The following is a 121,896-nucleotide window of genomic DNA, read 5'->3' on the forward strand; positions in this document are numbered from 1 at the left end:
ATAGAGAAACCATTTGAGGCCAGAAAGGTCCAGAGATCTCTGTCTAGTTATAAGCAGAGTCAGGACTAGAACATAGGTTACCCAGTGCCAGGATGCTCCCGCGGGCCAGCTCGGTGTTGGGCACGTGGGCTGTGCAGACTGTCATGGAAGTGTGAGCTGGGTCTCTTCTGCCGCATCTGTCCCCAACCCTTCAGCCTCACTGTGGCCCGCACCTCTCGCCCCAGCCTCCTTCTCACCTCTTGCCTGCCCCCACCCCACCTCTTCTTCTTCCACAGGCAGGTGGACAGATGGGGAGGGGGAAGGAGAAGCAGGGGTGGGCAGCAGCACACTCCCCACCCCCAACACACTGCCAGCACGCACCACACACCCCACACACCGCCACCTCCGCAGCCAGCCTCGGCCCCTCACAGCTGGGCCTGCCTCCGTGAAAGCTGCTTCTCTGCCCTGAACACTGCCTGTTGTCCCCTCCACGCAGCCCGGGGCTCCTCCTCCTGCTTCCAGGCCCGGCTGGAAGACGAACACAGCCCTCCCTTGTCCCTCCTCTTGATATTTCCAGTAAAAGCACCTCGAACACAATCTCTCTGCCACAGCCCTAATTATGTGTGAAATCATTTTTTTTTAGCTCGAAACCAAAGCAAACAAGCGCACACAGAGAAGCCCATTCTCTGCGGCCCAGGAGGGGCAGCCTCGCTCCTGTTGGATTACCTCAGGCCTGCACAGAGACCCCGCTGTGTTTCGCAAGCCTCCCGCCTGGCCGAGGTGCCTCCCAGGCCTGACCAGGGAAGCGGTCCACCCCCTCAGGGGAAAGAGTGGGTTTCAGTTTGTTCTGCACGCAAGCCTACAGGAGCCTCACACAGGCCTGGTATACTGTGAGGCCGCAGGAAAGGCCTCTTTGATAAAAGTGGGGTTCCCAGGAGCAACACGGGGCAGAGAGCTTTCCCCAGAAGACAAGGGACGGTTTTCCCGATCCAGTCAAATAATCTTCCACCTTGGTGAAAATTTTTATTTTGTTTTACTATTTTATTTTAGGGTTTAGGGTACCCAAAAGAAGATCATACACATCCTTGCCCATACATGGCCACTTTCTTTTGTTTCCATTTCTTCTTCCCACATCTTTACTCCCATTCCTTCTCCACTGACAACTGAATTCAAATTTGTTTAATATGTATTTTATACATACGTGTGTGTCTTTGAAAAGATAATGCTGTGGTATTTGTGACTTTAATTTATGTAAGTGGTACCGTCAGAGATTCACTCTAACTTCTTCATTGTGGTCCCATATTTGGGAGATGTATCTGTGTTGCTATATAGCCCTTCCATATAGGCCCACTGCGAAACAGTCCATCCAGCACACGCCCCACGACATTGGTCCATTTGCCTGTTAATGGATACCAGGGTTGCCACCAACTCCTGGCTACCACAAATAAAATAATGATGAACATGACCCTTTATGGACCTTTGCAAGAAATCCTTGGACTTATATGTCCAGGATTTGGACTGCTGGCTTGCAACATGCAAACTCGCTTGGTTTTACTAAATACTATGGATTGGCTTCCTGAATGCCTGCAACCAGTTTACACTTTCACCAATAAGGTATCGGGGTTCCTGTTTCCTCACCGTCTTACCAGCACTTGATATTATTCAACTTTCTAATGATTGCCAATATTTGAGTTTAAAATGATACTGCTTTTTAAAATTATTTTTCTTATGGCTACTGAGGTAAAGTATCTTTTCAAAAAGTTCTTAGCCACTCAGGTTTCACCTTCTGTAAATTGTCCACTTAATATCTTTCGTTAACCATTTTTCTAAGTTTTAAACACACACACACACACACACACACACACACACACACACACACACACACACACCCCTGCTGGAATTGTGATTGAAATTGCACTGGACATAGATTAATTAAAGGACAGTTTACATCATAACCATGTTAAGTCATTTGAGCCAGAATCATGATCTACCATTGTGTAGCAGAAATATAATGTGAACCACATATGCAATTTTAACAATTTAGTAGCAACATTTTCTAAGAAATAAAAAGAAATAGATAAAATTAATTTAACCCAATATATCCAAAATATCATCATTTCAACATGTGATCAGTATAAAAAAATCAATGAAATTCTTTGCATTCTTTTGTTATACTAATTCTTCAAAATTCAATGTTTACTTTATACTTATGCCACATTTCAGTTTGAACTAGCCACATTTTAAGTGCTCACGTGGCTAGTGGCTATGGGTTGTATAGCATAACTCTCTTCATTTATTCATGTATTCATTTAAGATCTTAATTTTATTTTTAAAATTTTGTTTATAAACATATCAAGCATTTTTTTCATTAAAATTTTTGCTGCAAACGTTACCTCATTTTCTGGTTGGTTTTTCCTGGAGTATAGAAATGCAACTGATTTTTTTCAAGTTGATCTTGAATCTAGTAAATCTGTTAAACTCTCTTAGTAGTATCAGAGGTTTGTAAATTCTGCTGGGTTTTTACATAATTGATCATCTTATCTATAAATGATGACTATTTTAATTCTTCCCTCCTAATTGTTCTGCCTATTATTTGCTTTTCTTGTCTTATTGCACTGACAGCACCTCAATTGCAATGTCAGATAGCAAACATCCTTGTCTTATTCCTAACATTAAAAGGATTGCCTCTAAAATTTCTCTTTCAGTATGAGATTTTGGATAAAATTTATCCAGGGAGTTTCTGTCCAATCTTAATTTTCTAAGAATTTTTAAAATCATAAATAAGTGTTTATCAAAATTAATGTATAGAACTATGCAATAGAATAGATAGAATTGTCTCTTTGTCTTTGGTGTTTTTTTTTTTCCTCCTTTAGTCAATTATTATGGTGAATTGCATTGACTTTTTTTCTGATTTTGAGCCATTCTTGCTTTCCTGGGATAAATTCTATTTGACTGTGATGTTTTATTTTTTTTAAACACATATTTGGATCAGTTCAATTGCTGCCTCATTTAGGATTTTCACAGGTATAAGTTACACAGGCTTATAATTTTCTTTTCTTGTGATGTCCTTTATGAGTTTTGCAATCAAGATTATGCTAATTTCATGAAATTATTTTATTTCATTCCTATTTTCGGGAAACCTTGTCTAAGATAGGGATTATCTGTCCCTTAGAAATTTAATATAATTATGTGGCCCTAGGGCTTTTTGATATAGGGAAGTCTTTGATTACTATTCTAATTTTTTTTTAATGTCTATTGGTCTATGCAGGTTTTCTGTTGCTTTTTGTGACAGTTTGGTCCAGCTGACCTCCACGTATTTCTCATGGGATAGAATTGGGTCCCAAGGCCACTCACTTGGAATGGAAACTAAGAGAGTAACAATTTAATTTTTCAACCTCTATAGAGAAAAGCAACAAGGAAGAAGGGGTTGGGAATAACACTTATCTGCCATAATCTCTAGAAGACAACATTGCTTAATCTTGTTTTGTTTTCATTTTATCATCCAATCTGATCAGTGAGTTTAACTCATTTGCATTTATTTTAATTACTGGTATACTAGGACTTATTTCAACTATCTTATGTTGTATTTTACTGTATTTATCATCTTATTTTTTACTTATTATATATGTTTTCTCTTTCTTTCCTACTTTCCATTGCATGAATCAGATTTTCTTATGTGAGACTGAAAATTATATATTCTACTTTTATTCTTCTAGCTGGTACCTTAACTTTTTAAGTATCATACTTACTTTTTTTCCATTACCCACTTCTTTTCCCTCTACACTCACTTACCTCTTTCTGGTCTCTACATCTCTTCAACATCACTCCCACCCTGCCATGCTGGTATCACCCAGAATTGGTTCTTGATCATTATAAACAATTTTTCTCCCTTTACTTAAAATTTTATTTTCAGAGAATGACAAATCTTAACAAGTCCTTATTTCCCATGCCTCACTGCTTCCTGATGAGAAATCTGATGTCAATATAATTCTTGTATTTGTAAATGATCTGCTTTTTCTCTCAGTAAACTTTCAGAATTTTCTCCTGTTCAGTGTTCTGAGACTTCTCTGTAATGCCTCTAACTTGAGTATTTGTTTGTTTTGAGTCAATCTGCCCCATTTGGTACTCTGAACTTTTAAAATCCAAGTTCGTTCTTTCTTTAATTTTATGAAATTCTTAGTCACTGTTTAGTTTTTTCCATACACGTTTTTCTCTCTTTCTGGAATTCTTATTTAATGATCTCTACTAAATATCAAGCACTTTACCAGGTGATGAGATTATAGGGCTGAAAAAGCAAAGCCCTCATGGAACTTGCATTATGGTGAGGGGAGATAGGCAACAAACAAATTTCTGTGTAATATGTTAAAGATGAAAACGCCATGGAGAAAAATAAAGCAGGATAAAGGGGGTAGGAGGTCCCAGGTGGGTGTAGGGGTAATGGGAAGGCATCTTTGAGCAAATACCTAAAAGAACTAAGAGAACATTAGTTAGAATTAAGCCATGCAGACATCTAGAAAAGCTTTGGGCAAATGCCTTAGGACAGGAGTATGCTTGTTTGAAGAGCAAATGGCAACCAGGAAAGATGGAATGAATAAGGAAGGGGCAGAGCAGCAGGAAGAAGTAGCTGGGAGCCAGATTAGGTACATCCTTATGGTCATAGTAAGGACTTGGGTCTTTATCCTGACATGATCTGGTTTGCTGTTTAAAAGAAGACTTACCCTGAAAAAGAAAAAAAAAAAAAAGACTCACCCTGGCTGTCCTGTGGATAGTATGGTAAACAAGAGGATCAGAAAAATTAGGAAACTGTTACAATAATCCAAATGATAAATGATGGTGGCTTGGACTTGGGTAGGGAGTGTGGAGGTGGTGGAAGAATGTCAGATGCCGGATATATTTTAACAGTAGAGTTAATGGGATTTGCTGACACACTGGATGCAGCATGTGAAAGGAAGACACGAATCAGCAAAATTCACAAGCTGCAAAGGTTCCAGGCATTATATCCAATCCCAACACTCTCCAGTGGAAGAAGAGATTATCTCTTGCATTTCTGTCTTCAGAACCAGAAAAGCTTCTCAGAAACCACCCAGCAGAATTCTTCTCATGTCTCACTGGCCATAATCGGATCATGTAACTATGCCTAAACCAATCACTGGCAAGAGGACTGACATGACCTTAGACCAGTGGTTCTCCAAGTATGAACCAGGGGCCCCTTTAAATGGATCTATAAGATCAAAACAATTTTCATAATAATATAAGACTTCATATGCCTTGTTCATTGTTCATTCTCTCCTGAGTATACAGTAGAGTTTTCCAGAGATATGATATATAATGATGTCATTGCTCTGACAGCTCGTGAAACATACACTTATGTATTCTTATGTTTTCTAGAATTTTCTAAGGGAAGTAAGCTTAGGGCATAAATAGATGCATTTTTAGAGATTAACTCAGTTTGTTCTCAATACTTCTACTGTGTTTTTATTGGTTATATTTAGATATACCTGCTATATTCTGTGACCTTACTATCATCCAACAAATCATTATTTTGAAATCCCCAAGTTTCCTTTGCACCTACACAGAAACATAAGAAGCCCAATTTGTTGTCTTGTTTTGAAATACTACCCATTAAATGTTCAAAAGCTTTTCTTAATTTTTAAATTGGATCTCCAACTCTTTCTTTGGTATTCAATAATATTTCATTCTGAAATTTAAAAATTTATTTATAATCTGTATTTTCTAACATTTAAAGATGGGTCATTAGCTTTAAAAGGGGTGCTTAGAAGACTTACTTTCTCAACCCACCGTAGGACTATCTAAGTCCAAAAATCCTGAAAAAGATGAAAGTGATATGTCAGAGTTTGCTGACTACTGGATGGGAGTAATCTACTCCAAAGAAACCGGGAGAAACCGTGAATAAGAAGCAAGAATAGGATGAACGCAATCTCTGCCTTAGCTTTATAGAAATTATTTACCTTATTGTATCTTATGCAAGAGAACATTTCTAAATAGCATTATGGTGTCCAGGGCCAGTCCTAAGGAGAGGCTAGTGAGGTGCCCAGGGTGCAGAATGTAAGGTGGCACTCGTTCCTGGGCTCTTGAGAGTGCAGGGAGGCAGAGTGGGTGCCTCCTTAAATCCTGTGCCCTCAGCACTCCTATCTTCACCCCTGCCCCAGCCCCAGCCCTGATGGGGCCATTTGAGTTGTGGTGATCATTTTAAAACCAGAGTTTAAAGAAAAAGGAATTCAGTATTTTAAACGTAGACATTATGAGCTCTTAAAAAGTCAAAAATTGTTTGTGGAAGCTCTTCACACTAGAAATGAAAAAGCCACAGAAACAGCTGACAGAGTAAGTCCTCAAACTGCATTAATTGAAAGACTAAGAAAGTCTTGCCCAGTTGACATTGCTGAATGCCTGCTGAATGAAAACTCAGTTAAAAAAAAAAAAAATCACAGCCACTTCCCAGTGATACAGCAACTTGTGGAACTAACGATTTAGCTGTCAACATGAAGACTGAGTTGATCTCTCATTGGCAGACTTATACGTTTGCCTTATAAATGGACGAATGCGCAGGGGTGGCTGGATTGGCTGTGTTGTTTGCATTTGTTCAGGATCAGCACTACCTGATGACTGTAGATCTTTTATGTGAAACCTTGGCAATAGACATGAGAGGTGCTGAAATATTCAAAGTGTTGAAGAACTATTTCAAATCCTATAGTTTACCTTAAGGTTTATCAACCGTGTTGGCATTTGCACTGATGAAATAAAAACAGTGGTGGGTTAAACTGCTGAGGACTTAGCACCTGTACTGATACCATTGTTTGCTCAGGTGACATGCTCTCCCGGGATAAAAAAAATAAAAGCCAGTTTCACTTTAGGATATCCTTGACAAAGAAGTAGAATTATTAACTTTATTAAATCTCAACATCTTTTTTTAACATGACATTTTAATATCCTATGTGCTGAAATGAAAAGTATGTATAAAGCATGCATGATGTATGAAAATGGTTGTCCAGAGAAAAAGCACTAGTACAATGATTGCATTGCAAACTAAACTAGCAGCTTTTTTTTTCAGGGAACATTATTTTTATGTGAAATGACAATTGCCAAACTATAGTTATTCACACTTGTATATTTGGCAGACATTTTCTCAAAAATGGACAAAGTAAGCCTGTCATTTCAAGGAAAACAACCAAGAGTGTTTGTGGCCAATGATGACATTCAAGCTTTCATACAAAAATTCCAATTTTGGAAAACTTGTGTCTGACGCCGTGACTTTGGCAGCTTTCCAACAGAAACTTTTCGGTGGTGATATTAACAAATGTGATTTTATTTTTTGTTGTATAACAAAATGCGTCAACATTTGGAATGTGTGTGTGCTTAGTAAACCAGTATTTTCCAAATTATCACAGATGTGTAGAAGATCCACCCACAGAGAAGGTCCACCAATAGATTTTCCTGCAATAGGATATGAAAAGTTCATTGACCTCATTTCAGATATCACATTACAACTAACCTTTAAAAAACCACCTCCAGAGGGGAGGGTACAGCTCAGTGGTAGAGAACGTACTTTGGATGTATGAGGTCGTGAGTTCAATCCCCAGTGCCTCCATTAAAAATTTAAAAAATAATAATAAATAAACCTAATTACCCCCCCAAAAAAAAACTTTAAGAAAAATAAAATTAACTGTTTAAAAAGAAATCTCTTGTTGAGTTTTAGTGTAGTAGTATCAAAGAAAAATATCCAATTATATGAAAGGGCTATTCAAATACTCCTTTCTTTTTTCTTTCTTTTTTCCCCCCAACCTTATTGAGGTACGATTGACAAAATAAAAATTCTGTTAAGGATGTATAATACAATGTTTTGATACAGGTGTATATTGTGAAATGATGCAACTGAGATAATCAGCGCATCCATCAACTCACACAGCTATCTTTTGTGCGGTAAGATTTACTCTCTTAGTAAATTTCAACTATACATTACATGACTACTCCTCTCTTTTGCAACGAGATACTCTCATGAAATGTTTTTGTATTAGAAAATATACTAATTTCTCATCAAAACATATTATGTTAACATGTAATAGGTCTATTGTTATTTTTAAAAGAATTAATAAATAATTTTTTAATTTTCAGCTTTAATTTCTAACTTGGTAATATTAATTGATATAACACATAGACAAAAACTTGTTAGAGGTCCTCAGTTTTTAACCATCCTGAGACCAAAAGGTCTGAGAACTGCTGGCTTATGCCCAATCAAGATTCACTCTCTGGTGTCCAAGGGTTGTCCAACCTCCCCAGAAGCACATGGCTGCCTTGGAAGTGGTCTGCTACAGCGGCTGCAGAGTGAATGCTGACCTGGACCAGGGACTCCTGGGACACCTCTGGCCAGCAGGACTGCGTGAAGCCCAGTACATGCTGTGGCCAACGGTTGGAGTAAGAGACAGGGGACCTTTCTCCTGAAGCACAAGGAGGCTTTGTGAGGCATGAGGCATCTGCCCTGCAGTGCTTCATGACCTCTTCTGCAAATGGGCAGCCCACGGGCTGTGCAGGCCCTTCTCTATGAAGTGCAACTATGTATTTCGACTCTCCTTACAACACCTCCTCATCCCATCTTTTCACCATGTTTGCAAAGCAAAAAGCCACAGCCAACAATTTAGTTCTCCTGCCTAAACATACAATCATATCACTTACCCATTCAAAACTCAGAAAAATCCAGTGTGTACAGAATAAAGCCCAAATTTTTAACATGCACTTAAAGATTTCCACATTGTGGCCCTGGACTGTCCTTCCAGATTTTCAGAGTAAGTTTAACCTAGTGGTTAAGAGCATGCACTTGGGAGCCAGGCTGTCAGGGTTCAAGACCCAGGCCTACCAACCACTCACTGACCGAGTGCCCTAAGCTGCGATACCGGTGAATGTTTAAAAACAACTGGCTCTCAGGTGGGCTTGACGCCCTGACCTGTAGCATTTGTCAGTTTCCATGGCGTTAATACTTCCACTATGGCCAGTTTTAAGCTACCAACGTGACATCACTAAATTTAGAGTTGAGAAGAGAAGCTTATAATTTGCTCTCAAGAGCCAGTGCAAGCCAGCTCCAGCAGCTCTCTGGACCTTGTGTAAGTTACCTACTCACTCTGAGACAGCTTCCCCATCTGGACAGTGGGGATAATGAGGGCCTAGCTATGGCATTGTTGTAAGCATCAAATTGTATGGTGTAACGGGTCTCAAGCTTTAGCATGCATCAGAATCATCTGGAGGGCTTGTTAAAACACAGATTGCTGGGCCCCACTCCCAGAGTTTTTGATTCTGCGTGTCTGGGTCAGGCTCAAGGGTTTTCATTTCCAACAAGTTTCCTGGCAGTAACATTTTGAGAACCACTAGTTTGAGAACCACTGAGCTCAGTCCTAGCACAGAGATGTACACGCACGTCTCCTCTGTCTGATGCATCCCCACGCATCCCCCACTGTAGCTACCCTGAGCCTCCTGTCTTTCTCTGAACCCACAGTACACTTTTTGCTGCCCCCTTCTCCCTGAACCTAAATGTCATTGTCTCTGCACCACCAATGCTTTTTAAACACCACCTCTCTACTAAAGCCTTCCTTGGATCTTCTACTTAGAAATAACTGTTCCTAACTTGTCTCCAAATTTGCAGTCTCTCTTATTCTTCTCATCAAAGTCTGCCTCCTATTGGAATGACTGCCTCGATACTATTTCTCTTACTCAAGTGTAAGTCCCTGCTGTGCAAAATACTGTCACATCCATCCCTGTCTCCCTAGCCCAGCATCTTATATATAGAAGGAACTCCAACAATGGTAATTACTTTCAATCACCTCCCTGTGAACAAGACTCTTCCCAGCGAAGGTAGGTGCCCTGTTCAGGGATATATGACCCATCTCTCAAGCTGCAGGCTTCCTCATGTTCAGCAGAGTCGTGCTAAGGGAGCTCTCAGGCATCCTCTGGAGCTGAATCAATGATACATACATAGAGATAATAGCAAACAAATAAAAATGTTCTTAAGTTAAGGGAAAACAAAAAGTCCTGTAAGGAAAGAAAATGCATGACAGTATTCTACATGGCTCAGCTGTGAAGCACATTTTCACCTTCACAGTAATGCCCTCACTGACATGTCCAAAAGTATGATTTAACTCTATTAGGCGGATGACGGGGACAGAGGGTGTGCGCATATTGGGAGACGGTGGTGAAAGAGAGTTAAATCTTTATTGTCAACACGCTGAGAAGTCAATAGATAATTCCTAGGACCTAAAAACTAAGTAGCACTATGTTCATATCACTTAAGGATATGGAGATGAATTCCAAATGAAAAAGATAAAAGAGTTGAAGTGGTTACCTCTGGGGAATAGAAAACAAAGACGGGCAGGGTCTGATGTGAGAGGCAGGGTAAAAAGCCTTAAAGTATAATTGCCTCTTTAATTTTATTCATGCACAGACGCAAACATCTGTGAAAAAAATAAAAAACTAAATGTTTTTTTTAAAGTGACAAAGAAGAACTTATTACAAATCTATGATAAGCAAAACAGTGTGGCACTGTCATAAAGAGAGACACATAGACCAATGAAATAGACTAGAGATCTCAGAAACAAACATGGTCAAATGATTATCAATAAAGGTGCCATTCAATGGAGATCATTCAACAGAGAAAGGATAGTCATTTCAACAAATGTTAGGAAAGCTGGATATCCACATGCAAAAGAATAAAGTTGAACCTTACATCATACACAAAAATTAACTCAAAATAGATCAAAGATCTAAAACTATAAACCTCTTAGAAGAAAACATAGTAAAAAAAATTTCATGACACTAGGTTTTGCATGGATTTCCTGGTTATGACACCAAAAAAAAAAAAATAGGCAATAAAAGAAAAAATAGGCAATAAAAGGAAAAATAGACAAATGAGACTACAACAAAATTTAAAACTTCAGTGCATCCAAGGACACAATCAGAGTGAAAAGGCAACCTATAAAATGGGGGAAGATATTACAAATCATATATCTGATAAGGGGTTCATAATCCAGAATACATTTTAAAAAATCTTATAACTCAACAAAAACCACAAATCCCCCAAATAACACACTTTTAAAATGTGCAAAGGGCTAGAATAGATGTTGCTCCAAAGAAGATATACAAATGGCCAACAAGCATATGAAAAGATGCTCGACATCACTAACCATTAGGAAGATGCAAATCAAAACCACAATGAGATAGCACCTCAGATACATTAGGATGGCTGTCAAAAACAAACAACAACAGAAACAGAAAATAACAAGTGCTGGTGAGGATGCGAAGATATTGGAACTCTTGTGCACTGTTGGTGGGACTGTAAAAATGGTGCATCTGCTTTGTAAATAGTATGGAATTTCCTAAAAAAAAAATTGAAAATAGAACTACTGTACAATCCAGCAATTCCACTTCTGGGTACTTATCCAAAGAATTGAAAGTAAGGTCTCAAAGAGATATTTACACACCCATGTTCACAGAAGTATTATTTATAATTCAGTGGTTGAATATACGAAAGAGACAAGGGATTACCAGCATGAGGTCCTGAGAAGACGACAGGTTAGGGGGTGGTGCACAAGCCCCCCAGGTGAGCTGGAGGGTTGGCCTCAGAGAAGCCGAAGGAGGTTCCACTCTGGCAACAGGAAGTTGGCAGAGAGGGCAAGTGAGGACACTGTCAGGCTTGGAAGTTGCAGAATGTTAATCCACAGCTTCACCTCTCTCTAGGAAATATGAGGGCGGTGCAGGAGTTTAGGGGGCTGCCAAAAGTGGTACTGAAATGATAGGCTGAGTAAGAGGAAAGGAGAGCACTGAGGGCCAGGAAAAGGCGAGATCCCAGTGACGGTGTCAAGGGATGGGGGCCAAAGGTGTGCAGAAGGAGAGAGCGCTGTGGTCGGAAAGCAGGATGCTTGGACTAGGGGTTTGTGCGAATGATAAGCCCAAGGTGAGAATCAGGGAGTGAGAGGCGAGGTGGGCACAGGAGAAGCCTAAAAATTGAGGCTGCAGCCACCAAATGAACCAGGTCTCATGAATCACCACCCTGCTCCATCAGTCATCACCAACCCTAAGGATCGGTGCAGCACACCGAGAGCTGAAAACACAGAGCCAAACAAATCCCATGCCCTTTGCACCCTGTTCCCCAGCCTGAGGGAGTATATGCTGTACCCAAAAGGTGATCTTAGAGCTAGAAGAGTATCAGTCAAAGCTGGAATAGAATTTAAAGAAAGTGGGGTGATACTCCTGTACTTTTAATAAAAAAACAAGAGACAGTGGCATGCTTTGTCCAGGAAGGCACGTCTACCTGGCTGCTTTCAGACCCGCCCCGCCCCCCCCCCCCAATCTGCCTCACCTCGTCGCACTGGTGTTGTTCCTTTAGCACAGCTGTTCTCACCCTTTGTAGCATGTTGGAATTACCTGGGGAACTTCACAAAAACCATGGCCCGGGTCCCACCTCCAGAGATTCTGGCTGAATTGCAACTTCAGAGCTGGAGCAGCTGCCTCCCCCAGCACCCAGGCGACACCCACTTCCAGGGCACAGCCAGTTGCAGGAGCAGCCAGTTCTGGACCATTCTAGAGAACAGCAAATAGGCTTCCCTTCGCCTTTCAGAACTGCAAGGCTCTAGCCCAGACCAGAAAGAAAACAGCATAAAGCTGAGTTTGGTTAATGCCTTTGGGGCCTAGATACCCTGCTGGGTTTGTACATTTTGAGCAATCAGGCTGGACAACGTTCCCCAAAGAACTGATCAGGTGGAGGAGGGCAGGAAGAAAGGCCAAGTGACTTCAGGAGTGGTATGAAATTGAGCAAGAGGGACAGTCAATCCTACTAGGAGAAGTGACCCAGACGGCAAACAAACAGGGCAGGGTGGACTGAGACCAAGTAATGCGGACAGCTCAGCGGTCACAGAATGCACCAGAACCAACAGAGCTGCATTCTCTCCGCACCTCCAGAGACCGAAACTTTCCACTAGGGACAGAGCATTTGGAGACAGCATGACGTGGCCATCCCAAGACAAAGCCAGAAAGTCAACGAGTATAGGGGACATGACATACAGTCTTAACCTCAGGAAGGAATTCATGCTTAGGCTCGAACCAGCACAGGGGTGGAGCCAGACTTCATGGGGGCTTTTGCAGGGCAAAGGGAGGCCTCCCTGTGTCCCTAACTGCATCATCCACAGTGGTACCCAGGACCACCAGATTCACTCACTCCTCCCACAAGGCTCTGTTGGCCACCATCTGCACCCCACACATGGCCTGTTTGCTTATCTCTGCGCCTCCCAAACCTTGTTCACTGAGGCACCTCAGAGCCCAGCAAAAGCGTCAGTCGTTAAGTTCCTAAGGAACACATGAATGAGGAGAGGATGTATCCACTGTTCTTAAGCAAAGAATCAATAGCTCTTAGTTGGGGGAAGTTTTTTTTTGGGGGGGGGGGTTACTCCAGAACTGCTAAAGCAGACCCTTTGGGTGATTATCACTTATATTCCTAGTTAGGAATCACTGCCCTACAATCGAAGGGTCTCATAATTTAGCCAGTATAAGAATCACCATAAGTGCTTGGTTAAAATGCAGACTTGAGCCACAGACTATTTGGGAAAAAAACCTAAAAAATAATATCCAGTAGTATCAAAAATACATGATCCATCGGGTGGGTGAGTGGATAAACAACCTACATGTTTATTTTCAACAAAAGGACCAAGGTAAATCAATGGTGAAAAACTAGTCTTTTCAACAAATGGTGCTGAAAACCTGAATATCTGTCAGAAAAAAAGTTAACCTTAACTCTTACCTCACACCACACAAAAAATCACTCAAGATGTATCATAGACCTAAACATATAAGTTAAAACTATAAACTTTCTAGAAGGAAACAGGAGAAACTCTTTGTGACCTTGATAGGTAAAGGTTTCTTAGGACACCAAAAAACACCAACTATAAAGGAAAAATTGGAAATCTGAACTTTATCAAAACTGAAGACTTCTGCTCTTTGAAAGTCACTGTCAAGAAAATGAAAAGGGAAGCCACAGACTGGGAGAAAATATTTGCAATACTTATATTCCACAAAGGACTTCATCCAAAATGTACAAAGAACTCAAAGTTCAGTGAGAAATTCAACCACACCCTGTACATACACAACGGGCAAAAGACTTGCACAGACATTTCATAAAGAAGATATACAAGTGACCAACAAGCACACCAAAAAAGTGCTCAGTATTAATCAATTAAGGAAATGCAGAATTGCAACCACAGTGAGGTGCCTCTATACACTCATTTAAATAACTAGAATTTAAAAGACTGACAGGCACACATACAAAAACTGGAATGATACAGAGATTAGCGCGGCCCCCGCGCACGGACGACATGCAAATTCATGAAGTGCTCCATGTTCTGATAACAAGACTTGGGCTGGTAGAAATTGTGAAATAACATTTTGAAGAATTATGTCTGGTTTTCAACGCTTAAAATTTTAGAAAATAAAAATGAAAGATTTCAATACGTCTACAACTTTACACTTGACTAAATATCTACATTTTATACCAAATATCATTTGGTTCATATTTAGGTATCTTCAGAAATAAACTGCTCAGTTTCTGATTTTCCAGTAATATTAGAATATCACCTTTGTGCATGAGCTTGTCATGAACTTTTTGACTTTTTTGTTTTAGGAAAAAAAGCATTTTTTTAACAAGTAAATTTTTTAGTTAAAGTTAAATATATATGTACGTATATAATATATATGGCCATAGGTACATATATATTATCTATACATATATATTAAACATAACCCATAACTCCAACACAAATACATATATTTATTATACATTATATATTTTTAAATTAAAGTTAAACTATATATTTTTATTAATTATATATACATATAATACATATTACATATATAATAAATAAAAGGCTGACAAAATCAAGCGCTGGTAAGAATGTGAAGCACCTCAAACTCTCATATATTGTTCATGGGAATTCAAAATGGTACAACTACTTTGGGAAAGTTTTTGATTGTTTCTTATTAAATTGAACATATGCTTACAGTATAACCCAACAGTTCCACTCCTTGATACTTACCCAAGAGAAATAAGACACAAGTACACACACATGAACATACACACAACTTGCTTGTAACAGCTTTATTCACAATATTCTGAATCTAGAAACAATTTAAATATTCACCAACAGGTAAAATGAATAAACAAAAGCACCTGCTCTAACTCTGATTTCTCTTAAAGCCGTTACCTGTTTTCCAGGTGGGCCCTGCCCTGCACAGCACAGCTACGGATGATCAGGCCTTCTCCTATGACTTGGCCCTTGATCCCCACCTCCATTCCCCATTCCTGGCTCTTCCTAGGTCTTGATAGACTTCCTAGACTCTCAGGGATGGACCCAGGCCAACACCCCATGACTTCCCTGGACCAAAAATGAAACAATTTGAAGCTTCTCAGGCCCTAGTCCCAACACAACACCCTGGATTTTGTTATATGGGCCTTGCCTAAGGAGACAGCTTGGAATCTCTTAGCCTGTATCCTCCCCTTGTCCCAATAAGCCAGGAATTATCTCCCTCCCTTGCTGAGTGAGGAAGGGCAGGCTTCCTGGAGCCAGGCCGAAGCCACAACTGGGAAAGCTGAGCCCTGTGGCTCCAATTATGCCTCCCTGAGTCCTTGCTCTCACCACAAGAGCTGCTCCATTCTTTTCTTGTAATCATACTCTGTTTGTATCATCTTTAGGTATCAGTAGAGCTCCTCAGTGACCAGCTGAGCAGGTAAGCCTGCAAGGGGTTCCAAAATGGGAAGTCTGTAGCCTGCAAGACCACAGCCAACTCCAGTGATGCCTCCACTTTTGGAAAGCCCAGTGGTCTCCAAAATCTGATCCCAGAAGACAAGGAATAAAGCCAGGAGGAAGGAATGGGGCCTTTTGAGGAGCTAACAGTCCTAGAGCCAAGAGGACACCTCACCCTGGCAAGCACCTGAACCCACTGCTTTGTGTCAAAGACTTGAGCACATCTTAAGTGGGGCCTCCAGTCCCCAAATGCCCAGGCAAGGAACACAGGGAGGAGGTGGCTCTCCTCTCTTTCCAAACAGCAGGCCTAGACCACAGGCAAATGGCTAAATGTTCCACCAAATGTTCAAGACCCCTATCAGAGTATGAAGGCTGTTCTGGCAACAGGGATCCAATGATGGGCTCATCCAGGACCCCCAGTGCAACATATCACCCTCATCTATTCTGGGAAACATTCTGACACCTAAAGAAGGGATCCCAGTGATTGAAATAGCCAGATGGAGCCCAAACCTTACTCCACCACTGAAAGATTGACTAAAAGCAGTAATTATGCCTTTCACAATATTCCAGCTTTTCATCCACCTGGCACATAAGATTACATTTTCTCTCCCCCAATAGCTGGATGGGGTCACATGACTAGTTCTAATCAGTGAACTGCAACCGGAAGTGACATGTGCCAATTCTAAGCTGGAGTACTTGATTGCTGATATACGACATTTTGGAACTCTCTTTTCCCTCTGCCACAGAAACCAGCAATGTTCCAGATGGTGGGTGCTCCGTCAGCCTGACATGAAGGATGACAACCTGATGCAAAGCACCCAACTATTCACAGCGGACATGGGCAGAAACTAAATCTTTGTTATTTCAGGTCACTGAGATTTGGACACTGTTGTTACTGCAGCATAACCAAGCCTGTCCCAACTGAAACATGGGCCAAAGGCCAACCAGTACAGCACAAGGTCAATATCACTACTCTCTATGACCCACACTGCCTTGTACTCCAATCATCCACTTTAAATTTTGGGTCCAAGTCAATACCTTAGTCTTAACAAAATGAAAAAATAAAGATGCCATAGAATCCTGCCCAGCTCAAAGACTCCAAGTCAATGATCTCTGAGCCAAAGGTATCAGCTCTTCAGGATTTGGTAGATTCTGGTGGAAGGTTAGGGTCAGGGTTAGGCAGCTACAAGTGGCAAAGCTAAGGCTGCCGACCAAATACCAGAAGTTGAACCATGACGTGTGAACGGATGTCTGACATCAGACTCTGGAGCTTGAACATTTCTTGCCTGATGAAAGTAGATGACTCTACCTCTTCTGTGGTTTCATCTTATTCAAGGAGAACTCCCATCTGTGGGTCCTGGCTTGATGGCCCTGCTAGGTCACCATCCTCAGCTTTATGTTCTCATGAGTCCTAGCAGTACTCCTGCTCTCCCATCAATTTTCTAACTTGCTATTTCATGGGATTTGTAGTTTCTAGCCTTTCTTTGCTCTCCACCCTTGCCAAGTCAAGCCCCAGGCCATGGCCTTGGCCTGTCATCACCCTTCTCTCCCATCATTTAAACATCTCCCAACCACACCATCTCCAGGAAGTTCTCCTTACTGATAGCGGCTGACTGGTCAGTACTGAGGCCTCACCCCACCCACCCTTACAGTTCCCATCCATTCCTGTTCGTGATTATATACTTTACACATCTTTACTGTCTTATAAAGCTCTAATTTGACCCTTTCAATCAAGTGGGCAGGGAAGGGGAAAGAATAAACGGAAGTTTATGAGTCTCTGCAATGAGCTAGTTGCTCTCTTTCACTCAATCCTCATTCAGGCAAGATTGTGAGAGGTTAAAGTCACAGTCTCTGGAAGCTAATTGTCTGGCATTGAATCTGCTCTGCCTTCCACTTGCTATGATTTAGGGCAAGGTGCTTGACCATTTTTTTGTAAAACAGGAATAATTTGTGATGGCCATTAACAAATCCTAAGATTACTATACTTATTAAATGAGTTACTAGACATAAAATGCTTAGAACAAGGCTTAACACAGAGTGCTCAATGCATGTGAGTTATTATGATTCACTTATAGAGTCTCTAAATGTGCCAGACACAGGAGACACAAAGGAGAACAAAATAGACCTATTCATTCATTCAACAAATATGGATTGGGAGGCTGTGTATGGGCCCACACTGTGGTGGGAGCTCAGATGTGTGTCCCTACCCTCATGAAGCTCAGAGTCTGGTAAGAGAGGGCAGTGGACACTATACAAGTAAACAGCTCAAAATATACACCAGCAAGCAGTTGTCTAGACCAGGAAGGGAAGGAATGAGATGCTGTAATAGAAACTGGGGGAGGCAGAGAAGTTGAGTGGTCAGGGAAGGCCTCTGTGACATATAAAGTACAATCTCAAGAAGAAATGGAGCCAAAACACAGAGGAGAAGCACAAGGTGACTTGTGGGGAGATGAAGTGAGAGAGGCAGGACTAGGTCATTCTGGCACTATTGGCCATCGTGTCCTGAGTGCAACCAGAAGCCACTGGATGCAGAGAAGCAGCAGGAGCCCACCCTGCATCTTTCTATGGGATACTACCATTCCTCTTTTACTGAGGAGAAGACTGAGGTCCAAGGTCACATCGCTGGTAAATGGTGCAGCTGGAACTAGAACAGGTCTCATAAGCCCTAGTGAACTTGACAATTCACCCTGCCCTGCTTACTCACTCCTGTCCTGTACAGCAAGAACCAAGTGCACAAGGTAACAGCTTGTTACTTCCAAAAGCCCTTCACCTGCTCGTAAGGTCGTGGTGCCTGCCTTGATTTAAACTCACACCACACCCAGGACTCCGCCATGTGCAATTGGGTGTCCACCAGAAGTCTTCATGCCAATGGCTTCGGCAAACGAACTGCTTCCCCGCACCTCTTCCCACCATTTTTTCCATCCCCTGCAGCCACCAAGAGTTGACACCCAAGCCAATAACCACAGGTAAACGTGTTTCTCCCTGGGACACAGAGTTAAACACACAACCACAGAGATGAGTCTTGGGCCCAGAATGGAAGGGACCAAGGTGCCAGGGATGACAAATCCCCCGAGAATCCAGCTCGAAGCTCCCCCGAGAGACACCCCTCCCCAAAATAGGCAGAGGGGTCAGGAACACCCATACAAACAGCTGATCCACAAAACCCCACTGAACCCACGGCTTTCCCCACCTCAGCCCCTTCTATTTTTATCAGGAGGGTGAGAGGGGGTTGCCAGGCGGGGCTACACTGCTGTTTATGTCTGAAATTTGAAAAGATGCACAGTGTACTTGGGAGAAGACGTTTGCAGTTAAAGGAATTTCGAAGGAGAATTTCAAACCCAGCGGGGTGAATAGGTGCCTTGTGTTCTGGCTTTTGACTCTGGAAAAGCCACGTTTCCAACCCAGGCCTGCAGAGGGGCCAGGAATGAGGGGGGAAAATGCATGGGTGTGAGATTTGGACAGGCAGTGGGACCCAGCTCATCTGGGCACAGGCAACAACTGATTTTCAGACTGAGGGTGCTTGGGGTGGAAGCTTTCTGCTCCTCCAGTGTAATTTCTATTTACTTATCCCCCGGGTAATTCATAGACTTTCCTTGCCCTCTTGGTCTTCCCTGATTCACTCCACTCAGTGCTAAACTTTCTCTTCTCTGCATCTATCATCTATTTCCTCTTGATCAGTGAGTTTTACCAAGTATTAATTTTTATATACATATATATATATTTGTTTGTTACGGCTTTAAGTCACTCTAATTTGTCAATTATCTGTTTCCAAATTAAATTGTAAGCATCCCTTTGGTAGCTACTAATCTTCTGACACACACACACACACACACACAACTTAGGACCTGATCGAGCATTTTATAAAACTCTGTAGGCACAATAGCGGAACTCGATGGCCCTATTCCTGCAATTGTGGAAAATGGGAAGCAAGAAAGAGAAACAATTAAGTGACACCCCCACCCCAATAAGCTGAATGAATTTTATCACGTCTCTTTTCTCTTCTTCATCCCTCAAAGGTTAAACTGGCTCTGACACAGCTCTGTGGAGAACTTCTAGCCTGAATTACATAGCCTTTATTAAGCCAGGGATCTTCAGGAAGGCTGATGTGACTTTTGAGGGGTTGAAAGTCTGACTTGATCTGGGGCCTACGGTTGACTTGGTGCCATGGTTCCATGATGAGACCTGGCCAGTGTATATAAGAAGATTATAGCTGTTGATCTTATTTCTTTGCACCTAAGGGTAATGCCACAAAGCACTAGCCTCATATATGTGCCTATGGCTGCAAAAATGCAACATTAAAAATAATTCATTAGCCACAAAGCCACAAAATGCTGTTGCCATGCAATCAAACTCTAGCTCTGTCTACACCTGACAAAAGTTCATCGCTTGACACTTGTCTACATTTCTTTTCCTCTAGAACTCCCTTGCATGCATCACTTTTCCTTGGTGTCTCAGGGTCTCTGATATTCCCTCCCTGTTTCTGAGTATCCTTGCATTTCTGTACAGCAACCTCTCTTCTTCCCCCTTTTCTGTCCCTTTACTTTCTCCCTTAATTAGTTAGAGAATGCAATTAAAGCATTATTTTAGCATTTGTTGACCCAAATTTAGCGTTGCCTATTCTTATACTAAAACCAGATGCGTGGAATTGCAGGCTGAGCATTTCCCCAAGCCCCAGCCCCACGTTTCCCTCTGCCTGCTGGCCACCTCTCCCTGGATGTCCCTCCACCTTGGAAAACCCAACTTGTCTACAAGGGACTCGCTGTTTTTACTCCCCAATCCAGCTGCCCTTCCCGACTTCCCTGTTGCTGACAGGGACTCCCCATTCCCAGTTATTCAGCTTCAGAAGGTTGAGGCCATATTTGATTCTTGCTTCTCTCTCTCTCCTTCAAGATCAGTGCCTTTGATTCTTCCTTTTAAATGCCCCTTTCTGTCCGTTCTCACTGCCAACATTGTAGTATTTTCCCACCTCCCATAGACGGGTTTTGCCTATCCTTCAGTGTTTTGACACACATTATATTTTAAATTTTTAAATTAATCCTCATTTGATATTTCATAAAAATCTAGATATTTGGCTTCTCAAGGAAAACAACAATAACTACTGCTACTACTGTTACTACTGCTAGTCCCTGATCCAACAACATTAAGCCTGAACTTCTGAATGGCGACATTCAGTTGGAGCTGGCTAGCGGCTGTCCCTTTGGATGGGGCACACACTCTCCAGTTTGCCTCTGGTTTGAGTGAAAGAAGCCAGACAAAAAGGAGTACTCGTGGGAAGATGACATTTCTACCAAGCAAAAAATAGATAAAACTGGTCTGTCAGTGAGGTCAGAATAGTGATCTCCCCGGGGTAGGGAGGGGCTGGGGGATACAGACTAGAAGAACCTTCTAAAGAGCTAAAAATGTTCTACATCTTGATTTGGTTGCGATTACAATGGTGTTTGTTGATGTAAAAATTAACTGATTGTATACTTCAGATGCACTTTATTCTATGTAAATTGTATATCAAAAGAAAGAAAGGGAGGGGGGAAATGTTGGTAGAGTACCTAGCCTAGTACCAGGCACATAGTAGGTAATCAGTAAACAGCTGATATTAACATTCTCTTTAAGTATGAGGGCTCTGAAGCCAGGTGGCCTGGGTTAGACGCCTGGTTCTGTCATTTAGCAAATACATGAACTTAGCAGCTTATTACCTTCCCTGTCCACAGTTTCTTCAGCAGTGAAATGGAGCCAGCAAGACTTCACAGGGTCATTGTGAGGTTTAACGAAGCACTCAGCACAGGGACTAGCACATAGTACGTACGCACTAAGTGTTACTGTGAAATAGAGAAAATTCTGACATATGCTGCAACACGGAGGAAACTTACAGACGTTATGCTAAGTGAATAAGCCAGTCAATAAAGGATTAATACTGTGTGATTCCAGTTATATGAGGTACTTAGAGTAGTCAAATTCATAGAGACAGAAAGTAGAATGCCAGTTGCCAGGTGCTGGAGCGACAGAAGGAATGGGGAGTTAGTGTTTAATGGGTACAGCGTTTCAGTTGTGAAAATGAAAAAGTTCTAAAGATGGATGGTGGTGATGGTTGCACAACAATGTGCATGTACTTAGTATCACTGAACTGAACTGTGCACTTAAAATAAAATGATAAATTTTACGTTATGTGTATTTTAACACAATAATGAATAAATAAATAACAAACAAATAAACAATAACTATAACCATGATGATGAGGCTGTGCTAGCCCATGAAAGAACTGAAATTCTATTTTCTTAAACTTGGGATTTCGAGGCTAGACAGAGAACCCTACAGCATTTTGATAATGCCTATTTTTGATGACTATTTCAAGATTAAAATGCTAACAAGTAAATGTCCTAAAAATAAAAGATAATCAATCTGCTTAAATGTGGATTTTTCCCTGTATATATTCTGGGTTTTCTCTCCGTAAAGGAATGTTCATTAAAAGAAAAAAAAAACCGAATAAACCAAGAGCAGCAACTAAAATGTCAAGACGACTGTTCCCCAGCACTGCGTACCAAATGAGTGCCCAGTTTTGTGGGGGAAAAGTCACGCCCGTGTCTTAGCAGATCACTTTCAAACTATGGGGTTGCTGTCTATCCCTCTTATATTTCATATCTAGCAAGCGTTTGTTTGTGGGACACCATATTTGTTCATTTTATATGCATTCTGTATCTAACCACACTGTATAAAAATCTGAGACAAAAATTTTTCCGAATGACCCAATGTTTATCAATGAAAGAAAATAAAAACATCAAGCCAATGTGACAAGGGCTGAGAGGTCCATCCCAAAAGACTGACGGCTGGAATAAAGGAAAGAGCAGGGAAGAGCCAGCTCAGGTCTGGGGGTGGGAGGCGCCCTATAGGATTCAGGGTCAGAAGAAAGAAGGTGAGGAGGCTCCCAGGAGCGCGGCTGGGGCTGGGGCTGCCTGGGGAAGCATCCTTCTATCCCTCCTCTTACCCCAGACCTGCTTGAAAAATGTTGTAATTGGTGACGATGATGAAGACGATGACAACTATGATGATACAAGCCAACACGGTAACACCCCACTTAGCATCATTCCCTGCGTATTCTCACTGATAAAACACAAGTGAGTCACACAGTAACAAGTAAAATGCTTGCCATCATTTCCTTTTTTATAAATGGCAAGGTTTATTGAAAATAGAACCTGTGATGAATTCAGGGGGAAAAAAATCAAACTGAATCTTCAAGAAAGGAGAGTTTCCATAAATGTGCCCTTCAGTTTCCATGTCTTAAGTGACACAGCACTTTCCTGTGACCATACGTCATTCTTCCACACAGTCCTGTGTGGAATCATAAGTGTTTCATTAACTTACCCCATGCTTTTTATTATAGAACACTTCCTTCTGAGTTTGTCTCTCGCACAGTGTTAAAGAAATAAAATGGTACTTTTCAAATGTTCTACTAGTTCTCAGAAGACTCCACTCCCCAGCCCAGTTCTGCAATAAGAAGGCTTTTCTATATCATATTTCTATGGCCCTTTGCTTCCAGAAAGGATCACAACATTTTTCTACACACATTACATATAGTATTAATCACCGCCAACACTCCTATGAGGTGAGTATTTTTAGTTTCTTTTACAAACTCAGAAACCAGCGTGCAGAAGAGAATGTACTTTTTCAGGGACATCGAATTACAGTGGAAGGGGGCAGGGAAGAAAACACCTTGAGCCAGATCATTTGCTAGGTGCTGACATCCCAGCTCTTATTCTAATTCTCACAACAATTCCATAAGGTAGCTCTGTTTCACAGATGAAAACACCAAGACCCAGAGAGGTTACAACACTTGCCCAAGATCTCTGTGCCAGAACGGGGATTCACATCCAATGCTCTTGAGTACACAGGAAACCTCCCCTTCCTCAACTCTGTCTTTCTTCTTGAGAAAGGAAGCCCTTTCCTGGTGGCCAGCATGAACACAGTCTGATGGTTTCAATTGTTCACAAGTTTCAATATCAACCAAAAGCTTGACGTAGCCCTGAAACTCAACAATCTTTGGCAGCACCAGCAGGAGTGAAATGCCCAAGTTGTGAGACGGAAGGTTGTCCTGGCTCCACCCTGGTCAGGGCACAGCTGGGCTTGAGCATCAGGTGATAGGAGTTACATGTTAGAGGGGCATCTACAAACAGGAGTTTCCAGAGAGCGAGGAAGCCAGAGGAAACACCTTTGGGAAATAGTTGAGGGACCTACAGGCATTCTGCTGTAAGGAGAGACATAGAGGGGTGATATGAGAATCCCCTTCGGCTAAATGAAGGCTGTTCTGCAGAAGTTGGGACACAAGTGTTGTCCCAGAGAGCAGGCTAGACCACTCGCTTGTACAGGGGTATTGGAAAGATGCTTTAGAGGAATTCTGCAATCATCTTGTACTGGGGCTTAATGAGACACGCCATGGTGATACAGTTAGACAGACTGGGAGACTGGCCATCCTCTAAGAGTCAGTTTAATGGAGAGTGGAAGCCAGCCTCCAAGATGCCCCCCAGCAATCCCCTCCCCCTGGTTTTCACATCCTTGTATGTCCCCTCCCGCACTAATTCAGGGCTGGCCCTGTGTGACAAACAATACAGTGGACATGACAGTGTGTGACTTCCAAAGCTAGGACACAAAAGCATTATGGATTCCCCTTGGCTTCATGTATCACTCACTATGGTGGAAGCCAGGCATCATACCATGAGGCAGATCCACTGGCAGGCACCGTATGGTGAAGAACTGGGCCACTGGCCAACAGCCAACACCGACTTGCCAGCCAGGTGAGTGAGCTACCTTAGACATGGGTATTCAAGCCCCAGTCAAGCCTTCAGCTGACCGAGCTACAGCTGACATCTGACTGCAGCCCTATTAGACAGCCCAAGCCAGAATGCCCAGGTGAGCATCTCCCAAATTCTTGACCCATAGAAACCATCAGAGATACTAAATGACTCTTGCTGTTTTTAGCCAATAAGTTTTGGGGGTGGTGTGTTACACAGCTATAATAACTCCATAATACTACGGAGCCATGGCCGTAGTGGTGAAGGCCGTCTCTGGTGCCCTGTTCTAGAACACCATCCCAGGCTGAGAAAAGACACAAGAAAAATTGTCCTCAACATTGTCTAAGAGCCCTCCCAGCTCTGAGATTCTCTTCTTCCGTAACTTGGTGATTGAATGAGTAAACCTGCCGAATGATGCCAGCACAGTGCTTCCCAAACATCAGCAGGCATAGAAAACACCTGGGAGATCGTATGAAAACGCAGATTCTGAGTCAGGAGGTCTGGGGTGGGCCTGCGAGGCTGCATTTCCAACAAGCTCCCAGCTGACAATACTGGTCTGTAGACACTTTGAGCAGTGAGAGGTTAGAACTTGCCCATGACAGCAGACCGGATCAGGAAGCCTGGAAAACGCAGTGGGCAACTACAAAGTATTCAAGCAGAGGAGAGATGCCCAGGATCAGAAACACTACACAAGGAGTTCCTTGTGTAGACTCCTGCATTGAATGGGGAGCATCCATATGCCACCAAGGGCCTTCTGACACTAATGTCCTTTGAGTCTCTGAACACAGTCTTTAAAGTGTCCAAATGCTTCCCCATCACACTGGGTTTTCAGTAGCCTGTAGGGCATGCAGTGTGGAGTCATGCCAACCTGCACTCATTCGCTACCTGGGTGGCCTCTGAGTCTCAGTTTCCTAGTGTGTAAAATGGGAATAAGAACCACCTGCTAGGCCGTTGTATCAAGTTGTGTCTGGCACATAATAGGTGCCTACTATATGCTTCTTAGCCTCATTACAAACTAGATGATCAATAAACATCCTCTCCCTTTATTACAAAGATTAATTATCTAATTAATATTTGTCCTTAAATTGAATTGTCCTTCACTAACCCCACATGTCCTGGGATGTATGTCAGATATGACCCCATTTTACAGATGAGGGTGTGGTTTGTTCTTACCTAGAGCATCAAGTGAATAAATACTGACATAAGAATCCATGACCCTTCTGTTGGAATTTTAAGAACTGTTTCTTTTCCTAAAGGATCATTTCCCCTGGTCTGGACATTGGGGTCAGTAACTAATAAGATTTCACCCCATCTGTTTGTCTGAGGAAAGACACTGTTTCTCCCTGAGGGGCTCTGGTCACCATGATGCCAGCAGTACCCAAAGTGCTCTGACTTGGAGACCTGACTTGGAGACACCAGCAGACTCAGGTAGAACAAGGGTCAAGCAGAGAACTGGCAAGCGATGAAACACCTTAGCCCCAGTTCCTGGGCCCAGTGGGTGGAGTGGGCATCACGCCCTTCCCAGGCTTCACTGCCCTGTGCAGGGAAGAGGGGCACTCCAGAGAATATGCTGGCCCAAGGCCAGTCCTGTCCCCCCCAGCAGAGACAGCTAGTAAAAACCCACACAATTCCAGAGTCGTCACCTTGGGGAAACTGAGGCACTCTGGCTCCTCTTTATCAAGGAAAAGCTCAGCCTGTTATCTCTGTAACAGGCAGCCCACAAAGATCCTATTTCTTGCCCTTCATTCAGTCCTGCCCAACGAAGGGTCAGGCGGCTTCTCCCACACTGACCAAGGTCACTAAATCTTAATGTCAGTCACCAGCAGCTTCCTCCATAAGGATCCTGATGGCCACCAGCCAGCCTAGGTCCCCCCAAAAGTGCTGCGGCTGAACTAGCAGCTTGTGTAGCAGAGAGAGCATGACCTTGGGTCTGAATTCAGACCCCACCTTGAGAGGTAACTCCATCACCCTCTGAGCCTCAGTTTTCACATCTTTTGCGGTGGGGGTGGTTGTAATATTTACCTCATTGGGCTCTTTGAGAAAATTAAATGAGACATTAATGTATGTCAAGCAACAAGCTCAAGAGCTGTAAGTTCTTTTATTCTTTTGCCTGGAAACAAAATTATTGAGGAGGGTGCTCCCTGGAGCTACAGAAGTACTGGAGAATTCCTCCTCCGTTTGAGACGTCCTTGGTCTGTCCTGGATTTTGAAGACCCTCACTCAGCCTTTGGCCCTGAGGCTCCCAGCCCCCAGCACTACTCTCCGCTGCCCCCTAACCTCCTCCGCTGCCCCCTAACCTCCTCCTCTCCCCGCACTACGCGGCCAACTCGGCGCACTACATTCCCCAAAACTTTCAGCCAGCTCTTCACGAGGGTCCTTCCAAATCGTGGCCTGCGGGTAGAGGACCGCGCCCCTCCGGATCCCGTCTTGCGGGGCATCAGCTGCAGACCCCGCGCCGGCGCCGGGAAGCCGCGTCCGGCAGCGACGACCGCGGAGCCGGGTCCGCCAGGGCTGCTGTGCGGGTGCAGCCTTCCGGGGCCCCTCCGACTGCGGAGCGGCCGACCGCATTGCAGACGCGGGCCCTCCAGCCCTTCCCGCGCCGCCGTCTCCCCGCGGGCCCTGGAGCTGGCGGGGCCGCGCCGCGCAGGGAGCGCTCCTCTCGCGCCCTGCGCGCCCGGCGGCTTCCCCAGCGGCGCGCCGGTCCGGAGCCGGGGTCCAGCGCGCTCCAGACGCCTCTGCCTTCCCCTCCCCCGTCGGCCGCCCCAAGGGTCCCCCGGGGGTGGGGTTTCCCTTCGCGCTCGCCCCCTCCCGCCCCCCTCCCGAGCCCTCCCCTCCCCCGCCCGCCCCTATGTATGTGTCACCGCGCGCCGTGCCCGCCCACCTACCTTCCCGCCGCTCCAGAGGGGCTCGCAGAGCTGAGGACGCGCGCGGCGCTGCTCAAGGTCTCTCTCTCCGCACCCTCGCCGGCTGGCATCTGACGCGGCTGTCAGGGGGCTCCGGACGCCTTTCAGTGTCCCTTCCCTCAGCCGGCCGGGACTCCGCAACCCAGACGCTGCCGCTGCGGCCACCGCCCGAGGGGACCTGCGGACAGGACGCCGGCAGGAGGAGGGGTGCGCAGCGCCCGCGCAGAGCGTCCCTCCCGCGGCGCACCGAGACCCGGGCCTCCCGGCCCCAGAAGCCCCCGCCGCCTCGCCAGGTGTATGGGACTGAAGTTCTTGGAGAAGGGAGCCCAACTCTTCAAGGTAAATGTCTCTTGCTCTCCAGAGAGAGGGCGCCTGGAGAGCCAGGAGCGGTGCTGCGGCTGCCCCCTCTGTGCGGGAGGCTGCTCCGCCTCGGTCTCCCCAAGAGGAGGTGTGTGCTGAGGGCTCCGACATCCACCAGCTGCGTCCGCAGTGAACTTGAGCAAACTTTCTGGCTGTTACAGGCAGAGTGAATGGGGTGAAAGAACACGTGAAGAGGGCCTCTTGTCTCCTGGTCCCCAGAATTAAGGAACAGAGAACAAGGCAGCCTTCACTCCAAACTCTCTCCCGTGTGTTTTCAAGCCCCAAAGTTTGGGAGGAGCCATAGCTGACAGAGTAGTGGCTTCAGAGTGCGGGAACCGTGAGTTCAAATCCCACTGTACTACTTTTGAGCTGGAGGAGTTGCTCCATCTTCCTGAGCCTTGTCCTGCCCTCCATCAGTGGAGAAGGAGGAGGCCTCCTTGGCAGAGTGGAGAATAAACGAAATGACACAGGCAGTGTGTCAGGTACCTAGCAAGTGCCTAAGCAGTGGCTAAGGGAACCCTTTGGTCCCACTTCCTTGACCACTGGGCACCAGGAGGGGAAGGGAAAAGCCAAGAGAAATTGGCAGAACCTGGGACAGGGCTCCTGAGCTGCCAGCAAGGGAGACAGGAGCAGTGCTCTAAACTTGCTGCCAAGAAGGGGCAGTTCTCAAGGAAGAGAAGGGAAGATGAGGACACATGGCCATGGGTAGCCTTTCTATTTCTGGGTTCCTCTGCAGATGAAGCCAGTGATGGTGGAGTAGGAATCCTTTCTACCCCTGGGGTTAGGTGGGTGGTTGTCAATGTCAGCGGCACCCACATTCTAAGCCAGAGCAAACTGTAAGGATGGGGTCATCTTCTGTTGGGGGACAGGATCCAACTCAAACTTTTTCATCATTCTCTTCCTTGCAGTCATAAGCAGGGTTCTGCTGGAGTTCTTCTAGTGTTTCACCAAGAAGCTCTGCATTTTGATGGATGCATAAATTCCAGTTCTGTGGGGGTGGCTAGCTGCCAGGAGAGGAGGGAGGAAGATGCAAAGCTGAATTGGGTTAGTGTGGCATTTCAGATTGTGGATGCTGCAGTGAGTGGGTATCTGACAATCTGGGGGAACCCTGAGCCTTGGAAACACCCTCATCTCATCTCACAATGAGAGAAAGTGAACCCAGAAAAGTATGATGATTCACTAAAGGTTGACTGTGGCTTATGAGCAGGAGTAGGACTAGAATCTAGGTTTTTCTGAGGCCGTTGTCAATCACTAGTCCTGATTGAAGTTTCCAGAGGTCTGGGCTCTAATCCTTCTCTCTCTTCCTTGTCTTCTGGATTGCCAAGGAGAATGGGCCATCAGGTTGCCTGTGCTCCTCGGCAAGGAAGCTTAGAAGGCTCTGTGAAGATGGATGTGGGAGTATTGGCCTGTCAATCACCAAGCCAGGAAGAGACTGCCCCCCATGGAAGGGCAATGGGGGAGAAAACCCAAAGGCCTGATAAGAGTGGGAGTGTAGGGGAAGGAGAGATGTTTCTAACTTGAACGAAAAAATTACAGAACAAAAATCCATCCAGTTTATAAAGTTTTGGATGAATGAATTACCAAGGGTGGAAAATATCTCTCAGAGAAATACTGAATTCCTTAGGTTACATCGACTTGTGTTTAAATTAGGTATATTATGTGCCATTTCTAGCTCAACACCTGGTGTGTTCATTCATTCTCTGACATCTATGAAGTGCCACCTAGGTACCAGGTCCTGTGCTCAGTGCTGGCCCACAGCAGGTCATAAATGGTAGCTGTGACATGACCTAAGCAAAGCCTTTAGTACAGTGCCTGCCACCGGATAAGTACCCAAAGCTGTTTGATATTATTTTTTTTTATTAAGTACTTTTTCTTTTCCTAGAATTTTCAATGAAAATCATATTTAAATTAGGATTCTTTCTTTATTATTTGAAAGCCCCCTGCAATACAGGAGCAAAGAATTCAGAGGGGAAAACAACAGATAAATTATTACTTCTTTGGAGGGGGAGTCTCTGTGTGCTTGAGTGGTGCTTGAGATCTAGCACTGTCTGGTGTGAGCCACACCTGACCTCACACCCATGCACACATTTTGCCCCGCTAGCTGTCTCACACACACACCCTCATCCCAGCCTGCACCCCTACCTGCCAAGATGGGGCACTCTCCATCCTCAGGTACCAGAAGGGCCTGTCAAAGTCCCCAGGCAGAGAGGAACTCCGAGAAAGAGCTCACCTCCTGAGCTGGTGGAGACGGGGAGAGCCACGTGGGCAGGCAGCCTGCCGGTCAAGGCAGACCCGGGATGGAATCCCAGCTTGGCCAACTACTAGCTACATGACTTAGCCTCCCTGAGGCTCAGTTTCCTCTTCTCTGAAAAGGAGAGGAAAACCTCCGATTGGGGATTTTTGTGAGGATTAGAAGGCATAATGTGGTGCCTTGCTCGACTCTCAGTGGGCACCACAAACCTGAGTTCCTCCCCTCCAGTGGGTTCTGTCCTCCACAGGGTCACAAACCCTAAGCTCAGGATAGCACTAATTTAGAACATTCTGTCTTAGTAAAAGGCTGTGGGTCCTGACTTTTGGGGTGGATTTTTTTCATTATCCCTTCTAGAACCTGGTACTGTTCAAAGCCCTTCTTGTTGGGCACTTAGGAAGACCTCAGCTGAGCCAGGGGGAGCCCACGGCCCCTGCCTGGAGTAGCATTTTTAGTCAGCTCCCTCAAGAGCGTCTAGCACAGGATTTGTTCAACTGCCAGTTTTGAAACCAATTTAGTGGAGGTTTAATGACATAGGAAAGAGTAATCTCATAGTGCATGTCATATTGTGAAGGTAAGTATTGCTTCTGGAAACTTTTATGTCTGATATATATTTTGCAGTTCTATATGAGTGTACATGTGTTGATAATATATATGTATATTCACAAATAGACACAAATTTGATCATTGTATATTGCATTTTTTCCTGCGGGTTGTGATCAAAAGAGTGTGAAAGAGTCTAATCCTGTCCCTGAGAAATTCCTGCTGGTAGGCGCTGGGGCACCCTTGCTGCCCCTGTAGGAACATACCCTGAAGTATCTTGGGAGTGGTGGCAGCAAGGGATGGAAGCTGGAGGTGGGAGTGAAAGGCAAGTTCCAGGAAGAGGACAGGTCTGCTCGCAAGTAGAGCAGAAGAGGAGACAGGACCTACGGGCTGCCCTGGGAAAGAGGGTCTGTGAATGGGAACACATCTTGAGCCGTCCTCTCCTACTGTCACTAGGCCATCTCTTGGCCATGCTCTGAGCCCTGATAGGAGCTTCACTGCCCTGCTCCATCCTTAAGAAAGCCCTGTTCCATGGGGCATAGATTGGGCTGTCTGTGTGGCATCTCCCCTGGGGGGCTGCTTTCCCTCCTCCCAATGGGACAGGACACTGCCATCCCTGGTGGGTGGGAGACAGAATGGAGACTTCAGGGGAAGGGCTGCTGGGGGTGGGGCCAGGGTAGGGTTGAAGGGAGGGAGCGGGACTGAAGCAAAGGGAGGACCAGAGAGAGGGGGAATTTGTAGGGAAAACGGTTCCTTTTTCCAAAAGTTGAATCCAGGGCAAGAACGGAAACGGTAGCGTTTACTTTTAAAAACTCAGAGCCTTCTTGTAAGCGGCCGAGGATGTGAGTGTGTGTGTGTATGTGTGTGTGCTGGGAGGGCGGCCCTGCGGGCTGGCCTGGGTGTGTAAGAGGCGACTTTTCTCCCTCTCAATAGCCTTACAGTGTATCCTAAAGAAGCTTTTTGTTAAACTCATGAATAGGTGGATTCGGGGTGTGCGATGCTGGGCATCACGATTTGGATATTTGGTTACCTTTGAGGTTACATGTTTTTCCTTTTAAGACACACACCCAAAAAAAGGAGCCACCTCTGCTGCATAGGGTCTTGGATGGGAGGGGTGGGCATTTGCCTGTCCTGTCTCCCTGTAATTGATTTGACTTGAGCAAAGGTAGGAAGGAGAAGCTCAAGACTGGGCAGATCTCAATGTCTAGCCTGGGAGACAACACCCCTCCTCTGCCCCTGGACTCAGGGCCTCTGAGGTGGAATATGGCAGTTCCCAGACCACAGATGTCCAGGGCCTCAGAGTCTGTGAGGACCTTCATTTAAGAGATGGCAAAGAGGACCGAGGTCCAGAGAGGAGAAGGCATTGTGCCCCAGGCCAGCCCAGTGCAGGTTGGTGAGGATCTGGACTGGAACCTGGGCCTTCAAGGCCCTCATCCTGAAACATACTACAGCTGCAAAAACCATTCATTCATATTCATTCATTCATTCATTCATTCATTCTTCTTTAGTAGCACTTGCCACATGCCAGGCACTGCACTAGGCGTAGGTAACACAGCGGCGAATAAAACAATTCAGTCTTCCTGCCCTCCAGCTGCTCATGGTCTAATGGGGAAGACAGGCTAATCAACTTCACTCTGACCCCTCATTTCTCTAAAGCAGTGGTTCTGAACTGACACTGCTGGCACCTAGTGGGTGGAGACCAGGGACGCTGCTAAACATTTACAACGCACAGGACAGTGCCTCCTCCTCAACAGGAGAGAATTTTCTGGCCCAAAATGTCAATAGTTCCAAGATTAAGAAACCCTGCCCCAGATCTTCATTTAGTCATTGGGGCAGGCCATAGCCAATTGTGTACAACAGCAGGAGGGTAAGCTGAGGGTAGGAGGGTGAGAAGGGAGAGTTCGGCAGACAATAAAGAGCAGACAACAAATGAAAAAAAAAAAAAGTCAGGGTCACAGAGGTAAAGTAGAAAGAACTTGGACTTTGGTGGCCCCAATCCATATTGAAATCCCAGCTATGAGCACTTGGTCAAGTCATCCTCTCTGAGCCTCAGTTTCTGCATCTGTGAAATGGGACTTGTGGGACGTTTGAGAGAATTCAAGGTAAAGCAAATAAAGGACCTGACGCAAAATAGACCTACAATAAATAGCAGCTGTTATTTTTATCTGAGGCTATTAGAGGTCCCACTATGGAAAGTTACAGCATCAGCAGGTGTGGACATGGGATCAAGGTTGCTGTTTGGGACATGGTTGCCACAGTAATGCCTTCTGCTTGTAGGAGTGGGGGATCAGCACCTCCTCACACACACAGATCCCAGCAATGGGTGAGAAGATCCAGGAAGGGTTTACTCCAGCGAGCAGCCCAATGTGTTCATCCTCCAGTGAGTGCAGTGGGAGGAGCACTGGACTTGGAGTCACATGAACTGGGCACTGACTGGCTGTGTGATGGGGGAAGTTGCTTTACCTCTCTGAACCTCAGGGTTCCTTATCTGTAAAATAGAGATACTAAGGCCTGCCCTCATAGGTGGAGGTCCAGTGTGAAATTACTGTCCAGGGAAGTGCCTTGTAGGGGTGCCTGTGAAGCCCAAGTAGGAACCTTTTGTCTCTGGTGTGCATTGTGCCTAAGCCAGTGCCAGGCACACACAGCTGAATGAATGAATGAATGAACAATTCAGTGGACCATTGCATTATAAATTCCTTTCAATTCTTGACAAAGAAAGTGCCGGCAATACCCAGATGGGCATCCTCCACTTTGCCACGCCCCTATCCCAAGAAAGCCAGAAGCCAGGACCTTTGGTTCCCGGCGCCTGCTAGGGTCAGGTTACTGCACCAGGCAACAGCGCCCTCTAGAGGGAACTGTAGATACAGCAATTGAGCTGTGACAGCCCCAGGGCAGGATCCCCAGGGGAGAGGGAAGTAAGAATGGGACTTCAGAAATGAGGAAGCTGCTAAAAAAGAAGGCCATATCAAGATTAGAAACCAGAGACTTAGTGCAGGCACGTCACTGAATACCTTTATTTTCTGTTCTGTAAAATGGAGTCGTTACTTGACCTCATGGAGTTGAAATCACAATAAAGTTCTAACTGAAAACCACTAGCTGAATAAGTGGGTTTGGGAAGTCAGCAAGCTTCCCTAAGCCTTCTCAGAATCATGAAGCATCAGAGCAGAGACAAGAGTTAGGGGACACTTAAATCACCTGCCTTCTCCATCATGCAGGTGAGGAGACTGAGTCCCTGAGGGGGAGGGTACTAGACTGGGGGGACACAGGCTGCTCTTGGCAGAGCCACGGCTTTAATCAGGCTGCTGAAGCTCCACCCTCCACATCACCCATCATTCAAACCGGTAAAACAATGTGGCAGATCACAGTAACACTGTGTCAGCCCATCAGACCCCAACTGTGGACACATTTTGTCCTGGAACCACCCATTGCCCACCTTCGAGCCACCTTCGGGCCACCTTCTAGCTCCGTCCCTCCAGATCCTTGCTAGTCCCAGGGCTACTTTGGGGAAGAAAGCCCTTTAGAAGAGAAATGTCCAGCGCAAGGGGGAGTCCAGCCTCCCCCTCCCTCAGAAAACCTGGGCTTCCTTGTCCAGGCCACCACCCTGAGTCATATGTGGAATTATTTACCCCAACAAAGCCTGATCTTGGCCTGACCTTCCCCCAACCACTTCCCTTCCCCATCAAGGGTGCTCCCTTCCTCCCACCAAACCCCCTCACTTTTGACCTGATTATCCAGTGGCTGGGGGGAACACCTGGATTTTAAGGATGGCTCAGGAATGTAGCGGATGTTTGTCACTGAAAAAGGGGCCTGGAAGCTGTCACCAGAGGTCGCCTCTGTCCCTAGAATCAGAAGCATTTGAGGAGCTTTTGAGAAGTGTGGATACCTGGGCCTTAGGTGCCCCCAGAGATTGTTTGCGGGGAGGGGGACAGGATAGGAATCTGTGTGTTTCAAAATCACCCGAGGTGATTGTAATGCAATCTGGTTTCTAAACCCCTAGTTTAAAGCCCCAAACTGTTCCTCTTGTGGCATTTGGTTTTAAGCTCCTCCCTCTAGCCCTGCCTCTCAGGGTGACTTGCCCTCCTTTCCCTGCAGGCAGAACTACAGCCTCTGCCCCCACCTTTGTCCTTTAGGGGCGTGAGAAGGTGAAGGCCTGCCTCCCTGTCCCCCCTCTCCTGCCTGAGACAGGGGCCCTTCTTCCTTGACACAATTGTCCTTGACCCTGGATTAAAGTACATTTGTCCCAAGAGGCAGAAGAAGCTATGCCAAGGCTCCCAGAAGTAGATTCTGCAGCACATTCCTTCCAGAGGTGTCAGTAGGCATTGCATGTAAAAAGAATCTCATCCCCAAGGGTTAAACAGAATAAAAAGTGCCTCTTTCCTGCAGGACTTCTCAATGTTCTAATAGGCGTTGGAAATCGCCATCAAGTACCTCACATTGAATTGGACCAGAGAGCTCTTCTTCCCTAGAGCAGATTGAAGGACTCGGTCTAGAGATGCTGATCTAGACAGTCAGCCAGGTCTGATCCTGCAGCAGAAATGAGGCTGCTGCACCAGGGCCCTGGGGCCAGCCCAGGGCAGCGGAGACCCCACCAGGGAGGACCCTAAATCACTGTCACTGACCCAGGAAGCCCTCTCTACCCTCAGGACAAGGCTAGACTCATCCTCTCCTTTTCAACCTCCAATTGGCCACCTTCTTTGTAAAGATTGGCCACACTGGGAGCTCATTTTAGTCCCTTTTTCCCCTGGATTTAAAAAAAATAAAATGAGGAGAGAGGTAGAGCATTCAGTGTGGTTTACTGAGGGGCAGGGGTCCCAGCTCCTGAGCAGAGTCCTCCCTCTGAACGTGTTCCCTCTCTGGACCCGGCTGCCCCCCAACCCCCAGCCCACGGGCCGCAGGCCTCACCCTGTGTGCTCCACTCGCTGTCCGACTCCAGGGGGAGCCAGTCTCCGGGAAGTCTTTGAACGGCGCTCTTAAAAGGGGAATGGCGGCCCCAGAGCTGAGCAAGGAGGTTCCCTGTCTACCTGCCTGTCTCTGCTGCCCCCAGCCTGCCCTCACAACTCCGTCTGTGGCATCACCCTCACCCAGGCCCACATAGCCCTACCAGGGGGCCTCTTGGTCCCTTTCCTCAACAATTAATTCCTCTTAGGGCAGCTCCTTCTGGGATTCCCACTTGCTTCCCAAGCCCAGCCTGCAGTGGCTTCTGCTGTGACTTGCTGTGCTGCTGTTTTAACTGAGAGGGTCCCCCTGGTGTGAGGGAACCTGATTGCTTACATCGTCTTCACACCCATTCCTGAGTGAGGGCTGTGCTGTGTAGCCAGGCTGGGGTGGGAGTCGCTCTGTTAGTCAGGGAAGGTCCTAGCACTGGCTTAGAGCCTCGGCCTCCTACTGCCCTGTTGGCCCACCTCGGCCTCCATCACTCCTCTCTCTGGGAGCTCCCACTGCCCATTCAGGGCCTCAGGGGCCCCAGGGCTTTACCCACAGGGGTCGGTCAGACTCTTATGTACACCAGATAAGGCTCTGGCAACTCCAGTGGCTGGAAGATGGCAACTAGTCTGGCTCCCTCCTTAGTCACTGCAATATGTGTGGAATGACCTACCCTTAGGTGCAGGCAGGAATCACTGCCTCCTCAGCCCTCTGGGGATTGCAGGGGCTCTTAGACCTCAGAGATATGGTCCTTTCACACTTAGAATAAAGCCCAATCCCCATTTTTGGCCCACAGGCCCCCAGGAGCTGGTCTCCTTCCCCCTCAGCCACCCGGATTCACTGTCCCCTCACCCACCACCCTCCAGCCCCTGGCCTCCCACTCCAGTCCCACCTCAGTGCCTTTGCCCTCGTGGTCTCCCCTGCCTGGATGCTCTTCCCATGTGGTTTTGTGCAGCTGGCTCATTCTGGTCATTCAGGTCCAAGTGTCACCTCCTCCACGAAGCCTTCTTTGACCACCCAGTTTAAAGGAGGTGAACACCCTCGCCCCGACACCCCAGCAGTCCTGTAGTTTATCACTGTCTAAAAGTTTCTGGTTGGTTGTTTTCCTTGGTAGTTGTCTGCCCCTTCTCAGCCCCTCCAAGAACAAAAGCTGCGTGGGACAGGAGTCCTGTCTGTCTTTATCATCTTCCATCTCCAGCACCTAGAAAATGTTTCGCATGCAGTAGGTGCTCAGTAAAAGTCTACCGACTGGACGAATGACTTCAGTCTGGTGCTTTTCAAACCATGCTCCAGGGAGTCAGAGTCGGGGACAGGTGTCTCTGACACCCTACAGGGGCCGCAGAAGTAAGTAGAGAGGGACAATGGTTGTGGGGGGGGGCTGTGTCAGATTCTATGAGAACAACTCTGATTTTATGTCTTTTGAAAGCCATTGTCTGGTGACCCTGCTCTTGTCATAGATATGAAAGCTGGGACCTAGAAAAGAGTGTGTCCTGCCTGGTGCTGTGGCCCTGGATGCTGTCAGAGCTGGAACCAGGGCCCAGTTTCCCAGCTCCTAGTGCTCTATCTGCTGAACTGGGCAGCTGTCTAAGAACAATCCCCACCAGCCCTGGGTACCTCAGCATCCCTGTCCCACCCTAGCCAGAGTCAGAATGGCCACCACTTGGGCCAACTCATGTTCTGCCAACAGTGGGACCCAGCTGAGGAGAGGAAGGAGCTCGCCCTCCAAGCCGCCCCCAACCCCGAGTAGTTCATGATGACTCAAACATCATGGGGAAGCAGCTGCTTTTAGAAATAAATTCACATTTTTAGGTTCTGCTGTGTTTGGAGCCACAGGTTCTATCACTGGGCTACCCAGCTCGGGCCATGGGCCATCTTTCATCTTATTTTCTGTACCTCTTTCAAGCTGCAGGGCCCCAGCACTCCCCATGACATGGTAGGAGGCAGGCCAGGCACCAGGCAGAAGATGGAGAATAGGACGTAGTACCCCTGGTCTCAGAGCTTAGAGTCTTCATGATTCTAAGACCTCAGTGGGCAACTCCTCTCAGTCTTCCCCGTCCGCATGGAACACCATAGCCCTCCAGCTCTACGCCTGTGCGCTCAGGCCCTGCCCACGGAGGGCCCTCCCTGGACCACCAGCTCCATCTGGTCTTTCTTTTGTGATAGAGAATCTAGCACGTAGTCACCTACATTTTATTCCCAGCTTCCTTCTTGATGACATCTAGCACTTGGACTCACAAAGGAATCCATCAAGCCATTGTCTTCCAGGAGTGGAGTCAGGTAGAAGGGCTCCAGGTCTAGTTTGGCCAATCACCAGCAGTAGGACCTTGCCAGAGTTGATAAGTCTTGCATGCCTCAGTTTCTTTATCTGTAAATTGGGTATAATGACTCTCACCTTGTAAATTTGTTGGGAGGATAAAACAAGAACATAGCTAAACCAAGGTACCTGGCACAGAGCAAATGCTCTCAAAGCAGTAACTTCTATTCATCATGAATATCCCAGGCCCATTCCTGGTGTCTCAGAACCTGACATTTTGTAGAGATGGGTTGGATGTAATGTGACTGCCTCCTCTTGCCCCAACTGAAGTTCCTTGACTGCTTTCCTACCCGCTTATGCTCTCAAGGTAGTCATACAAGCTTGGAGCAGGAAGGGACCTGAGGAATGCAACAAGAGCCCTATGTTTTCTGCCACCTTGCTGCGGGCGCAGGTGTTCCGACACACCTGGCAACTGCAGCAAGCCCTGTTGTCCGATTCTAATGACCTCATCTTAACTTGATTGCGTCTGCAAAGATTCTGTGTCCAGATGAGGTCATGGTCACATTCATGGGTACTGGAGGTTAGAGCTTCAACATATCTTTTTTTTTTTTTTTTTTACTGGGAGGTGGTGAGAGAGACACAATTCAACCCATAGCATCCTTTATTGACTTGCTATTGTATTTTAGATACATGCTTCATTTGTAAGCTATAAAGGAAGATTTATCAGGGAAAGCAGATTAAATAAATGATGAATCCTCCAATAGGTCAGTGCTTTATGCTAACTAGGGACTGAGCGAGGTGAGTAGAAAGGATATAAACTCCCTCCCATGACATGAGCCAAGCTCCCCCCATACACGCATTTCGTGCTGAGTCAGCAGAAAGCTCTATGAAGCAGGTCTAAACTAAGTGTCTCTGTTTTATATATAGTGACACTGGGGCAGAGCTGGTAAGCGGTAGGGCCAAGAGTTGAACTCACGGTCGTCTGATTCCAAAGTTCATGGTTTCCCGGCGATTCCATGCCCTGTGCCCTGAGAGAAGACCCTGTCATCTAGCATAAGAAAGGAAAACAGTGGGGCTTCTCGCTCAGCCTGGGGCCCATCCTTCAGGGTGTGTGTGTGTAAAACCCTGTTTATTCCTGCACATCATGCCCCTGAACTTCATGGAGATTCCTTGGCTCAGAGTCAGGGCCACTTCCATGAAAGAGAGCCATGAGCTGGAAAGACTTTGGTCCCAGAGTCTGTTGAACACTGTGATAGAAGAAAATTCTGTTTCCCAGCAGGTTCTCAAGACTTTTAACACATAGAGAACTTTCTCTCTCCTCCCTTCTCCACTAAGACACTCCTCTCCACCCTCCCAACCCCAGCTGGCTGTCACCTTGGTCACTGGGGAGTCTGTTGGCTTTGACACACAAACTTCAGTTCTCCTAATGGCCTGCCAGGACTGGAGTTTACTTTCTCCTGTAACTATCTTGAATGTAGATATTTTTAAAGGATATAAAATTTCACTTTATTTTTAGAAGCAGTTTTCCTTTGAAAAGTAATAAACGTAGAAAGTTTAGAAAATAAAAATGCTCAAAATGGAAAAAATTAAAATCTACTATAAACTTTCCATCCAAAGATAACCAGAGTTAAATTTTCTGTATATCTTTCTAGTCTTTTTTTTCCAGGGATAGATATACATAAAAGTAGAATGGAATCGCGTTCTACATATGATTTTGCAACTTGCTTTTTGTGCTTCATAATACAGGCTGAACTCGTTTCCAAGTCAGTAAACAGCTTTCCATAATTGGAATATTCTACACGCCAGGCTCTCTGTTGGATATGGTAGGGAATACAAAAGGAGGAATGAAAAGTGTTCCTTGACTTTCAGGAGAGCCCACAGTCTAGGTGGGACAGAGAGCGTGATGTCTACTGGTCAAGTGATGCAGAAAGTGAAGAGAGCCCGGTTCCCTGCCCTCGTATTGCTGCTGATTGTGCAGCTGTGGGTGAATTTTTCCATCAGGGAAAATTGGCACAGCTGCTCCCATCAAGCTCTGCTGGGTTTGAGGCTCAGCTACAGTGCAGTGACTGGTCACTGAGAGGGAACATACGTTAGTGAGAAACTCAGGCACAGGCACTCCGCTGATGGGTCTGCGTCCCCAGAGAGCCAGAGAAAATGGGCTCAAATTTGCTGCTCCCAGAGTTGGCCTCACAGTGTGAGCATTTTGAGGTAGGTGCCAAGCATGTATCTAGTGTTTGATGACACGTATTTCTCATACAACATGGCCCTCCTAACAAGCCAACTATTTATCTGCTGCTCAGATAAAGAAACAACATTCCCACCCAATAATGGGAGAAAGATGATTGTGTTCAGCTCATTTGGAGGGAATGTGGGAGCCTCCACCATGACACCTTCTTAAGAGATTTCCAAGGAAAATTTTGATCATACCTGGTTTCCGTCTTGCGTGCGGCTTTAGAGCCCAGCCCCATGAAGGTGCCGCTCCTCTGTGGGGTATGTGAAAGCGTCCTAGGATGCCTAAGCAAAGCGGTACCAAGGAGGGCCCTGAGTATTCGAAAGCCTCCTTGGATATACAAAACATTACAGAAAAAAAAAATGGAACCTGTCCAAATTGGAATAGCATGTAAAGATCTCTAGATATTGTGCCAGATAGGGATATAGATTTGCCTGCTCAAAAAGAGAGAGAGAGTTGTCCAATTCATAGAGACAGAAGGTAGAATGGTGCTCCCCAGGGGCTGGGGGAGGGGAAATGGGAGCTATTTAATGGGTACAGAGTTTCAGTTTTGCAAGATGAAATGAATTCTGAAGATGGATGGTGGTGATGGTTGCCAAACAATGTGACTGCACTTAACGCCATTGAACTGTAAAATATATGAACTTAAAAATAGTTAAGATGGTAGATTTTATGTTACGTGTATTTTACCCAACTTTTTTTTTTTTTAAGAATCAGTTTTTTTTAAAAAAGGAAAGGTAGCTTTTTTGTGTCATTGAAGAAAGTGTCAGTGGGAGGAGCTGGAGGCAGCAGACAGCATGAATCCCTGGAAGGAGCTTTGACGAAGGGCGCTGCTCTGGCATCCTGTCGGGAGGCCATTAGGCACCATAATCCTGACAGTCTTGCAAGGGACAGTCGCACAGCCAGGAAAGAAAGGCTGGCAGAGAACGGAGGACACGCTGGAGACAGCTGGAGAGGGAGGAAATGCGAAGAGAGGGCAACCTTCTATCTCGTCAATGTTTGTAGCTCTTCACCGACTGTTCTGGAACAAGTCCAAAGTCAGAGGGATCCGGGAGGGGCTCAGAGAGCACACTCTCTGCTCTCATGGGGCTTCAACCTGATTCTACAGCCCCGAGGTGCCTTGATACTTTGAGTCAAACCTTGAAGCTAAATGCAGTCGCTGTGAAGACTCCCTCGTAGGAGGCTCACCACTGTCAGTTCATTGAATTCGTGCGTTAAAGCTGAGGCCACAGGTTGTCAAAGGTTTCTGGGTGACAAAAACAAACCCCAACAGGCTCTATCCTTAGCACCTACCCCCATCCCTGGCACAGACGTGGGAAGCAGGGAACTGGTTAAGAGCACTGGTTTTGGAGTCAGACTGATCTGGGTTTTTGATTTCTGGCTCTGCCTTTCCCTGGCTGTGGGGTTTATGGTAAATTATTTACCCACTCTAAGCCTCTGTATTCTCTGCTCCAAAAGTAGGACTAGTAACAGTGCCCCTCCCAGGACAATTGTGAGCGTTGATTGAGATGATTTGTTTGTTCACACTGCTGCCGGGCACCATGCCGACCTGGGATCAACCTTCAATACACGGCTGTTTTTAGAGGACTTAGTTATGATAGATGCTCAGGGATGAAGGAGACCTAAGGGTGAGCAAGCCCATGCATACCCTGGTAGGCACAGTCTCCTTGCAGAGGCTGATAAATGCTACAGGCAGCGTGTGCTCCTGCTGTGATGGAGGAGGGCGACCTCAGTGGTGATGGGGACCTCACAGAGCAGGGGTCAGCCAGCAGAGATAGTGGGGGCCGTGGTTTCCTCCTGACACACACCTGACATCAGGTCATTCCCCAAACCCCCAAAAGCCCCCCATCACCTATAGAATAAAGCCCAACTCACTGGCCCAATGGAGGCTCTTTGGTAACTGGCCAGTTTGGTTTTTAAGTTTATTTGATCCTGCACCAGCTAGATCTACTCCATTATCCATGCCTTTGTTCATGTGATCCCTTCCTCCTAGAATGCCCTTTCCCTACCTCTGCATGCCCATAGTGTCCTTGTCTGTCAAGGCTCAGCTCAAAAGCTACCTCTTCTTCAAAGGTCTCCCAGGTTCCCCCACAACTGGGGTGATTTCTGCAACTTCTCAGTTCTCGGAATCCTCTCATTGAGAGAGGCTCCCCTCTCCTATTGTAGGATTTAGTCAAATGTCTCATCTCGCATCCCACACAGTGGCGGGTGTTTGACAGAGGAAACGAGGGAGGAAGGAGAGCCAAGAAGCACTTGGAACTTTTCCAGATGAAAGGCAATTACTCCTTCCACACGAGGGCCAAAAGAGAACGCTCTGCTCTTCAGGGCACATGCGCCAAGAAGGGAAAGTATTGCCGTGGGATGAAGAGGCTTGTTCACTGTCCACTCAACCCACACTGAACCACCCTAGGCAGGACAAGCTAACCTGATGGAGCAGTAAGGTGCAGTTTCAGGAGGTCTCCAAGACCACCTCCTGGTCCAGTAATTCACTGGAAGGACTCCTAGAACTCAGCAAAGCTGTTACACTCACAGTTACAGTTTGTTACAGCAGAAGGATACAGATCAAAATGAGCCAAGGGAAGAGGCGCACAGGGCAGGGCCCCAGACAGACCAGTCACGCGTGGCCAGCTGCGCTCCCCCAGGGAGTCGTGCGGACAACACTTCCTTCTCCCAGCAGCAGCGGGTTACAACAAGCACAGAGTATTGCCAACCAGGGAAGCCCACCCGAGCCAGGCTGTCCAGGGTTTCCTTTGAGGGTTGGTCGTGTAGCCGTGGCTGACCACCCACTTGGCTGACCTTAGTCTCCAGCCCCTCCAGAGATCAAGCTAGTACCATATGACCCAAGACGCCCACTTTAAGTCACAGTGTTAGCATAGACTGTTCCAAGGCTCCCATGTCAATAAGAGCTTAGAGATGGCTTTCTGGGAGCCAGGTCCACAGCTCCCATTGGCTCTCAAAGAGAAGCATGACCCCAAAGGGGACTGAGTGGATGTTCCCCATGAAGTCTTCCCAGTCCGGGAATCAGGGCCTGCAAACTAGAGTGAAAAGAATGAAGTTTGATTCTAAGTGGCCCATCTTCTTTCTTACTCCTGACTAGATCCCAGGACTACAATCCAAGAACATCTGCCCCCAAAGTTTACGGGATTGGGCTAGGCACCCCTTGCTTCCTTTCAGCTGCATCCCAGGTGCCTCGCCCTCTGCTTTGCCCAGGAATCTGGCTGTAACCCCAAACGTCTGGTGGCCCATTCTGGCCAGGACCTTCAGCTTCCAAAAGCCTTTACTGAAGATCTTTTTTGAAACCTGGGCTCAATTCCCACCCAGGGAGGCCACCGAGGAGTCATGCTGAGTCCCCCAGCCCCCTTCCCAAACTCCTACAGGAAGGAGCGCTCTGTCCTGCCAGGTTGGCGGTCAGCACCGAGTTAAGGGAACTCAGTTCTTGGCCCAAGATTCCTGCCCCAGGAAAGGTACTTGTGCCTGATGGAAACTTTGGACTGAAGGATACTCTTTTCCAAAATCCTAGGTCTGATATTTACACAACGTCTGAAATTAATGCAGAGAAAACCTCCAAGTGCCTGGGCTGGAACAGAAGGCTGAGAACAGGAAGGGGCAGGTCCCAAGTACTGGGTTTTTTTCCACAAAGAGAACAGGGCAAAGCTCCACATCCCTGGGCGAGTGAATCATGAACCATTAATCCTGCCATGTACCTCTCCACTTTATACTGGTTTTACTGCGATTTTGAAACCTAGAGTGAGGAAAAGTGGGAATAATGGGGAAAGTTGATCGTGTTGAGTTGAATTCTTCCCTCGGGTACCCACCCTGGACCAGTCATATGCTTCGGGGCCAGGTTTGGCTGCAGCCCCACTGAAGGCAGCACCATCAAGGCCAGCCTTCCTTCTCAACTTCCTTCTTAACTTGGCTCACTCCCAGCCCCTTGGAAATGCAGCCTTCCTCAGGCTGCCAGCATGGCTCTGAGTTTGTCCCTGGATGCTGTCTCTGGAGTTACCCACCACTCCCTGCTTGGCAGCCTCCAGGCCCATCTTGTCCACTCCTAGTCCTCTCCTAGCAGGAGTGGAGGGTGAATAGGTCTTTCCAGGGGCCACGTGTATGCTCCAGGCAACCCCTGACAACCGTACTCAGAGTTACCCTCCCTCCTAGGGCTTCTAAAGTGTTCCAGAGCTGAGGAGCTTAGAAATCAAGTGACTTGCAACCGTTATGATCAGCCTTAAGCTTCACACTCCTTCCATTCCCAACTTAATCCAGAAGGGACATAGCCCATTCATTAAGCGCCGTTCTTTCTTTCATTCAACAGATATTTACTGAGCACCTACCATGTGGCAGGCACCGTTCTAGGCACCTGAAGTATAGTAGTGAGCAAAGCGGACCAAAGTCCCCGCCCTCATAAACTGCATATTCTCTTGGGGGAACAGACAATAAATGAACAGAAAGGGGCAATATTTCTAATAATGATGATGATATAAATAAACAATAATAGGGTGACATGCCAGGGAGGCACCAGTAGGGGTGAGGGAACAGGGTAGTGAGAGAACAGGGTGGTGAGAGAAGGAACATTTGAACTGAGGCTGGAGGATGAAAAGTGGCCAACTAGGGAAAGATCCAGAAATGTGTACCAAGAAAAAGGAAGAGCAGGTACAAAAGCCCTTAGGAGGAAACAGATTTTTATGTCCAAGAGTGTGGCTGGGAATAAAGGTATGAGATGCAGTGTGAGTAGGAGCGAGGGCAGATCATGTAGGGACTTGTAGGTAATGGGAGAGGGTGGACTTTACTCCAAAAACTTTCATCCTGTTCTGCCATGAAACATTGACTAAGATTCCTTGTGCTTTAGCCATCCCTTCTGACCTGAGTTAAGCATCCCTGGCTCTTTCAAGATTCCAATGTGATACAAGCTCCTTTCCTCCCAGCTCCTCCTGCCACCCCACCCAACAGGATCAGACTACTCAGAGGACACAGGACTTCTGTTTGATGATCTAGACGGAACAAGAAGAAGTTTAGAGCAATCTGACATAGGAATCATCATTTCCTGCCTCTTCTCCTAACTGGAAATCAGCAATTTCCAGAGGCCGCGTTCATGGGTATTCTGACCAGAGCTGCCAAGAAACTTGCCCAGATAGCATATGATGGGTCCAAGCTATGAATTCAGATTGTATTTCTAAGGTACCCACCTTCTCCTGTACTGTATCATATCCCAGGAAAGTGAGAAAAGGCCATTTTAGGAAATTGCATACCACCTGTGTTCAAAGTGGACCCCAGAGAGAAGACGAAGAACAGCATATTTCTTGTAATAGATCCAAGTCACAGTTATCACTAACAAGGACGTTTATCAGAGGCTGAAAGGGAATCAAGACAGAAAAGCTGGCGAGAGGAGAAACTGAAGTTTTCTAAAGTATTTAATGTTCTCCGTGCCCTGAACCAGGGTCTGCTCCTCCCAGTTTCTCATTGTGCTCATCACCCACCTCCAAAGGCAGGGTCTTTACCTTCAAGCCCACGTAAGCCTTCAGCAAACCAAGGCCAGCGCTGTTTTTATTGTGGGACCAGCATCCTCCAGGCCCCTGGTAAAGACAGTGAGTTTGGCCACAGATTGGCAGTGGCAGAAATAGCTCACTGAGCTGATGTCTGAAGCTGAAATTCAGAAAGGGCTTCCTTCCTTTGTCTCACCTCTTCCTGCAAGGAGTTGGCTGGCTCTTCCAGCTGCTGGAGGCAAGGGTTCTCACATGGCAGGGCGAGACTTTAGAAAGGTCCAGAAGACCCAGCCCAAGGGAGGGCTCTACTGACTTTTCTGGTGAGTTGACTGATAAGGAGGCCAATTACTCATGAACAAGTGACGTTCATGCCTTTGCAGATACTGGCTGAGCCATGGTTCATTCAATCAGGAATGACTTGATTGAAGCTCTTTTAAAAACTGGCCCTAAAAACCCCTGGAAAGAAGTTAACAAGGACCACCTACAGCGCTGCAGAGCAGAAGTGGATTTGTGTAGTGGCCATCTTTTTTGGAGCCCTCAGGCAATTTACATGAAGGACTTGGGGGAGAAGCCAGCCACCATGTTGGGCGGCAGGGGCCAGTCCTCCATTGGAAAGATAGGACTTGGAGCTCTAGCCAGGTTCTTCCCTGCTGATGGAGAGTCCAAGAGTGGATTAGGACTCTTGGGAATTTGCCTCCTCCATACTGGCCTCTGTGTTATTATTAGATACCCCCAGCTCTGCCCACATTCCAGGCACCCTGTAGTCCTGGGCGGAGCTGGAGTAGATGTTGGATTTCTCTCTTATGAACTAATTAAGGATTCATGTTACCCTCTACCAACCCCTAAAACCCTCTGGATCTGAAATTCAATGAGAACATCTCCCCTCTTCCCTTTAAATGAAATATTTGTTGACTGAAGAATGGAATGAATGAGTAAAACTAGGATGTAGAGAAGCTGGGAATGTTGAGGAAAAAACATGGAATTTATAACCATAAGACATGGGTTCCCAGCCAAATTTAGCCACTTACTATCTGTATGACTTTCGGCAAGTTACTTAACCTGAGTAGTCATCTCACAATCTGTAAAGTGAGGATAACAGTACCCATCTGTGAAAGACTGTTTTAAGCATGACATTATGTACCATTGTGATCAGAGCACAGTTCCTGGCACATAGTAGGTCCTTCATAAAGGTAGTCTTTAGATTGTCCATGAAACCACTGTATAAGCTGATTCCAACTGTAAGATGCTAACTCTTGCCTGAGAGTGGAAGGGGGATGGCTGCTCTCACCCAGTAACCATGGAGAAGCTCTGAGAGTAACGAGTCTTACGTCACTGGAGAGGACACCAGCAGCATTAGGATCTCACTTACAGTCCAGAATTTTATTTGAATCCATATACCCCATGCAGGCTTGGGTGAACACAGGAATGAGCCCTAGGTTAGCCAAGTTGGTGGCGGAGGCGGTGGGGTCGTCCATTGCTATAATTGTAGATCAAATGATCATCCACAGGTAGGGTGTCATTTAAATTAGATCTAAGTATAAACTGTATTCGGGTGTAACTTCTTATCAAGCCAGCATGTGCAGGTTGAGGGGCTACTATGTGCAGAGCCCGGTGCTCGGTGCCCACGGAAGGTGCTCAGTGCGTCTACACTAGATTGAATGCAGTGATGAGCGTAAGTGATGCAGCTGTTCTCCTTCCTTAACGAGGGCGGATCCAGTTGGACAAGATTTAGGAAAGGAAATGGAATTTACTGAGAGCCATACAGTGTCTTTTATTTAATCCCCACAAAAGTCCTTTGTTGTTATTTGATCAGCACTTTAGAAGTAAGGAAATTGAGTCTTCAAGAGGTTAAATAATCGGGCCAAGATTTTATGTTCACGTGTAAGTATCAGGGTTGTGATTTAATAGGATCTACATGACTCCAAAACCATGATTTTCCCACTAGCAGCCCTGCACCCCACCCTTGTCCTCACCACTTCCCCACCCACACACCCTCGTAAGTGCTGGGCCTGGGACTTTAAAATAACCATGGGAAAGAAGTCACAAGCTGGGATGTGCTGGTTTATTAGTTGGTGGTAACAACAAGGACTGACAGGGGCAGAAGGGAGATGGTTTCAGTCTGGGTTACCTGGGGGAAGTTCCCGGAGGTGGCATTTGCACTGGGTTCAGAGAAGGCCATGATTAGGTCAGAAGCAGAGCTGTTCTACAGATGTAGAATCTTCTGGAAGGAACAAATTATGTGAGCAAAAGGAGGGAGGGGAAAGGGCAGGGCCAGACCCAAGCCAAGGGCACTGCTGGGAATCAAACGTACGGCCACGTTAGCAAAGGGTCTTGAGTACCAATGTGGTGAGTACGTTCGGGAGGTATGACTCCCTCTGGATCTGTGTCATTTCTGATTTCTTTTTTTCTCCCAATTTCTCCACTTGAGCCTTGCTCTTCCCTTCAGAGCCTCCCCTAACTCCTCTGAGACTCAGATAGGACCCTCACAACCTCACAGCATCTTTGCATCCCCCCACCCCTCGCTTCTTCCCCAGCACATCAAGAGCACAGGGGCATCTTTCCAAGTGGGCTTGAGCCTTCCCAGAGAATGCTGACCTGGGTGCAGGAGCAGAACAAGCAAGAGATAAGCTGGGCCCTACCTGTGGGGGAGGCTGTGATGAGTGAGATGTGACTCACTCTGACCTTGTGTCAAGTGAGTCTCTCTTCTGCACTGTGTGGAGCTCGTATTTAGAATCTCAGAGAACTCCAGGGCCAGTTTTCCCACTCTGCTCCATGTCAAAGATGGAAAAACTGAAGCTCGGGGTCATGCAGCCATTCCAAGCAGGGTCAAGGCTAGGACCCTGAGCCCACTCACTCATGTCTGCTATCTCTGCACAGGTTTATCTCCACATTCGATAAGCAACTCAGGGGAAAACCCTTCCTCCCCCTCTCACCGTGCCCCTCTGTCTTAGCACAGCCCTGCTCAAGGCCAATCCTAGACAAAACTGTGGGCTTGAAAAGTTTATCTGCAGCACCCCCAGCCTCCTGCCAATAGCCTTTCTCGGTGGACCCTCTTAATTGCCTAGAAAGCAGAAAAACATCTGCAGTACTTAACATGCTTTGGTGATGACAGAGCCGTCATAAAATAGGAATAAGAAAATAAACAATATGGGAAAAGACATAGAGAATAAGGAAGAAGGGGAGAGGAGAAAGAGGAGTAAATACAAAGAAGTGTTAACATCCCCCCAAATTATCTTCACTATGTTCCTGGGGTGACGCTTGCATTCTGATTCCAGTGTGCAGATGGGAAAACTGAGAGCCTGCATGAGTTCCCGTGGAATCAGTTTCCTGGCTCCCCCTTTTCCACACCCTTTCATGTGTCTGTTTAGAATATGTAGAAAATTAGCAGCTGCAGTTAGGGTCACTCTAGCCAGATGTGTCCTTGGTGTGGGATCCCTGCCACTTTCTCTTTGCTGGATTTAAAACCAGCCTCAAGTGCACCTGCTTTTATGCACAGATCCATGAATGATAAGAGACGAGGTACGACTGGGGGATCAGCCGGCAAATAAGTGATGTGCTGGAGGCTGGAGGCTGGAGGCTGGGGGGATGGCTGACCTTGATCCTTTTGAATCCCTCCCCAGGAATTAAGTCACAGACACAGAGCCCCTTGGGTACTGGCAAATCTTACTGGTCAACCAGTCTGCTGAATTCCAACATCCACCAATTCATTTGACAAGTAGATGTGAAATACCATTGTTCATTGTAGCCCCCACCCCCCTACCACCACCCCTGCACTGTGTGAATTAACACAGGAGGACTTCTTTTTTTTTGACTTAAGGCTTGATTTTAAACCTTGAGGAAGTCACAATCTGCAGGATAAGGCCAAGGTAGCCTATAAAACAACAGAAAAATTAGACGCCTAAAAAAGTGACCGTAGAGGCAGTCACAGTTGGGAGAGCAGAACCGAAGGGCAGGGCCTGATCAGCTTCATAGAGAACACAGGAGCACAGGGTCAGGGAAGGGGGAATAAATCCATCCACTTATCCAGCAAGCATCTGCTGAGTCTGTACTGATGTGGCTGTCTGGCTGGGCCTGGGCATCTGACATGGAGGTGAATGTGACCCTACCCTGCCTTCAAGCTGTCAGACTGGCCTTGGTTTCAGGGTCACCTTCAGAACTTCTGCAGGACAGCAAAATGAACGAAGAATAAGTCTTCATTGGAAAAAGAGAAGTGCCCATTATCCTCCTCCTTTTTCTTTATTACTATTAGTAACTTCCAGCAATGTGCTGGTAAACCCACTCTCAAAAAAGGAAAGAAAGAAAAAAAAGAAAGAAAAGCCCTCGTCTGTAGTGTCTCCTGATTTCCAGAGTGTTAATACCCTCATCGTGACCATTTTCAAGCTGCTGATGTGACGTCACTGAACATGGAGTTGAGAAGAGATGCTTAAAATTGGCTTCAGCTCAACACTGGTTCTCCCTGGATCCCTGGGAAGGGAAAACCCTGGGTGTCACACTCCTCACTGCACATGGACCATGACCTCCCCAAGGTCACATGTTGTACTGCTGTGCTAGCATTAGCATTGCTATGTGCATCACAAGCAAGCCATATATGTCCCTGGCTGAGATTTATTGACTGCAAACTGGGAGTGGCCTTACCTCAAAGGGCTGTACCTCTCATGGGTGCTCGACAGATGTTGTCCTCCAGGCCCATCCATCCTCCCTTGGCCTAGAATTGGAGGAGGTGACTTCTAAGGTACTTGGGCCTCCATTTGTTCATTCATTCATTCAGCAGGTATTTTCTGATGGCCCTCCTTCTGTGCTGGGCATTTTGCTGGGGGCCAGGGAGAAAGTGAGGAACAAGACAGACAAGCTCGCTGCTCTGTAGAGCTCACAAGCCTGGGATTATGACTGCCAGTCCTGAGAACTGGGGACCAGAAGTCTGGTCCTGACTCCATCTCCAACCTACCATGTGGCCTTGAGCAAATAACTTACCCTCATTGGGCCTCAGTTTCTTCACCTGCAAAATGGAAGCACTGGACTTGATGTTCGCCAAAGTCTAGCCCAACTCTGACCTTTTGTGGCTCCAGGGAGGGAAGAGAGGTCTGGAAGCCATGTGAGGAAGACTTGAAGGAACTAGGAATGTCTCCATAGGAGAACAGCGATGGGAGAGCAGATCAGACCCCTGGAGGTCCGGCAGGAGTCCCATGAAAGAGGAATGGCCCCTGAGGGTAGAACTCGGGGGTGGAAATTATAATGAGGAGGGTCATCTTGACTCTGTCTTAGAAGATGCTGAGCACAGTTGGAGCTGCCCAGCAGTGGTGGGGGCTACCCTATTCAACCAGAGGCTGAAGACCACTTGCCCCAGCCACATAGACAGGATCCCTGGCAGGGAGGTCGTGATTGTAAACCCCAAAGCAATCAGTTTTGAAGAAACCACCCCCCAAAAAAGTCATTTGGTCCACTGTGCTACGTGGAAAAAGCAAAAAGGACACCAAATGATTACAATTCCACAGAACACAAGTGAATGCCTAAGGAAAAAGACCAGAAAGATAATTATCAAAACATGAATAATGGTTGGATTAGGATTGAGGATTAGGATGATTTATTTTCTCTAGTTCCCTATTTTCCAAACGTTTGGTAGCTTGGTGATGTTATTTTTGAAACAAAGGCAGTTTTATCCTTTATGGAAAGTCATCTAGTCCAGCCCTCATCCCAGGGCACGAAGCCTCCCTGTAACCGCTAAACTCTCTTCCAGTCCCTTCATTCTGAGAGGCTCACCCAGGCCTGACACCAGCGAGGTGGGGGGAGAGTGGTGCTGATGGATGCCTGCTGAGTGCCAGACCCTGGGCTGGGTACCGAGCCAGAGACACAGCCCCTGCCCTCCAGAGGTGGGGGGGTGGGGGGCCCTGCCTGGCATGTTATCTCGCTCGGCCTCTGAAACAGCTGTGGGGGTGAGTCTTGTGCTGTTAAAGCAGGAGGTGGCTGAGCCAGGACCAGGGGATCCAATGCACGTTGCTGGAATAGGAATTCAGGGCAGGCAGGTCAGGTGCCCAGTCAAGCCCCTCAGCTGATGGAGTAAAGGCCAAGGCCCCGGCAGGGCTGGCAGGCATGGGACAGAGTCTAGCTGACGGGGAGGTGGAGGGAGTCCCTGTCTTCAACTATAGATCTCTCCCTCTCTCCCTCTCCCTCTCTCTTTCTCTCTCTCACACACCCACAGCCTCACTCAGGTTCAAAGCACTAACAAAGCCGCCATCAGGCCTCCTAATATTTCCCTCCTGAGAAAGCCAGTTCCTTGATGATGAATCCAGCCCCACAGAAGTGCCACTCACACACCTCGCCTTCACCCAGCATCCGCGTCCTGCTCCCCAAAGCTCCTCTTCCCTTAGTTTCAGGCGCCCCCCTTCCCCTTCCACCAGCCCAGCTACCCAGGCCCCTCGCCACCTTTGCTTCCCATGGAGAAAGGCCTCCCTGTTGACAGGCCTGGCAGGACCCATCTCCTCACATAAAGGCTCAGTGAGTCCTGGAGACACTTGGAGTCCAGACAGAATGGAATTTCTCCCTATTTTCTTTACAGCTGAGAAAACACACACAAACACAAGAGCATATTTATTGCAATATTTCTATCCCAAAGTTTGTCTTAAAAAAAAGAAGAAATAAAATTAGTTTCTCTGCCCACATCCCCCCCACCCCAACACACACACATACACACACACACACACACACATACACACACACACACACACACACTCCCTGCCCTTTTCATTGCTGGCCGAGGCCAGGGGAAAAAACTGAGTGGGCCCAGGCCCCACAGAGAACCACTGCGTCCCGGACAATGTTGGGCTTGTTCAGAGAGGGAGGGAAGAAACACAACTCCAAAAACATACACAGAACTGCCCAGTGAAGGGTGTTCTGAAGGAGAAGAACAGGCGGGCCTTGTGTCTGGACGTGGTTTCCCTGAGGCTCTGGGAAGAGAGTGGCCTGGGAGACGAGCCCCCTTCTCACTGTGGAGACTCTTTCTTGGCTGTCACTGCTCACACTGGGCCTGAACCAGAGGCCCCTCAAATGCCAGAGCCTGGAGCCCCAGAGATTTTTTTTTTTTCTTTGGAAGACAAAAAAAATCCCTGAGGAGAAGCAAGGAGCTACTTCTTAGGCCTTCGGGATTTTCCAGACTTCCTACAACATGAGGGAGACAAGCCTCAGACGTTCATGTCTGGAGCCCAGCAGCGCCCACACAGACAGCCCTTTCCTCACTCTGGGGACCGGCGTATGTGGAGTGAATGGAGGATAGTGGTGGAAAGACCACTCAAACGACAGGCCGGGGTCACCCAAGAGGGTCCCCAGAGTCCTGGGTCCTGCCCGCTCCTCCCCCACACATTCCTGAGAGGAGGACCCCAGGAGCCCCTCATCCTTAACTCCATCCCGCCGCAGCCAGTGGTGACCGAGCCAATAGCGACGCCTGCTGGGCCGTCCGATACTGGCCGAGTCAAGGTCCCAGAAGCGGGCGGCCTCAGCTGGGCACTACTCTCAGCCACAGAAAGCGCTGTTCTTGTCTTTAGTTCCCTCCTCCTTGCGGAGCATCTGTGAGGCAAACACTTTTTAAACCAAGACTAAATGCTCACAGACTGAGAGGAGGGCAGGGAAGATACCAATGCAAGTCTGTCCAACAGAACAACTCAGTAAACATCCTCAAGTATTCGCCATGGGATGCACAGGTGTCTACGGTGGGACTGCGTACCCTCTAGGCAGTGGTGCCCCATCCTAGGGAGCTTTTAAAATACCTGAGGACCGCTGAAGCCCAGATGATTTCAGGGAGCAGCCAAGACTAAGAACCAGCTCGCTGGTTGATCTCTTGTAAATTCAGTTGGGTCTTCTGGGGGTCTACCTGCACTGGCCCACTTGGAGTCAGGGTCCCATTTGTGCAGGAGAAGCCCTTTACAAGTCATTGTCACAGATGAGTATACTTAGCATGACAGTTTTCCAGCAGATGACAATAAGGAAGGTTTGTTTCTCTAATTCACATGAAGTCATTGTTTGGGCCAGCAGGAGGGATCTAGGGGTCCAAGGCTTTCATTTCTCTCCTAAATTATTAATCTGTCCATCCCACAGTCTCCTCAAGAACTCTCTGGGTGAGCATCCTTCCCTTGACTTGAACCAGGCCTCTGAATTTTGCCCCAAAACTTGGAGCAATCTCCATCCTAAAACACACAAGATCCCTGAATCTGAAGTTGGTGGCAGGTCCAGATTTCATCAGGGATGTTGGGTAACTCACATCACTTCTCAGGGTCTGGGGGATTGTGTTAGTCAGGGTTCTCCAGAGAGGCAGGACCATTGGGATATTTGCATACCTATAGAGAGAGACTTATTATAAAAATTGGCTCACACGACAATGAGGTATTTGGCAAGCTAGAGAGCCAGGGTTCCAGCTGGAGTCTGAAAGCTTGAGACCCAGGCAGGAAAGACTATCTCTTCTTCGGGGGTGGTTCAAACTTTTTGTTCTATTCAGGCCTTCAACTGATTAGATGAGGCCCACCTGCATTAGCAGGGCAATCTTCTCTATTCAGTCTACCAATTCAGATGTTAATCTCATCCCAAAACACCCTCACAGATGCACCCAGAATAACAGTTGACCAAATATTTGAGCACCCCATGGCCCAGTCGGGTTGACACAGAAAATCAACCATCACAAGCATCCTTCAGAGTGAGCCTTTGTTGGTTGGAAAATGAGAGGTCTCCTAGAAAAGGTAGCAGAAGGTTTCCAGCCTCACATCTGTAATGAAACTAAGAATCTGTGAAGGTTTTGTGAGGAGGGAATTCTTGGAGAAGATATCTCCCAAATCAAATGCAACTTCCTTACCTTGGTGTGATTTCAGATCCACGGGTGTGGAGTTAATCTCACTCGTCCTGTGACAAATGCCCTCAACTTCACTGTAGCTGAACTTCCAAATAACACCTCTGCTTCTGCCTCCCCTCTTCCAGGTGAACTATGACCACTCTACTCTTGGTGTTTGTGACTCTGAGGGTCATCGCAGCAGCTATCTCAGTAGAAGTTTCAGGTGAGGACACTCCCACGCATGCCCCATTTAACCAGCAGGCACTGAGGATTGGACTCTGGGGATGGAGAACCAAGCCTGGCACTGCTAGTCCTGGTGCTTGCTCTGAACCATCACATCAGAGAAGGGACGCCCTCTGATCCTCCTCCAGCCCCAGTTCTCCCTAAAGGATGAAGAGTCTGGGCCAACAAGACTTGTCCACTCAGATCTGTGCTCCCTCTGGGTACCCAGGATGTCCAGAATTCCCTAAAAACTGGACCCAAGTCACTTCCAAGGCTGCATGGGTCTCTCCTTTGAGTCTATCCTCTCATGAGGGGACCACACCCCTGGTGTGAGCTGCCCCTAGGACGGAGGGAGAGTGAAGGGGTGGCTGTTCGGGTGTTGACAGAGCTGGGATGTGAGGCCCGGGATAAACACCGACCTCTCACAGTGCAGAGCAGTGACGGGACGACAGGCGCCCTGATTTCCCCTCCTCCAGCTTGGCCACCACCTCCCAAAGCAAAGCTCTAAGGAATCCAAGAATTCTAAATTTGAATCTGGCTTTTCATTTTGAAAGGTATCACTGCCTAATAAGAAGATAGAATGTATTTTATTCAACAAGCTGATTTATAACTTTTAAATATTTAGACATACAGCCTATGGGTCTCCATTTGTACTCTTGCTCTGGGACCCACAAATATTCAGCCCCGGGCTATAACCTGGGATGGCTTACCCACACAGGCCAACCAGTTTGCTTGAGAGCTTTAAAAGCTGCAGAGCTGGACACTGCTATCACTTTCGGCTGTCCCCAGAGAACTACCACCCACTAAAACCATGCTACTTCGTCGTGTGCTAGGACTGAGCGTTCACAGGGAGATTTGTGTGGAAGGGCCTCGTGGTGACCGCCCAGGACCTCAAAAGGTTAGGGCTGGACCCCTAACATTCCCAAATCTCCATTCCTTGCTTTGTTGTGTATCTTCCACCCACAAATATCTGAAACATTTTTATTTTCTACCTGTAGGCTTTCCTGGGAAAAAAGTTTCCATAAGTATATAACTCTCTGTGAAATGTACTGTTTTGTGAAAGCTGTTCCCTTCCCATTGCAGGGAGATCTTTGCCTTCTAACGGGGTTTGGCAAACATGCTGCCTCTTCCCTATCAATGCCCTACGTGAATTTTGGTGGAGTCTAATCATATCCCAACCCCACCTCTGTCTGACTCTTTGAAGACTTCAGTGTCATCCTCTCTGTTGCTTCTCCAGCCAGACCCCAATCCCCCAATAGCTGAAGAGAATGACTTGTCCCTCTGCCAGATCCTGATGGAGCCCAAGCAGACCTCCTCAAGTGGGACACATCTTTGACATTTTTGTATCTTAGCTTTAAAAGTTGTGTGGATTTTCTTTTCTTCCCCATAATAATTTTTTTGACCTCCAAATAATTTTTCCACAATCTTTGAGTCAAGCAGTCACTCCAGGAAGATGCCTCCTGTTTACCCTATGGCTTGGCATCCCCTAGGGTACCCCAGTCTGAGAAACAGAGAGATGGTCTCCCCTCTGAAGTTCCCCCTAGTCCTCTGCAGCCTCTACTGGCTCCATAGCTCCTGTCTTGAGGCACAGAGACCAGGGTCTTGAGGAAGCTGCTCTGGAAGGGAATCCATGTGGCACAGGAACGTCCCTCAGCACAGACACACACGTGTTCATGGGTCATTGTCATTTCCAGAAGGACTGACAGGGAAGCTGGGTGGTCCTCTCCAGGCACTAACAAGTCTGTCTCCCACCCCATGTCTCCCCCACAGACCCTGACAACTCGCTGAGTGTCAGCATCCCTGAACCATCCCCCCTGCGGGTCCTGCTGGGAAGCTCCCTCACCATCCCCTGCTATTTCATCCACCCCGTGCACCCCGTGACCACCGCCCCCTCCACCGCCCCTCTCGCCCCGAGAATCAAGTGGAGCCGTGTTTCCAAGGAGAAGGAGGTGGTGCTGCTGGTGGCCACCGAAGGGCAGGTGCGGGTCAACAGTGCCTACCAAGACAAGGCCACGCTGCCCAATTACCCGGCCATCCCCAGCGATGCCACCCTGGAAATCCAGAACCTGCGCTCCAATGACTCTGGGATCTATCGCTGTGAGGTGATGCACGGCATCGAGGACAGTGAGGCCACTGTGGAGGTCGTGGTGAAAGGTGAGAGCCTCCCACAGGGACGCTGCTTCACCTGCGGATGGAGCCAGAGTGGCATCCTCACTGGTGTGCACCCAGGCTGGCTGGCTTTCAATCCCAGCTCCTCCCCAGCTGGTTTGCACCCCAGTCAAGTTACTTAACTTCAGTTGCTTCCTCTGTGACACAGAACTGGTAATATCACTCTCTCTGGACTTTGGGGAAATTAAATACTCCCTGGTCATATTCACACTTAAATGACAGTCTTTGCTTCCTAACAATCCTGTGACTCAGTGACCCTTGTGATCATCCCCATTTTACAGACAAGCAAACTGAGGTTCAGTTACTGCCTGAAGTTTCCCTGGAAGTGAGCCAGAGCAATCTCCCGACTCTCCATCCAGTGTCTTTTCCCTCCCCCACCTCCAGTTCCAGAAGCCAAAGAAAGGGATGGGGACTCCCTGGTTCCCTTTCCCTCCATTGCCCAAGGAAAATGCTTATGTCCTTGGTTGGCTTCAGAACTTCAGTCAGCACTAGATTTTTCCTGTTGGGAGGCTCTGCCACAGATGGTCCACTCCTGTGAGAGCCTTAAACAGGACTCCCACTAAGAAGCCCCTGGGCTTAAGGTGCGTGAACATCTAAGTGTCTCTTTCCCCAAAGCAAATATGGGGTCCTGGAGTGACAACAAAAAATTATAAGGAGACCGATTTTAGGTCAAGTCAGAGAAATTTCTGATGGTCAGAATTATCACAAGTATTCCAGTATGTCTTGTGGGGTAGTGGAGATGAGTTATGGGAGATGTTCCAGCAAAGGCAGAAGGACCACGTGAAGACGTGGAGAGGGGATCCTCAGGGAGAGGCCAGACCAGATGTCTCTAAGGTCTCCATGACCATCGTCATAATTCTGCGAGGACCTCCATGGTGAGAGGCTGTGCCTGACCTGCTGTCCCACCCTCACGTGTCTTGCAGGCATCGTGTTCCATTACAGAGCCATCTCCACGCGCTACACCCTGGACTTTGACAGGGCCCAGCGGGCCTGCCTGCAGAACAGTGCCATCATCGCCACGCCCGAACAACTGCAGGCCGCCTATGAGGACGGCTTCCACCAGTGCGATGCCGGCTGGCTGGCCGACCAGACCGTCAGGTTAGCCCCCAGGCCACCGTCAGAGTAGGGTGGGCAATGGGTTGGAACGGTGACCAGCACTGAGCTGAGACCAGCCTGACACCGTGGCCAACCCAGGCTGGGGCTGGAGGGATGCCTTGGCCAATTCTAAGTCAGACACCCAATGACCTGTCCCAAATCCTTGATCTTCTGTCCTGCGGTGGAGTGAGTAGCCACTAGCAACTTGGCCCTACATGAGCATTTTCTCCATGGAAATTACACATCATTATTCTTCCTACCCATTTTTTCCCTTTGCCACCATTTCTGTGCTTACTTCTTCTTTAAACATGGGTGATTACATATTTTTGTAAACCACTTTACATCCTGTTTTTTTTTTCCTACAAGTACAATTTCTTTATTAGGATTTAGGATTTTGATTCACATGAAAGGCTTACTTTTTTTATTTTTTTAAACATTTTTTATTGATTTATAATCATTTTACAGTGTTGCATCAAATTCCAGTGTAGAGCACAATTTTTCAGTTATACATGAACATACATATATTCATTGTCACCTTTTTTTCTCCATGAGCTACCATAAGATCTTGTATGTATTTCCCTGTGCTATACAGTATACTGGGATTTCAAAATTGTAGAATACATCCTGTTTGTTTTTAATAAGGCAAGACATACATAAATTAAGCTTCTTGGCACATTTTTCCCTGAGCACAGCTGCTGAGGGATGGGTTGCCCACAGGACAGACAGAGCCCTGCCTTCTAGGGCTCTCAGTCATGTGAGTGAGCCTGTTAAGGCAAGATGAGACAGTTCATTCGGGGTGGATCAGAGCCCTGAATGCAAAAGCCAGAACCACAAAGCCACAAGAAGAAAACAAAGGAAAATATCTCTGTAATCTTGGGGTAGGCAAGACATCTTAGGACACAAAACCCATCAACAATTTTTAAAAGAGCAAAATGAGACAACAGCCTGACATGGTGCAGAAACCCACACCTCAGCCTCAGAAAGAGCTGGGCTCAAACCCCAGCTCCGACACTTGGAAACTGTGTGACCTTGAATCAATTGCTTAACATCTCTGGGCCTCTGTTTCTTCCATTTAAAATACAGCAATTATAGCACTTGCTTCATTAGGTTGATATGAGACTCAAATGGTACAGAGCAGGGTTCAGCAAACCATGGCTCATGGGTCAAGTCCAACTTACCCTTTGTTTCTGTAAATAAAATTTTATGGGAACACAGTCACGCCTATCTTTTTAGGTTGCTTTGCACCGCAATCGCAAGGTTGACTGGTCACAATGGAGACCCTGTGGTCTGCAAGATCTAAAATATTTACTCTCTGCCCTTTTATAGAAAAAGTTTGCAAGCCTCAAATAGAACATGCTTGGCACCAATAAATATTCAGTCAGGGGAGCTTTAATTACCAGTTATGGTGAAAACATATATCTCAATAAAGCTGGGGTAAAAACTGTAAAAGCAAGTAGCCCACAGATCTAGGACAGAGACTGGCAAACACATCAGTAAGTCACCATTTCCTCCCACAAGAGAGGAGGATACAAGGGTACAGTCTCCCAGCCCCCTCTGTGCCCTGAGTGTCACACCTCTACTTTGGGTTCCTGACAGGTACCCCATCCACACTCCGAGGGAAGGCTGCTATGGGGACAAGGATGAGTTTCCCGGCGTGAGAACCTATGGCATTCGTGACACCAATGAGACCTATGATGTGTACTGCTTCGCGGAGGAGATGGAGGGTGAGGCTGCCCGCCCCCTTCCCCAAAGCCCCCCGCCCAGCCCCTTCATCCTGCTGACACTCAGGATCACACAGGCCTCCTCGGGGCAGGGCACTATCCCAGGACACCACACACTCGACCCCCCTCTGCCATGCCCAGCTGGGTGGGGAGGGAAGAGTTGGGGAAGGAGGGGTCTGGCCCCCTCACTCTCCCCTTTGACGAAGGCCTCAGTGGCCCCAGGCACCTGCAAAGGTCTGGCCCACCACCCCACCCCTCCCCCAAGCACAACCTTGTTAGGTTTTCAGAAATAGTTAGAAGAGCTCACAGGCATCCCTAACGCCCCTATGGACACTTCGGGGCCTACAGACCCCAGTTTGGAAACCACTGCTCTGAGGGTCAAAACCTGATGCTTGCTTTTCCCATCAGAATTTGGATTTTTTTAAAGGATTGCTCAAGTGGACAATGTTTGACTCAGGAAAGACGCCCTAGTGGTGGGAAGTGCCACAGCAAAGTGCGGGCGAAATGCTTTCCAGCAGGAGTTTCCATCCGGGCTTCACACTGCTCTGAGCTTTCCTCACTTCTTTGCCTTTTCGGCGGTTTTTTCTTGGTTCCCCTGTTTTAGGAAACCAACGTCACCCTGCCCAAAAGCCCAAAGGAAGTGGAGGGCAGGATCTGAGATACGGACCTATGGGACCAGGGCTCTGAGAAGTTAGAGGCCAAGCCCCAGGGAACGGTGTGGATCTCCTTGGGGATGTGGGGCAGACATGGGAGGGAGCTCCTCACCCCGCCGGCTCTGTCTTTCACAGGTGAGGTCTTTTATGCAACATCCCCGGAGAAGTTCACCTTCCAGGAGGCAGCCAACGAGTGCCGGCGGCTGGGCGCCCGGCTGGCCACCACCGGCCAGCTCTACCTGGCCTGGCAGGGCGGCATGGACATGTGCAGCGCCGGCTGGCTGGCCGACCGCAGCGTGCGCTACCCTATCTCCAAGGCCCGGCCCAACTGCGGGGGCAACCTCCTGGGCGTGAGGACCGTCTACCTGCACGCCAACCAGACGGGCTACCCTGACCCCTCATCCCGCTACGACGCCATCTGCTACACAGGTGGGGCTGGGTCGGAGTCCGGAGAGGAGCTCCAGCCACCGTAACTGGGGCTCAGAGGACAAGATCTTAAAATGGGGGGTTGGTTTTTACTTCCATTAAGGGACCACTAGGTACCTGAACCCCATGCCTTAGCACCTCCCTATTTTCACTGGTTCCTAGAAGAGCTAAGATAGAATCACTGGAGGCTGCTGAGCACCCAGCCCTGTCTCCTCAGCCCAGAACAGAGAGGGAAAAGCATGAGATTTTTAGTCTGTTTTCTCAGGTTTGAATCACCCCTTTGCTGCCAGCTACCGTTCAGCTGTGGCAAAGTCAAGGCCCTGAGCCTCGCTTTCCTCCTCTGTCTAGTGGGAAGATGGTGGTCCTGCATGGAAGATGGGGGAGAATGCTGGCTCTGTCCTTTCAAATTGAATACACTTCAAAAGGAGAACAGAAGTGTTATTGAAAAGGGTGGGGGAAAGTTTTGGCAGGGACTTTATTTTGAAAATTTGGACTAAAACTTTTAAAAATAAGGTTTTTATCTTGTATTTTACACAGTCTAGGTTATAATTAGAATTAACTGCTAATTCTTGGAGGGAAAAAAGCAATGAATAATATGGAGGTGCATAAATTTTATCACAAAATTGGTGCTAGCACGGTGACATAGCTCATTTCACGTTTAACTTTCACAGCCCTATCTTACATAAAGAGGGTTATTTTTGCAAAAATGATTAGGATTTTCCCCCAAAGCCTCTCTTAACCTTTCAATATTCTCACCACCCTGTCTGAAGTAGTAGCACCTTCATGGATGTTCTCTTTATTTTAATTACTAAGTGGCTCGTTTCTGCCAGACTCCCGTGTGTTCCTGACTGAGGCGGGCAGTTCTCTCCTGTCAGTTTCATCGATTTCATGAACTTCTGCATCTTTGGGAAGATTTTTCAGGTTCTCTTTGTAATTGACTTATGTTAGCCATTGGCTAGTTACAACATCACACGGCCACAGGATACTCACAAGATAGGTAAGGAGGCAGCTGGCATTGATCAGGAAGGGATGTTGGAGCAGGATGCTTTCACAAGCACTGAGCTGATTGGTCAGTATCCTGGGCTGTGATGAGTACATTCTCTTTTAATCTGGAAACCGTGGGCGCCATTATAATAAATACTCAAATTGTTGAGGGCCTCTGAAAGGGGCCCGACCAGATGCCAGACACACAGTGGGTGCTTTCCTTCCTTAGCAGGGGAGGAGGTGATCTGAGGCTCATCTCTGAGCCAGCCCCAGGCTGAGCACTAATGCGTGTCTTTGTCCCCTGCCCCAGGTGAAGACTTTGTGGACATCCCAGAAAGCTTCTTCGGGGTGGGTGGTGAGGAGGACATCACCATCCAGACGGTGACCTGGCCTGAAGTGGAGCTGCCCCTGCCCCGAAACATCACCGAGGGCGAAGCCCGAGGCACCGTCATCCTCACGGTGAAACCCGTCTTTGATGTGTCCCCCACTGGCCTGGAGCCTGAGGAGCCTTTCACATTTGCAACTCACGTAGAGACCACTGCCTTCCCAGAGGCTGAGAACAGGACAGGAGAGGCCACCAGGCCCTGGGCCTTTACCGAGGAGTCCACGCCTGTCCTGGGCTTCCCCACGGCCTTCACCAGTGCAGACCTTGTTGTGCAGGTGACCGCAGTCCCAGGTGCAGCTGAGGTCCCAGGGCAGCCACGACTGCCGGGGGGTAAGTGCCCACCCCTCAGGGGGCTGCAACGGGGACTGGTGCAGAGAACTTGGCCTTTGGGTTTCTATGCCTTCAACTTAACCTGGGACCTGGGACCAGCCTCCCTCCTCTCAGACTTGGCTCTCCTCTCTTGTGAGGCAAGCGGGATGGACCAGACCAGTGATGCCCATGCTAGTGTGTGTGTGTGTGTCTCTTTCATTACAAAGCATTTCCTTCCAATGAAGTCACAGGTGGAGACTAGTGTATGTATCAACAGGTAAAGGCGAAGTGCGGTGGAGAACGGGGGCTCTTCTTTACAGGGGCCCACCTCACCCCATCAGGCACTTCCACAGAATAGAGCTGCTTGAAAACAGCTGCATTGGGTGACCCCTGGACCCCTCACAGCACTGAGCCTCCAGGTCAGGGGTCAGCAAACCACGGCCAGTGGGCCAAATCCAGCTCACCACCTGTTTTATACAGTCCATGAACCAAGAATTAAGAATAGTAGTAAGAATCTTTTTAAAGAGATGAAGGGAAAAGACAAAAGAAGAGTAATATTTTGTGACATATCATGAAAATTATATGAAATTCACATTTTAATGCCCACAAATAAAGTTCAGCTGAAACAAACCCACATCCATTTGTTAACATGTTGTCCGTGGCAAATTTAGGGCTATCATGGTAGGATTAAGTAGTTTTAAGCCACAAAGCTTACAATGTGTTCTGCCTGGCCCTTTCCAGAAAACGTTTGCCACCCTTGTTCTGGGATGATGGTATTTCAGGTGGCTCATAAGTGTCTGGGGAACTGGGGTGTCACATCACAGGGAGCTCAGCTGGTCCCCAAGCTCACGTCCATGAACAGGAAGGACATTCTGGGGCCTCCATCAGGGCTTTGGTGATGTCTCCTCCTGGGGGAGGGGCAGATGGACGCTGCCATCCACCATCACACCCACAATGCCACCAAGTGGGGTTTTAGCCTGAACTGCCCAGATAAATACAGTATGTTGAGAAGGAAGAATTGTTGAGAAGTTTGGGGTAACACCAATGATGTCTGGGTCCCAGGGTGGGTCCAAGGCTGAAGGGACCCTCACTCTCTCCACATGGCCACCACATAAGAAGGTGCCAGTGGACAGATGAGCGTCTAACACAGGATAGGACAAAGAATGTGGAACAGACTCAGCCTGGGGATCCACAACTGTGACATAAACTGGCCAGTCACCCAGGGAAGTGTCAAAAACAAGTGTGCATCCAGCTGAATGCAGTGGGGAGGCGGAGTAAGTAGGGGCTCAAGGACAGGCTGTGTGGACCCCAGCCCCTTTGGGAATCTGGCAAAGCTATGAGTCCACTCCCCAGCAATATGCCTGCTGCACCCACACAAACTTTACAGCCACTTTCAGGAAGGCCACCCACCCCTTGAACCCGGGACTCTGGGCCTGGTGGAGGAAATGCCACTGATTGTTTGGTTTCTTCCTTCTCCTTCTCTATTGTTTCCACATGCTTTGTAATGATCGTTTGTTCTTTATACAATAAGAAAAAAAATGCATTTGTTCTAAAGAGTAAAGGGACAAATGAGCACCCTGAGAGTAAGGAGCCCAGGAAGGAGGGTTGGGGAGGTCTATGGCAGAAGAGTCCTAGAAGGCTCCCTCAGAGGTGGATTTCAGGAGCAGTTTGAACAAGCAGAGAAAAACCACTCGGCTGGGAATCAGATCAGGAGTAGGAAAGGAAGAGGGATGAGAGGAGGTCACTTCTCAAGAAGCCAGGGCTCTCTCCACACCCTCAGAGCCTCGAGAATCCAGCCCCATGAGCACCAGCACTGTGGTACCCGGTCCATGCCCTGAGCCTGCCCTGTCTCTCCTTCTCTCCCTCTCCTCCCCACCCAGGGGTTGTGTTCCACTACCGCCCGGGCTCCTCCCGCTACTCGCTAACCTTCGAGGAGGCACAGCAGGCCTGCCTGAGCACCGGGGCCGTCATCGCCTCACCGGAGCAGCTCCAGGCTGCCTATGAAGCAGGCTACGAGCAGTGTGACGCCGGCTGGCTACAGGACCAGACCGTCAGGTGACAGACGAGCTGGGCTCCCCTCCCAGCCCAAACCCAACCCTGAGAGATCAGGCTTGGAGAATGAGAGCCTGCGGCAGCCAGCACAGAGCAGGCACCTGCCACACTGTGGGTTAATTAATTAATTAATGGCTCATGGTCACTCCTTTAATTTCTCCCCTAGACAAGATATATACTGAGACTGTGGGGAAGGGCCCTGGGTGACATTAACTCATTGGTCATTTCCCCCCCTTAAAAGACATAGAGAAGGAGAGCCCCTCCTCAAGCCCCCAGTGCCCTCCAGTTTGACCCCGTGCCCTGCCTTGCCATGGAATCTGTTCTGAAGCCAAGAATCCCTCCCTCCCCACCCAAAGACCCCCAGACCCTTTCCCTCGCCATGCAAGGAACTTGCTGCATGAGAGGTTCCTTCCTGGTTTGAATCCCATTGGACAAGAGAAGACACACCTGCCTGAGTCCTCAAGTGACCTTCTGGCCTCACCCTGGGGTCCTGCATCCCCCAGCCCCCAGAACAGGCTTTCATCCATCCCTCCCACCCTCCTCTGCAGATACCCCATTGTGAGCCCACGGACCCCATGTGTGGGTGACAAGGACAGCAGCCCAGGGGTCAGGACCTACGGTGTGCGGCCACCATCAGAAACCTATGATGTCTACTGCTACGTGGACAGGCTCGAGGGTACAGGCCACATTCTCACATTTCGGGTTCTAGACAGCAGGGGTCTGACGGGAAGCCACAGAGGAGGGGAGTTACCATCCACCTAGTCGCATTCCCACCTGGGCGGGAAGCGGGGGGCAGAGCGTGTTTAAGAAAGAAAGCCCCCCCAGCTCCTCTCCCAGGTCAGGCCCCTTCTCTCCCCCTCAGGTGGTTCACGAGGACTCCCCAGCATTGCAGGAGAGCATTGTTTTCTTTAAAAAGCAATGAGTTCTGTGGATAAATGAATCAATTCACTTATACCAAGAAGTGTTATATATACCAACTGCTTCATAGAGAATCTCAATGCACATGAACAAATCAAAGACTCTAAAAAGTCCTTCAGTAAGAAAAAGTCTCTAACTCTGCTTAACCAAGCATTTGACCAAGCTTATTTAAACACAGACCCTTTATTTGGTTTTATTTTATTTCTTTTCATTTCAATTAAAATCACCAAATTACTGTTTCACTGAACCCAATTTTGGAAATGCTGGCATTCTGGAAAGATTTCAGCATTGCCATTCACTTGTTTTGGAACCTGGACAAATTACTTCTCTAGGCCTCAATTTCCTCATCTGTAAAATGGGGTTGATTTATGCTAATACCAGAGACTTTTTTTGAGTATTAAATGAGATGTCCATGAAAAGTGCCAGGTATAAGCAGATGTTCAGTAAATGTGAACTTCCTTCCCCTAAATCAGACAGGGACCTGGGTAGAGTTCGAGGTGCTGGGACCCAACACCCAACAGTGGCAACGGGACCCACCGCCTGCCCTCCATGAGTTCACAGGGTGGGGTGAGGGTTGGGGTGGGGCTGCAGGTCCACAGCATTCGGTGCTTGATGATTTCATGCTGTGGTTTAGAGGAACACAGGGTACCCAAGGGAGTACCTCTCCTAGCTGGAGGAGGGGGTGCCTAAGTGCGACTGGAGAATCTAGAAAGGAGGGAAGGAGGGGAGAGTGACCACCTCATCGTGATTCAGCTGCCCTGCCCCTGGGTGAGCAGAGGCTGCTCTGGCCATGGGGGTGGAGGATCACACCTGCCACCTGCCTCTGCCCCCAGGGGAGGTGTTCTTCGCCACACGCCTGGAGCAGTTCACCTTCCAGGAAGCCCAGGAGTTCTGTGAATCCCAAAATGCCACACTGGCCTCCACGGGCCAGCTCTATGCTGCCTGGAGCCGTGGCCTGGACAAGTGCTATGCCGGCTGGCTGTCCGACGGCAGCCTCCGCTACCCCATCGTCACCCCAAGGCCTGCCTGCGGTGGGGAAAAGCCAGGCGTGAGAACCGTCTACCTCTACCCTAACCAGACAGGCCTCCTGGACCCATTGTCCCGGCACCACGCCTTCTGCTTCCGAGGTATGTGTCCTTACCTCTCTTCCAGCTCCCCTTCTGTCTAGGGGGAGTGACTCCCCTGGGTTCACTCCTCCTGACCTCTGTCCATCCATCAGAGCAAAAAGAATAGGCTTTGACCCCAAGGCAAGTGCATCATTCTAAGGTGCCCCTAGAGGCACATAGAAAGAAATGAGTAAGAACTTGGGCTCTAAAATCAGACAGACCTGAATTATGGCTTAGTAGCTGTGTGACCCTGGGCAAGTCACTCAACCTATCTGTTCCTGTGCTTCATCTTTTTTTGTTTTGTTTTGTTTTTGTGAAAGAGGTAATTAGGTTTATTTACTTATTTATTTTTTAATGGCAGTACTGGGAATTGAACTCAGGACCTTCTGCACATTAGGCATGCACTCTACCACTGAGCTATACCCTCTGCTCTGCTTTGTCTTTAAAATAGTGATATAATAGTTCCTACCACAAAGACTTGCCGTAAGGATTAACTGGGATAATACATGCAAAACACTTGGTATAGTCCCTGGGACATTGTAAATGCTCAATAAATGTTAGCTTTATTGTGATAAATAAATGGCATATATTAAAAGGTGTACAAATTAAAACAGTATATATATTCTTTTAATTTGTACACCTTTGTCAAATTTTACGCCCACTTCTAAATATTTTTGTGATGAGTTTAGTCAAATTACTCTATTATTCTTCACTAAGCACCAGAAATTCACATTTTTAATTGACCCATGCTGAGGACTTGATGCCATGTTACCAAAGGTCTGAGAGGGATGTCAGACAATTCAGTGGGCCTGGCCAAGACCTCACTGGACTCTGATTGGATGAGTTCTCACAGGGTCCATGAGTCTAGATGCACTGACTAGAATGTAGATTGCAGTAATGGCTTGTGCCACATTTAACATATTATACATCAAAATGCAGTATATTTGTAACTTCCTATGAATTTGTAATTATTTCAAAATAAAGTTAATTAAAAAAAAACCCCTGAGTGTCCACAAGTTTCCCAGACTTCCAGCATCACCTTTTAAAACCTAATTCAAAGTAAGTTCAGTCCCACTCTGCCAGTCCCAAGAAAGCCAGTTCCCTTCCAGAAAGTTTGATGAGACTCTTGCCCTCAAACCCCTCTCCCTGCTCTGGGCATCAAAAGCCCAGCCAGTTAGCCTCCCAGTAAATTCCCAGCCATGCAGAGGCACCATCCATCCACGACCCTCCATCACTCAGCCTTTCATATAACTGCCATGAAGTTTGGCTTCCTTCTTCATCAAGCCCACTGCTGTTCACCCCTAAACTAGAACAGTTACCCTCAGCCAATGAATCCTGCCTTTGTCCCTCCAGTGTCAGGATGGCTTCATGCATTTTAAATAGCACTCTCCTGATTTTGACCCAGACACACTTAGTATATAATTTCTGTCCCCAAGAAAGGCAGCATCGTGCAGTAGTTGAGAGCAGAGTCTGGCACGAGATACTTGGGTTCAAAGACTAGATCTACCACTTATAAGCCACTGACACTGAGCAAGTCACTTAACTCTGTGCCTTAGTTTTCTTATCTGTAAATGACATCATAGTTTGTATCTCACATGGCTGTTACGAGATAAAATGATTTTATATACATAACACCTTTAAAGAGTGCCTGGCATATACAATACAGTCTGCAGAAAAAGTGCCCCAGATCGCCCTGAAATAAAGTGCTGATGGTGTGTGCATATTGATATAGGCCATGCAAATGGCTCTTATTAATTGGAGACAAGAGCCATCTCACTGGACTGGGTAGGGGTGGAAAGTCGAGGACCAGCAAGGTTTGTACACAGGTCTGGCCCACCCCAGAGTCACCTAGCTCCCCTGAAGTATGGGGATGGGTCACACTGGTAAGAAGGAACCCTCACCATCCACATCCCTTTTAGGTGTCTCAGTGGCGCCCTCTCCAGGAGAAGAGGAGGGTGGCACAGCCACACCACTCCCTGGCGTGGAGGACTGGATCGCTACCCACGTGGAGCCCGGTGTGGCTGCTGTCCCCGTGGGGGAGGGGACGACTGCAATCTCAGAGTTCACCACTGAGCCAGAAAAGCAGACGGAGTGGGAAGCCCCCTACACCCCAGTGGGCACTTCCCCACTGCCAGGTCCGTGGGGCTTGGACTCAGGGGCGCGTCTTGATGCTTCACGTGCCTGCGGGCCTAGGGTGTGCTGTAGGGGGTGGTGTGGTTTCTTTCCCTGGGACCTGTGCTCTGTTTCCCCAGCTCTGTCACTAGGCACCTCAGCTGGCCTCTAGGACCAACCCCCACGGGTCTTCTCTTTTTCTCTATTTTCCAAATCCTCTGTAATAGGGCTCTCAGAATTAAAATAGTTGGTGTATTTTTGCAAACACCGCCTGGCCCTCCCAGCCTCAGAGGGATGGGTTCCAATGAACAATTCTCACATCCAAGGAGTATCAGCATGGTCGGAAGAACTTATTAAAACACGGTGTGCCGGGTCCCACCCCAGAGTTCCTGATTCAGTGGGACTGGGGTAGGATCTGAGAATTTGCTTTTCTGTCAGGCTCCCAGGTGATACTGGTGCTGATGGTCTGGAGACCACACTTTGAAAGTCATGGGTTTAGATAAATGAGATGATACTGTAGAATTACTTGAAAGGTGACCTTGATTGCCTTCATTTGGCAGTCAGGCCCCCATATCCTATGGCTTGTATGGATGGCACCCCCTAGAGACTCACAAAGCACAGCGTGAGGGTGACAGGGAGTTTCCTGGTCCCCATCCTTCCCAAGAGGCTGTGTGAGGTTCCTAATTAGAAAATGTCTGGACACATCCCTGAGCTCTTGAAAGAAAAGTTTTACTGTGGAAGGAATGGAATTCAGTTTCTCTGCATGAGCTTAAAATGGGGCAGAGTTACTAAATCCACATCTCATCTTTCTTCTTCCTTTCCTCCAGGGATCCCTCCTACGTGGCCTCCCACTAGCGCACCAACAGAGGAGAGCACAGCAGGCCCTTCTATAACAGAAGTGCCCTTCACCTCAGAGAAGCCATTCCCCTCAGAGAAGCCATTCCCCTCAGAGGAGCCATTCCCCTCGGAGAAACCATTCCCCTCAGAGGAACCATTTCCCTCGGAGAAGCCATTCCCCTCAGAGGAGCCGTTCCCCTCAGAGGAGCCATTCCCCTCAGAGAAGCCATCCACACTTTCAGCCCCAGTGCCCAGTAGGACCGAGCTGCCAGGCTCTGGGGAGGTATCTGGGGTACCCGAAGTCAGTGGTGACTTCACAGGCAGTGGAGAAGTTTCAGGACACCTGGACTCCATTTGGCAGCCCTCAGGGGAAAGTGCAAGTGGACTGCCCTCTGAAGACCTTGACTCTAGTGGGCTAACCTCTGCAGTGGGCTCAGGCCTGCCTGTGGAAAGTGGACTGGCTTCAGGGGATGAGGATAGAATTATATGGCCCAGCACTCCTAAAGTTGACAGGTTGCCCTCAGGAGGTGAGGTACCAGAGGTCTCTGCTTCTGGAGTAGGGGACCTCAGTGGGCTACCCTCTGGAGAAGGTCCAGAAGTCTCTGTTTCTGGAGTAGAGGATCTCAGCAGACTTCCTTCTGGAGAAGGTCCAGAAATCTCTGTTTCTGGAGTAGAGGACCTCAGCGGACTTCCTTCTGGAGAAGGTCCAGAAGTCTCTGTTTCTGGAGTAGAGGACCTCAGCAGACTTCCTTCTGGAGAAGGTCCAGAAGTCTCTGCCTCTGGAGTAGAGGACCTCAGCAGACTTCCTTCTGGAGAAGGTCCAGAAGTCTCTGTTTCTGGAGTAGAGGACCTCAGCAGACTTCCTTCTGGAGAAGGCCCAGAAGTCTCTGCCTCGGGAGTAGAGGATCTCAGCAGACTTCCTTCTGGAGAAGGTCCAGAAGTCTCTGTTTCTGGAGTAGAGGATCTCAGCAGACTTCCTTCTGGAGAAGGTCCAGAAGTCTCTGCCTCTGGAGTAGAGGACCTCAGTAGACTTCCTTCTGGAGAAGGTCCAGAAGTCTCTGTTTCTGGAGTAGAGGATCTCAGCAGACTTCCTTCTGGAGAAGGTCCAGAAGTCTCTGCCTCGGGAGTAGAGGATCTCAGCAGACTTCCTTCTGGAGAAGGTCCAGAAGTCTCTGTTTCTGGAGTAGAGGACCTCAGCAGACTTCCTTCTGGAGAAGGTCCAGAAGTCTCTGCCTCTGGAGTAGAGGACCTCAGTAGACTTCCTTCTGGAGAAGGTCCAGAAGTCTCTGCCTCTGGAGTAGAGGATCTCAGCAGACTTCCTTCTGGAGAAGGTCCAGAAGTCTCTGTTTCTGGAGTAGAGGATCTCAGCAGACTTCCTTCTGGAGAAGGTCCAGAAGTCTCTGCCTCGGGAGTAGAGGATCTCAGCAGACTTCCTTCTGGAGAAGGTCCAGAAGTCTCTGTTTCTGGAGTAGAGGACCTCAGCAGACTTCCTTCTGGAGAAGGTCCAGAAGTCTCTGCCTCTGGAGTAGAGGACCTCAGTAGACTTCCTTCTGGAGAAGGTCCAGAAGTCTCTGTTTCTGGAGTAGAGGATCTCAGCAGACTTCCTTCTGGAGAAGGTCCAGAAGTCTCTGCCTCTGGAGTAGAGGACCTCAGCAGACTTCCTTCTGGAGAAGGTCCAGAAGTCTCTGCCTCTGGAGTAGAGGATCTCAGCAGACTTCCTTCTGGAGAAGGTCCAGAAGTCTCTGCCTCGGGAGTAGAGGACCTCAGCAGACTTCCTTCTGGAGAAGGTCCAGAAGTCTCTGCCTCTGGAGTAGAGGATCTCAGCAGACTTCCTTCTGGAGAAGGTCCAGAAGTCTCTGCCTCTGGAGTAGAGGATCTCAGCAGACTTCCTTCTGGAGAAGGTCCAGAAGTCTCTGTTTCTGGAGTAGAGGACCTCAGCGGACTTCCTTCTGGAGAAGGTCCAGAAGTCTCTGCTTCTGGAATAGAGGATCTCAGTGGACTTGCTTCTGCAGGAGAGCGTCTAGAGATTCCTGCTTCTGGAGTAGAGGACCTCAGTGGACTTCCTTCTGGAGAAGTTCTAGAGACCTCTGCCTCTGGAGTAGAAGACTTCACTAAACTTCCTTCTGGAGGTGAAGATCATCTAGAGACTTCTGCTTCAGGAGTAGGAGACCTTAGTGGACTTCCTTCTGGAAGGGAAAGTCTGGAGAGCTCTGCTTCTGGAGCTGAGGATCTCAGTGGGTTGACTACTGGAAAAGAAGACTTGATTGGTTCAGCTTCTGGAGATTTGGACTTTGGCAGAATACCTTCTGAAACTCTAGGAAGTGGACAAGCTCCAGAAGCAGGTGGCCTTCCCTCTGGATTTAGTGGTGAGTATTCTGGAGTGGACCTTGGAAGTGGCCCATCCTCTGGCCTTCCTGACTTTAGTGGACTTCCATCTGGTTTCCCAACTGTCTCCCTAGTGGATACTACGTTGGTGGAAGTGGTCACAGCCACCACTGCCGGTGAACTAGAAGGAAGGGGAACCATTGGCATCAGTGGTGCTGGAGAAACATTTGGGCTGCCCTTCAGTGAGTTGGACATTAGTGGGGGAGCAAGTGGACTCCCTTCAGGAGCTGAACTCAGTGGCCAGGCATCGGGGTCTCCTGACATTAGTGGGGAAACATCTGGACTCTTTGATGTCAGTGGACAGCCATCAGGGTTTCCTGACATTAGTGGGGGAACATCTGGGTTTTTTGAGGTCAGTGGGCAGCCATCGGGGTTTTCTGGGGAAATATCTGGCGTGACTGAGCTTAGTGGACTATCCTCCGGACAACCTGATATCAGCGGAGAAACTTCTGGAGTTCTTTCTGGCATTGGTCAACCATTTGGCATAACCGACCTGAGTGGAGAAACATCTGGGATCCCTGATCTCAGTGGGCAGCCATCAGGGCTCCCCGGGTTCAGTGGGACAACATCCGGAATCCCTGGCCTGGTTTCTGGTGCCATGAGTGGCAGTGGTGAATCTTCTGGCATTACATTCGTGGACACCAGTTTGGTTGAGGTGACCCCAACTACATTTAAAGAAGAAGAAGGTTTAGGATCCGTGGAACTCAGTGGCCTCCCTTCAGGAGAGGCAGAACTCTCAGGCACATCTGGAATAGTGGATGTCAGTGGACTATCTTCTGGAGCAATTGAGTCCAGTGGGTTTACATCCCAGCCTCCAGAATTCAGTGGCCTGCCAAGTGGAGTAGCTGAAGTCAGTGGAGAATCCTCTGGAGCTGAGACTGGGAGCAGCCTGCCCTCAGGAGCATATGACGGCAGTGGACTTCCATCTGGTATCCCCACTGTCTCTCTTGTAGACAGAACTTTGGTGGAATCTGTAACCCAGGCTCCAACAGCCCAGGAAGCAGGAGAAGGGCCTTCGGGCATTTTGGAACTTAGTGGTGCCCATTCTGGAGCACCAGACATGTCTGGAGATCATTCAGGACTTTTGGACCTAAGTGGGCTTCAGTCTGGGCTGGTAGAACTCAGTGGAGAGCCATCAAGCACTCCATATTTTAGTGGGGACTTTTCTGGCACCACTGATGTAAGTGGGGAATCCTCTGCAGCCACAAGCACCAGTGGGGAGGCCTCAGGTCTCCCAGAAGTGACTTTAATCAGCTCTGCGTTTGTGGAGGGTGTTACTGAACCAACTGTTTCCCAGGAACTCGGCCAAAGACCCCCTGTAACGTACACCCCCCAGCTTTTTGAGTCCAGTGGAGAAGCGTCTGCATCTGGGGATGCACCAAGGTTCCCTGGGTCTGGGGTAGAAGGGTCATCAGTCCCAGAATCTGGCAGTGAGACACCTGCCTACCCTGAGGCCGAGGTGGGGGTATCGGCTGCACCTGAGGTCAGCGGAGGCACTTCCGGGTCCCCTGATCTGATTGAAACCACCTCCGCCTTCCACGAAACTGACCTGGAGGGAGCCTCAAGCCTGGGAGTGAGCGGCAGCACCTCAGCCTTTCAGGAAGTCCCCAGGGAGGGCTCAGCCACCCCAGAAGTGAGTGGAGAGTCAACCACCACCTATGATGTGGGCACAGAGGCATCGGGCTCTCCGGCCACTCCCGTGGCTTCTGGAGACAGGACTGAAATCAGCGGAGACCTGTCTGGCCACACCTCGGGGTTGAATGTTATCATCAGCACCACCATCCCAGAGTCTGAGCGGACCCAGGAGACCCAGCGCCCTGCAGAGGCGCATCTAGAAATTGAGTCCTCAAGCCCCGTGCACTCAGGAGAAGAGACCCAAACAGCCGAAACAGTCACCTCCCCGACAGATGCTTCCATCCCAGCCTCTCCGGGAGGAACAGATGAATCAGAGGCAACCATGGCAGGTATTGTTGGGATTGTTTTCCTTTAAATGGATTTGGGTCGTTCAGACTGTAGCATAGTGGGAAGCAGTGTAGATTCATGGTTCTGAGCACAGCTCCACCACAGATTAGCTGTGCCGCCTCAGGCAAGTTTCTTAACCTCTCTGAGCCTCATCTGTAAAACAGGAATAGTACCAGGAAGATTAAACAAGATATAAATAGATAGAGAACAAGCACTTAGTATCATACTTTGCACACAGTACACACTTATAGATTAGTGATTGTTACTGTTACAGGGGAGTTACATCACTAGAACATTTATATGTGAATTCAACCACCTCTACTCGGCACAGGAAGCACTATTTAGATAGTGCTGGCGATCCTGCTCATGCCCCTTTCCCAGTGAGTGAATGTGAGATGAGAGAATGAATCTACTTATGACATGTGCACTCAAACAATTACTTTGTACCAGGTTAAAACCTGCACAATTTAAGGAATTTTGGCTATGCCCTGCCTTTAGACCCGTGTCCCCACCCCCACCCTGGTGCAGGTGACTCATCTGTACTGTGATAATTGTCTCACTCCACACAGCCCCAGCCCCGAGCACCAGAAGCTGATGATTTTCCTTTGCTTTTTGCTTTGGGATCCCTTGCATCCCTCTGTGTGCTGAGAGACCTTTCCCATTCAGAGAGCACCCCCACCCAGATGCTGGGGTTTTGGGAGGGACAGAGTACCCAGAATCATGTTGACCCAAAGCCAGCCTTGTGGGCTTCTGGGGCCCTGGGCCCTGACCTCAAGGTCTTGGAGGCCACAATGCACCCTAGGCGGCTATGTTCTTGATGTTCAGCCTCTCCCTGGGGGTTATAGCCCCTGCCAGGTCCTGTGCCGAGGAGCCCTGTGGTACTGGAACCTGCCAGGAGACGGAGGGACACGTCATATGCCTGTGCCCCCCTGGCCACACTAGCAAGCACTGGGACATAGGTAAGACCCTCATCAGCCATGGGGGGCACAGGCAGAGAGGACCCCTTCATCCCTAGGAAGAGCCGCAGGTGGAAGGTGGCAACCAAGGTCAATGGAGGCACAGGCTTCGCAGACAGGGAAGGAGAGGTCCACAGTGATGCGCTGGGGTAGCAGCCATAGGTAAACAGGGCATGTCTTTGTGGAGAATCTGTTCTACACAGCAGTTTAGGAGAAAAAAGTAAATTAGAGAAGTAGTTTGGGTTTTCTCAAGCCAATGATTGTGTTATGAGTAGAAAGGAAAATGTGCTTAAATTTTGAAGATAAAACTTGAGGCTTCATAGAAATGTTGAGCTAGAGTATGTACTGAAGAGAGCCAATCACAGCCCACAGTCCCTGGGAGGGAAACGGCAGGGGCGGTTGCACCATGCAGTGTGAACCTCTTCAGGAAAGTCCCTACGGTCCCCTCTATGCTTAGGTCTGGGCAGGGTTTGGGACCACTTCATGCCCCAAGGGAGATAAAACAGACAGTGCTTGTCATCCCCAGCTCCAGGATTCATCGCTGCAGGTCAGCTGTGACCCAGCAGTGCCCCACCCCGGGATCTCTGTCCTTAGTCATGGGTCAAGCAGGTTGGGGGATGAGTGAGGAGCCTGGGGGGTCTGCTGATGGGAGGTGGCCCCCCAAACGAGATGATTAGAATCTGCCTGTCACTCCCTGAACACCTTGAGGCCTGTGGCCAGGAGGACATTTCAGCTCACTAACATCTCCACTGTTGAGGAAAGAAATGTCCAGTTTCCTCCAAGCTCATATTCTTGGGTTAGCATCCACTGCCCCTACACCCTTACCCCCTCCTCTGACTGAAGTCAGGAACCAGAGACCCAAGGCCTTTCTTAAAAGCACTTCATTCCTAGGACATATATAAAATGCCTTTACATCGTGTACAAAGAAGGATTCCGTGTTTACAGATATTAATATGCAAAATAATACCTCATGGTATATTATATATTCATATAATATAAATATGCTGTATACTTGGCACTTACACAAGAAATATATATTTATATATAAACCAGGCACTAGGGTGGGTATCTATTCACTCTCTTCCCCTCTGGGGTCAGCCTCTGTGGGAGCCATGACTGAGACCACTATGGGCCTCCATGGCCAGAGAGGGTGGGCTTTCCTAGGAAGGTCCTGGCCTTAGTATTTCCACTGGACCACAGTGACCCAGGGGTTGTAAACACAACCCCCTGTCATCCACCCCAATGGGGAGGGCAGAGCACTGCCTCGTCGTAGGAGAGGCTGCCCCCGATGAAAACCTGGAGGAGCCCTTGTGTGCTTTCGAGCAAGCGGGACTGAGTCCTCAGTCAGCAGTGGGAGTGGCACTGTCTGTTCCACGAGCAGCGCCCCTGATGGACATCTGGCCAGGTGTGCATACACTTCCTCCCCTCTGGCTGTGCAGGAAGAGAGTGGCAGGGCACCCATCTTGAGTGAAGCATTATGGAACTCAGCTCTGTTGGCCAGCTCAGCCTGGGGCAGCGAGGAACAGACGCAGAGCCCAACAGGACTTCCGGGAATGAGGTAGTTGCCAGGACCAGAACCCCTTTGCCCCCTTTTAGTGTCTTCTGACACCTCTCTCCATTCTTAGCAACTCCTTCCCCAACCTGATACTTGAAGCAAAAATGTGACACTATATCAGAAGTCGCAGCCAGGCTGGTCTCCTGGCACCTCTGAAATTAGAAGTAGGTGACAATGGATCTTAACTAATCTGCTGTAAGGATGGCTTTTCTCTGATCGTGTATATTTCCAAACAGCTTCCTTTCCCACGATTTCTTCCCAGGGAGCTCTGATAGCTTGGTAATTATCTCCATTTGAAAGTGCAGCACAGAGGTTAAGTGATTTGCCTAACTCCACTGAGTGAGTCCAATCAAGAATTGAGGTCTTCACTGTTTAACACACTTGGCAAATAAGAAACCCTGTCTTGAACATAATAACCAGTTACTGCTCTCAAAGAGCTAGAATCCGAACTTCAGAAGGACCAGAGTGAAGAGCGACTGTAGAATTGGAATTGGTCCAACCAGACACTCACAGCCAAGTCCTCACTACGTCATTTGTAAGTAGGGTCAAAGGTAGTGGTTCTCAGCTTTAAAAAATTCGGATGCCTGGGTCCCATTCCCACAGATTCTGATTGGAATGGTCCTGTGCCTGGCACTGGGGTTTTTTGAACTCCCAGGTGACTCTAATGTGCAGACAGAGCTGAGAAACACTGCTGTGAGGATTAAGATCATCTGTGTACATCTGACCGGTTCCCCTTCCCCATCTCTCATTCCATGGATTATGAAAAGCTATGTCATTTCTAAAGAGCAGGTGGTAAGAGCCATTGAAGAGCCCATGACTGTACCGCTAGGGTCCCAGGTCCCTCCTGTTCAATTTAGCTTAAGACTTGGTACTTCCAAAAGGACTGCAGATAAGTGTCCAGTATTCACAGATGACCCACCTGTCTGTCATCTTGCACTAGAACCAGGAACCATAGGTCGTTGAAAGACTGCATACATCAGTGTCATCTTGTTTAGTCAGTGTTCCATAAACGAGTTCCATAAACAAGATTAATAAATTACTAATCTGTACTCTTCACATCAAAATTAACATGTTTAATGAATATTCAGATTCTTTAGCAATTAAAAGCAGGACTATCCTATTTGGATGCACTTGTAAAGCAGAAACATCCTCCCACCTCCTTTGCAATTTCAGTATTTCCTGTGGGGATTCGATTTCTGATTCTGAGGTTTCAATCCTGGCTACTCCTTAGAATCACCTGGGGTGCCTTTAAGAAGCACCACACCTGGATCCCACCCTGAGCTATTCTAATTCAGTTGATCTGGAGAGGGACTCTGGAGTTGGTACTTTTTAAAAAATATTTAAATTAAAAAAAATTTTTTAACTACCATTGTAATTCTTATGTGCAGCTAAGGTTGAGAAATACTATTCTATTCAGATTTCACATCAAATTTCCCAGGAGTCACTGGCGTTGCATGGATTTCTCTAAACTTCTTGGTTAGAAGGGCATGAACTTAAAATTTAATCAGCCTTTTTTTCTGTTTTACTGACATTTTTCACTTTGTGGACTTGGGGTTCTGATCTGTGGTCTTTCATTGTCTCCTCCCCTGTGTTGATGTTTGAATTCCAGTGAAACATTATCCCTCAGGGGTAGGGGAAATGCTTTCAAAACAAGTGAAAATACAGGGTTACAAGTGAAAATACAAATTACACCTTACTGACTTGATTTAACCAAGTTCATGGGCAGATGTTAACAGGTAACCAACTGAATTTGAGAAGTAGGATATCAAAGTTACATTCAACATCAACCTTTAAAATATAAAAGACTGGATAATCTCAAGAACTATAACATTTTAATTTAATCATGTTTGTTTTCAAAGCAAATTGGAACTGATAAATATGTTCTTATAATCCTTCTATCAATTGTGATACACCAGAAAGTGAGTATATTTACTCAAATCTGTTCATCCTGATTGACCCTAAGTCTTTGCAGGGTGCAGAGCATCTATTGAGTTAAGAAATTGTCTTTTTGCTTCTTGAGGGGATTTTTCTCTATCCTAGTCCAGTAAAGTTATGTTCAAGATCACCACATACAGCTGCACAGGTTGTGCACTGAACAATTTGAGGAGTCTCATTCATACCATAGTCTTTGAGTGCTAACCCTTTTAGTTGGGTATTACTTGAGTAAAAGCACCAGCTGTCACTCTTCATTCAGGCTTTTCTATGCGCCAAATTAACTTGGAGGTCCTGGGCTCTGACATAGGCAACAGCTGGACAAGACCTATTCAGGGTGGAGGGCTGAGGTCTCCAATTCAGAAAACAAAGTGATTGTTTGCAAGTATCTTTATTCCCCTTGCTTGTATCAGGAGGCTCTCAGTTATTTTCTCCCTTAAGTTAGAGATATCACAAGGGCCTTCCTTGTTCAAGAACACACCATCCCTTTTGGTTAGAGTAGTGGGAACAGGACTCAGAGTTCTAATGCTCCCTAGAGTCCCTGCTCAGTAATGACAGGTGAGCCCTCAGCTGGTGCAGCAGAAATGGTAATGACATGCTGACCTCATGATCTAATTCTCTCCTCCTTCTCCTCCAATCTGTCTCCCCCACTTACCAGTGTGGACAAGTCACCTCATTTGTCTCCTTATCTGTAAAATGGCACAAGATGCCCATGCCATAGGGCCGTTGGGAGGATAACATGTGTGTGAGACAAAGTGTTGGGCTCAAAGATTCTTGAGAGATACTCGCTCCCTCTCTTTCCTCTCTTCCTTCACACAATTTGCCCAGAACTCTTCCCATCCTCCATCTGCTGTCACCTTGTCTGAGGTCCCCCAACTACTCACAGCAGGTCCCAGCCCACTCTTCTCATGATTCCAGAAGACAAGCAGTATCCTAATTGCCTTCACAGAAAGAGGTGGGCGATTTAGGGCTGGAGCAGCTCTTCAAGCCAGAGGAATAGGAGAGGAGGCACCACAGGCCTGAGTGACTAACAAGAAAGCCCCACACAGGATGCTCAGCCTTCTTCCTAGTGCTGAAAGCCTTTCTAAGCTGCCCCAGTGCCACTCATAGGCTCTCAGGTCTTCATGATTGTGCCCCTCCCTTCCCCCCTCATCTGTGACTCCAGGGCCCTGCATAAAACAGTCCAGGAGCCTGGTTCCTTAAGTTTCAGTCCCTGCAGCCTTCTTAGATTCTGGCCGAACACCAAAGGAAAACAACACTGCCCCTGGACTTCAGGCCACCTAGGGGGATGAGTGATGTGAAATAAGCCCCTGGAGCAGCTGGAAGCCACCTGGCCTGACCTCCCTCAGGGCCTCTCCCTCCCGCCCTCTCCCCCATGGGTTGGCCAGAGGCCCCAGAGTTCATGTCTGGCTCTTCTCCCCACGGGCCACTCCTGTCCCCTGCTCTATACAACTGCTTTAGCGCCTCCATTTGCTTAATACCCCCTTGCCCAGTGCTTCCCATCTCCCATAATGATGCTAATGGACGAAAGAGAACAGTAGCTTTTCTGAAGCAGGAGAGCCTCCCCCAGCTTCCGCCCAGCCCACCAGCCTGACCTATTGCTGCTACTGCTGCTGCTGGGAATCCTGGTGCATGCTGGGAATCCAAGTGCATGCTGGGATTTCAGTCTGTTCCTCCATGCATTTTGGGTTTGCTTGGAACAGTTTCAGACTTGAAACTGTTGGTTTCTAGCCCATGGTGTACAGTCCCTGAAATGAAGTTAAGAATTTTGTGGGAAGAAAGAAATACCTGAAGACTTGAGATTTCCAGGCCATCCATTGCACAAACTGAACCCTGCTCTAGATAACATCTGTTACGCACTAGTGAAAAGGATCCAGAAGAAAGCGCTTTTACCTTCTTCCCAGAGGATTGTCTTTAAGATCTGGTCTGCTCTCATGAGAGGTAAGAATGAAGTCCTGGAACATTATTTGGGACGCTGCTTAAGTGGAGACCACCCACAGACACATCGGGTCCTGAAGGTCGTAGGAACACAGTTGCACATATTATGCTGCCCCTCGAGGCAGTGGAAACCATTCATTGCAGAATTGTATTGATCTCCTGGGAAGAGGAGCTTCACAGTACCTTTTATCATGCTCCCAGGGGAAGTAACTCAGAAAAAAAACAGCAGGTGCCTTTGAAGAACAAATAAGACAGTAGAAGAGAATCTCTAGATCTCTGACTTCACTGAAAGATGCAGAGAAAACAGATTAGGAGATTCAGTTCTCACCTTGGCTAATGGGTGAAAATTTGAGGCAAAGGCCAATGACTTACCAACATAAGTCCCACAAAGAAGTCGGCTCACAAAGAACATCTTGGATCAGAAGGAAAGAAGAGTCCTCTGGGGAACAGAGGCTGCTGGGGACCTGCCTGTATCCCCGACTCATGCTGGTGGATGGCCACTCATAAAGTGCCCTGTAGGCTTCAGACACTGGTCTCCCACGATGCAGCCCTTCTAGAAATCGTGACTCATTGGAAATGTCCATGTTCTGAGGTCTTAAGCTGGAAGATTACATGGGAAAATATTAGGCTGGGTTTCTGTCCCTCCTCGTAAGAGAATGATGTTGGCTTCATCTTTAGAAGATATTCTAGAATCTTATTTACTGAAGACAAAGAAGGTGTCTGCAACCCCCCAAAATCTAACGAGTCTCATGTGAATATCCCATGCTGCCACTTTCTCATGGGCCTGTACTCTGTGAACCACTTCTAGTTTGTCTGTTCAGTATTGCACAACCTTGTCCTTTTTCCTTGGTTCATAACTATAGAGAAAGCTCGGAAAAGAAAGAGCTCTAACCAAGCTTCAAGAACTTGACTTCCAGTGTCCTTGCTCACTGCTATGTTCAGAGCCAATTCAGACCCCAAGGCCTCTTGAAATATTCACAAGAGAAGGCATCTTGGAAAAACTCCAACCTCACCCTCTCAATAGACATTTGCCTTCAGAAGCACCAGATCTCTTTACCCACTGTGAAACCTGGCTCCAATGCTCCAAGCTTGCTAACCAAGAATCACACACATCCAAGAAAACCCTTGTTGGATCTTTGGCTCAGCACTCCAAGATGGCGGCAGCAGCAGCAGCAGCAGCAACAGTTCTTAGGAAATCCAGCCACCCCTCCCAGGGCTCTGGAGAGCAGCAGGGTTGGCCACCCATAAAGAAGCTGCAATGCAATTGCGAAGCTGGAGTTGCCAACAGGAGTCCTAATGGTGGCCCTTGGTTTCTTGCAGACATTGACGAGTGCCTCTCAAGCCCTTGTCTGAACGGAGCCACCTGCCTGGACGCCATCGACTCTTTCACATGCTTATGCCTTCCCAGCTACCAAGGGGACCTGTGTGAGATCGGTACGACCGTCTCGGCTTCAGCTAATGTTACTAACGCTGCACCCCCTCTTCCTCCCTCACCCTTCCCTGCTAACCACAGGTTCTAGGCCCTGGCTGGGGCCCCAAGATCCATCCAGACAGCCACTTCAGGGGCCACAACTGAGAAGTCGGCCCCACTCACTCCCACTCCTTCTCTTGCTGTTCCCTGCGGAAACCCTCCTCTGGGGCACTGGCTGATCTGACCGCAGAAGAGACATGCAGGCCAGACCAGCCTGCACTTTGGAAGGTGGGGCTCTGGGGGCCTTTAAAACACTAACTTTCTCCAGGGCTTCCAGATGCCACCATCAAAGCTGGTGCATGCATCAGACTGAGAAGACAGAGTCAATTCCATGCATTTGTCTTGAAGAAAGCTGTGGGTGGGAGTCACTGGTTCTTGCTCCGGATGACAGCCACGGATCTTCCCAGCATGGTCATGGGCATGTGTCTGCCTGTTGTATTGCCCATGGGACCTTTGTGGCCCCTCCATGGCCTTGGGAGCCACTGTGCCACACAGGCCAAGCTGCCTTTCTCTTCCTCTCTGGCAGGAGCTATGGTTTGTGTGTCTGAGAGCTCCCATGTCATCAGCATGCTCAAGTCATGCATGCCCAGGGACTGCTGCGTGTCACTTGTCCTCATCACCACTGTGACAGCTGCCATGTCCATGCCACTCCTGTCCATGCTTCCTTTCTCCCCCGACCCCTTGTGCAAGGCAAAAAGCTGGCCAGAAAGAACAGAGCCTCATTGCAAGGAACAGGGGCTGCATTTCCCCTCTTGGGCCTTGCCAACCCCTCTGCTTCTGCCCCTGGGCCAGGCCCTGCCAGGGGGAGCTGTGGGCCAGAAACTTCCCAAGACCAGACTGAGCCTGCAGCTCTCTCACCTATGATGTTTCCTAGCCTCCCCATCCTCTTGGATCTCAGGACCAGCCCAGCGCAGAAAGGGAGATGGGGCTTGCGGTCACTGGTAGCAATGGTCCGTGCCAAACTGGAAGTGTTCAGGGGCTCAAAGCCATTTTCAGTGAGCTCTCAAGTTAGAGATCCCAGAAACTTCCAGACAGCAGCTGAAACTCCTAAGAAGTCTCCCTTTGATCCTGTGGGGAGGTAGTTTTGGATTGCATGTTCCTTGGAGGCATTGCCAAGGTTACAGACTAGAGGAGGAACTCAAGGCTTCTGGAAGAAAAAGCCTGGACCCTTCTCCTTCCCTGCAGCCTCCCACCCTCTACCTTCACTCCAAGACTCCAAGAAATCGGTGCATGGGATCTTGCCTGGGATGGGAGTGGAGAGTTATAAGGATTTTCTCTCCTGGGTGTGATAATAGTTGCCACAGAGAGAAGGGTCTGGAATGTCCACGCAGACAACAGTCCTTGGGGGCCAGACTGGGAGAGGAGGCGCTCTGCCGGAGCCCACACAGCGCTCTGCATTCTGATGGAGCAGAGAGAGGGTGCCGGAGTCCCCCAGCTGGGCCCTGGGCCTGGGCGCCCAGCTGAGCAGGGTTGTGTCTCTCTTTCTGTTCTAATCCTGAACGTTCACCACCTCACAGGCACTTCATGCCTTGCCTCTGGCCCTGCTTCTTCCAGTCTTCCTGGAATTCTGTTTCCCCGGAGCCTCCATCCTGCATGGCCCTGGCTCCTCCCAGCCCAGCTGCACCCTCCAGCTGCAGCTCAGCCCTCAGGCACCGAGGTGGCCCAAGAACTGACCCCAGAAGTCAGCCTGGGATGATATATCTGGTCTCCTCAGGCACTCAGCTACCTCTGAAGCCTCTCCACCTTTCTTTCCGAACCGTTGGGGAAGGCACTGGCAGTGGGGGACCAACGGCTTCCTCCTTAGCCCTCCTGCCCCTCTGCCTCTTTCCTCAAAGGCTGCTGGCCTCTGACTCTTCTCTCTCTCTGGTCTTCCCAAGTGTCTGCCTTCCAGCCCTGCCAAAGCACCCACCCCTTCAGCATACGCATCCTTCCCCTCAGGTGCTGGTCTTTCCTTCCTAGAACAACCAGACCGGGGAGTCTGCCACATGGCCTGAGGGGTTCGTAGCCCTACACTCAGCCCCAGCGCCCTGGGGGACCACCCTTCACCTGGGAGGCACCAGGGGAAGAAGAGAGGGTCTTGGAAATCCCTCTCTCCAGAGTTGTGCTGGCAGATGTTTAAAACTGGCTCTCAAAGAGGAAGGAGGAGTCCTGATTTGTAGCACCCACCATTTTCTGCGGTGTGGCACTCCCGCCAGGGCCAGTTAAAACTACCGATGTGATGTCACTGAAGGCCGAGCTGGGAAGATACACTCCTGAGGGCTCCCCCAAGCCTGAGGAGCCAGCTCCATCACGCCCCTGCCTCTGTCTGTCCCTCTAGGTGGCTCCAAGAGCTCCAAACCAGTCCCTTCTCCTGAACTCAGAACCCATTACCAGTACAGGTTTGGGTGGAAAGAAGCCCCTCCCCTCTTCTCATCTGCCACCAAGAAATAAATGAAAAGCCAGAGTCCCTGGGCCATAAACTTTGAGCCAGGTGTTATGTGCTCTAGAGGCAGCTCTGAGCAGTAGACTTAGAGCTCTGTGTCTTATTTCAACCTAAACAGACCAGTTTCTGCTCCTCTGTCCCCACCCAAGTTTCCATCTCACGCCCCCAGCGCTGCCTGCTGCTGCCTTCACACACTTCCCCACAGCTCGCTCTCTCCCTGGAGCCCCTCAGAGCCTCTGAACCATGTTTTTCCTTAGGCCTAAACACCTCCTATCTGACCTCCTCTTTTCACCTGGCCTGCTGAACCCAGCCAGCCCTGCAGAGCCGGCATCAACAGGAGAAAAGCTTTTTTGTGTGGGGGGAAGGGGAGGTATCAGGAAAAGAAAGGGTCCCTGGCATTTCCCAGAGGGTGGGAACATGCCCAGGGGCTCCTGGGGGTGGGCGGGGGCAGGGCCAGGCCTCTTGGCTTCCAGCTTGAGCCTCCATCCAGTTGGGCCCTCCCTTCCTTTGGGGTTGTGATGTGGAAGGCAGGGTGAATGCGGGAATCCCTGCTAGGAGACTGGCAGCCGCCACCATCCCCAGTTGGCCTCCAGGCCCTCTCTTCAAGCTCCTGACCTGTGTTGCAGACCAGAAGCTGTGTGAGAAGGGCTGGACCAAGTTCCAGGGCCACTGTTACCGCCACTTCCCCGACCGGGAGACCTGGGTGGATGCCGAGAGCCGGTGCCGGAAGCAGCAGGCACACCTGAGCAGCATCGTCACCCCAGAGGAGCAAGAGTTTGTCAACAGTGAGTGCGCTGGGGCCTCGGGGCCTGAGAGGAGAATGGTCACACAGGCAAAGGGCCCCCCTCGTCAGAAGTCAGCAGACTTGGGCCAGTGAGGCTGCAGGGCTGGGGGCAGGGAGGGAGGGAAGGAGGGAAGGGCATTTCCACAGCCTGAGGGGCCAGCGGCTGTGGCTGCACCCAGGACAGCCCACTGTCCATCAGAGCCAGCCCCACACTAACCCTGTGGCTGTCACCAGTCCCTGTCAGCTCTGGGAGGAGGTTCAAAGTGCACTCCAAACATTCATGTGCTAAGAGTCCTGTCAGGACCTTAGAAGCAGGTGGCACACTCCTAGGAGCCCAGCCAGCTGCTGCCACCCCTCCATCCCCTCTGCCTCTATGAGCTCAAGTTTCTCAGACACCCTCAGGGTGCCCAACGACCACATTCTCTCTGCAGACAATGCTCAGGACTACCAGTGGATTGGCCTGAATGACAAGACCATCGAAGGGGACTTCCGCTGGTCAGATGGACACTCCTTGGTGAGTTCTGCTGGGGACACCCGGGACAGTTGGCAGCCCGGAGGAGGTGAATAAAGACCCCCCAGAGAGAGACACATTCAAACCACATGCAGACGTTGACTGAGCAGCTGCTGGCCCAGGAGCCCTGAGATCAGGGATTGTCTCGTTCATCTCCCCTTTAGAGACCAGCCCAGGGCTGGACAACTGAGTAGTAGCATGAAGGGAAAGGTGGGGGATGAGGAAGGCAAGGAATGAATGAAGGCAAGCCACCAAGAGGCAGAATGGAAGCGCTACAGGGTTCCTTGCCCACAGAGGCCTCGAGTCTACTCAAGGAGACTGACAGACAGAAACATAGGGGCCGGATGAACAGTATACGTAGTAAATGCTAGAGGTCAGCAGAGCCCCTCAGGGAAGGCTTCCTGGAGGAGGTGAATGTGAATAAGGTCATGGGGGAAGGGAGCAGATAGATTAGAGGAAAGGGGACTCGTTTGTCCCAGAGACAGTCTACAGGGAGAAGCCTGGGAAGGCAGAGTCTGGACTTGGGAGCCATGTCTCTACCACCCAGTCCTACCCACGCAAGGCAGCCTGTGTGACCAGCCCCATCGGCCCATGTGGAAGAAGAGAGTGGCCTCAGCTCATTAACAGGGACTGTGAATCCCGGAGGCCCTGAGTTCCTGAGAAGGACCCAGCCAAGCTGCATGACCTGTTCCCTGGAGGGCCTATGGGTTGCACGGCTCCTAGGACAACCCTGACTGGACTCCTGGCAGTCTTGTGCCACTGCCAGGAAGGGGCTGGACGGGGGCCGTACTGCCCCTGCCCTCTCCTCACCTCTTCCCCGCTCCCACCCACAGCAATTTGAGAACTGGCGCCCCAACCAGCCTGACAACTTCTTTGCCGCTGGGGAGGACTGCGTGGTGATGATCTGGCATGAGAAGGGCGAGTGGAATGATGTTCCCTGCAATTACCAGCTGCCCTTCACGTGTAAAAAGGGCACAGGTAGGCAGCAGCCTGGGAGGGGTCCAGCGTGGATAGAATCAAGACTCCAGGCTGTGTGACCTGGGGCGAGTCACCTTGTCTCCTGGCTGCTGATGTCACCTCACCTGCCCACAGGCCGACTGGAGCTGACCTGGGGGGCTGATCCCAGTGCCAGCATCTCAGAGCCACTGGAAAGGGCCAGCCGAGGTGGGGGGAAGGAGGGATATGGGGGACCATTACAGGGAGAGGGTGAAGGTCACAGGCTTGAGAACTGACCCCCACTCCACACACACAGTGCCTTGGATATCAGCACAGAAAGTCACCCACGATGGCACGTGGGGTGGGGGCCTCCCTCTCTGGGGTTCCCAAGTCCATGAGTCAGAGTTGTCAGGTCCTGATCCTCAGTTCTAGGTCTGCGGACATGGAGGTGCAGGTAGCACTCCTCACCTGCTTCTGGCCTTGTGCCCCCCGCCCTGCCCCCCAGGCCTCCTTTAGTTCCCACTTTCCCCCTGCGCTAATGTTTTCATAAAGAAGTCACAGAGTCTGCCGGGCCCTCACCCTCCTTCCCCATCTTTCTCGCTTTTGTTCCCTTCGTGCTGCTCTAAATCACTGGGGAACCCAGATGTTAGAATCAGGTTTCTAGAGTCTTAGCACAGCAGGAAAGCACCCCTCGGCCGGCAGCCAGGGGTCACAGCTGGGTGTCCAGGCTCCGTGTCCCATCCTGGGGCTCTGAGCTGTGTCATCACAGCCAGAGTGGGCCACAGCAGCTCATCACCAGCAAGAGTCATTACAGGAGGCCCTCTGAGAGCCCTTTCTGAAGGATGTTTGCCCCTCAGTGGCCTGCGGAGAGCCCCCCGTGGTGGAGCACGCCAGGATCTTCGGGAAGAAGAAGGATCGGTATGAGATCAATTCCCTGGTGCGGTACCAGTGCAATGAGGGCTTCATCCAGCGCCACATGCCCACCATCCGGTGCCAGCCCAGCGGGCAGTGGGAGGAGCCTCGGATCACCTGCACAGACCGTGAGCAGCGCCCCACACAGCGCCAGATCCCGCCAACACGTCCTCTGCCCTGTGCCCGGAGCACAGCAGTGGCCGGCCCTCTCCCGGGATCCTGAACTCCCCCCGTCGGCACCATCTGTGGGCTTAGTCATATCGCCGTCCCCTGCTCCCGGGGAGGGCTCACTTTCACCAGAGGGATGAAGGTGAAAGCAGGGTGGCCCACTTGCCTTTTCAGCACCAGCCCGAAGCCCCTTAGCCCAAGGTGGTGCCAAGAAAAATCAAAACCAGGAAGTGGGTAAAGCCTCAGGCTGCCGTCACGAGCCTCTGATTTCAGCCAGGAGGGGAGCTGGCGGAGAAGGGGCAAGATGGGGAGAGGCTAGGCTGGCCCACTTTCTTCTCAGGGTTCACCCAGATTTTTCTATTTCCCTTTCACCCCAGCCGCCACCTACAAGCGCAGACTACAGAAGCGGAGCTCCCGGCCCCTGAGGAGGAGCCGCCCCAGCACAGCCCACTGAGAAGAGCTTCCAGGACGTGCCCAGGATGCTGAGCCCAGGAGCCTCGCCAGGCTGACATCCCACACGGATGGTGTCCTCTCCTTGTCGCTTTCTGTCATATAAGGAATTCCATTAAAGAAGGAAAAAAAAATCCCACATTGTGTATGCACCCGCCCACCCCCCAAATCGCCAAAACTGCATCTAATTTTCCACCCAAATGCCAAAGCAAAGCAAACGTATTGTAACCCGTGGACTGAGTTTAGAGACATTTCTTCAATCTCCCGTCGTGCCTTTCCAGGGACCAGCGCAGGGATAGGGGGAGAAGGGGAGGGGTTAAGTTAAATAAAGAAGATTATTTTTTGTTTCCTGATTTTATCCAAGAGCAGTGCAATTGTTGGTTCTTTCACTTCCAGGGAGAGCTAGGGAGGAGGGAGGAAGGGGCAGAGGCCTGAGGGCGTGAAGAACTCGGAACCGCAGCTGAATGTATCGGATGAGAAGGAGTTGGAGGGCTGCACCATCGGTGTTGGGGAGAAGCCTGGGGGAGGGGGGTTCCGGCTGGCCATGGGTGAGCGTGCAGGAGAAAGCCATGGAGGGGTCTTCTGCTGCGTGGGGGCCGGAGTCCCTCTGAGGGTCCCTCTTTCAGAGTCCTCTCACCCAGGTCTGCCACCCTAGCAGGTATCCATCTCGGCAGGACTGGGTGGGGGGCACTGCCTTCCAAGTGGGAGTGCCCCCCACCCCATATCCCTCCTTCCCCCACCCCCGGGACCGTGCAGGCACCAGGGTTCCGTGCACCTATTTATATTTTTGAAACCTAAAGATTATGATAATTATAATAATAATAAAGACATTGGAAGAGATCTATTTCTTTTCTTTTCCCTTCTTTGTCTAATTTAAAGAGAAGGCCACCATGGTCCAGGGTCTACTGAAGGGGCTGTTAGGAATGGGGGCAGTGATCAAATGGCCCCAAATGCATGTGACTCCTGTTTGTTCAGAAAGCTTAGGAGTCACACTTGTGGTGCTTTATTGTTATGAAGGTGCCTGTGTGTATGATGGATTCTGTGTGTGTCTGTCTGTGTGTGTGACAGCCAACCGGTGCTTGTCTGGCTTTGCCAGTTGGCACACTGTCAAAGAACATCTCCAATGAGGCATCTGGCCACTTACCATAGTTTGGCCCTTTGATTTACACTGTTTGCTCACATAGGAGGAGTCGATTGGTAGAGTGAGTCCAAAAACAGGCAAAATCAGGATTTATAAGAGGGAAGAAAAAAAATGCAGAAAGCCTGGGAACCGTGAATCTTGCTTACACATTTTTGGGGTAAACTGGATAGCTAGCCACTAGCAAAAAGGTCTGGGAATCCTGCCCTTAAGCAGGCTGTAGGATATCAACAGAAACAATTTTGATTGTTTATGGATTCTCCCAACTGACCTTGAGTCGAGCTGGAGTGTGTGTGCCCAGCAGTGTCCTTCCACCAGCCTCCTCCTTAGGAGGCCAGGTCAGCGCCACCCCATCATCACACTTACTCACCTGGCATCGGATTTGTGTTTGTGAAGGTGTCTGGGTGTTTGCATGTGCCAGTGTGAGTTTGCTGGTTGTCTTTTTGTGGTTGCATGTGGCTGAGTATTTGTTGGTGAATATATATATGGACTCAGGTGACCTATCTCTGGAAAGAATGAGTGGGTAAAAGTAGAGGGTGCAGAAATGGCCACATAGCAGGAGCTCAAGAATTATGCAATTTATCAATTAATTTACTGATTCATTGGGAGCATAACTATGTCAGTGGATTTCAAACCTGAGCTTGCATCAGAAGCGAGGGGGTCTGCTGGGGCCCACTCCAGAGTTTCTGATTTGGATGTTCTGGGATGGGGCGCAGGAATTTGCCTTTCTAACATGTTCCCAGGTGAAACTGCTGCTGCCGGTCACAAGCCAAGAAGCACTGGGTTACATGAAAAACTGGCTGAGTAACTGATTGTGGGTGACGGGGATGCGCCTGTGCAGGGGCACAAGGTCTGGTTTCCTGAGATTGGCATGGGGTTGGGGGCAGAGGGTGAGGCACTGGTGGGGCACAGCCTCCTCTCGTCTCTCAAGAGGCACCAAGAGGCATCCCCCCACTCCTGTGCCAGGCCCACACAGACACACAGCTGGGGCATGGGAGGGTAGGAAAGCCAGACGGGGCCTCCAGCTGCTAGACCAGCACCCAAGGCAGCGGGTGCCACAGGGCAGGCAAGGCCAGACCAACTCAGCCTGAAGGGCCAGCCCCTGGAGTTCCCTGCCCACCCCAGTGGACAGACCCAGCCAACCTTTGACACCTGGGACAGAGCTGGCCCTCCGTGCCCACTGGGCAGGGAGCTGGGCCCTGAGGACAGAGAGTGAGACACAGAGGGGGCTGGGGATGGAGAAAGGGGTCACAGCACCATTTATTGTCCAAAAAAGTTACACACAACCTGAGAACACCCTCCCTCTCCAGAAAAGGGAAACATAAGAACAAACTACAGATTCTTTGGAACCAAGATAAAAGGAAAAAAGGCGAGGGAAATGTCTCTCTTCCCTAGGATCTCACACAGAAGCCCAGGGGCCGGCTTCCAGCCCTAGCTCCTCAGCCATGCCGATTTGGGCCAGCTGCTTCGTGAGAAGCACGATGGGGCAGGAGACTGCAAGGCCCAAAGCCCAGCTCCAGAGGCCCCCTGGGTGCCCTCGCCCTCTCCCTCCCCCAGGGCCACCGTGCCCTGGCCCCTTGTGTCACTGCCAGCTCTGGGCGCCAGCGGCTACCCAGCAGGAAGAGGGGCTGGACTCACTGGCTCACAGGCACTGAGCCTCTGTGAGCCTATGAAGCTCACGTGGCCCAGAGGAGAGGGGCAGGGGGACTCCTGGAGAGGGAGGGCCTTGGGGTGTTTACCTGAGTAGAGGGGGGATTGGGGATCTGTTGGATTTACCAAAAGATGGTATTTTAAAAAACCTTTAAGTTGCAAAATATAAAAACAAAATGAAAATTGCCCCAACCTGCAAGGGAAAATGAACTGCTCAATAAATACAGCCTGCAAAGGAGGGGCAGGGGTGGGTCCAGGGCTGGGGCCCAGGGGCTAGCGTGGGAGGTAGCAGTAGACACCATACTTGCGGCTTTGTGGGTCTGGGAAACCGAAGTTGCGGATACCAGGCTCCAGGGACCCACAGTGGGGACGTGGGTGAGCCACAGGGTAGCGGGCGCTGCCATCCGCCAGCCAGCCAGCATCGCAGCGGTCCAGGCCACGGAACTTCCAGGCAGCAAAGAGCTGACCCACCTTGGCGATCTGGGCACCATCTTCCTGGCAGGCTTCCTTTGCCTCTGCCAGTGTCAGCTTCTCAGGGTGCTCCAGGTAGTACACCTGCCCTGTAGGACGTGGGGTGTGAGGGCTGGGCAGGGGTGGGGACAGCCAGAGAGGACAACAGGGCCTGGAGCAATGCTAGCCCATCCAGACCTCACCAACAAGCTCCCAAAGACCTGACAGCTATCTAAGCTGAGGGAGCCCCCAGGCTGTAGGCATCTGCAGTGGATAATTTTGGGAGCTAACTGCTCAGTCCTCATCCCCTCTGAGAGTTCCATCCTACCTGCCATGGAGCTAGGGTCCCTCCAGTCACCACTGTGCTCTGCCCCAGCTTTCCCTAATTGCACCCTGTGTGGGCACTCCACCTCTGCTGGACCAGTCAGAGTCTCTCTCATCCACTCAGTCATTTCTTGAGCACCTACTATGTGCCAGGCACTTTTCTAAGTGCTTGGGATATAGCACTGAACAATTTTTGTTTTTATTCATCTTCTCATGAAATAAGCTATTTTCTGAGGACAGGCTGTATTTAATTTACCTATGATGTCCAGAGCTCAGTCTTGGCCCCAGCACATAGTAGGCATTCAGGAAATGTTTGATGAATGACCAAACCAACGATTGGTGTGATGCAACAGCAGCAAAACCCTCAAAACTCAGCTAGACGTGGCTTTAACGTCCACAGGTGCTCCAGACCTCCAGGTAAAGGTGCCAGCAGGGGGGCAGAGAGGTCTGAAATCTCCCCAGATACTGCCCTCCCACCTGTAGGCTTATGTGCGGCCATTCCACTCACCCTTGAGGGCAGCAGCAAAGCAGAACACATCATAGCGGTGCAGGCGGCGGTGGCGCGGGCCGTAGCTGCGCACGCCCGGTGCCAGGCCCGGGCCACCGCAGGGGTGTCGGGCCTGTGTGATGGGGTACTGCACCGAGGCATCCTGCAGCCAGCCTGCGTTGCACCAGTCCAGGCCCTCCTCCCAGGCCCGGAATAGCTGCTCAAAGGAGGCCACCACTGCATCCTGTTCCTCGCAGGCCTGCTGGGCCTCATGGAAGTTGAACTGGTAGCGCCCGTGGGGGTGCTGGTAAGGAAAGACCACACCTGGGGAGGGAGGAAGGAGGGGCTTGAATGGGTGGGCAGGGGCCCCGCTGGTTGGAGACCCACCTCCACTGGGACAGATGCTCTTCCCAACACACACACATACACACACAGTCCTTCAGAGAAGCTCTGCACACCTGTCACCTCCTGTCCAGTGTCAAGTCCAAGGCAGCGTCTATATCTGCTTTACACCTCCCTCCCAGGACTAGCCTGGGTGCACAGCAGTACTCAGAGAACTATTAGCTTGTTAAGGTAATGGATTAATGAGCCAACAAATATCCTCAACTGCAGAATGGGAATAGTACCTAATTCACACTGCTGTTGCAGGAACCCCAGTGCTGTGGTCTAATGGGTTCCCCCAAACTCGTATGTTTAAATCCTAATGCCCAATGTGATGGTATTAGGAGGTTGGACCTTTGGGAGGTGATTAGGTCATGAGGGTGCAGCTCTCATAAATGGGGTTAGTGCCCTTATAAAAGAGACCCCAGAGACCCACACACACCCAGCATTTTCCATTTTATGAGGACATAAAAAGAAATCTTAGAGCTGGCAGAGGGCCCTCACCTGACCATGCTGGCACTCTGATCTCAGACATCCATCCTCCAAAACTGTGAGAAATGAAACTCTGTGGTTTATAAGTCACTCAGGCTGTGGTATTTTGTTACAGCAGCCTGAACTAAGACACCGGCAAGGAGGTGCTGCCGTCTACAGGAGACAGCGCACCCCTGGGCTCTGGCTCTCCCTCTCAGTGGCTGAGACCTGATCATCTATATCAACGCTAACATTAATGGGGAAGCCTCTTAGGAGAACGCAAGAAACCTCCCACGTGTGACAGATGATTTTCAGGGGAAGAGGAGGGATGGTAAAAGGTCTTAATAAAGGAGGCTCAAGGTCAGGGAGGTCTTGGGCAGGTGCCAGGGGCTGGTAGGGGCCACAGGCTCCCTCAAAAGTCATCATTCATGTTTGAAGTTTTACCATAATAAAAAGGTTTTTTAAACACCCGCGATTCAGTATCTCCCAAATCAGATGAAATCTTAAGGAGAAGGGGTGTCCCCAGTGCCTGGGACTAGTGTTGTTCAGAAGCAGGGCCTGGAGTCCTTGGACACTCTTTCCTGTGGCCGGGGAGGCCTGAGAACATCCTGGGCCCCACACTCCCAACTTCACTGGAGGCAGGAAGCCAGGCACCTGGGTAGAGCCAGGCTGAGGGGGCAGAGAGGCCCATGGGGCCCAAGGATCAGCACACAACCTCCTCATGTGTCTGCTGAAGGCTTATTTCATGCCTGATTCTGTCTCAAATTCTTGCCTTTCTAGGCCCGGGAATGGAGTGAGGGCTTCTTGTTTCTCTAGGGTGCCCCTGCGGTTCCCAGACAAATGACTCTCACAGGCTCTCACCCATCCCCCAACATTCCCAATGTCAGGGACGAAGCATGTGGCAGCTCTGGGCCACCACCTAAGCCATGTGGACAGGGAAGGTGGGTGCTGACAGCAAAGGTCTGCCATTGACCGACAGGCCCTTGACCCACACTCTATCCTCATCCCCTCAGAAGGAGGTGAAGGAGGAAATACCCTTATCCCTCATTTTGCACACAAGGGGACCGGAGCTCTGGGCCTGAGGCACTGGCCGGGGAGGGTGCCACAACTGGAAAGGGGTGGATGTGGAGTCAGACCAGCTGCCTCCCTAACATGTAGGGAGCTATAAGGACACACAGCTTCATCCTAGGGACAGAGAAGGTAGAAGTCACTTAGAGATCGCAACTGGGGCCACACACAAGATCTGGCTTGTGGGGTCTAGCTGGTTTGGACAGCAATGGGGTTTTTTAATTAGGAGACTTCTACATAAAGATCCAGAGATTTCACATAAACATATAAGCCTCTGTTGTCAAGTCAGAAAATCTGGCTGTACTGGGCCTGCTTCTGGTGTGGCATCATCAGCTGGGCCTGAGTAGGGCAGCTCCCTTCGGAAGGGACAAGGGCTCAGAAGTGTGCCCCAGCCCCCACCACTCCCTATCACTCACTCTGGGCTGCCACACTGGTGTGTGTTGCCTGCCAGACCTGCTTGAATCTCAGCTCTGACTCCAGCTGTGTGATCAGCTCCTATCTCGCTCTCTCTGAAAAGGATGTGAGCAAAAGGGAGTAAAGCATAGTGAATTCTGGAGCCTAACTGCCTGGGGTCAAACCCCTCCTTTGCCATTTATGCGCTGTGTGACCTTAGATAAGTGACTAGAGCTCTCTGTGCCTCAGTTTTCTCATCTGTACAATGGGGGTGAGAATAATAGCAGCTTCCTCCTCGGGTTGTTCTGAGGGTTAAATGTTTATCTGCCCAAAGCACAGAGGCCTAGATGCTTTCTCGGGGCCCCCTCCCCACAGCCCCCAGGACCCAGCCCCAGTCCAGGTCTCACCCCGCAGCTCCAGCTCCACCAGGCCGCTCTCATCCTCCAGCCCATCAATGACCTCACAGCGATAGCGGCCGTAGTCCTCCAGCCGCAGGTCCCGGATCTCCAGCGACACTTCACGCTCCCTCTCCTGCCGCAGATGCACTCGGCCTTGGTAGTCTCCGAAGGAGCGGTGCCTCAGCCCGATGGCCACCAGCACATCCTGCTCCAGGGCCCCATTCTCCGACAGCTTCCACCATTTGATGCGCACGGGCCGCGGAGAGAGCAGGTCTGGCTCGTAGTGGTAGTGGCAGGGGAGGGTCACATTGGCCCCTCGGTGGGAAAACAAGGTCTCCTCAGGCGTGTCAACCACCAGCTTCACTCCGTTGAAGAGGCCTGCAGGGAGAGGTGCGGTGCAGCTGGGGACCCGCTGCAGCACAGCTGTACCCCTGCAAGGGCCACCCCCCTCCCTCATGCCCAGCTCCTGCCAGGCTCAGGAGTTGTAGATTGCAAGAAGGGCCACGATGCTGCCTGTCTCCCTGTATCCATGCACTCTGCAATATGACTTTACATCTCCTTCCATCAAGAGGTGACTCTATGCCCCTTCCTCCTTGAATCCGTGCTGGCCTCGCCACTTGCTTTGATCAAATGAATGCGGCAGAAGTGACCATTCCATTGTGCCCGTCCTGAGCCAAGGCTCCAGCAGGCCCGACTGAGGCCACTCTTTCTCTTGGAACTTTACCAACCACCATGAGAACAAGCCTGGACTCACATACGCTGGAGGATGAGAACACACAGAAAGTGGAGACAAGCCATCCCAGCTGAGGCCATCCTAGACCAACCAGCCCCTGGCTGACCTGCCCACCAACCGCAGACACAGCCAAGGCTGAAGAAATGGAGCCCAGCCCAAAATGCTGAGCCATGGAATCACAAGCGAAATACACGACTGCGGCCCTAAGCCAGTAGGTTTGTTATGCACAAGAAGCGGACTGGTGCAGCAGGCAGCCAGAGCACCTCCAGCCGGGCGGGTAGCTAGGACTCGGATCCCCCTGAGTCTCCTTCCCTGACACACTGGCCACAGGAGGGCACAGTCTGCCCATCACTCTCCAACAGTCCACCATGACTCTTCCCAAATACCTAAGAAGCACGGGTGAGATGAGGCCAGGACTTCTAGAGAAGACTACAGTCAGGGCTCAGGGTACAAAGAAACACAGAGCCTAGCATGCAGCACAGGAAGCAGGTGTATGGGCTAGGGCTGGCTCATCTCCAGCTTGGGACCCCCTGTGGGGCCTCATGGTCTCGTGACCTTGGGTCTGGACTTGAGATCTTGGAAGCACACAGGGTGAGGGCAGGGAGTAGCATTGGCGTTAAGCAGGAGACAGACAGGGAGGCTCCCTGCAGAGGGTCTCATGCTGAAAAGGGCTACACCTAACAAGCCCTTGCGTGTGTCAGGGTTTCTGTGAGGATCACATGAGGTAATGAATGTAAGGCACCCAGAAGCGTGCCTGGCGCATAGTAGGTGCACGACAACCACAGATTAAAAAGTCCACCTGCCCAAAGCCACGTAGCTAGTAAGTGGGAAAACTGAGATTCAAACTCAAACATCTCTCCTAACCCCTAGCCCCCTTTCCACTGGGGAGACCAGGGGAGGTCATGTTTAAGCTGGATTTTTAAAAATTGGCAGGACTTTGGAGAAAGAATAAAAAGCAAAAGTGATCATCCTCCAGTGTATTCGGGTCCGTGTCTGAGGGGCCAGCAAACACAGAGTAACTGAACTACCTTTTCTGCTCATCTTAGAAATGAGGCTGGACCACTCACTGCACGGGTCAAGATGGGAGAGGGGCTGCTGGCTTCATGCCCTGGCCCTCGTCCCAGCCTGGAACCTGCATATCACAGCAGGGGCCAGGAGAGGTTTTGGTCACCTGGCCAAGCAAAAAGCCGACCCAAGAGGCCACCAACCTTCACCGTGGCCATTGCTTGGGTTCCGGCCGTTGGGACTGTTGGAGTAGTAGAAGCCATTGTAGAAGGGCAGTCCTGAGACGCAGCACAGCAGGAACAGCAGGACCGGGAGTGGCAGGTGCATGGCGTCACACTCAGTGGCAGCGCCAGGGTGTCCCGAGCAAGGCTGGAACCCAGGGAAAACTGGGAAGAGGAGAAAAACAAGCCAGTGAGAGAAGCCCTGTGGCGGGGGGCCAGGCACCCCTGGGTTCCAGCACCCACTCATTCACGCGCAGGAAATTGCAGAGCATCTTCTGTGCACCAGGCACCGTTCTCCAGGCTGAGAGGACAGCGGTGACGAGCTAGATGAGGTCCTTGCTCTCAGGGGACTGCACCCTGCAGGCAAGATGGGCGACAAGCAAGCCAACAATTCCTAAGCAGTAGTTAGGATGCAGCAAAAAGACCGTGGAGAAAATTGAACAGGACAGTATGACAGTATCAACAGTTTTCAAACTGCAGCATAGAATTGGAAAGGATGTGAGCAGCATTTTTTAATGACATCGAAGAGACTAGACCAGACTAGAATATACCAGGGTGCATTCGTGGTTAGTGAAGATGAGTTCTGCACTGCAAAGCTTTTGTTTCAGTCCAGAAACATCTGTGGGAATGAGGTGGAAGTGGGTCATGATGTGAAATTTATTTCTTATCCTGGGTCAAGTTCAAAAAAAATTTTTTTAATACCATGCTAGACTACTTCTGGGTTTTTTTTTTCCAGTTTTAACGGACACTCAAATAAAATAGGCAGCTGGCCCATGGACTGTAGTTTGTTGATTTGATTTGTTTTTATATTGCATCAAAATAGTATATCTTGATTATTGAGTTTTTGGCACACACACTTCCCCCCTTAAATCTGTACCCAAGGCTATGCCTCACTCACCTCCCCCTCATCCCTGCCCTGCTTATCACCATTTACTGAGCACGCACAATGATTAAAAGACCAGGTCACACCTTGGAGGCGCTCAGTCCAGGTGGGGGCAGAGTCATAGGCAGGAGATGTCCTGTGGGGAGTCCAAAGATAAGGTACAGAGTACTAAAGACACATGAGGTAGCCAGGTGGGAAAGGACAGCAGGGGCTGCCCAGCAGGGGGGCGCAGCAAATGCAAAGGTGCAGGTGGGGGAGCCGGGTGTGCCACAAGTTGTCCATCTCTGCCCTTCCCCGCCCTGCACAGATCCCTGTGTGTCACTTCTCCCAGGCCCTCAGGCCCTCTGGCTTCCAGTTGGATTCTGCCAATGGGAAGCACACACAGGAGCTGGGCCGGAGGGGAGAGAGAGAAGTCATTTCTGCTGTGCCTACGTCCCCTCATGACCACAGCTCCGCCGGGCGGCTCCTCTCCTCCACACCTGCTCTCATGGGCTCTGTAACACTCTTTCCTCCCTTTTCCTCTCGAGGCCTGCTTGTCTCTCGCTGACACCCTAGCTCATTGTCTAAACCTCCTCTCTAGATACTGTCACTAGAGTCTCTTTATTGGAAACATCTAGGGTGAATTCTGCTTCCCACCAAGGCCCTGGCTGATATAGGGGAGAGGAGGAGAGCGGGGTTGACAGGACCAGTGTCTAGATGCCCCTGGGTGTCCTTTGTCCCCCAGGCCCTGGAGTGCCAGTAATGGTTTTAAGCAGGGGGGCCACAGGATCAGATCTACATCTGAGAAACATCCCTCAGGGGCTGAGTGGAAGGCGGACTGGGGGGCAGCAAGACCAGAGTCGACAGGAGGCATCTGGACATATAACTATGATTATCATGCAGCAACGTGGAACATGCTTAGGGTGTAATTTAAAATAGACAAAGCAGAACACAGAATTGCCACTCTGCTCTGACTGTAAGTATGTGGCCCTAAAAATGCCTGTGTTGTAGGAACCAGAAGAGGGGGAGGGAAACGGCAAAAAGAAAGAAAGGGGGAGAGAGGGAGGGAGTGGAGAGGGAGAGAAGGAGGGAGGGGAAAAGCAAAGCCAAGCGAAGCACCGGCCTGTAAGGGTGGTGGGATTGTGGAGAAAACATTCTTGTTTCCAAATCAGTTAGGAGCTCTTGCTGGAGAAGGAGTGGACGTGGAGGAAGCTGACAGGTAGAATCCACTGTTCCTTTAGATGTCTTTGCAGAGCTACTGAGGCCCAGGCTTGCCCTCTGTGCCATGCATTTCAGAAGGATACTGTGAGCCTCGCCTTTTGTCCAAGAGGAATCCCCAAGTGACACCTACAAAGCCTCTTGGTGACTTGAATCTGGGCAGCCCAAGTACAAACAAGCTAACACAGAATGTGGGGGCAGGAAGCTCTGGGTTCAAATCTCATCTCCACTACTTACTAGCTGCATGATTCCAAGCAGGAGTCCTCATTTGTGAAGTGGCAATAATAAAACTCACCATGGCATATCTTTCACCAATATGTTCTACTTTTCTCCCAGAGTGAGCGAGTTCTAGACAGGTGCATGACCAGGCAGCTGAAGGCTGTATTTCCAGCCTCCCTTGCAGCAGGGAGAGGCCATGTGACTCGGGACTGGCTGGCAGCAGAGAGAACACATGCCACATGCAGGTCCTATACCTAAAACAACCTGCGATATTCCCCTGGTTTTCTTTCCCTGACCCTGCTGGCAACCAGAGCAGCCCCCTTAAAGTCAGAGATGGAAACTACAGAATGAATGGCAGGGCCACCCTACCATCCCTGGACCTCCTCCACCTACACTGCGTCATGAGAGAAAAACCAAGTCCTAGTGTATTTAAGCCACCACACTTGAGTGTCTTTGTGAACGTAGCATAGCCACACACAGCCTAACAAATAGCTCACTCCAACAGGGTTGCTGTGATCAGCATTAAAATATTAACAGAATACTAACATCTGAGTTTAATGAGCACTCACTGTCTCATTTAATCCTCACCACAAACCCTAGAGGTGGGACATAATGGTATCCTCATTTTAAAGATGGGAAAATCAAGGCACAGAAAGATTAAGTTATCTGCCCGAGGTCATCCAGCTAGGCAGAAGCAGAGCCAGGATTTGAACCCGCTCCAGCTCTAAATAACGCCTGGAACCACCATGGCAAACTCAGGAAAGTGACATGTAGAAAGTACAGAGCAGGCCCTCGTAGGAGTCAGTTTCCCTTCCCTTCCTTGGGGTTCCGTGTTTGGAAACAGGAGGGAAGTAGAATGAGGACAGAGAGGCTTATTGGTGCTGAGCTGGATGTCCCAGGGTCCACCCTGTCCCTGGGCACCCAGAGCCTCCTCCTTGAGTAGACGGGCTCTCCAGCCTCTGTCTGCAGTGTTTCCAGCCTCTTTGCAGCAGCTCATCCGGTACAGATGCTCCCCAGTGACAAATGGCTTCCCCACGCTGAGCAAATGCAGGCATTTCTGCCACAAAATATTTGTATGCCTGGAAAAAAATGTGTATTTTTTGCAAAATCATGCATTAAAAAACAACAAGGTTAGATGAAAAACAAGTATGAGGCAGACTACTCAAAAACATATACAACTCTCACCAGAGCACTAACAAAAGCAAGGGTGATCCTAATAAAAACCATCATCACCATTAACTCTCCGCTGACACTGGTACCCGTATCCCATCAGTCAGTCCTTTGCAGCCTTCACCAGCAGGGGAAGTACTTCCTCATTCAAGATGTAGGTCCTTGGGGGCATTGGATTTCAATAAACACTAGATTTATCAAAATTAAAAATTAGACACAGAGTGAAGTTATCTTCTTTAATCATTTTTTTAGCACAGAGGAAATGTCTTTGCAACTTCTTCAGCTGGTTCCTACTTTTATCAAAAAACTTCTAAGTTCTGTTAAGCAACTATACCTGTTATACCAGTATCCCTCCCATGCCAAATCTATTGCATCCTTAAGCTGGGATGGTGAGAGTTTGGGTGTTGAGAGTTTGGAGAATCCAGGTAGGAAGGGATACTGTGTTATCCAAATCCACCTGGTTCCTGAGTATGGGACAGTGAGTAGGAAGAATTTGGAGCTCCACCGACTATCCTGACTGTCCGATGGGGGAGTACACGTCTCCCAGACACCAGCAGAGGGCAGCATCGCCATCCAGGTCTCCACCAGCCCGGCTGCCCGAGAGGAATTTGACTTCGGTGCCCCTGGATGGGCAAGGCTTATTAGAGCCTTTGAAAACTGCGGTTCCCGGAAAGTGGAAGCCGGAGGTGTTTCCTACCAGCATTCCCAGCCTGCTGGCCCGAGCAGGGCCGCGGGAGAGGGGCCAGTGCGCCTCTCATTCACTTCCCCCTGCTGCAGAGGGCAAAGGCACTCCAGAGGTCAGCACTGGACACCACAGTGCAGACGGGGTCACAGGAGCTGGGTCCAAGTGCCCCGCACTGTTTCCCTTCTGGCTGCTCAAGAGCCCAAAATTCCTCCCTGAGGGACCCCATTTCCCACCCAGGGCTCTACCCTCCTCCCTCCCTAGCCCTCTGGTCTGCTGTCCCTAAGGAAGGAACCCCAGTGGACCTGAGGCCTGAACCTGACAGGCGTTTGCCCTGGGATGGCCAGAGCCGGCCGGCAGAGGCCAGGGGCGCAGGTCCGCCCGCATGTTGCCTCACGAGTTATCCCCAGCCGCTCGCAGGGTTCCTGTGGCCCCCGGAGCATCCGAGCCAGGCAGAGCCGGGCACGCGACACGCTGTGCAGGAAGAGAGACAGGATGTGACGGGAAGGGACCCGGTGGCTCCCCGTGGGAAACGGGCTAGTCCCGGGCGGTAGTCTCGGGGGCCACGGGTTTCCCTCGGGATTTCTTCCTCGCCGACAAGGGTCTGCGCAGAAGGATCCCGCGCAAGTCAGCCCGCGCCCCGCGCTGCTCTCAGCCCACCTGTGCCTGGGGCGCCCCCCGTCGGCGAGCACAACCCAGCCCCGCCCCAGCCCCGCCCCAGCCCCGCGTTGCCCAGCTCACTCCTCTAGCCCGCTTCCCCAGACCCTGCCCCCGGAGGCGTGGGGCCTGCAGGAGACCCACAGCGGGAAGGGGAATCGGCCCACGGAGGCCCCCAGGAGCCTGGCCACCCCTGAGCCACGTACCGTCCCCAGGCGGCTCCTCGACGGCTCGCCGCTCTGGGCTACGGGCTGACCGGGCTCAAGGAAGCAGGCGGCTCTGGGGATCTTGAATGGCCAGAAAGAAAACGGCTGCGGACACACTTCCGTGCTCCCGCCGGGCCAGCCCCTTAAAGGCGCACACGTCCCTTTCCCTCCCATGGGCTGGACCCCAAGGGAGGAGGTGCTACAGACTTGGGTTGTCTCCAGTCTCGGCCGGAGACCACCCCCAACCCGCGGAGCTGCTGGCTAAGCTGCGAAGGGAGTGTCCAGGTGTTGAGGCTGTCACATCTGCGGGAAGGAGGTGAGGGAGGGTGGCAGAGGAAAGTTTGTAGAGGGGGGATCTCATTAGAACACATTAGGTTCACCTAAAGCAATGGGACTAAACAGGAGGAGCCGCTCGCCACACTGCAGGCGGGCTATGGCTGCCCCCCACCTTCAGGAGAGGGCGGGGTGAGCATTCTGTATGCCTGCCTGTCCCCCCATAGAAGGCAAGGGGGCACTGACGTCCCTCCTGCCCCTGAGTTTGGAGGTCATGAAACCATCAGCCAGCCTCTTAGCGTCAGGCACAGGGATGCTGCCCCAGTAGGTGGGGCTTGAATGAGTAGCCCTGGGGGAAGGCAGGGCCCAGGAAGCAGGCTGGTGCTCCCAACAGCCTGAAGGGACCCTCAGGCTTCTGACTGGTCCTCCAGCAGGGGTGGAACCCTGCCTTAGAATCCTGACATCTGTTAACAGCCATCCAGCAGCCGCCTCCCAGGATGCCTGTGTTTGGACAGACCAGCAGGAGGCCTGGCCTGTACAGCCCCGTCTTATCCTCAGCAGCAAAGCCCAAGGTGGTCCTTCAGCCTTAGCTGGGAGATGGGCCAAGTGGTCACTGAACCCCGAGCCTCTTCCTAAACATACCTTGACAGCCTCTGTGTGTGTGTGTGTGTGTGTGTGTGTGTGTGTGTGTGTGTGTGTGTGTGTGTTACACACGCACAGCCAGGAGCAAATCACAGCACAAAGAGCTGCAGTGGACAAGGCTAAATCGCACCTAAAGTGAATGCCAGCTTGATGGGCAAAGGGAGCCAATGAAGGTTCCTCCAAAAGGAAGAGAGACCTGTCTGAGCCCCGGGTGCAGGATGGATTGGAGCGGGGGATAAACAGGACACGAGTTCCAATCAGGAAACTCACACAAGCTTTTCTGACAACAATGATCAAAATTTTTGAGGCCTTTGATGGGCCAGGCTTTGCATCAGAATTATATACCTTCTCCCCATTAGTCCCAACGCCATGGAGTCTGTCCTATTAATTGCATTTTACTGATAGGGAACTGAGACCTAGAGAGATTTAAGTCAATTGCCCCAAGTCACTGAAAGTCAGGATTTGAACTCAGGTCATCTGATTTGAAGCCTTGTGCTCCTAATCCTCCACTATATTTAAACCAGGAACAGAAAGAAGACTAGACTCCTGGTGGGGGGGGGGGGGTGGTCAATAGGTCCCAGTGCTGACAGCCACACGTGTAGGGAGAGGGATGGGCAGCAGGGGAGGTCAATTGTGTTACAGAGAAGCAAGTTTAACATCCCAACCAGTGGCAGGTCTGGCCAGCAGGGGGAATCTCAGAGCCGGCTCTCTGGACTGCAGTCAGGAATAAAAAAGTAAATCCATGGAGGTGATGGTGAAATCTGTGGAAATGGAGGAGGCTGCCCAGGGAGAGGAGCCAAGGACAGAAGGGGTCAGGAGTGAGGGGGTGCCAGTCCAGGGTCCCAGGAGGGGGTACTTTCAGAAGGGTGTGGCTAACACATCCAACACAGCAGAGGTGAGCAGAAGGGACTGAGAAGTGGCTTAGGAGTTACCCTGGGTCTCCTGGACCAGGCAGGGGGCTTGTGACTACTGTCCACCAGCCCACCCGGCCAGCCTGCCGAGACTGGCCCGCAGAAAATATTCACTGCCCCCAATAGGGGCAACTCGACAGATGGGAGAGAAGCTCTGTTCCTCCTTCTGCAAGTGGGAGTACGGGATTCTGGCCAGGCTCAAGCTACAGTTAGTTATTGGGGAGGCAGAACCATCCCAGATCAGAGATGTGAGGTGGGAAAAGATGCTTCTTTCATGGTCTGCTAGTCCCCAGGAGAGGCCAGACCAGGTCTGGCGTAGGAAACACTCCCAGGAGGGACTCCTGAAGCCAGCAACCACCCAGTAAGACTGACGACAAACCAACCCATGCAGCTCCACGGAGGAGAGCTCTGTAACAGGGAAGGGTAGGCCAAAGGACCCCCGGGGTGGGGAGCCCCACATATCTAGCTCATTCAGAGACCACAGCCCGAGACTGTTATTCTGTCCCTGCTCAGCCAAGAAGCCCTGGCAACGGGAGCTCTCAGGGAGGAGCCACTTCCAGTCTAATTTCCCTGACGAAGATCCAACAAAGCCACACCCTCCTTCTGGCAGCCACATGGCCAGATGTGCTGCCCAGAGGCGCCTCTGTGTATTAGTGTGGCTCTCAAAGTCTGTTCTGGAAAATTCGTCGTATGTCTCAAGGCATTGAATAGTAGGGTGGTTTCATATGCCCCCTTCCCAGCTAGTCAGTCCCTTCTCTATCTGCCAGCCCCCTTCCCGGATCATCAGGGTGCTGGCCTGCACTGCCCCTCCACTGGCCACTTCCTGATTGCCCCTGCATGTGGCAGGTACGGGGATGGAGAGAGGTACCCATGGGACTTTCCTCCCAGCCCTAGAGTGAAGATGACAGTGGCCTCCAGGAACTAGTGTGCTCAGCCAGGAGGCCTCGTGCCCACTTGGCAGAGGCCTGACCCCTCCCATCCCACACTGCACCCCACCCTGGGGTCCCCTGTAGCTCTGAAAGCAGCCCAAGTTCACTGAGTTTCTAATAGTTTCTCCAGCCCACTGCTCCAGTTGCAAAGAAAATGGAAATTGCCAAAGGGGAAAACCAGCAGCCTCTGTCTGCCCCCCTGGTGTGGGAAGGAAGCAAAGCCATTCCTGAAGAAAACCTCCGTGCAGGTCCCCTGGGCCCCTCACCTGGCAGCAGCCATGGAACCCAGGGCTGCACAGTCTGGAGCGAGAGAACTAAGGGCAAGAGTCCAGACCCCTCCAGTGTGACCCCCCTGAGTCTCCTCCCTCTCTGCAGTCAGGCAGGGGACACAAGGATGCTGTAGCTCGGGGAGGCCTCAGGGTGGGGACACTTGCCCAAGTCAAAGCTCATCTCGATGGAGCAATAATGAACCACAGCAAGAGTTCAGGGGGTGATATAAATATATTTTGGAAGCTACCCGTGTCCTCTGGGGTGAAGAGCCAGCACAGAGGGCCCCCCACGCCCACCCACCTCCTCCCCCATCTCTCCACAGACCCATCCCACCCACTTCTGTCTCTTTCCAGGCTTCAGGGCAAGGAGTAAGAGGGGTCTCTGGGGAGCTGAGGGGGAAGTGTCAGGGGACCGGGTGGCAGCAGCAGGAGTGGCAGCGTCATGCCTCAGAGCTGAAGGGCATGAGACTGTTCTTTCCAGCCTGGGGCCCCAGGGCCTATTTCTCCAGGGCCATGGGAATGTGGGGTGTGGGAGCAGCACTAGGGAGGTCATAGAGGCCAGAATCAGGGACCTGGGGAGGTGCAGGTAACCCATGCTCCCTACTTTGCCCATCCAGAACTACTTGTCCATCCCAGAACTACTCAACTCCCACAGTGCCTAAGAGAATGGGATGGCATGAGGGTTGGGCATGCAGGAGCGGGAGGGGGAGGGAAAGGAGGAGGGAGGGAGGGGGAAGGGTGGGAGGGAGTGAGAGGTGACTGAAACCCCGCCCCTAGGTCAGCTACAATCAGGAGGGCAGGAATGGGTGGGGAGGCAGCAGGTCCACTGAAGGCTGGGAGGACCAGGGAAGGGGCAAGTGCCCTACAGCCCTTCCAGTCACTTCAGCCGGGCCCACCACTAACAGCCCAGGAGCTCCACGCGCAGGGTGATGCGGTTGTGCCAGGCCACGGGCAGGATGCGCACAAAGCGGGCCAGGAAAGGCGTCTCAAACATGTTCTTCTTGTGCGAGTTATTATCGAAGTTGCCAGGGAAGATCTAGAGGCACAGAGGGTGTCAGGAGGACTCCAGAGCCAGCCCCCCCTCCCCTCGGAGCCCCAGATCAGACTCACAGGGCACTCCTGGAGTGGTGAGGGCAGGACAGCTGGACAGACACTCACCTTGCCTTCCACAGCCCCCTGGTCCCTGTATTCAGTCCAGTTCTCACCATCATCACTGTAGGCCACCCTGTAGGCTGCCACATACTGGATATGGCCAAAGTCTCGGGCCCCCTGGGTGATGATGCCGGTCACTCGCCTCAGGGAGCCTAGGTCAATCTATAGGAAACAACCAACCACGTTTTCTTTATTTGGACCAAATCCAGTAAGATAGAAAAAGGCAGGCACATAGGGGCACACATTTGAGTTTCAGGAAAACTACTTCACTTGGCAGAGCCTCAGTTTCCTCATCTATAAAATGGGCATAAATAATGCTACCTACTTTGTCAGACACCATTAAACACTTCACTGCAATGAAGCCTAGGTTTCAAAGCCTGGGCCCTGACCAACCCACGGCCAACCCTTCGTACAGTGAGAACAGAGACAGAAGAGACCACAGCCTACAGGGGCAGGAACTGCTCCAGAGGGCCCCTGCAGGGCCGTCCACAGCCTGACACCGTCCTGGGGAAGTCGAAAGGCTGGCAGCTCTCCCGGAACCCGGCCCCACAGGCTAATGTGCTCCCCGCTCCCCTCCTGACGCCTGTCCCTGCCCATCCCAGGGAACCTGCCACCTGCCCCTGGGCAGGCAGTGCCAAGACCCAGGCTGCAAATCCAACTCACTGCCAACCAGTAGGGGAGCCCTAGGCATGAATCCTCACCCTGGCAGAACCCCGTTTCCTCATCTATAACATGAGTGGATGCTTTCATTTCCCATGACTCTCCTGATATCCAAGGGCTGTCCCATGGCCTGTTCTCAGACAGCGAGTTAGAGAGTGTCTGCTCTGAGCTCAAGCAGAGAAATCCCGAGGTGCCTGGGTCAGGCATGCCTCCTGCAACCTGCCCTGCTGTCTACGGGCTCAGCCTTATCACCCTGCGGCAGCCGATGGAGGTAGCCTTACCTCTAGACACACATGGGCGCGCACACTCCCACACACAGACATTCACACCACCTGGGGCTGGGGGCCTTGGTGGAAGCAGCACTAAGCTCCCCCACTCTCCCCCCTCTGAAGTTACATAATCAGGAAAAAGAGGGGGCGTGGGGGACATGAGAGGGCAAAGCCAAACAAAAACAAGGCTATGCAGAAACTCCCTCCTGGGGAGCAAAAGCCTGGGCTGGGCCAAGGTCAAAGATCTGGCAGTCCCACCCAATCCTAGCCTACCCCAGCCCAGCATCCCAGGAGGAGCCTGACCCACCTGCAGCCACTCAGAGGCAGAGTTGGTCTGGGCGGTCCAGGCGTTGAACTTGCCCTGATTATCCAGCCGTGCGTAGAACGGATACCAGCTAAAGGCACTCAGGCCCCAGGTCTTGTAGAAGCTGGAGGCTGTGATCTGCTTGTCGGGGATGGTGCTGTCCTTCAGGCCTAGGGGTTCGGCGCATCCTGCCAGCAAGGGGGGGCTGTCACCTGGATTAGGGATCCACAGCCTCCCAGGGGTGTGAGCACGAGGCAATGAAGGGGAAAGAACTCTGTGGCTCCTGACCCATCCGCTCAGACGACAGATAGAAGCTCCTTCTGCCTTTCAGAGCCAACCGTCCTACTTTCTTACTGCCAGCCCCACCCACTCCTAACCTCACCTCCCACTCCCAGCCTCACGTGCTCTTCATGGATCACCCACCGCTCTTCACCCTCCGCACTAGCACAGGCCCTGATCCACCACCTCTCACCCACCCTCAAGGCCTGACTCGTGAAACACCTCCTCCCAGAAGCCTGCCCGGACCACCTCACTTGAGTGGGACTTCTCCCTCCTCCAGACTCACAGCACTTCCTCTGTCACTCCTACAGCACAGCCGCTATCCACACCACTGAGTCCTGGCATTACCAGCATCTCACTGATTCAGTGCTTACATCAGTCATTTAATCTACCACACAAAAACCAGGACAAAGAGGAAACCAGTAACCCCATTCCAGAGATGAGAAAATTGAGGCTGAGAGACATTAAGCACTGTGACCAAGTCCACCCCCTCTAAACACACACACACACACACACACACACACACTGCTAATGACCATGCCACTCAGTGACAATTCTCCACCATTTCTGCACCCACCAAGAGCCAGGAAGGCCTGCCTGGTGGTGACCCAGGGATGAACAGGAAAACCTCCTGCTGTGGAAGCCAAAAACTCAGAACTGCTGGGGCTCAGGACCGACCCTGTATCCCTGCCCAGCAGCCCCTCCCAGGGAGTTCACACACTCACTACTCTGCGTGCTGTCAGACAGGCCTAGGAGGGCTGCCTGAAAAGCTGGCCTTGGTTTGACACAAGCCTGCCCAAACACTCAGGAATGTGCCGGGCTGCTTTGTCCTCATTGTCTGCACCTGCAGGTGTCCAGAACAGTCAGGGACAAGCAGGGGATAACCTCCCCGGAGAATGATGGGCAGATCTTACACATGGCAGAGTCCCCACTCCATTTCATCTGTCCCTTTGCAGAATCAGGGGTGGAGGAGTGGGCCTGGAAAGCCGTGGCTCCCTCTGGAAGCAGACTGTAGTACACAGCGCTCCACACCACTGTCTCCCAGACACTCGCATCCTTGCCACTAAAGACATCTGCCTGCAGAGTGTGCTGATGCCGACCAATCATACCATCTCCCCGTGCGGGCGGTGCACCAGGTAGCCTCCACCCTCCTCCCACAAAGAGAGGCCGCTGGGCTGGGAGGTGGCTCATCTCCTGGGCCAGGCCTGGAGGGCGTAGGCCCAGAGCCCTCTGCAGAGGACTCCGAGGCATCGTCTGCTCTAGGTGGACCCTTCTACAGACCGTCTGCTTCCAGCAGTTCATCCCCCCGCCCCTCACTTCTGGGCCCCACCCCAGGAAGTCAGACTGCCTTCCAGATACAATGCAGTTGGGTGGGGCACCAAGCCAAGGGCAGGGCTCTCAGCTCCAGCACTTGCTATGTGACGCTGGGAGCTCCCTTCCCCTCTCTGGTCCTCAGACTGTAAAATGAGGTACAAAAGCAGTGCGCCTCACAGATCAGCTGGGGACCTTATTAGTGTAAGGATTCTGTCTGTGCAGGTCTAGGGTGGAGCTGGGAGTCTGCACTTCTACAAGCTCCCCGGTGACACTCATCCTGCTGGTCCACAGAGCTCACTGAGTAGAAGTCTCTAATCCATCCACTCCATTGACCCCCCACCTTGGTCCAAGCCACCTTATCTTCCCACACATCCCTTGCCTGGAATGCTCTTTCCAAGTTATTCACATGGCTTGATCTCCATCATTCCAACCTCTACTCAAAGGCCATCCCAACAGGGCAGTCCCTCACCTCACCCCAAATCACCCTCGTCACATCACCCTCTCGTGTTTCCTTCATAGTTCTTACTGCTATGTGAGCTTTCTTTCATTTGCTCCCTGTCTCACATCAGCCTCACCTATTAGAATGCAATTTCCATGACCTCAGGGATCTCACCTGTATCATTCTCTAGAGCCAGGTACTCAGAAGGAGCTTAATAAATATCTTAATAAATGTCTATTGAGTTGAATAACTAATCAATTCATCAAGGACACCATGCCCACCAGCGAAGAGGAATCCTGAGGCAGGGCCTGCCCAGAAATGCCTCGACCTCAGCCCCACACACGTGCACACGTGTACACACACAGGCAAACAGCAACACTCTCCAGCTGACTGGAACGCCTCCAAGGGAAAGGAGGTGGTCCAGTCCTTGAGCCAAGCAGACAGGGAAGCCTCACTTCCTCAGCTCGCCAGTCTCGCCTTCTCTTGGCTTTAGAGGGGACCAGCTGTGATAGACTCAGGCAGGCAACGTTAACAGCCAAAGGCTTCAGATTATGACAGTGAGCAGCGAGGGACTCCAGGGAGAGGCGCCCAGGGTGGGGGCCCCCAGACCTGTCTCTGTCCTTCACAAATTGCCTGAATCTCCTTTTAGCAGAAGTCAAAGTCTTTACCTCTCCCACTTAAAATGATTAGGCTCAAAAGGCAGTGACCCTGAGAGTAAGAACTGTGGAAAGGGGGCACAGAGGGTGGGTGTCGGAGAAAACAAGAAAGGCAGAGCGCCACCTCTGCTCTGCAGCTCTACCTAGTGAGCCCTACAGTTCTGCCAGTGGCCAGCAGGTGGCACTGTAGCTGCAGAGAGGGAAATACCAGGCCTCAGAGAAAAGACTGGGCTGGCCTGAGCTGAGCAGTGACAACGCCCTCAACCCAGCGCCTGCACCCTGACCACTCCAATGGCCAGTTTTTCATGGCTCAGCAGAAACCTGTCCCTTTCTGGTCCCCTATCCTTTAATCCGAGAATGTCCGCGGAAAGGACAACAAGAAGCACCAGCTCCAGCCCTATGACCCTAGAAGCCCCCATGTTTCTCTTGAATACAGACCACAGGCTTCGGGGAAAAACTGTGGATGGGTGGGTGTCAGAAGCCCAGGGATCTAGACCAAGTTTTAATACCTACCAGCTGTATACCCTTGATAAATAATTTATCTGGGCCTCACTTTCCTCATTCATTCATTCATTCACTCACTCACTCACTCATTCATCATTTATTGAGCACCTATGATCCAGGCTCTGTTCTAGGCACTGGGAATGCAATGGTGAACAAAACAAACTCCCTGCCCCCAGGGAACTGACATCTGCAAAAGACAACTAATGCTACATGTTCTAGAAGCTAAGGAACCAATCAGAGTAAGTGAAAATATTTTGAAAACTGAAGTGGTATCTTTTTCCTCTACCAACCAGAAGAGAGCAAACACCTGGGCAGGGCTGCTGATGGCCAGGTGATCCCTCTAGTGACCATCTCCTGTGTGAGCCCAGGTTCCTCCGCCTTGCTGCCACCCTACCAGCTCAGCATGGCTGAGAAAAGAGGGGGCAGGGAAAGCAAGCCCCTAGGATTACACAGCCCGCAGCACTCACCATTCAACTCACAGCCAAGGAGCTCAAAGCGGAGGGTGCAGCCCCGGTGACAGATGACGGGCACCAGCCTCACATACTGCACCTCCAGAGGGATGTCAAACAGGTTGACCTTCAGGCCGTTGTTGTCCATATTACCCACAAACACCTACGCGGGAAGAGGCAGGTTGCAGGAGTGGGTCAGCAATGGGCAGCCCCACTTCCTGGGGTTGCCTCCTCTTCCTCTTCAGGCAGGAGCTCAGTCCTTCCTCTGGCCACCTCACAGCCCTCAACATGATTCCCCTTCTCAGACCTTCCGTGGTCTCCATGGGGCCTGGGCATAAGCTCCCATTTTTTACACAGGGCCACCTATGACCTACAGGGTGCCTCTGTGCAAATTAGGAAAAGGTACTCCTTTCTCAAGACATTTTATTCTAACAATTGTCCCACAGAGAGAAGCACACAAACATCTGATGTCTATATTGTAAGTGGTGCTTAGTAATGACATCTTTGAGCAGTGTACAACACGTACAACTGTACACAGTATCCTTGGAGGCTCTGAATGCATCCCAGCTCCACCACTATAGCCACTCTCAAGTCACTGAACCTTTTTGAGTTTCACCCCTCTTATCTATAAAGTGGGGCTGTTACCTGTAATCATAGGCCACAGGCACAATCTGGGTTTCCCGATTTCTGCGAAGCAAGAGGCATCTGAAAACCCACCTCGTGGCCCATTACCCAGGGTACCCTCCCCTCACTGGGGGCCCTCAAACAGCACTGGAGCCCCAGGGGTTGCTGATCACAGCCCTTCTTTAGGACTCCAACAAGCCTCACCTTATCTCCTGAGCCCTCTGTATTCTGGACGAACTGGAACTTGCGCCCATCGACACTATAGGCCACCTTGAAAGTCTTCAGGTACTCGGCACTGCCTGCGCGGCTGGCACCCTGCGTCACCACACCTGTGACCCGCATCTTCCGCAGCAGGTTCACCTGGACCAGGGCAGGGAGGATAAAACCCTTATCTCCCAGGTTCTTTCCACCCCTACCCTCTCCCCTCAAACCAGCAGAGAACAACCCAAGCATGACAGAGAGGGGCTTTCTCATCCGGGCTTTGGACCCAGCACACTAACAGGGACAGGTCCCCAGAGGCCTCATCCAGTGCCAACAGCCCCTCCACAGCCTAGCGTTCGCTCCCTCTCATCCTGCCCACCCACTCCAGGTGCCCCAAAGCTGCCTTCCACTTAAAGATGCTTCTACCTATGGGAACCTGCAACCTTGCTACCGGGACCCCAGGTATGAACCTTGCTACTGGTGATCTCACATGGTGACCCCCAAATGTGGGCGCCCTCCCCTCACCTTCTCCCTTCCCATCACACTGCCCACCCCTTCCATACCTGGATCCAGGGGTTTCTGTCATAGTTGCTGGATGTCCACGCATTGACGATGCCCGTGCGGTGCAGGCGGGCCAGCTCCGGGGCCCAGCGCTGCAAACCCATGAAACCCAAGTGCAGGGACGAGGCGGAGATCTGGGAGTCGGCGATGGCGCCCGTCTCCATGCCCAGTGGCATGGAACAGACTGGGGGGGGGAGGGAGCAGTCAGAAGGCCACCCAAGCAGGTGCAACCCAAGGGACACGAGAACGAAACAGTGTGGCCTCTGTCAAGGACCTGGAGCAGAGACCACGAAGGGACCATGAGGGCTGAGGAATAGGTAACAAGAAAAGGTGAGTGGGAGGAAAAGAGGGGCCGGGCAGAGTCGCGGGGGGTTGGGACCCAGGGCTGCCAGGAGGTTCCGAGCCAGGCCAGAACTCACGGCACTGCCATAACTGGCAGTCGGAGTCCCTGCCCGGCTGCAGTAGGTGGTCTCATTTTTACAGGGCATCGAGCAGCAGTTATTTCAATATGGAGGCTGGGCTGGTGAGAGAATTTCAGTGTGGCCTCCTCTTCTTCCATGTCCCCACCCCACCAGGAGGACCACCCCATCCAGCCCAGCCCCTGGCTTCCTCAGGAGGATGGTTTTGGAAGAAAGGGAGCCTCAGATGGCGCCTCAGAAGGGGCGCCTCATATGTTCAGTACACATATGAACAGTACGTGTACTGCACATAAAGGGTTGAGCACCTCTGCATGGAGTTTTCTAGAATCCCACTGGCAGGAGTTTTCTGGGTGAAGTTTGAGTGCCATTCTGTTTTCTCTCATTCCCTTTGCCTCTTCTAAGTACTGGTTCTGACCCAGCCATCTGGGAAGCTGTCCCTAGCCAGGGCCCATTGCCTTCACCATTACCCCAGCGACGTGGCCCTTGGGAGCCAAGCCTGTGCACCTGGACCTTAGCTCCAAGGTCCTCAGCAGAGAACGCAGGGACAGGTCCACTCTTACTCCATTCCCCCGGGCTCACGTCGAGCTCAGTGTACAACACTCTTGCAGGGAGAGTGAGGCACAAAGCGAGACCATACGCCCCAGATCAGAGCCAGCCTGTGGCTGAGCAGAGATCTGAACCCAGGCCTGCACTGTCCCCACCCCCATATGTCCACACCCAGATGGCCCCACATGTGCATTCTTTGGGTCTGTGGGGTCCTTGTGGGCTCCAAGGAAAGACACCACATAACAAATACGGAGGGGCTGCAAAGAAAAAAAGTGGGGCAAGGGTTGGGGGAGTTCCTCCACCTTTGCAGTCGCCCCTGCCTTCTGCCCCAGGTGTTACCACATCCAGCCCAGGACAGACCCCAGGCCGAGAAGCAGAAAAGAGGCTAGATGAGTAACTCCAACTCAGGCACACCCAGGGTTACCTGGGCTCCCAGCCCAGTAATTAGTGGGCCCACTTGGCCTCACCAGGGCTCTGTCGGTCTTGGCAACCCCCCTCCAGACATACACATGCTTCCTCTCCCTAGTATCTCAGATTGGCCTCAGCCCAAGGCCCAAGGCCCTCAGTGCTGTCTCCTCTGATGTGAAGGGGGAGGCAGACACTTTACCTGCCCTCCCCCAGAGGCTGGCTCCCACCCAGCTGGCCCAGCCCTCCCCCTCCTCCCAGAGACCATCCCCACATCTGCCTACAGCAGAACTGCCTGCCCCCTGGCCATGATGCTCAGTGACAGACCAACTGGACTGCAGAAGTCTGCCCCCCACAACCCCACTCCACCCACCCTAGGCCTCCACGTGGACAAGCCCACCCCACAGCAGGTTAGAAAGAGTCCTAGGCCAGGAGGGAGGATGGTGCGGAGAGCCGCTGCTGGCCAGGCCTGCTTGGTTATCCACTGGGCCACAGAATGGCCCTGGGTGGGTGCCCAGCAGGCCAGGCTGGTCAGCCCCTCTGCGCACACCGGGCCTCTGACCACCTGACCGTGAGGGGACGGTCCCGTCTGCCCAGGCCTCTCCCTCCTCCCTGAGCTCTGCGATGAGGCCAGAGGTCAAACCTGGGCCGGAACTGTCAGACCCTGAGGCCCAAGCCTTATAAACTGACCTCCGAGGCCCCCAAAGACTAAGAATGTGCTGGTTTTCTCCTCTTGGTAGAAAATTCCCAAGACTTAACCCTAATACTGTGCGTCTGGTTCATGGTGATCCAGAAAACAACACTCCCACGACCTCTGGGGTCACCACCGCCCCTCACTCCCCACAGGGACGTCAGGCCTGGCCCGCAGTCCCAGGAGAGAGGGCCAGACAGGAAGAAGCCTGAGGGGGAACAAGCCCCCACCCCCGCCTGGCTGGGGCTCTGTCCCACCCCAGTCTACCCAGAGGAGGCCCTGACACAGAGGTAAGGCCAGCACATGGCCTGGGCTGCCAGGACTGTGGCTCAGGGTCTTCCACCCCAGACACTCACCTATCTCACAGTGGATGCCTGTGTGGCCATGAGGGCACTTGCAAATGTACTGGGTGAAGACATCCCCTCGGTGTGAGTCATTGATCACCTGGCATTCGGCATCATTGTGGCAGGGATTTGGGAAACAGGGACCTGGGGGGATGGGGGGCAGGAAAGATGGGACAAGGAGATGGGTAAGATGGGTAAGAATTAGCTGGGGACAGAGACAGGCAGCAGCAGGTGGGCCAAGCCCAAAAGGACCCTTTGCCCAAACTCAGCTGACTGCCCACCTCCCCCCGCCATCTCCTCCTTCCCTCAATCTACCCAATGGGGCCTGGGCCAGCCTAAAGCCAAGGATAGTCCTGTGTAGGTGAGTCAGCGCAAGTGAAGGAAGCATCCAGAATTCCAAGTGGCCTGGGAGCTTCGAGGGAAAAGCTGGCAGACAATGGGAGGGGTGCTGGGGACCAGCACCTGCTTCGGGATCAGCTCAGCCCAGCAGCCTGGGCTGCAACTGGGAGCCAGTGGGGAGCGGCAGGCACAGCCCAGGGCAGGTACCTTTCTCAGTCTCATTGCATATAAGGCCCGTGAAGCCTTCAGGGCAGAGGCAGTAGAAGTTGGGTTTGTCCTGGTCCAACAAGCAGGTCCCACCATTCAGGCACTGGCTGGAGTCACAGAAGTCACCTGCAATGGCAGTTCTGACTCAGGAACAAGCTGTTCATTCAGTAAATATCTGGGGGGCCAACTACCATGTATGTCCTGCGCCCTTGAGACAGGGAAGTCAGGTGCAGTCCAGGCTCAAAAAGCCAGGGGAAGGAGGCGGACAAGTCACCAGGTTATAAAGAGGCACCGTGAGCTCTGACAGCCGCCCGCACATGGGGCCAGTGGAGGATGGTTTCTGCCAGGGAGCTGGAAGTTTCAGAGGTGGGGACATTTGAGCTGGTCTAAAAGTCAGAGTGGGAGGGTGCCAGACTGGGGAACGAGGAAAGAACTTTCTAAAGCAAAGCAGAAGCACAGAGGACAAGTATGCTGGAGAACAGTACGACATCACTGAAAAGGTAGGTTGTGGCCAGACTGAGAGGGACCCTTGAGAACAAGTTTAGACTCTTCATCCTGCAGAACAGGGGCTCTTAGTCTTCCTTCAGCCTCCCCACCATCGTCCACCAGGGAAAAATAATCAGAGACTCTCAAGCTTGAGGTGGGAGTGGGGAAGCCATTTCCAACTTGGGGAAGGAGAATGTCAAGAAAAGGCCACCTGCAGAGATGCAGATGGGCTGCCTTGGGGTAGGGAGGCGTCTGGTAGCTACACAAAGATCCCTCTGGCTGTGTGCAGAACTGTGACTGGAGCGGGTGAGAGAGGAGACCAGGAGGGCATCAGGGAGGCTGTCACAGGCCTCCTGGTAAGAGAGAAAGTCAGGCGAAGGGGTGAGGAGGAAGGGCAGATTTGAGAAACACTGGACAACGACTAGAGAGGTGGGAGGAGGGCTGAAAGGACATCACAGCTTCTGGCTAGGGGCCTGGGTGACAGATGTGCACTGTTAGCCTGACCCCAGTCCTGTGACTCGGGTGAACCTCAGCCCACTAGGTCAGCCAGGCCTGCGGAGCATCTTGTAGCTGACCTTAGCATCCCAGAAGGGCATCCCCCCCGACCCCATACCCAAACCCTTCATTTGGGGTAAGACATGGGAAATCTCTTCTCTTCCCCACGGAGTCATGCCGTCCCAGGCTGGAGGGCCCTCCTGAAATCCCAAAGCCCCAGAGAGCTGGGTCTGGGCTCCAGAGAAGGAACACCGTTAACGAGTGATGGAGGCCTCGGAGCTCCACCTCAGCGTGGGCCTCGAGAGCTTAAGGCAGCTCCCAACGAGCTATTAGTCATTGGCTTTAAATAGCAGGTTAATCCCCTCCCTGACCTGACAGGCGGCGGGCAATGCTGCGGCAGAGGCTTGGGAGTAGCCAGAGTCCTGGGCTCCCACCCTATCAAGGTCCAACCCCCCTGTGTCCCCTTCCCAACCTCACCCCTGCCTACACTGCTCCAGGGCAAAGCAGCGAATGGGGAAAAAAGGAAAGTGAAAGGTGCCCCTCCCTGACAGGCCCGTGACTGACTCACCTGCGCACTGCGGCGCTTCCCCCTTCCTGAAAAGCCAGACCACCCTCTACAAAACAACCTGTGGGATTTCAGGGTCCTGCCCTCTTTGGGAGATTTCCCCAGGGACATTTTGCCAGGGCTCAGGCTGTGGGGACAGACAGGAGTGGAAAGGGACTTTGAAGACCCAGCCACCAGTGCCTCCGGGAGAGCCTGGTGTGGCCTTAAGGCTTCCGCTCCAGGCCCAGGGATCAGACTGTCACAGGATGGCAGAGTCAGGGCTCAGCTGTGACCCTCCCCCCAACCTTGCTTCAGTCAATCTTATTTCTTTGAGAAAATGATGGTGGGGGTGCCTGAAGTCTTTGCCATCTGCCCCCATCCCATGGGCACCCTTTCCTCAGCCCACTGTGAAGGGGATGGGACATCCCCATGACCAGCCTGCTGGAGGCCCAGCTGTGAGAAGGCCTCCTGGGCGGGGGAGGAGGACCAAGGAAGATAAAGCTACAGGCCAAGGCCATGGGGGGGGGGGGTGGACGGTGTGTCAGGAGCTGCCACCTCAGGGAGTCCTTTTCCAAGTCCCTGCCCAGGCTCCTGGGCTCCACCTGGAGCCCCATCCGTTCCACCGACTCCCCAGCGCTCCGCTTCTCTGATCAGACACCTTCTTTTAAGCGGAGGACAAAACTCCAGTGAACCCACCAGCAGCCAGGGCTTGAGAGGGAGTTACCAGGGAAAGTTGGCTGGAGAAGACTTATCAATACAAGAGTCCTAGAAACTTCCAGGTGAAAGGCGAGCGCGAGTCAGACACAGTTCAATGGCCTCATTTTACAGATGGGAAAAGAGAGGCCCTACACAGCGGATTCCTTTGTTCTGTGTAAGCCACATCCCTGGGGGAGGCTGGGCTGTCACCCAATGTCCCGAGTACCCGCCCAATGCTCAAGCTTCCAACACCGGTCAAAAACACCCGGCACGGAGACAGCCGAGCGCATCCCTGCCTCCCGCCGGGGTGCGGCGAGAGAAGTCGCCCCTCCGCTCGGCCCCGGCTCTTTGACCAAGTTTGTAAACAGTGGAGGCAGAGGGAGGGCGCGGCGGCGAACTTCCGAGCCGGGCGGAGAGGAGGCGCGGGGGCGAGAAGGCGGCGCGATCCACTCACCCGAGGCGGCGAAGAGTCCCGAGGCGCAGAGGAGCGCGCCGCAGAGCGCGGCCAGCAGACGGGAGCCTGGCATGGTGTGCGGACGCGGGCGCGGGACCCGGCGCTTCGGCTGGTCAGACCCGCGGGTTCTCACTCCTTCTCCTGGACGGGAATAAATCAGGCAGCTCAGCACCTCCCACTGGGCCACGTGCTCCGCCCAGGGCGGCCAGAGGCGGACTCGGGGCGGGGTTCCGCGGCCGGGGAGGGGAGGGTGGGGAACCGAGGGGTCCGCGGCCGCCACCTCCTGCCTGGGCCACGCCCAGCGTCCCGCGTGGTGCTGGTGACCGAACCCCCAGTCCTGGGTTGACTGGGCAGGAAAGGGCTCAGAAGGAGTTGTTTGTTTTTTGCTTTTGGGTTTTGTTTTTTTTTTTAATTTTAGGCTTAAGAAAACCTGCTAAACTTTATTCATAGTAAGAAAAATGCAAATTAAAAGTACGACTACCATGTTTTCAATTATCAGATTGGCAAGTACTGAATTAACTAGCGCACTGTTAGTGCGTGGCTGTGGGGAACAGACTCAAGCATGCATTCTTGGAGAGGCTGTAAGTTGGCTCCACTTCTCAAGAGAGCTGTATGGTAATATCTATCAAAATGAAAAATGCTGAGACCCTAAGATCTAGCAATTCCGCTTACAAGAATTCATTCTACCGAAAGTCACACGTATAAAATGACATACACACAAAGCTATCATAGCAGCATTCTTTGAAGTGGTTAAGACTTTAAAAAAAAAAAAAAAAGGAATCAGCATGCTTTCTCAGTAAAGTGCCAGATAGAAGGTATTTTAGGATTTGCAGGCCATAAGGTCTCTGAGGCAACTCTTCATCTCTGCCCTTGCAGCAGGAAAGCAGCTCTAGACAATATTCCAGGAAATGAGCATAATGGTTGCTTAAAGGGAAGGTAACCAGGGTGTCCAGGTGGGAAGAGACTTGCTTGTCATGGTTGACTTTTTCCTAAATGATTCTTTTTTTATCATGTACAGGGATTACCTATTTACAAAACAAAACAAAACAAAACAAAACAAAAAACAAACAGAAAAACTTAATAATTGTGGTCTAGTCAGACTAGCCAAAAAAAAAAAAAAACAGAGCGGCCAGATTAGGTATCTCCCTATCAGTTATGTTGAGACCTAGGTTGGGACTAGAGTCAGACTTTACTGGCTGGAGACCCTTCTTAAAACTATTCAGAAGGAAAAACACTACATATGATCAACTCAATGTCCACAGAAATAGCATTTGGTAAAAAATCAACACCCTTTTGTGATAAAACAATCAACAAACTAGGAGTAAAAGGGAGCTTTCTCACCTGATAAAGGATATCTATGAAAACCCACAACTAATACCACGCTTCATGGTGACAGACTGAATGTTTCCCCTACAATCAGGAACAAGATAAAGATATCTGCTCTTACTCCTTATATTCAACACTGCCGTCGAGGTTCTAGCGAGGATAATTAGGCAAGAAGTAGAAATAAAAGACATCCAGGTTAGAAAAGAAGAAGTAACACTCTATTTACAGATGACACAATCTTACATATAGAAAACACTAAAGAATCCACACACCAAAAAAAAGAAAGTCTATTAAAGCTAATCAATGAGTTCAATGAGGTTGCAGCATAAAAGGTTAATACAAAAATCACATGTATTTTTTACACTGGAAAGGAACAATACAAAAATATAATTAAGAAAACAATTTCATTTACAATAGCATCAAAAAGAATAAAATACTTAGGAGTAAATTTAAAGAAGTGAAAGGCTTGTATACTGAACAATACAAAATATTACTGAAAGAAATTAAAGAAAACCTAAATAAATGGAAAGACATCCTTGTTCATGGATTGGAAGACTTATATTGTTAAAATGACAATACTCTCCAAATTGATTTACGTGTTCAACACAATCCCTCTCAAAATTCCAGCTGTCTTTTCTGCAGAAATTGACAAATTGATCTCAGAATTTATATGGAAATGGAAGGGACCCAGAATGGCTAAAACACGTGGGGTGGGAACAAAGTTGTAAAACTCACACTTCACAATTCCAAAACCTACTACAAAGCTACAGTAATCAAGACTGTGCAGTACTGTCTTAAGGAAAGACATACAGATCAGTGGAATAGAATTGAGAGTCCAGAAATAAATCCATACATCCATGGTCAACTGATTTTCAACAAGAGTGCCAGGACAATTCAATCAGGAAAGAATAGTCTTTTCACCAAATTGTGCTGGAACAACTGGATAGTCACAAAAAAATAAAGTTGGACTCCCATATCACTTTATACAAAAAACTAACTCAAAATAGATCAAAGACCTAGCTGTAAGAGCTAAAACTGTAAAACTCTTAGAAGAAAACAGACATAAATCTTTATAACCTTGGGTTAGGCAATGGTTTCTTAGACATGAGAACACAACCAACCAAAGGAAAAAAAATAGATTCATTGAACTGCAGCAACACTTAAAACTTTTATACTTCAAAGGACACTTTCAAAGGTGAAAAGACAACCCACAAAACAGGAGGAAGTATTTGCAAATCATTTGTCTGATAAGAGTCTAATATCTAGAATATGTAAATAACTCATAACTCAACTACAAAAGGACTAATCAATTTTTAAATGGGCAAAGCATTTGAATGGATATTTCTCCAAAGAAGATATACAAATGAAAAACATACATGAAGAGATGCTTAAGATCATTGATCAGCAGAAAAATGAAAATCAAGATCAAAAGCATGTGACATACCACTTCACATGCCCACCAGCATGGCTATAATCAAAAAGACAGATAATAAGTGTTAGTGAGGATATAGAGAAATTAGAACCCTTATATATTACTGATGGGATTGTAAAATGGTGCGGCCACTGTGGAAAACAGTTTGACAGTTAAACATAAAGTTACCATATGACCCAGCAATTCTACTCCTAGGTACATACCCAGGAGGACTAAAAACAAGTTCATACAAAAACTTACACATGAATGATCATAATAGCATTATTAATAGCCAGCAACTGGAAACAACTCAAACGTCCATCACATAATGAATGGATAAACCAAGAGGCAGATCCACACAATGAACCATTATTCAGCCATAAAAATGAATGAAGTACTGATAATTGCTGCAACATGGATTAACCTTGAAAATATTACACTAACTGAAGGAAGCCACACACAAATGGCCACACACTGTATAATTCCATTCATATAAAATGTCCAGAATAGGCAAATCCATGGAGACAGAGAATAGAGGAGTGGTTGCCTGGGGCTGGGATAAGCGGAGAATGAGGAGTGGCTGTTCATGGATACAAGGTCTCTTTTTGGGATGCTGAAGATGTTCTGAAATTAGCAGAGAAGGGGATTTTCTTTTATGATCTGACCCTTGTAGAGATCAGTAGGATGGAATCTCCTTGGCCTGAATGTGTTCCTTATCCAGTACTAGAGCATCACAACATTACAAGATTTGGTTGGATTTTTTTGACAGTATCATAATGTGATCATTTTTAACAGGTAGTCTACATTAAAACTTTCAGATTTTTGTTCCTATAGGTGACAGGACACCAGGTATATCTTTATTTTTTAGACATGCCCCTACACGATCAAAAAACATAATTTGTGTTCCAGAAACTTAACAAGAGTCAAGTAAATTGACAAAATTCTAAATTAATGGGGCTTTGGGGGAATAATTCTATTCATACCTAATTGGTGGACCTACAAGTTGATTCAGTCTCTCTGGATCGCAGTCTGACTGTAGCAAGACTTACAAAACTTGACCTGGTATCTGCCTTGGGCAAATTCACTGCAAGGAAATTACCCAAATAAAAAGTAATATATAGAGATGAGCATAGCATCATTATTTATGATTTTGAAAAATCACTGATAATCCAAAATGAATTGGCAAAGTGGAATACTTGCCAAAAGCAATGTAATTTTTCAGTAAGAAAATAAAAATGTAACCAACTATTAAATATCACTGTAGACCTACCGGAATGACTAAAATCCAAAAAATTTGATCATACCAAATGTTGACAATGATGCAGACCAATAGGAACTCTCATTCATGAGGATGGAAGATGGTACAGCCACTTTGGAAGACGGTTTGGTGGTTTCTTATAAACTTTAACATAGACTTACCGAATGACCCAGGAGCAACTACACTTTAGCTACTTACGCAAGTGAATTAAAATGTATGTTAACATAAAAACCTGTACACAAATGTTTAGAGCAGCTTATTTCACAAACAAAGACATCATGGTTAGATGTCTTTCAGCAGGTGAATGGGCAAACTGTGGTATAACCATATAATGGAATATTTATCTGTGATAAAAAGTACTGAGGTATTGATTCACACAATAACATAGATGAATCTTAAATGTGTTTTGCTAAGATAGAGAAGACAAACCAAAAAAAGCTACGT

At 49.8% G+C, this 121,896-nt stretch overlaps 3 protein-coding genes and 1 pseudogene across 5 annotated transcripts; 2 read left to right on the top strand and 2 right to left on the bottom strand.

Moving 5' to 3' along the window:
• The first annotated feature begins 14,276 nt into the window (after positions 1-14,276).
• Positions 14,277-14,372, top strand: LOC123616940 (U6 spliceosomal RNA; annotated as a pseudogene).
• A 13,057-nt stretch (positions 14,373-27,429) lies between these two features.
• On the top strand, positions 27,430-89,903 carry ACAN (aggrecan). Of its 3 annotated transcripts, XM_045516710.2 has the most exons (19): positions 27,430-27,786; positions 54,438-54,514; positions 56,284-56,667; positions 57,606-57,780; positions 59,374-59,501; positions 60,287-60,580; positions 61,872-62,276; positions 64,136-64,310; positions 64,856-64,983; positions 66,059-66,352; positions 68,251-68,466; positions 69,271-73,629; positions 74,473-74,586; positions 81,329-81,442; positions 84,528-84,686; positions 85,117-85,199; positions 86,030-86,174; positions 86,990-87,172; positions 87,590-89,903. In XM_045516710.2, exons 2-19 carry the CDS (start codon positions 54,445-54,447, stop codon positions 87,664-87,666), a joined length of 7,503 nt encoding a protein of 2,500 aa, XP_045372666.2. In that variant the 5' UTR covers positions 27,430-27,786; positions 54,438-54,444; the 3' UTR covers positions 87,667-89,903. The 3 variants fall into 3 exon arrangements, with proteins under 3 accessions (XP_045372666.2, XP_045372664.2, XP_045372665.2); XM_045516708.2 differs by lacking the exon at positions 74,473-74,586; XM_045516709.2 differs by lacking the exons at positions 74,473-74,586; positions 81,329-81,442.
• A 127-nt stretch (positions 89,904-90,030) lies between these two features.
• HAPLN3 (hyaluronan and proteoglycan link protein 3) lies at positions 90,031-102,206 on the bottom strand. The gene is made up of 5 exons (XM_010955057.3): positions 101,396-102,206; positions 96,364-96,546; positions 94,432-94,800; positions 91,733-92,035; positions 90,031-91,010 (listed from the first exon to the last, which is right to left on the bottom strand). Exons 2-5 carry the CDS (start codon positions 96,485-96,487, stop codon positions 90,724-90,726), a joined length of 1,083 nt encoding a protein of 360 aa, XP_010953359.1. The 5' UTR covers positions 96,488-96,546; positions 101,396-102,206; the 3' UTR covers positions 90,031-90,723.
• Positions 102,207-104,632: 2,426 nt separating this feature from the next.
• Positions 104,633-117,598, bottom strand: MFGE8 (milk fat globule EGF and factor V/VIII domain containing). The gene is made up of 9 exons (XM_074354213.1): positions 117,458-117,598; positions 114,783-114,908; positions 114,249-114,380; positions 111,834-112,015; positions 111,274-111,429; positions 110,464-110,608; positions 106,808-106,992; positions 105,578-105,733; positions 104,633-105,455 (listed from the first exon to the last, which is right to left on the bottom strand). The coding sequence occupies exons 1-9, from the start codon at positions 117,528-117,530 to the stop codon at positions 105,318-105,320; spliced, it is 1,293 nt and encodes a 430-aa protein (XP_074210314.1). The 5' UTR covers positions 117,531-117,598; the 3' UTR covers positions 104,633-105,317.
• Between the last annotated feature and the right edge of the window lie 4,298 nt (positions 117,599-121,896).

The sequence above is a fragment of the Camelus bactrianus genome, chromosome 27 (assembly GCF_048773025.1).
Source record: "Camelus bactrianus isolate YW-2024 breed Bactrian camel chromosome 27, ASM4877302v1, whole genome shotgun sequence".
NCBI classification, from domain to species: domain Eukaryota; kingdom Metazoa; phylum Chordata; class Mammalia; order Artiodactyla; family Camelidae; genus Camelus; species Camelus bactrianus.

What these genes read in the sequence shown, in the direction of transcription:
- ACAN (XM_045516710.2), top strand. Translation starts at nt 54,445, where the DNA reads ATGACCACTCTACTCTTGGTGTTTGTGACTCTGAGGGTCATCGCAGCA. An exon ending in CTTCGCGGAGGAGATGGAGG is followed by an intron (nt 59,502 to 60,286) that starts GTGAGGCTGCCC and finishes TGTCTTTCACAG; the next exon opens with GTGAGGTCTTTTATGCAACA. An exon ending in ATCAGAGGCAACCATGGCAG is followed by an intron (nt 73,630 to 74,472) that starts GTATTGTTGGGA and finishes TGGGGGTTATAG; the next exon opens with CCCCTGCCAGGTCCTGTGCC.
- HAPLN3 (XM_010955057.3), bottom strand. Translation starts at nt 96,487, where the DNA reads ATGCACCTGCCACTCCCGGTCCTGCTGTTCCTGCTGTGCTGCGTCTCA. An exon ending in GGTGGAGCTGGAGCTGCGGG is followed by an intron (nt 92,036 to 94,431) that starts GTGAGACCTGGA and finishes CTCCCTCCCCAG; the next exon opens with GTGTGGTCTTTCCTTACCAG. An exon ending in CTTTGCTGCTGCCCTCAAGG is followed by an intron (nt 91,011 to 91,732) that starts GTGAGTGGAATG and finishes CACGTCCTACAG; the next exon opens with GGCAGGTGTACTACCTGGAG.
- MFGE8 (XM_074354213.1), bottom strand. Translation starts at nt 117,530, where the DNA reads ATGCCAGGCTCCCGTCTGCTGGCCGCGCTCTGCGGCGCGCTCCTCTGC. An exon ending in CAGAGGGCTCAGGAGATAAG is followed by an intron (nt 110,609 to 111,273) that starts GTGAGGCTTGTT and finishes CTTCCCGCGTAG; the next exon opens with GTGTTTGTGGGTAATATGGA. An exon ending in CCTTGGCTGTGAGTTGAATG is followed by an intron (nt 106,993 to 110,463) that starts GTGAGTGCTGCG and finishes CCTTGCTGGCAG; the next exon opens with GATGCGCCGAACCCCTAGGC.